The sequence below is a fragment of the Myotis daubentonii genome, chromosome 16 (genome assembly GCF_963259705.1).
Source record: "Myotis daubentonii chromosome 16, mMyoDau2.1, whole genome shotgun sequence".
Taxonomy (NCBI): Eukaryota; Metazoa; Chordata; class Mammalia; order Chiroptera; family Vespertilionidae; genus Myotis; species Myotis daubentonii.
The window spans coordinates 22,989,599-23,110,335 of NC_081855.1; the positions used below are offsets into that span (position 1 = coordinate 22,989,599).

The window sequence follows — 120,737 nt, forward strand, 5'->3', positions numbered from 1 at the left end:
ATACACAGCCGCGCTCCTAGGAATGTGGGCACACACTGCTCACACACTAGCAGGGCATGTGCATCCTCCGCTCGCCAAGGTCATTGCTGGCACAGTCTGTTCACACTTCCTCTCAGGTCGCAGGCGAACATTCTGTAAACTCAACTTAGCTCCTTGCTTAACCAGTGAGTAGTTAAAGGGACCCATGGGAACAGGCCGGGAGAACCTTGATCTCCAGCTGTGGGCAGGCAGGGCCGTCAGAGAGCCCTTCCCAAGGAGAGATGGAGGAGGCGGAGGTGGCGAGCAGGGTGTGGTCTGCTCATCGCCTGGGCCTCACACGGTCAGATAAATAAACAAATCCCAGCAGCCCAGCCCTGGCTGCTGTCCTGCTTTCCGGGAACAGAGCTCTGCGGGGAATGGCTGCTGCTCATACAGGTGTGTCCCGGGAAAGCCCTGGGCATGGACGGAATCCTGTTTACTTGCTGGTTTCTAGTGACAAATCAGAAATGCTCTCTTCTTGGCTGGGTCCTTTCCTTGAGTCTGAATGAGGGGCCGCAAGCCTGGGCCCCTCCCTCCACCATCACCCCCGTGGAGGGGTGGGGAGCAGAGAGAAAGGAGAGGAGGCCTTGTCTTCATCCCTTCCAGCTGCATCACCTGGCAGATCATTTGATCTCTCTGAACCTCAGTTTCCTCATCTGTGAAATGGGGCTAATTCAAATCTCATAGCCCTCCTGTCACGGAGTGTGACAGATGAGAGGTGCCCAACAGGGCTGCTTTCTCTTCTCCCTTCCCTTGGGAGATGAACTCTGGTGAGAAATGATGGAGAACCATATGTCGTTTCACGGTAAGTTCTGCATTGGGTAGTGATGGTCACTCTCCGTCACTGAAAACTATGGTATATTGTGTCAAGAATGTTTGACGATGTCATCTCACAGGTTCCTTATACTACCCCCTGACGTAGGCAGGGTTTCCTGTTCCCTTTTCGCAGTGAGGAAAGTAACTTGCCCAGGGTGACTGCTGGCTGGTGGCAGAGCTGGCACGAGAATCCAGCTCTCCTGACTTTTTGAGGCTTCCACTCCCCCTCTCTGGTCTCTCCCTCCTCACCCCTACAGAGCTCCGGGGATCAGAGCACAACTGGAGACAGGGGTAACACCTTGTTCCCTAAACCTTCTCCTGAAGCTTCTTGGATGGGGACAGTCCAAACCGCGGAGGAGGAAAAGGGGAAGAGAGGGAGGGCCAGAGTCCTCAGGGGTCACAGTGGGAATGGGCCAGCCGGAGGGATCCCTGAGGACGATCTGGGATCCTGATGGGAGGAAAATTCAGCCTTGCAGGAGTCAAAGGCCAAGGGAAGGACAGGCGAGCCTGGAAGCCAAACACAATGGGTTTCTCACTTCCAGGAATGCTTATGGGGATTAGTCCTTAATTGGCACAGAATGACTTCTTCCGTGCCAGAGGTGGCTGCAGCACCGGGCGATTATGTAATGGCACAGGGTGTTAAGATACAGACACGGAGCCATCATTTCATAATTCTTTCACTTGGGGAATAAGAGAGTGTTGTCATCGTCTTACAGGTGGGGAAACCGAGGCTTCAGAGCGTGAAGCGACGGAATGAGAGCGTAGATATTCTGGCCCCTGACCCTGTGTTCTTTTTGACATCAAAGCTCTACCCATGTTCACTGGGGGTGGGGACAGAAGAGGGCTGACAGCTCCCTCCTGGCCTCCTGTGGGTCTGGTTTTCTGGAAGATCAGGCTCTTGGCTCGGAAGGTGCTGGCTTTGGGCAGGATCTAGAAGTTGGGTAGAGGGCTCAGACTCCGAAGCACAGAGCCGGGGGCCCTAGGATGCGGGCTGGAGAAACACGGGGCCTCCAGCAGGTGGGGGAGCCAAGAGCCACTCTGAGGTCTGAGCTTGTCTAGCTCTGAGCCCTGCTGAGATGGAGTAGGGCCTCTGGAGGGTGGGATTGGTGTTAGTGGGGCAGGCGTGCAGTTTCTAGAAAGAGTGGGCTGTGGAGCAAGGCAGACTTGATTCAAAAGCCAGTGCCTCCCTCCTGCTGGTCTGACTTGGGTAAGTCACTTAACTGAGGCCTCAGTCTCGCCTGTGGGACGGAGGAGGCCATGAACGACCTCATAGCTGGAGATGGGGACGGATAGAAGGTGCGTTGTGCAGTGCCTGGCCTGCAACAGGCACGCAGGGAGTGGTAGCTCTCCTGCCTGTGCCTTCCCGGTGCAAACCACCCTCATCCGGCCTGGGCCTGCCTCAGTTTCTCTACCAGTGAAGTGCAGTCGGCTGCCTTCTCCCTGCCTGCTGCCAGGACCAGGTGAGGACGAAGGGGGAAGTGCCTTGTGAAGTGGAGGTACTTGCCAAGGCTGGGTTACCAGCTGGCATGTGTGGGATCTCTAAGCAGCTGGACATGCCCAGACCCCATCAATCATGTCACCTCTAGTTCCCCTGTTGGGTGGGCGGCTCAGCATTTTGGAATGGCTGAGTAGAGTCTGCCCTTGGTCAGAGCCCTCAGGAACGCTGCGGCCTCGCACCCGCCCCCGGCTGCCCCCCGCCCCCGGCTTCTCTCACAGGCTTCTAGGCTCCCAGCAACACACAAAGGCTCTTTCTAATGAGGTAGAAGTGGGTTCTGGAAGGATGGCCCTGGGTGCATCTTATCGTGCACCCTGGGTTATTTTTATGCACAATTATTTTTATGAGACTCGCTGGGCCAGAAGGTGCTAATGGTTTAATACAGTGATTCTCACCTGTTTTGCTGCCTCCACACTGTTCAATGTGCAGCACCTGGGATGCGTGCGTCAGACTGCCTCGAGCGCTCTGGGGACTCTGATACGTGCTGCTTTGGGCTTTATGACCCGTTTCCTGGCTAAGAACCACCAGGGAAAGCTCTTCCTTCCAGTAAGCGAGAGGCACTTTAGAGGAAATGACCTTTGCCCTGCACTCGGCTGGCTGTCCTTGGCTGGCACGTCTGGCTGGTGTCTGCGTGCTCGGGGAGGAAGGGCCCGCCCTGGCCCTGGCCTAACTTGTACCCCCTGTTTCCACCCTTCCCTGATCACGCAGCTCTTGACATGCTGACAGAACCTTCTCTATATTAACAGCCATTTCTAGCTCAAAGGCGGGGCCAGTGGCTGATGGAGTGGGCGCCTGTCCACTCATTTCTTTACAGATCCACCTTCAAACACATATTTATTGAGCACTTACTCTGTGACGGGCCCCAGGCTGCATTCTGTAGGGGCCGGTGATGCATGAAGCCCCATTTTTCCTTTAGATTCCGACAACAAAGGGCAAATCAGGAGGGGACACAGGAGCTAGCCACTCCGGCTGATAGCTGCCTCTTCCTTGGCCCAGACCGTGGCTTGGCACAGGGAGTGTGGTGGATGCCAATGTAAGCAAGGGGATGTGAAAGTTTGCAATATAGCCGATGGCAGCGGAGAGGCGAACTTGATGTATTAAGCGATATTAAAAATGCAGCTCTTCCTGATAATTTATTATGCACATTCTCATAAAGACATTACACTCGTCACAGTACATTTACTAGCTCTCGTCCTACCAGTGGGGAAAAGTTCACACTTACCTAATGATGCCATTGTGCAGGAGGCAGATGCTCTTGGAGCCGCTGTGATGAGCTAAATGGCTCCGAGAGATGCTCATCTCGCCCAGCCGGTGTGGCTCAGTGGTTGAGCATCAACCTATGAACCAGAAGGTCACGGTTTGATTCCCAGTCAGGGCACATGCCCGGAGTTGTGAGCTCGATCCCCAGTGTGGGGTGTGCAGGAAGCAGCCGGTCGATGATGCTCTCTCATCATGGATGTTTCTATCTCTCTCTTCCTCTCCCTTCCTCTCTGAAATCAAAATAACAAGAAGTTTTTAAGAAATCGAAGAAAACTGCCTTTATTAAAAGAAAAAAAGAAAAGGAGAAACAGCGATCAGACTATCAATTCCCAGAGGGAAAGTAGGGGAGGGTGGGGGTAAGGGGAAAAGATCAATCAAAGGACTTGTATGCATGCATATAAGCCAAACCAATGGACACAGACAACAGGGGGATGAGAGCATGGGGGGGGGGGAGAGGGGGAGGCTGGGGGTTAATGGGGGGAGGGGATGAGGACACATTTGTAATACCTTAACCAATAAAGAAATTTAGAAAAAAAGAGAGGTGCTCATCTTCTCCCCCCACCATACCTGTCCAAGGGCTTGCAGACCACAGGCCTGTGACACCCGCCCTCCTCTACCCCCCTTTCTTTCCACGTAGGACCTGAGGCCTATTGAGATGGAGGGCCTGACGCAAGGCCACCTGCGGCAGACCTGGAATCACACGCAGCGGCTGAGTGCAGGGCCGTGCTCTCTCTCCCACCACACAGGCCACGGGCTGAGCTGCCGGATTGAAAAGGGGCCAAGGGGAGAGGCTCACCTGCCAGGAGGGGCTTAGCCCAGGATCAGGCTGCCTCTTCCTGGAAATCAGAGGCCAGGGAGGGATCATGCTGGATCCGAAGCGCCGGAAATAACCTGGTGGAGGACAGGGGTGTAGCCTGTGGCTTAGGGGAGAGCGGGGATGAGGCCGTGCCCCCCACCCTCACCCTGGAAGCGGCCGGGAGACTGCCGGAGCCCAGGGTCTTGCTCAAGTGCCTTCTGAACGGGGGAGCACATCTCAGTGTTGTGAACGGGTTGGGATGGGCAGGAGCTCTCACTGGCAATTTTGAAACCTAGGACCAACAGCCACAGATGTTCCCTTAAATAGCTTTGCATTACGGATGCAGTTCAGAAGGTATTAACAATGCAAATGGTGGCTTCTCATTTTAACTCATTTTACTTTTTAAATTTATGAAATATTTCAGTCATTCCAAAAAAAAGGCCTAGAGTATGATGTCGTCTGCCCATACCTACCAACCAGCTTAAAAAAGTAAATGACAGGTCCCCCTAAAAGCTAAACCTAGAATGACCATGTCATCCAGCAACCCCATTCCTAAGTATATCCCCCCAAGAATTGGCAGCAGGGACTCCGATACTCATACACCCAAGTTCATGGCAGCATTGTTCACAATGGCCCAAAGGGAAACAACCCAAATTCTCCAAGTGCAGAAACAAATGTGGTACGTCAAGTCAGTGGAATATTATTCAGCCCTGAAAAGGAATGACGTTCTGATATATGCTACTATCTAGATCCGTGGTCAGCAAACTGAGGCTCTTGAGCCACATGCGGCTCTTTGGCCCCTTGAGTGTGGCTCTTCCTAAGCCTTAGGAGTACCCTAATTAAGTTAATAACAATGTACCTACCTATATAGTGTAAATTTAAAAAATTTGGCTCTCAAAAGAAATTTCAATTGTTGATATTTGGCTCTGTTGACTAATGAGTTTGCCGACCACTTATCTAGATGAACCTTGAAGACATGTTAAGTGAAATGAGACAGACACAAAAGTACAAAATATTGTATTATTTTACTTATATGAAATACCTAGAATAGGCAAATTTATAGAGACAGAAAGAGCAGGGGTTGACAGGGGCTGGGGGAGGGGGAAGAGAGAATGGGGAGTTATGGCTTAACAAGTACAGTGTTTCTGTTAGGGGTGATGAAGAAAAAGTTTTGGAAAGAAGTAGTGGTGATAGTTGCACAATATTATGAATATTATCATTGAACTGTGTACTTAAAATGGTTAAAACTGAAAATTTTGTGTTATATTTTACAACAACTAAAACAAAACAGCACAAATGCATTTGAAATCCCCCAATATTCCTCTCCTCTCCCAGAGGCAATCGCTATCTTTAAAAAAAAAAATGTTTTCATTCATGGACACAGACAATAGTGTGGTGAAGGCCTTGGGTGAGGGCTGGGTGGAGGGGGGAAGTTGCGGGGGGGGAAATAGGGGGCATCTATAATACTGTCAACAATAAAAATAAACTTTACGAATGTGATTTTATTGATTTTTAGAGAGAGGAATTCAATATAGTGACTGTGTCCCGGCTGGTGTGGCTCAGTGGTTGAGCATCGTTCCATGCACCAAGAGGTCACCGTTTCGATTTCTGGTCAGGGCACATGCCCGGGTTGTGAGCTCAGTTCCCGGGTGGGGGGCTTACAGGAGGCAGCTGATCGATGCATTGCTCTGACATTGAACTCTCCCTCTCCCTCTCCCCTCCCTCTTCCTCTCCCTCTCCCTCTCCCTCTCCCTCTCCCCTCCCTCTTCCTCTCCCCCTCCCTCTCCCTCTCTCTCTCCCCTCCCTCTCCCTCTCCCTCCTTTCTCCCCTCCTCTCTCTCTAAAAATATCAATAAAAATTGAAAGTAGAAAAAAATAAGCCCACAATGAAAATAAATTTTTAATTGCACCATTAAAAATAATAATTCAAATAGATCTTAAAAGCTCTCATTACTGGTGACAGATGTTAACTAGACCTATCACAGTGATCATCTCACACTGTATACTGATATCAAATCATTATGTTATACACCTGGAACTAATATATGCCAATTATACTTCCTAAATCACATCTGCCGCTCAGGCAGGGTGGGGGGGGTCAGACCCCGGAGAGGGGGCACCGAGTCCATGGGACGGACCGTCACTCACCCTCTCCTGCTGCAACTGACCATGCCTCACCCTCGAGGCCAGGCATCTCCGCTGGCCCCAGCCCTCTGGGAGCCCCAGGGTCTGAGGAACAGTCTGGAAACTTCTGGCCCCAGAGAAAGCCCCAAAGCACAGCCAAGCAGGCCCCTCAAGTGGCATTCCCTAAGCTCGTCACTCATGATCCACCTTCTTGGCTGAGACCTGCATTATTATTCACTTAGTGTTTCTCTTCAAACACTTAAAAATGCTTTAAAAAGAAAAAAAGAAAAAAAGAAATAAAAAGGCCTAGGTCCTAGCACCTGGATGAGGTTTGTCCTGCCCGCCCCCCCCCCCCGCCCCCCCCACTGCTGGGTCCCTGAGCCCCCAGCTCTAGTCCTCAGCGCCTGGCCAGAGCCAAGGCCTCAGCCTCAGTCCTGAACCCCGGGGTGGAGGGGAGGTCCGACCCCTCGGGCTGAGCATCACACGCCCTCTGGGTCATGCAGCCCCCCTCCCTCTGTGCAGCCGGTGCCCAAACACACCCGTACACCTGGCCCCGCGCCTCTGCTGCTGCCCTCACCTGCCCTGACCCTGGGCACATCCTGTGCTGCCCTCGGGGCCCTGCGCCGCTGTCTGTTCTTCCCACAATGGCCCCTGGTGACCTCTCTGCCACATCCCAGCGCTGATCACACTTCTTTTTCCCCCCAGGGGAGAGCGCGAACGCAGTCCCCACCACCACAGATTATGCAGTTGAGTTTTCCACGTTTAGGGAAATCGCAGGGGTCAGCATATCCGAGTGCCATGGATAAGCCTCGCCCTGGGAGAACCGCCTTCCTGACCTGGTACCTCCCCTGCCCGGTGAGTGCTGATTGATTTTAGAGAGAGAGGAAGGGAGAGGGAGACAGGAATATCAATGAGAGAGAAACACGGATCGGCTGCCTCCAGCAGGCCCCCCCACCAGGGATCGAACCCACAACTGGGGCATGTGCCCTGACTGGTTCATGGGTCGATGCTCAACCACTGAGCCACACGGGCCAGGCTCATGCTCACCTTTCAGAGCTCAGCTCAAGGTCATCCCCTAGAGAGGCCTGACAACCCTACGGAAGCCGCTGTGTTCAGGACCTGCTCCCTGTGTATGTCCCTGGGGGCAGGGACCTAGCACAGTGCCTGGCCCGGGCCTGGCGGCCCTCAGTTCCCTTCAACAGTGGCTGAAGGGAGGGGTCTGAGCGCCTAGCAGCTGGTCCAGCTGTGGCTGGCTGGGGAGACCTCGGGATCACAGGTGGGGCGGCTGGGAGGAAGGAGGGGGGGGAGGCCAGCGGAGGCCCCGCCAGCCAGTCCTCCAGGCCTTCTCCGGCTCCTCCCCAGGCCGGCGGCGGCCTTGGAGACAGCAGCATTTAGAGGGAGGAGGTAGGGAGAGCGGAGGGTCATCCATCAGCCAGAGACGTGGAGAGCCTGGTAAATCAGGCACGCTGTCTGAGGCCCCTCGGCCAAGTGTCTGCCTGGTGCTCCGGGCGTCTGGGAGGCAGGCGGAGGGGCCTTCAGCCCAGCTCCCCCGTGGGGGCTGGGGACAGCCCAGGCCACTCCAGGGACACCTGGTTGAAGAGGGGGGGCCCAGGCAGTGCTCCATGCCCACCGCCTGCCCTGCCTTCAGGCACCTCGGCGTGTGATCCCAGAGGTGGCAATTACCTTATGTAATCCTCACCCCATCTTGCAAGGGATTTTGTTTTAATTATTTTGAATTTCAATAGACAAGAGTATAGAGACGAACATAACAAACCCGAAAACACACCCACCAAAATGAACAGTCCCATCTTTTTTTAGAGAGGTGTTTCAGCTTTAAAAATGTGAATTATAACATAGAAATTTGCATAAAACACAGATGCACAGTGTAATGAAGAGTTACAAAGCAAACACCAGCATAATCGCCACCGCATCCTCACAGAAGTCCTGCAGGAGAAAGCTGCCCGCCCCCCTACCCCGCCCCCACCCCCAGCCGCCTGGGATGCGGCTGTGTCTTTCACACACTTCTCCTGCCCCTGCATATTCTAATTTTTATGACACTATTGACTATGTTTCCTGGTCTTTTAAACATATAAACACTGCCCAGCTGGCTGACTCAGTGATTGAGCATCAACCTATGAACCAGGAGGTCAGGTTCATGCTGGGGTTGAGGGCTCAATCCCCAGTAGGAGGCATGGAGGAGGCAGCCAGTCGATGATGTTTTGCTCTCATTGATATTTCTATCTCTCTATCCCTCTCCCCTTCTCTAAAATAAATAAAAACATATTTTACAAAATATAAATTTAAAAAAACACATTACAGATAAAAATCTCCCTTCCTGAGCACCAGCCCCATCCCAGGGGGAAGCGTAATGATAAACTGATGCATATTATTCCCGACTCCGTTTGATATTTGTACTTGTGTTACATGGTATAAAACTTTTAATAAATGGCATCAATACTGCACGTCGTATTCTGCCACTTGCTTTCCCACTTAACTCTAAATGCTTTATAAAAACAGCTTTATTGAGGTGTAATTTATACACCATAAAACTCAACCATTGGAAGTATATGATTTAATGATTTTTGGTCAATTTGCGGAGTTGTGCAACCATCAGCACAATCCAATTCTGGAACATTTCCACCCCTCCTAAGACGTCTAAATGCGTTTTCGTTTTCTCTCTTTTTCGCTAAATGCTTTTTGATATACATTTTAATAACTGCCCCATGTAAAGCCCTTACTTTGTGCCAAACACTGTCCTAAGAGCATTCTGTAAGTCACGCATTTAACCCACGTCGGTGAGTATTCTTAGGGACAATGGCGGGGCGGGTGGCGGGGCACCGGGAGGGTGAGTAACCTCCAAGGTCACAGGGCTGGAGGCAGCAGGACAGGCTCCGGCCCCGGCTCTCGGACGCCAGCGCCCAACCTGAGCGGTCTCACGCCACAGCCGCTCTGAGCCTGCGCATCGTTCCTGCCCTGCGGCATGCCAGGCAAACACCTTCACCCCCCCCGGAGGAGAAACCGAGCCCGGGGACGGGAAGCAGCAGAGCTGGGGTTTGAATCCAGATCTAAGTAACGCCCGGGCCCTCTGGCCCTTTCTAGTCTCCTCTGTCGCTCTTCTTTTTCATCACAGGAAAGGGAAAAAGGGAGAGACAGGAGGAAGAGGGAGGGTGCAAACGGAGAGAGAGACGTAGGAGCCAACTTTCATGTATACGCACGAACACGTGCACGTACACTGGTGCCCACACCTGCACACCCACACAGGGGCACACAGCCACACGCATGTGCACGTGTACATACGCCCAGCTGCGCACACACGCAGCCCTCCAGAGTGGGTGTTCAGAGGCCCTTTGTTGCTCTGAGTGAAGAGACTGTGTGTGTGTGTGTGTGTGTGTGTGTGTGTGTGGGAGGTGGGGGTTCACCTGGTGGGATCCCCTGGTGGCCCCGTGTCAGGGTCCAGGCCTGGGAAATGCCCTGTCATGGCCGGCCCCTCCCTGCTGGGAGGGTTTGACCTCCGGAACCCACAGCCTCTCTTTGCCCAGCTGCCGAGGGCCTTTGCTATATAAAGTTTCAGCGCCAGGGCAACAGCGGGCGCCATCTCCCGGGACTTCGCTGAGAAGTCCGGGGCCAGCCCAACCCCGCGTGCTGGGGGCCGAAGCCACGCGTCTCTGCTCGCTGGCCTGGATGCTTCCTGTCCCCAAAGATCACTCCTGTACCCGGAGCCGTTTGAACCTATGCAGGCCTGTGAGGCGCTGTGGGAGCCTCATCAAAAGCAATAGCAAAACGCCCGGCCGGCGTGGCTCAGGGGTTGAGCATCGAACCTATGGACCAGGAGGTCATGGTTCAATTCCTGGTCAGGGCACATGCCCAGGTAGCAGGCTCAATCTCCAGTGTGGGGCGTGCAGGAGGCAGCCAAACAGTGATTCTCTCTCATCATTGATGTTTTTCTCCCCCCCTCCTCTCTCTCTCTCTCTCTCTCTCTCGCTCTCGCTCTCGCTCTCTCTCCCCTCCTCTCTGAAATCAATTAAAAAAAATATATATATGCAGCAATAGCAAATAAGGAGTGAGCGCACACTGTGCCAGACACACGCCCTCACCACAGGTCCATGAGGTGCACAGGGCGACCATCACCGTTTAAAGATGGGGAAGTTGAGGCACAGGGGCCTCTGCAGGATCCCGCAGCGAACAAAAGGTGGGCTCCAGGTTCAAACTCAGGCTGTGTGTCCGGCCAGCTGGTGAGAGAAATACCCTGTCCCAGCCAGTGCAACAGCGAGCAACCGCCTCGAACTTGGAACCCGGCAGTCTGGCATCCAGCCCCAAGCCTTGGTGGTTTGCAAAAGCCGGTAAGTGGACAGGTTGGTGATGAAGTTTTGACCCAGCCATGGCAAAACGGGAAAAGCAGAGGATGATGTTGTCCGTTTTTCACAAAATTCCCTTAATTTAAAAAAGATGGCCTTTTTCTCGATTCTTTTTCTTTCTTTTCTGAAATGAGGGTGGTATTATATGATGGTTACAATTTTATATTCTTACTTGGCAAGGTAAGACTATGAGGCCCAGCCTGCATGGCTCAGAGGTTGAGCGTCGACCCATGAACCAAGAAGTCACATTTCGATTCCTGGTCAGGGCACATGCCCAGGTTGCAGCCGAACAGTGATTCTCTCTCATCATTGATGTTTCTCTCTCTCTCTCTCTCTCTCACCCTCTCTGAAATCAATTAAAAAAAAAAAAAGCACGCCAGCCCCCAAATCTGGGGGAGGTTTTTCTGGTTTATGGACCCCCTAACGTTTGGGCCTTTTTGGAGAGCCCATCCCTCGGCCAAGCTCAGCCTGGAACTGGGACTTCTTGTGTATCTGTCCTCTCCACTTGCATGTTTGTATTCGCCAAACAATGCAGTTGAGGAAAACCTGCCAGGATGCTTGGAATCTCTGTGCTGGCAGCTCAGACTTTGGATGCAGTTAACAGCCACGTAGAGGAAAACTCTCTCTTCTTCAGCAGTCAAACTTCAAGGCAATTCAACCCGGGAATTCAGCCAGTTCCTGGGAGGTGAAGGAATCAAAGGCCTTTGAACAGCAAAGAATGTCTTCAGCACCAAGCTTTGGTCTTGCCGCAAATTCAGGAAGTCTATCTCCTTCCCCAGCCAGCGCGTCTCCCCAGGAGGCGGGAGGGCTGTCGGGCGGGTCTGTTAACAGGAGATGTGGGGTGAGGCAGCAGCCCCAACACCCTAGAGCTGGTAGTGTGAGCCCACAGAGGTGCCTCCTCACGCCCGAAGCGTCCTGAGGAGTCCAGCCAAGTTGACAAGGCGCTTACGTGTTGATCTGGAATAGACGGGCACGCCTGGCCAGGGTGGCTCAGTGGTTGAGCGTCGACCTATGAACCAGGAGGTCACGGTTGGATTCCTAGTCAGGGCACATGTCCAGGTTGCGGGCTCGATTCCCCAGTAGGGGGCGTGCAGGAGGCAGCCGATCAATGATTCTCCCTCATCATTGATGTTTCTATCTCTGTCTCCCTCTCCCTTCGTCTCTGAAATCAATACAGATGATCATAAAACCTATCATAAAAGCTATCATAAAACCAAAACCAAACCCAGGCAGGCAAGAAGAAGAAGGTGAAGGGTACCCTTCACTTATCTGGAAGCTTCGGAGAGCGAGTGCCCACGCCGGTGGGAGGCGGGGCTCAGACTGGGCACCTCAGAATCGCCCCTGTTGTGCACAGGCAGGAGCCAACCTCTGGGAGCTGCCCTGGGGGACAGACCAGATGGCCCCAGGGTCACGTGTTCAGTGGCCGGTACCACTGTCCCCTGTTGCAGCTTGCACCCAGAGCGCGGTAGCTGTCCTGTGCCCCCTCTGATCACGGGGAGTGGGCACAGCCAGAGAGGATTCACTGCCTTCATCACCAACGAGGCACCCTTTGGAGCATGTGCCGCACAGTACTGCATGCACTCCTCGTGATTGCTACCTCCAGGCATCTCAGAGAGGTTAAGCGACGTGCCTAAGGCCACACAGCAGCTGGTGCCAGAGCTGGGGAGAGAACCGCTTTGTCTGACTCCAGGCCGGGGCTTCTGCCCTGGATGCCCAGCCTCTGTAGCCGGCTGGTGGCAGGTCCAGCTGCCTGGCCCTTCCAGGGAGGACGCCCTGCTTGGGGCCTGCTGTGCCCTGGCCTGGGATTGACCTCACACGCTCACTCACCGCCCCCCACCCCCTGGGGCTGCAGCATGCTTTCATTTCTCTTTCCCCAGATACCAGTTCTGACACCTCCAATTTCTATTGCGATCACAGTGTTTTCTGAGTCAAGCAAGGTATAAGGAAAATTGCTCTTTCCCTGGAATAATTTATCATCTTGTTATTTCCATTAGCTGACGCTGTTTGAGTCTATTCCGTGTCGAGCTGTTTGAATTCCCAGCTCGGAAATCCCTGTGCTGGGAGGGGAATGCTGCTTGTGCCCTAGGAGCGGATGAGGGGGGGTGCTTCCAGCAGATGGGGCGGGGCCTGGAGCACCGTGGGGAGGGGCTAAGGTTACAAACAAGGGCAGGACGCTCTGGCTGGTTTGGCTCAGTGGCTAGAGCGTTGGCCTGCAGACCGAAGGGTCCCAGGTTCGATTCCGGGCAAGGGCACATGCCTGGGTTGCAGGCCCAGTCCTGGACCTGTAGGAGGTAGCCAACCAATGATTCTCTCTTATCATTGATATTTCTATCTTCTCTCTCTCCTGATTCTCTATCATCATTGATGTTTCTATCTCTCTATCTCCCCTCTCCCTTCCTCTCTGAAATCAATAAAATATACATTTAAAAAAACACACCCAAAAAGCAAGGGCAAGAAGGGTCGACATTTTTCTTTCTGACTCCAGAGGTGGTTGTGTGGTGGCGTTCACAGGGCTCTGCTGGGCTGATGATGAGGGTGGCAGATGCCTGCTGGGCTGATGGTGGGGGTGGCAGACGCCTGCTGGGCCCTGCAGTCAGGGGTCCCAAGGAAGGCGGAGTCACTGGCAGGAATGCAGGAGGTTCCATGAAACTAGGGGACTCCTGACCCAGGCTCTGGCCTGGGGCCCAGGGTGAGGCTGCCTGAGCACTCGGTTTCCATTTTCTACAAGGGGAGCCTCCTCAGGAGACCAGGCGAATGGGCAACGGAAGAGAAGGCACCTTGGGTTCAAGTCCTCGCTCGGCCGCTTGCTAGCTGTGTTATCCTGTGCACGTTGCTGAACCTCTCCCAGCCTCAGTTTTCTCATCTGCCAAATGGGAAGAAGGCTGTCTGCCTCCCGGCGCTGTGAGGACTGAGGTGAAGTGTGCGAAGAGCTCAGTCCAGCACCCGGCCCTGGCCCCTGTGACCCCGATGTCAGCCCCTCCCGGTGTGCCTGGGGGCTTTCCTGATGTTGGCACTGAAAGTCCTCCTTCCTGGGCAGCCCCTTAGTTGTGGGGAGACTGGAATGGGGGTCCCCCTGGCCGCGCTCCTCAGATCCGGGGGAGGAGCCCTCAAAGTCCACTGCAGTGTCCTGGGGAGCCAGAGTCTTTGCTGATTTTCTGCAGAAGCCGGGAGCGTTTGCGTCACCTCTGCTCTGAAGTCTGGCTTTGGCCGAGTTAACTCTGCATTGGATGGCACATCTGAGTTTCTAGGCACAAGATTCCAAACTACAGGGATTCAGATGTGTGACTCAGCCCCTTCCTCCCCCAAACCCACCTCCACAGGCATGTGGGTGTGCAGGCGACGCTGTGGGCGGCGGGGATGGGGTGAGGAGCGGCTTACATCACTGCAGTGCTAACAGCATCACGGGATCAATCCGGTCCTTCAGCCCCCCGCCCCCCGGCCGGGGCTGGGCCATGGGAGGGGCTGTGGTGCTTCACTCGGGGACCATTGCCTCAGCCCATCTCTCTGGCTTCCTTCTCTGACCTCTCTCCCTTCCTCCAGGTTCCTGTTCATTTCTAGTCCCTCTTGTGGCCGTGGCCCCAGTTGGACTGTGTTCTCAGGATCATCCAGAATCAGCCTCAAACAGTGTTTTCTAAACAAAGACAGGCCCTTCCCAAGAGGGATTGTGGGGCGAACCGTCCAGGTGGTAGCAGGAGTTTCCCAGGGAACTATGGTGAGCGGCCTGTTTAGGTGTGGAAGGCCCTACGAGCTGGGAGAGGCCACCTTCAGGATGAGTTCCGGGTTCGAGAGACCAGCCATCTGGGTGGTCTGGGTTCTGGTAATTTCTCTCCTGGTTTCCAGCCCCCAAGCCGGGCTCAGCGCTCAGATCCCGAAGCTGGAGCTGCTGGGGTTGAGTGATGGCCCCCTCCCAGGGCCTGGTCTCACCTGTAGACCAGGGGAGAGAGGCTACAAGGGCACGACCTTCAGGGCCAGGCGACCCCGGGCACAGCCGGGTCAACCTTTTACTGAACAGGGAAACGGAGGCTCATGCTGGCCAGGAGACCGGTCCACGCTCACACACCGGAGGCAGCAGCGTTGAGGAGAGGGAGGAGGGAGGTGCCACAGTGCAATTCAGGGACTTATTTAAAAATACTTCTGCGTGCATTAATTTAAATTCTGATCTGCATACATATTTAGGGCTGGCTAATTAACATGTGAAATAAACCAGTTAATCCCCATCTGCAAACCTCTTCCGGCTGCTTTATGAACACAAGGAAGGTTGCAATGGTTTTGGGGGGTGGAATCTGTAACTTGAAGGTGGGGGGAGGAGATGCTGTGGAAGCTCTGGTGTGTGTGGGGGGGTGCTGAGGCAGGCTGGGGGTACTGGGAGCCAGGACCCCCACAAGGGCCCCCGCCTTCCACAGCCCCTCAGAGTGGCCGGCCTGGAGGGTGGGCTGGGACCCAGGCGGGGTGTGGGCAGCCGCTGCTTGGGAGCCTGGCGGCCTGGCCCGTGCGCAGTCAGGGCTGCTGACCGAGGCCCTATAGACCGTGTCCTCAGCGGCCAGGGCGGCTTCAACCTCCACTCCTCCCCGGGGGCCTGTCGCCGGCTTTAAACGGAGCGAGCCCCGGGCAGGGGACCCCGCACTTGTGGGAAGTGTGGGCTCCAGACAGGCTGGCCTCTCCCTCGGGATGGCGAGCAGATGGACCCTGGAACTGGACTGTTTCCACCCACCCATCCACCCACCCATCCTCAGGACAGCAGTCCGCCCTCTGTCCGTCCTCTCAGATGCCTTTCAATACAATGCTCCACACTTACTATCCAGCCCCCATCTCTCCACCCATCTGCTCAATGCGATCAGCCCATCCTCCCTCCACCCCATCCATCCTCCCTCCACCCTCCACCCGTCCCCCACCCCCCCCTCCCCACCCACCCATCCATCCAGCAGTATTTCTGGACAGTTCACCAGGGAGTCAAAGGTGAATGCGACACGACTCCTGCCTTTGAGGAGCCGGCAGGGAAGAGGGGCTCCAGGGAACCCAGCTGTGCCCGCCCCCCATCCGGAAGCAGAGCCAGGCGGCAGGTGCAGGGCACGGAGCTGGCAGGCCCCTGCCTTGGAGACGGGGGTGATGCCACTCAGCTGTAGGTCCCTTTTCCCCATGGAAGAGCCTGGATATGGTGCATAGATGGCAGTGGGGCAGGAGGGCGGGCGGGTGGGAGCGGCTCCTCTTGTCACAGCTCAGCAGGTACAGTCAGACTTAAAATGTCCCCAAAGAGCATCTGCTGAGAGGCAGGGGGTGAGCCCGCGGAATTATTTCTCCGGTAATTGGCGCTGAAGACGCTGCAGACATCCTGGGGTCCGCATCAAAGAGCTCAGAGCTGCGTCTGTCTCAGTGAGGACTTGGGGGCAGCTTGTCTGGGCTCCCCGCTCTCCGGCTCCCCCTCCCGCCCGCCCCCTGCCTCCCCCTTCACCCTTCACGGGTACTGATGGGCGAGTACTGATGGGCAGCCATGCTCTCCTTGGCTTTCTGCACGAGAGGCAGCCGGGAGGGGTGGGGGGCGGGGAGGCCTGTGCAGGTCAGAGCCCTGGCTGTTTGCCAGCTGCTGGGGCCGGGACAGGGAGGAGGCACATGGAGCTCCGAGGCCCTGCTCTGCGGGGACAGCTGGCGGGAGCTCTGGCTGCCGCTGCTCCAGCACAGGGCCTGGTGGGGTCCTGCTCCCCAGTGGCCTGGGCTGTGGCCAGTGCCAGGTTTTCCCTCGGTCTCGCCCCTCCCCTGCGCCCAAGAGCCTTGTCTGGCTTGTGGGTGAGCAATTGGAACTGACTGGTCACACACACTTAGTAAACAGTTGCATCTTTCTGTGTCTGCGCACGCGAGGCTGTGTGTGTGTGTGTGTGTGTCCACCTCCCTCTCCAGTGCGTCTCTGGCTAATAGCGGGCACCTCTCCCACAGCGGGGCCCTCCACCTGGTTACCTTCTGTCGGAGGCTTCTCCCTCCCAGAGGCGGAGTGCAGGGTGGGCGGCCTGAGGGGGAGGATCCAGGCTGCTGGCGTGTCCATCTGGCCTTGGCCTCCTTCCTGCTGGGGATCCCAGTAGAGACAGTGGGTCAAAGGGGAGCCTCCCCGTTGTCGTGGGAGAGGGGAGGGTCCCACGCTGCTCCCTGGGACTCCCCGCCTCCCCACCCCCACCCACAGGAGCTCGGGGGAACAGAAATAGAGAACTCTCTCCGTAGCCCAGCCCTTACACCTTGTAGATGGGGCGTGACAGGCGCAGAGAGCGGGCGGCAGGGCCAGCATGAGGGCCTGGGTCCCAGATGCCGGGCCAGGGGCTCTGGCTCCCGCCCAGGCTGCAGAGCGTTGGAGGGCTCTCCCTGTCAGGCCTTGACCGTGATCTGGCTGCACTGGCAGAGTCTGCACCCAGGCCGAGCAGCCAGGCCAGGCGGGACGGCTACAGCACTCACAGGGCCCAGCGCGAGAGGGAAACGCGGGGCCCCTGGTCAAAATGATTAAGAATTTCAAGACAGCACAGCACTGAGCTGAGCTTCTGCCCATGGCCTTGCACGTGGCCATGAGGCCCCCGCTACCCCCAGTGCGATTCCAGCCATCGAGGGAGCAGCGAAGGCCCCAGGGGGAGGCTGATGTTCCCCTGCCATGAGCCATGTTGGGGGGACAGTGGGAGGGGGCGGGGGGGGGGCAAAGAGACACAGGACAGCCTCTGCTTCAGAAGGAAAGACACAGACCCTCATGCTCTGCTGGTGGGAATGAAAAATGCTGCCGCCACTGTGAACACAGAATGGCGGTTCCTCAGAATGTCAGACGTGGGAATACCATTCAACCCAGCCCTCCCACTCCTGGTAGGATGGGCTGCCGGGGGCGGGGGGCAGGGGGGTGGGGGGGACATGGGAATGAGTGTTCAATAGGGCAGAGTTCCGTTTGGGAGGGTGACAAGTTCTGGAGATGGCGGTGGCGATGGTTGTACAACAATGTGAGTGGGCTGCACTGAACTCTACACTTCACTGTATGCGTATTTTCACCACAGCGGAAAAGTTAAGAGGAAGAAAGGCAGGTGTGTGGGGGTGGGATGTGCTGGGGGCTGTGGAATTGCGGCTCCTCCTCCCGGGGTTCAGGTGCGGCTCCCTCGGTCTCGGGAGGAGGAGTGCGGGGTCAGTCCCAAGCCCAACGCTGGCTGCAAAGGCCCGAGGCTACCTGAGGGATGGAAGCTCCTGGAAGCCCCGAAGCCAACCCCTGCACCTGCCTGTCCGCGGCCTGAAAAGATAGCCGCCCCGCGGGACCTGCCCGAGTCCCGATGAGGAAAGATGCCTGGGAGCTCGGGGTGTCAGATGGTATCCCCCACGGCACCAGCCAGCGGCCACCATGGGGCCACAGCTCTGTGCAACGACCGAGATGTGTTCTCATTTGCTACCTCAGCCGTGGGAACGGCCCCCGTGGAAACAAGGCCCGACTTACCCCACTCAGCTGTGCTGCCCGCCTGCCCTTCCTCTGTCTGTCTGCTCCTGGCTCCCTCCACCCTGGGATCCTGGCAAGTTCTCACCAGCAAACCCCCACCCTCCGCTGAGCACAGTCTTTGGCATCCAACTGCCCTGCATTCAAATACGGGCTCTCGACCTCGCTGGGCCTCAGTTTCCTCTCTGTAAAATGGGAACCATAGGAGTATCTGTCTCCGAGGTGGGTGAGGATCCCTAGAGCTTGTAGCAGGTGCTTGTCTGAACAAATGGCGGCCGGGATGTTTGTTACGCGGCAAAGTGCTGCGTCTCTCGCTGGCCTGGCTCAGTGGCATGGAGGGCCCTGTTGTCAGCACTCAAAGCTGTGAGGAGCTGCCTGGAGTCCTTGGTGGGCCCCTCCTAGCGGCAGCGTCCCTCCCCATGGCCCGCAGTGCCCTGCACCTGGGGGGGCGGGGGAACAGCTTACTGGAGAGCCAGGAACAGGCAGGGACAGAGACTGCAGGCTTCGGGGACCTTGAAAAGCAGCGCCTGAGAGGGGGCGTGTCTTCGCCGGGACGATGCCAGCCCTCACCTTTGTGGGGGGAAGCGGCTCTTACCTGCTGGGCCTGTGGGTGCTGTTGGTTCCAGTGCTGAGGAACAGCGGGGGCAGCACATCTGTCCCGCGGAGAGACGCAGCGGCAGCAGGACGCCATCAGAGGCTTCCCTCTGGCATCTAGAACCCAGGCTTCCCTCTGGCACCTAAGACCCAGGCTTCCCTCTGGCTGCCAGCAGGCACCTGGGACCCGGGATTCCCTCGCAGCCCCAGCTTCGTCCAGAAGGACATCTGGTCTGATTAGCATATTATGCTTTTATTATTATAGACTACAGGCCTGGTACACGAAAATTCGTGCACTGAGGGGGGGTGTCCCTCAGCCTGGCCTGCCCCTCTCACAGTCTGGGAGCCCTCAGGGGATGTCCTACTGATGGCTTAGGCCCTCTAAGCCACAGTCTGGCCTCCCTCTGTGGGAGGTGACGGGGCCGATCAGGGGAAGGTACCGCTCCCATCACCCCGCTGCTGCTGGCACTGCCAGCCATGCTGCCCTCCTCGGCCCTCGCAGCTGCTGCAGCATTGTCCAGGAGACGTCCAGTCTATCCACTCTAATCAGCATATGACCCTTTTATTAGTACAGAAGATACCATGACATATGGTAACATATCATGATGTCACATACAATCTCCCCAGCAGAGCCACTGCTACCGGCCTGGGGACTCCCTGGGCCCCCTCCTGTGTCGGATCTCCAGCACCCGTGTCCCCCGTGTTCTTTCCTGGGTTTCTCCCTCGTTTGGTTGGGGCATGTCCTCTAGCAGCCGCCTGAGAAAGGAGGCATGGGCGGCCAATTAAAAACATAAACACCGAGGTCTGGAAACGCCTTCCTTCTCCCGCCATGGAGATGGGGCTGGCTGTCAATCTAGATTAGCCATCATCCCCTGTCAGAACCTAGAAGACGCTGCCCCACTGGGTTCTGGCTTTGGGTCTGCTGTGAGAATTTCAGTGCATTTTAATCTCCGATCCTTGGTATGTGACCTGTTTTTTTTTTCTTTTTGGAAGGGTTTTGGACTTTTTTCCCTTTTAGAATTTTTATCCTGGTGTCCTGAAATTTTATGATAAGAAGGCTTGCTTTAATTCCTTAAGCTTTTTATTTTGCAATATTTCAGTCATATAAAGATAATACAAATATAATAAATACAGGAGTAAGCAAGAGTAGGGTTACAGCTGTGAGTACACATAACAATTTATTCTTTCTTTTTGTTTGATTTGTGAGAGAGAGGGAGGGAGAAACACTGATCTGTTGTCCATTTATTTATGCATTCGTTGGTTGATTCCTGCATGTGCCCTGACCTGGGATTGAACCCGCAACCTTGGGGGGTATCAGGATGATGCCCCAACCAACTGAGCTACCTGGCCAGGGCCAAACAGAGTTTATTCTTGTATTATCTATTAATTATTGTATTATCTTCCATTCAAACAACTGTAAACCTACTTTTTTGCCCACCCCTGTAAAACATATAAGATATAATACATACATTACAAACTCCCTGTTCACCACCAAGGTTACTAGAACATTATATTAAAGTGGAAACCCCTCCTTAATTGCAGGTCTTCTTCCCAATGTGTATCTAGAAATCTGTTGTTTATCCTTCGTAGGCATGTCTTTCTTCTCTCACTGCATAAGATATATGTTAATACGCAGCATTGTGTGTGTTTAAAGTCTCTAACTAGACGGCGTCATGATGGTTTGTTTTTCTGCCGTCTGTTTCCTTGCTCAGCCTGTGAGTCATCTGTGCTGAGTGTGGCCCCTCATGCTCGTCACTGCACGACAGCCCATTGCCTGACTGTGTCACAGTTACAGATCTGTCCTTCTGTCCATGGTATTTAGGCCGTCTCCAGTGTTTAGCCAATGGAAAGGTACTCTCCCAACGTCCCATGCGTGTGTGGAGCCCGCGTAGAAGAGCTTCCATAGGGAAAGGGTTCTAGGTTCTGCCAGCACGTCGGGGTCATCTGGGGACCTTTAAAAATCCGATGTCAGGGCTGTGCTCCACAGCGATGAAACCAGAACCTCGGGGTGAGTCCGGAGGAGCGCTTGTGTCGCCCCAGGTGACTCCAATGAGCAGCCGGCGCTGACAACCGCTGCCCGGGACCGGCGCTCCTCCAAGTGTGGTCCTCCGGCCAGCAGCACGGCATCACCGGGAGCCTGCAGACAGGCCCTCTCGCCCCGGCCCGACCTCCGGAGGGAGGGAGAATCTGTTTCGGGAAGACCCCGGGAGAGGGCGTCGCGCTGCGGCTGCCACCCTGCGCATCTCCGTCCACAGGGGTTGCCGCGGTGCTCGCCATGGCGGCGCCGTGCACGTGGCTGCGGTTTCACGCCGCTGTGCCGGGCCCCTGGTGGGCTCTTTTGCTAGGGGGCTTGTCCCTTCAGTCCCAGGAAATACCCCTGTGTCATTTCTTCGACAATTTTCTCTCCTGTGTTTTGTGTCTTGGTTTGAAATTTCTATTAGTTGGACCTTCTGCACGGCTCTTATCTTTTGATTGTCCAATTTTCTTGACTTTTTCCTCTACTTTCACATCTTTGCTTTTATATTCTGGGGGATTTTCTCTCACCTTCCATTCCTCCTACCGCAATTTTAAGTTCTGCTATTGCATTTTACTTTGGAAGAGCTTCAACACTTGCTTTTATAGAGAACACCCTGGCCCTGACCGGTTTGGCTCAATGGATGGAGCGTCAGCCTGTGGTCTGAAGGGTCCCAGGTTCAATTCCCGTCAAGGGCATGTACCTGGGTTGCGGGCACATCCCCAGTAGGGGCTGTGCAGGAGGCAGCTGATGGATGTTTCTCTCTCATCGATGTTTCTAACTCTATCTCTCTCCCTTCCTCTCTGTAAAAAATCAATAAAATATATTAAAAAAAAGAAGAACATCCTTTTCCTGGTTCGCGGTGAACCTGCAGAGGGCTGTGCCGGACCCTTCCTTTGTGCACTGGAGTCTCTGTATTTTGGTTGTCGGTTCTGGTCAACGGTTGGTGCCCTGGCTGTTCCCGGGGTGAGTGCAGCTCAGCAAGGCTAACCGGGAGCTCTGCTTTCGGGGCAGGGCCAGGCACTGGGGGCCCCGCGTGGTGACGGGGGACTCGCCAACGTCAGGCTCTGCCCATCTTTTCTCTTTGGTCAGTTTCCCAGAGAGACCTTCAGCCACGTCCTGCCTTGGCAGAGGGTGGAGGGTGTGAGCAGGGGAAGGGCTGAGGGTCTCCCCCTTTGGCTTGGGGTCCAACCGTGGCCAGCAGTGACCTGTCTTCTCCGAGGGCCAGGGGATGGCAGGGCAGTCACAGGCCATGTGGGCTGGGAGAAGGCACTCAGGGATCTAACCATGTCTTCCATGCAGTGCTGTTTTCACACCCATCCTGAGCTTCCACCTTCGGGATACCTGGTCCCTCCAAGCTCAAAGCATTCGGGGGGGGGGGGGGGGAGGGGCTCTGCGGAGCAAATGGGCTTGGTCTCGGCTGGCTTTCTCGCGTGGACATCTTGGGGAGCAGTGAAAGCTGGCGATACAAGCGATACGCATCTCAGAAGCACACGCGATTGTGGTCGCGATCAACACACATGCTCAATGCAAACCCTAATCTTTATTTGTATTCCGAAGCATAGCTTGTCACAGGGAAACAGTGAGGTTTTTTACCATCTGCCAGTAGCCGTGGCAAAAAAGCTAATGGTGGGGGCCTGAGGGCCTGGGGAGCAGGCCCTTCGAGGGCGGGGCCTGGGGGAGAGGGCGGGGGGGGGGGGGAAGGATGGGAGGGTACAGACAACACCCACGCACACAAACACACGTTCTCTCTCTCTTCGGGGAAGGGTTTTCCAGAAGCATTTGCCTGTGCTTTGAATTAAGTATTTTTCACGCTAAACCGAACCGACTGAAGAGACGTGAATTAATGGCTTCGGGGAGCTGAGGCCCAGCTGCAGAGGCTGAAGGCTGCTCTTCAGTGAGCGGCATCGCAGTCTCCCCCAGAGCCCTTCTCAGCTCCGGGGGGGTGGGGGGTGGGGGGTGGGGGGGTGGGGGGAGAGGCTGGGAACACCAGGGGGGCCGAGGAGGGGTTCCAGGAATCCACAGAGCCAGGCCCCAGCTCCCACCTCCCGGGACCCCGCAGAGGGAAAGGGTGGGGACTCTCTCATCCCACCTGCTCTGGACTCCAGGGCTGGTCCCTCGGGGCCAAGCTCGGCTTTGGAGGGTAACGCTCAGGGCTGGGCTTCTCCCGTGAGTACCACGTGGAGGAAGCCCGTCTGGTGCCCCTGGAACTGCAGTGCACGTGGAGGCCCCACCAGTGGGTGACGGCCCATCCAGCCCAACCCAAGGGGAGAGCCAACTTGAAATAAACACGGGGGGGGGGTAGGTGTGGGGGGGTCGAGGGAGGACAATAAATAAAGGTCACAGCTGAGTGACACGGCCAGGGGCGGGGGGAGGGGTGTGTGTGTGTGAGGGCTCCCAGAAGAAAGGGGCAGAAAGGCACTGAGTGGGAGAAGCAGACTCAGCCCCAAACACTGGTCTGTTGATTCAGAGGTCATGTCGGACAGGGGGATGTGCGGCCTCCGGGGCTGGTCAGGAAGGAGCCGGCAGGTCTGGCTCCAGCATGTGGGTGCGCGCTCTCTCTCACTCTTCCGACTGGAAAGCCTGCCCCGTGCGCCCCGCAGGCCACTGCCCAGGGCAGGCGGAGGGCTCGTCGGGCCACGTCAGCAGCGGGGACTCGCCCAGGTGTGCCTTTTGCCTTTGGGGGAGAGAAAAAAGGCCACTATAGGCTGAGCAGAGGCAGGGCACCTCCCTGTGACAGCCTGACCCTTGGGGAAGAAGTGGAGGGGACGCAGGAGCTGGAGTAGCCCCGGCCCCCCCCTTGTGTGAACTAGCCCGCGGCAGCCGGCTGGGCGGGGGCTGGCGCCCTGGGCAGAGCTCGGCTCCGCTCTGCTGCGTCCTCCCAGGCAAGCCGTCTACTCCCCACGCTTCAGTGTGTCTATCGCAACCCAGCTGACCCACACAGCGACCTTCGACCTTCGACGCCAGAGGAGCAAACGGACACGGAAACACAAACCTTCCTCCAGACCGACCCTTTCCAAGTGCCTCAGGCCCTGGAACACCCTATGCACTGGCCGCACAGCCTCCCCACTTATCACTGGGCATCTCCCGAGAGCTGCTCAGGCGCACGCTCCACGCGGACCCTGCCTGTCACCCTCCCCCAACGCTATGAGGGACCTGATGCGGTCCCCACTCTAGCGACATGGCATTGGGCACAGAGAGATCAGGTTGAATTGTACCGAATTGCCAACATCCGGCCATTTTTGATCTAATAAAATGCAGCTCATGCGGCTCAGCCTGGCGGTTTGCCCCAGGTCACGTGGCCGTGTGGCAGGACCGGGACGAGAACTCAGGCTTGATTCCAAATGGCCCCTGTCGAGGGTTTCAGGAGGCCAGAGGGCGCGGAGAGGGCCCACTTCATGGCCATGCCCACCGAGGCCCCCTGACCCTCAGACCTGCCCAGCTGCCGCCTCTCTCGCGTGCCCTGCCCTGCAGCGTCTCAGGAAGCGGAGGTCAAGGACTGGGCACACTGTGGGGCTTGGTGAGGACTGGGTTGCCTGGAGCATAGTAGGTGCTCTTGAAATGGGAGTTACGGCGACTGTCATGGAGTTGGGGAAATGAAAGATTACACGTTTTATAAAGCTGAGGATGCAATAACTGTTAGCATCACTGATGATGGATAGGGGGGTGGTACCATTATTAATTTGGGTTTCCTCTCTGTTCATTGCAGGCAGGGTGGGGCCTGGCACCCCAGTTCCCGCAGTGCCTGCCCAGAGCTCAGTAAACATACAGAATTGAAAACCTCATCGACCCCTTTCCAGTTTTGGGGGACTGAGTAGGAGAGGAGGGCCCTGGGGGAGGGGGAGAAGGAGGGGGAGGTAGTGGGGGTAGAAGAGGTGGCTGGGTACTCACTGGAGCCCTTTGGGTCCGGCCAGGGGGGGGTGCCCCTCTGTGGGTCTGCAGAGCCGGTCCCGGCCTCGCTGGCCAGGCTGCTCTGGCTCCCCGACAGGTGGCTGGCTGGGTGGGTGAGCTCCATCTTGGGGGACTCCACGCTGCCACCTGCAAGAGACCTCGTGTGAGCGCAAGTAGCTCAGTGCTGGGCTCTCTGGACCTTACACCGAGCCCGGGCGGCTCTCGGCCTGCAACGAGCTGATGGGCAGCTTCCCACATGGATCTGAGATGGGCGTCCAGGGGGCTGCGCCCAGAGCCCCTTACCCCGCAGGGCTGCCACGTTCTAGCGCGACCCAACCCCGTGGCCACTGCTGATGGGCCCACCACATACAAAGGCCACCGAGTGGGCCTGCAGGTGGTTGCCCAGAGGAACCGACACGAACGTCGACAACCAGGAGGAATGAGGTGTGGGTAGGGGAGGGTTACATTTCAGCGAACTCAGTGGGTTCTCATGGCTGCCTTTCCTAACTCAAGGATCCTCAGATACGCCTGTGGGCCCTCGCCCGGCCAAGGGAGCCGAGCTGGGCCTGGGCCATTGGACTCCATCTCTTCCTGTCCACTAGGCCCTCCGGTCATAGCTGGGAGTTGGTGTGACGGGAGGGGACAAGAGCTCTGGTGGGGGGAGGTGGACGGCGTGTAGACCCTGCCCTGGAAACCAAGGCGGGCAGTAAGCTTCCGTTACACTTTCCTAAGAATCTTTAGCCCGAGGTGCCTAAGAGATTGTCTAGTCCAGGGTTAGTTTCCATCTTCACCTATTGATATTGATATTGATATCACCTATTGACACTGACCACTCAGAAAACTGCACAGAGGAGAGTTCAGGCCACATCGGGCTCTGTGGGAAAGCGTATCATGATCAGCTAGTCATGCCCGCCACGGGCACAGGAGTGCAAGTACAAGCCCGTGTGCCCGGCATTCGGCATCTCTGATGGAGCCCAAACTGTGGTCCCAGCAGGAATTCCTTCCACATCCGCTCTGGCAGGTCCCCAGCCTTGTCCCGGGGCAGCAGGCGGAGGCACTGAGTTCCAGTGTGGGGCATAAGAAAGCTTCCTTATGCAGTGAGAGCAGCCTCGGGCACCGTCTTCAGACACCCCAGTTCTAACCTCTGGAATGATTCTGAATGAAGCCGGTCCTTTTCCCAGGAGGGCCCCTGGTGTGTTTAAAGGAGAGGAAAGTGTGTCTGGCCAGCTGCAAGGCCCCAGTTACTTCTCTTTCAAACATCAGGTCACAGAGGAGAGCTCAGAGGTGTGAAATTCAGAGGAAGCTTCGGAGACCACCTGCTCCAGCCCGCTTGTGCCAACTAGCAGGCAACAGAGGCCCAAGAGGCCACAGTGTGTGTCTGGGGTCGCACCGCAGAGCTGGGCTACACCAGAGCACGCTGCACCTGACGCTCACGAGGCAAAATCTCATCGGGATGCTCACAGGGAGCTGGGGAGGAAGCCGGGGTGTGCAGGCCGAGGGTCAGGGCAGCCACTGGGCCTGCCTCCCCGGCGCCCGAATATACAGCTGAGCCTCCTTTCCGCCCTGCTCTTCAGTGGTGCTGAGACTTCAGCTCCTAGCCGTCCCGCCCCGGGCCCTCTTCTCAGAACATCCTGACCCAGAGCGACCCTGCAGACGCCCTGCTGGGGGGCAGAGGCCCAGGACAGCAGCAAAACCACCCGCCCCTGGAGCTTCAGAAACCAGCATGCGCTTCCCACACTCACCTGAGTCCCCCCTGGCTCTGCCGCCTTTGGGGTCCCCGAGCCCAGGGGGCGGGAGTCTGTCCTCCAGGCTGGAGGAGCTGAGGTCCGAGTCGCTGTCGCTGTCGCTGGAGACCACTGGAAGAACAGACACCAGCGAGGAGGTCAACGCGACTGGCCACCACCAGCAGGCACGTTGGGCAGAGTGGGCCAGGGCAGGCCGCCCTCCTGCCAGGACGAAGGGCACAGAACCTCGGCTGGCCATGTGTTTGGGGCATGGGAACAGTGGCCTGGGGATGGGGATGACAGGCCACTCCTTTCTGCCAGTCAAGGAGGACTCACCCTGGGCCCAGCCCTCTCTACATGTCACCCTCTCCCCGTGGTAGGAGCCAATTGTCCCCTCTGGTGAAGGCACAGCCGCCCTGAGCCTTGCCCCTGGCCGTGAGGCAATGCTCGGTAGTCATGGCAACGCCAGTCCTCGCTGACCCGTACAGAACACTCCAGGCCCTTGACACACGCGAACCCACTGAAGCTTCAGAACATCCCCGTCAGGCAGAAAATAGCGTTCTCCCCATTTTACAGGCAAGGAAACTGAGGCACTTGCCAAAGCCAGTAAGCGGAGGAGCCAGGATTTTAGCCCTGGCAGTCCGGCCCCACAGCCTGTGCGCCTAAGCACCCCGATTCCGCTGGAAGAACGGAACTGGGAGCCAGCCGGCCTGGGCTCTCAGCCCAGTTCACCCAGTAACTCTCGCGGGGTCTTGTGGGTGCAGGAGGGAGCCGGGCAGATGGGCTGGGCTCCCAGGAGACGGAGAGGAGGGAAGCCCTCACAGGGAACACCCCCTGCGGCAGAAATCCTCTTTTCTGGACTAAACGGGACCGTATTTGGCTGGTTCGTCACCGGTGGGAGTCGTCGTACAGGATCTATTCATATGGTGAGTATTCTGTTGTAATTTTAAGCATAGAAATGTACATCCATTTGCCAATCTTTTGCTGTAGAGTTTGGGTGCTACTTCGGGTCTTTCCTGTCTCAACTGCACGCGTGTTTGACTGTGATTCCCAGGCTCAGGGTCTACACATGGGAGCGGAGCTTAGAGCCAGGGAACGCAGATGAGGGCAGAATCCTCTCCTTTCCTGTTTCCTTCTCCTGTTTGCTGCCGTCGTCCTGCCCACATCTAATCCAATCGCTATTTTAAGCAAGTGGCTTCTATCCAGACATCCCAAGGCCCTGGCTTTTATGAGACAACTGTTTGTGTGTGTGTTTTTTTCTGACTCTTTTCATCGATTTACATAACGTTTCATTAAATGATGTAATTATAACAAGAACAAATGTACAGAAAGGGTTGGGATTACAGGGCAGCAGCTCTCAGAGGCGACTAACTCAGCTGATGGGGCACGAGTGTTTGATCCAGGGAATGCAAAATGCTGGTGAGGAGGGAGGTTAGCAGGGGTTGAGCTCCTTCTGCCAGGCACTGTGCTAGGTACCTAGCGAGCATTATCTCAGTCAACCTGCCAAACAGCCCTGTGCCATAGGGACCCATTTGGTGGGAGATGAGATTGGAAACAAAATTGATCTACGCCAAGGATGGCTAAGCGGTTTCATCGGACCGGCCAGGCCCCTTTGGGAGCGCGTGCAGAGGAGAAGCCTGGGGCTGCATGAACCCCCGCAGGAAGGAGAGGAGAGCCCGGGCCGGCAGGGAGATCCACGGTGGGCACTGCAGGGGAAACGGCAGGACCTGTGCCACGTAGCTGCCACCTGGGTCTAGGGCAGTGGTTCTCAACCTTCCTAATGCCGCGACCCTTCAATACAGTTCCTCATGTTGTGGTGACCCCCAACCATAACATTATGTTCGTTGCTACTTCATAACTGTAATTTTGCTACTGTTATGAATCGTAATGTAAATATCTGATATGCTATATGTGTTTTCCGATGGTCTTAGGCAACCCCTGTGAAAGGGTCGTTCGACCCCCCAAAGGGGTCGCGACCCACAGGTTGAGAACCGCTGCTCTAGAGCTTTCTGGAAAGCCTTCATGCCTTCAGCCGGTGCCACCTGCCAGCTAACGGAGGCACAGGTCACACACCAAGCAACCAGAGAGTTGGAGCTGACTGACCATTTCAGCCCTAAGAGAGTCTCAACCTTGTGCTTCCATAGCAGAGGGGCCGGCACACAGTAGGTGCTTTGTGACGCTCTGATGACCAATCAGCTCTTCTTTCTCCCTTATCCCCACGTCCTGACCGTTTCACCTCCTAAATGGTCCTCAAATCAATGCTGAGCTCAAAGCCTCATCGTCTCCAGCCTGGATTCCTGTGATAACCTCCCACCTGGCCCCACCGCCCCCCTGCACAGCCGGGGATGCTCCAGCTGACACACAAGTGCTAGTTACCCTCTTCAAAGGCTCCTCATAATCTACAGGCCCAAGCCCAAGCTCCTGACCTTTGTCCACTTGTCCAACCTCATCCCATACAACCTGCTCTCCTACCCCAGGCTCCTCCAGCCCCACGGCTTGGAGCTCTTGCCAAACTGCCAGTTAGCCACTCCTGCAGTGTCTCACTTCCCTTGGCCCAGAATGCCCTGCCCATCCCCCGCGCCCAGCTGGCCGAACGCCTGTGCATTCTGCTACAATGGCACCAACCACTTTCTGCTGTACAGGTCTATGCAGGCGTTTCCCCAGCAGAACCGGGGCTCCGTGCGGGCCGGGGCCAAATGACACCCCGAATCAGGCTGGTGTGCCGCCCCCTCGGCAGAGCCGGATCCAGGCGGGTGGGGCAAGAGTGATGCTAACCTGAGTGTCCCAGCGGGTCCTTCTCTGTCTGCTGAAGGATTCTGCCTTTTCTGCCCGTTTCTCCCCCTCACCCTCACCCCCAATCCCCGCCCTCAAGGAAGGCATCTTGGGCTTTTGTGCTATAGACTCAAGAGGAGACAGGGACTGGGAGGGGTGGTGGTCCCTATGCCCCTCCCATAGTATTTGAGAAAAGCAAGGAGAGGCCTGTCTTACTTTGCAATTGCTTTTCAGGTCCTGGACTGGGTTTCTTTGGTCGCGATTCCACTGAGACCGGGCTTCACTGGTACTGGTTCTGTAGGCATTTAAGTATCTTTAACTCACTCACTGACTAAACACCAACCCGTGGGTTCCCTGACCTTGAGGCCCCGGCCTCTGACAGGGAAAAGGCCCAGAGAGGAACCCTGGGCAAAGGGCTGGATTCAGATTTTTAAAGTATTTACAGGCTCCCCCCGACCGAGAGGCTTACGGACCATCTGGTCACCCTTTCTGACTCGGGGCGCGCCATCTCTTCCGCGCCAGACACGCAGGATCTCCACAAGCCCGGGGCAGGGGGACACGGGCTCCACGGCGTTAAAACAATGCCAGGATCCTCTGGCGCTAAAGGGCAGACGCCAAAAAGCACAAAACACCAAGAACTGGAAGGAGACCACGGGGAAAGGCTGTCCCAGACCCGGGTTACAGTGGCAAGCTCACAGATCTCATCGCTTCCCCTTCCTCCCCTCCTGTCATCTGTGCACCTGGTCACGGCACTGGACTGGGAATGGGCGTGGATTTAAATTGCAGGAAGACTGTGCTGGGCTACGGAGGGAGAGCAGTTTTTGTTGTGAGGGGTGTGTCTTGTCCACAGCACCAACCCTGGCGGTGGGTTCGGGTACACCAGGCTTAAAGACCTCCTCAAGTTACAGTCAGTCGGCTTGTTCTTTGTCTCCTTTTATGGACCCCAAAGGGCTGCGGGCATGGAAGGGGCGGATGGAGGGCCCCGGATGACAATGAGCTCACAAAGGCATCATAGAGCAGAGAAGCAGCCAGCTGACGAGACCCATTCCCTTCGGATGCACCCCCCTTGGCTCACGCATCCTTGCTCGTTGTCTGGGATTTCGAGCCGGGCCAGGCTCAGCGTGGAGGCCTCTGTGAAACCCCAACCTTGGCTCATTTGCCATTCGATGGCCGTCACTACCATTCTCCCCGCACAGCAGCTGCTATCGTAAATCTTCCAGGTCTATTAACAAAGCGTTTAGGCTCATAAATCTTTTGGCCCTTGCTCTTCCATCCTCAACAAAACACTCTGTGTGTCTGCAGACGGATCCCCCTCCCTCTCCAGGTCCCCAAAGGTTGAGTCTAGGATGGCTGGGTGATGAATGCTTGTATTCTGCCCACGCCTGATTTTTCAGACCGGAGACGGGAAAGCACCAGGAGGAAGACAGCCCCAAGAGCTTCCCCAGGAGGCATCGCCAAATGGATTCACCTGGGCTTTGCCATGAGGCAGGCAGGATGGGGGGCCTTCCCCTCCGGCGAAGGCTGAGCCCCTGGACCACTTGCTGGGGGACCTGACACCCCCGAGATTTTCCCATCATGCCTTGGAAGGGCTGTCTGCTGCTGAGGATGAAAACCAGCACCAGCCGTGCCCACTTCTCTGGGGATAGGCCAGCTCTCCCCCCCACCCCCCCAACTCTTGGATGGATTTGCAATTTGACTATCGCCATGGAAACTCAGAGTTTTGGCACATGAAGGTGGGGGGAAGTCCTCCGTTTTGGAAAGTCTTTCCAGACTGCCTGAAAGGACAGGTGTGGCAGCTGCGGTGGGTCCTGTGGAGACGCCTTGCCTGGGCCGGTCCAGGGGACTGGCAGGATCCTGGCTCCGCCTCCCTTGGGATTTGGGGACCTGCTCCCTGGCTCTGCTCTGCCACCACCTCTGTGACCCTGGGCACCTCACAGTGCGCCATCACACACACAAAGAGGCCAACCCGGACAGCGACTCTGGATCTGAATTCTAGGATTTCTCTTCGGGTCAGTTTTGTTCATCAGTTGAGAGACCCCAAAGCCCCTCTCGGGTTGAGAGGTGGGGAGACGCGACGTCTGGGCCACACGACACCCGCCTGCCTGGCACAAGGACAGCCGGCAGCCTGTGAGCTCGGGAGGCACTTGCGAGCTGCTCGGCTTGGAGGCTCCCAGAGCCCCAGAAATTATGGGAATTAGAGAGGAAGAGAGATATTTTCAGCAAACATTCTGCCAAGGCAAAGCAGATGGTGGAAAATTTTGCATACTAAAAACAACACTTTTTTTTAATGTATAGGAAAGATAATAAGGCCCCGGGGAATGCATAGACACCCCCAATTAGCCTTCCCCACCCCCCCAGGCTGACATGGCTGCGGAGAAGGTCCCAGAGCTGTCTCCACAGAGACCGGGGAGGGCCGGGCCTGCAGCCTGAATCCTCCCCAGACGCCTGGCAAGTCTGGGGCTCCATTTGGTGGCAGCAAAAGGGAAGTGTGGGGTGGTGAAGAGGCACCGGCTCTGAGTCAGCCCCAAGTTATATCCTGGCTCTGCTACTTCCCGGCTGGGTAATCTGGGGCGAGTTTCCTCACCTTTCTGTGGGCAGCAGGTCCATCATGAAACAGGGGAGGATGGGTTCCTTTCTGTGCCGTGAGCATTAAAAGAGGGCACACGGGCACCATCTGGCACATAGTAGGTGCTTGCTAAACGGGAGCTATTTTACCTGAGGGTCATCCTGAGCTCACAGTCCGCGCCTCCCCATGCAGGGCTTGCCTCTGGGCTCACTGTGTCTGGAACCCAGGCCAACCTCACAGGGTGGACTCACTTTTTCCAGGGGAGCTTATCTCCCCAAGTTATGCCTCGCAGGACGCTGAGGGCACCAGATGCCTTCAAAGGCCATTTGGAGGCCAAGCTGGGACTTGAACCCAGGCCTCCCCCTCGCTGGAACCCTGCTCTTTCCTCCGCAGCTAGCATGCAGGGCACCTGCGGTCCAGCCGCACCAAACGGCCCTGTTCCCTCCAGATCCTCCCCTCCAGGCAGGCCGGCTCATTCTCTGTCCCCCCTACATGCCCTTTGCCCAGGGTTTCTCTCTGGGCCTTTTCCCGTCAGAGGCAGGGGCCTCAACATCGAGGGTTCAATTCTGGCTCTGCCCCGGACGCTCCTGAGCAAATTCTTTCATCTCTTTGAACCTCAATCGTCTCATCTGAAAAATGGAGACAATAATAACTACCAATAAAGAAAGAGCATGAAGGACAGAGGGCAATGCATCTTTAAAAAGCTACACCAGCCTGTAATTTTATATATATTTTAATCCTCACCCGAGGATATGATTTTACTGATTTTAGAGAGAGAGGAAGGGAGAGAGAGAAACATGGATCGGTTGCCTCCCATATGTGCCCCGACTGGGGATCGAACCTACAACTTAGCTATGTGCCCGGATCAGGAATCCAACTTGCAACCTTTTTGGTGTATGGGATGACGCGCCAATGAACTGAGCCACCCGCTCAGGGGAAGCCTGTAAGTATTTTAAAAATCTGAATCCAATTCACTCCAGGGACCCGTCCAAACTGTGCCTCGACTGAAAAGTCCCTCCAGCCCCGGGGAGTAAGGGGAGACAGGCCTCATTCGCTCTCCCAAGGACACCACCTGGCATCGAACTTCTTGTCCTGCAAGTGCCTGCCTCGACTTCCCCACCTGTTCCTGGAACTACTCGAGGGTGCGGCCACACCTTAAGGCGCATCTGGCTCCTTCCGCAGCCCCCGGCGCTGGGCCCAGCAGGCACTCAGTGCCGACTCGCTGACCGCTCTCTGAAGAACCCTCCCCAGGGAAGGACGGCCCTGCGCAGAGACGGGAGGGCCGGACGGCGGTCAGCGCGGTGGTGGCGAGCCAGCTCCGTCTCCAGAAGGGCTGGCCTGTCCCCCAAGCAGGCGCCTCCTCCAGCCTCCCTCTGAAGGACACTCCGATGGGATGGGACGAGCAGGCAGCTGGTGGCCTCAGCCTGAGCCAGGGACGGCTCAGGGGGGAGGGGCTGTCTGAGGCCAGTTGCCATGGACACGGGATGAGTGGGCCCTGGGGGGCGGGGAGAGCACTGTGCACAGAGCGCCTGCTCTTCTTCCAGACCCAAGCTGAGGCCCTGCCAGAGGAGCAGGCTCTTCCTTTGTTTTGGAAACTCCCTTCAGGGCCCCGGAGACTGAGTCAGGGCTAGGAGAAAGGCGGCCCCAAAGCCAGGGATCCTGTCCCTGTAGGGGTGGGCCAGGTGGTGGCCAGAGAGGCTGAGGCCTCCCTCCCTGCCCGACCACCCTGAGCCTCACTGCTTCCTCTGTGAGGTGGGGAGGGTCACGGGGAACCCTCCTTTCTTGGTCCCCCACCCAGGCGGTCAAAGGGGACAGCTGCAGGGTCAGCCCAGCCCAGGCTGGGAATTAAGAGCTGGAGAGTGGAGGGTTTTCTGTGCTTGTTTATCCATTCACCATTGATTTTAATTAACTCCCTCCTTTGGGCTCCCAGACAGGAGGCACCGGATAATGAAGACAAATCCTCAGATCAATAGTGATGTGGTCGCCAGCACCAGAATCCCGTGGTCCTGTCCTTGCTTGAGGTGCTCCAGGCAGAAGCAGAGATGGATGGACGGGAGATAAGAATAGCTCCTTTCAGAGAGAACATCGTACTCTGAAGGAGAGCCAGCGAGGGTTCAGGGAGGGGCGGAGTCAGGGAGGGCTTCCTGGAAGAGGTGGGATTTAAGGATGGGCTTGATTTATAGGTAGAAATGCTGGCGCCGGTGTGGGCCCGGCATCTCTGACAGAGAACGGGAAAAGCAAAAGCCAGAGGTGGGCTTCGCTGGGGCCAGGACAGCCCTGCTGGCTCGAGAGAAAGGCTCTAGGCTCAGGCACATCAGGGATGAGGGGCTAGTCTGGTTTAGGTGTGCTCTGCCCTGTTTCCCTCTGGCAGATTACTGCTTCCGACTTAGGCAGAGATGAAAGCCAGCAAGTGCAGACCTCCTGTCGACTCCTTTGCTGGGATGCACACTGTGTCTTCGTTACTCCCTCCACTTCAGCTCTCTCTCTCCTTCTTTCTGTCCCCATGTCTGTCTTTTCGTTTGTCTCTTTGCGCTCCTCTTGCCAATGTTTCTTTTCTTTTCTTTTCTTTTCTTTTCTTTTCTTTTCTTTTCTTTTCTTTTCTTTTCTTTTCTTTTCTTTTCTTTTCTTTTCTTTAAGCTGCCTTTGCGTCTCTAGTCTTATTTTCCCTCTGGTGTGTCTGGGTGTCTCCATGAGCTCTGAAACATGGACCGGTTGTCTCTGGGTTCCTCTTTCTCTGTTTCTGTCAGTTTCTCTCCCTCTGCAGCCTCATCTCTCTGCCTCTCTGTCTGTGTGTCTCTGTCTTGCTCCCCCCAGGCCTCTCAGTCATATACCTTCAAGGTCTGGCTTTCTTGGCCTCTGGGTTTGTCCCTCAGGTTCCCTGCTGGGGTGGAATGCCAGGCCCTGCCCAGGCCTGTGGGTGTGGGAATGGGCAGCCGGGGTCTGCCTGGACCCAGGGGCGGCCAAGGCAGAGGAGGCCTGGCCCCTCCCTCCTGTAGGGAGGTCAGCGGGCACAGAGACCCTCCCAGCCTCTGCTGGGGCTCCTGGACGGTGGTGGGAGATCGGCTTGGCCCCATCTGAGCGCCTGCGCCCTGAGATTGACAGGAGGCCGCGGGAGGCAGTGGCTGAGCTGAGTGGGGCGAGCACTGCTATCTCCTAAGGCTTTATTGGAGTCAGACAGACAGGGCAGGCGGGTCCAGGTTTATTCACTTCACCCAGGTCCCCAAAGGCTGAGACATGCAGAGTGGGCGGAATAAGTTGTAGGTTCACTTGGTGAGGCAGGTGAGAGCTGGGGAGGGTGTGCCCTACTGCCCAAGGCGCAGCCCCACACAGGCCCGGCACGCCGGAGCTGAACGAAGCCAGAGGCCGGCTGGGGGTGGGGTGGGGGGCGCTGGGCCCTGCCTTCCTATTTCCGCTCAGACCAGGGGCAAGGCGCCCCCAGACCTCACTTTGCAGCTGGAATCAACCCATCGGCCGAGGCTGTCATCAGGTTTGGACAAATTCGAAGCGACAGCCATGCCCCTGACCTCTGGTGTGGCTAATGAGGGCCTTCTGCTGCTCTTGGGAAACGAATTCCCAGGCAGCCAAGACAGGCCGGAGGGCTGCTGGGTGCAGGGGCGGGCGAAGGCAGCTTCCTGACGCCCAGGGCTTCTGGTCTGGGGCGCCCGCTCCTCACACCCACCAGCACCGGGCTGGTGCTTGGCTTCACCAAGGGCTCCGGAGGCCACGACAATGGCCTGCATGGCTTCTCCTCCTAAACACGGCCACACAGGAGGGCCAGGCCCCCTCCCGGGGGCGTCGGGAAGGGCAGAGTTCCGGAATGCTGCACGGTTTCTGTCCACGCCAAGATTACAGTGTAAGTTGTTTGACCTCTTCATGCCTTAGTTTCCCCATTTGTAAAATGGGACAATAGCCTGCCCCCTCCCACAGGTTTTCAGGGGATTGCCTGAAATAGTAGATGCACCGCATCAGGCACAGCCTTCACCTAGCCACCATGCGATCCACGGCAGCTGCTTTATTTGCAGTTTTGATTACTTATTATTATTATTATTATTATTATTATTATTTTGTTGTTAATCCTCACCTGAGGATATTTTTCAATTGATTTTTCCCCCCTTCTTTTAGAAAGAGAGTGGAAGGGATGGGGGGAGACACACAGAGAGAAACATCAATGTGAGAGGGACACATCGATTGGTTGCCTTCTGCACACACCCCCACCAAGGCCGGGGATCGAGTCTGCAACTGAGGTGCGAGGTACTACGCGCCCTTGGCCAGAATCGAACCCGCTACCCTTCAGTCCATGGGCCGACGCTCTATGCACTGAGCCAGACTGGCCAGGGCTAATGTTGCCGTTTTGATTTGGCCACTCAGCACTTGGGCAAACGGTACCCAGGCCTCAGCGGGGCCTGGCAGAAGGCAGCTCCACGGGCAGACCAAGGGCTGAGAAGACCAAGGTCAGTGTTTACCCCAGTGGGGCCCACAGTGGGCTGGGCATCCCATGCCCTCCTCCTGCCCCTAGTGGGCTGGGTGGCATTCGGTTCCCCAAACGACTGGCGGAGCCATGGAGAAAGCTGACCATGACTTTTTGTTCATTTCTTTCCTGGACCCAAGCGGCAGACCTACACCCGAGGGTCAGTGGTCTCAGGCGCCATGCCAGGCGGGTCCGGTCTGGACACACAGCACCGTCCCCAGAGGCTCCAAGACACTCCCCCCCCCCCCCCAACGGTCCTTTCGGGCTCACACGTCCCCGTGTGGGTATTTGGTGGTTTCTATGATCCTTATATGTAAAAATTTATATTCTAGTATATAAATCTCAGGTACTTCCACTCCCCAGGATTCTAGAGCCCACACAGGCAGTAAAACAGGAGGCAGCGAAGGTGATAATGAGGCCTAGGAGCCGATCCCGGGATAGGACTTGAAGAGAAGCATCGGTGACTTCACAGGCGCTTAGCAGACACTTAGCACAGGCACAGTGTGGGGGGTGGGGGTGGGGGGGGGGAGGGGTGCTGGGCGGGTTTGATGGCGTTTCACTGGCAGCTCAGCACGTGCATGTGAGAGAGGAGGGCGGGGCCGGTGCGAAATGGGGCTGCTCTTTGCAGCAGAGGCAGCCTCAGTGCATGGTCTGGGAGCAGCTTTGCCACCTGCCAGGAATCCCTCCAGAGTTTCCTCCCGTGGCTTTGGCGCGGTGAGATACGAGAGCTGCAAGACAACAGATGCTGTCCCAGCCCCACAGCCCCATCCTACTCATGGGATAACCAAGGTCCAGAGAGGAGGAACCTCAAAACACTGAAGTTTTCCTGCCTGGGTGCCCCCCCCCACATCGCCCCCCCGTTAAAACACATCCGCTCCGCAAGGCCTGACGCTGAAGCGCTTATTGGTGATGGCGCGGAAGGCAGGCGTAGAGCCACCATGGGCAGGATGTGTGGCCCAGGGTCGGCAGGGGGGACAGAGAAGTGATGGTCAGCCCCTGCCTCCCACTGGTCCTGGTGGGGGCGGGGGGGGGGGTTAGGGGGTGAAGTGGGCTGGATGTGAGAACCCTTCCCTGCCACAGAGCAGCATGCCCGCTCTTCTTGCAGCAAGTGACCCTGCGGGTCTAACTTCTATTCTCTCTCTTTTCCCAGGGATGTGGAAACACGAACTGTTTTGCTTTTTTCTTAGTAACCCCGCAAGGGTGATTATCCAGAGTCAGAAACTATAGGGAGGGGCGGGGACAAGCCAGAGACCGAAGGCCCTGTGTGAAATGGGGGAGCTGCCACCTAGCCTGTCCAGTTTCTCCAGGGAGGGGCAGTCCTGGCAGGCCTTCTGACTTCCAAAAAGCAGCCAGAAATACTCCATATTCTTTTATTTTTTAAAATTAATAAAACCCCATTTTTATTGATTTCAGAGAGGAAGAGAGAGAGAGAAACATCAATGATGAGAGAGAATCATTGATCACCTGCCTCCTGCACGCCCCACACTGGGGATTGAGCCTGAAACCCGGGCATGTGCCCTTGACTGGAATTGAACCGCGACCTCCTGGTTCACAGGTTGATGCTCAACCACTGAGCCACACCGGCTGGGCTACTCCTTATTCTTTCAAAGGGGAAATCTCCACATTTAAAAAAGTTGTCAATGAATTTAAAGCAACGAGCCAGATCGAATCACTGCTCCACCGGTGTTCGACCTATCACAGCGGCAACGGTCCAACCCTCCCGGCAGGTGGAGTCCCACCTCCCAACCTGGAAGCCCTCCTGCTCCGCTCTGCCTCCTCTCCAAGCCTCGGCCAGCCTGCCCCCTGAGCACACACACACACTCCCCGCTGCTCCTAAGGCTGCAGGAAGTTCATGCCTCATGTCCAGGTGGACGTGACAGAAATGGCAAGTCCAGAGCCTGCTGGGGAAACACTGGGGCTGAGTGGGGGGCGGGTGGGCGGGGGCGGGCAGCTGAGAGCTCTGAGGAGCTTCGGAAATGCTAACTTCTCAGGAACGGAGAAAGGAGGAAAGTGGCATAGCAACAGCTGGCTCTGGGCAGTGAGCAATCCTGAAAATAAAACATTTTACAATCCACAACTGTGGCTCATTAAGAATGAATGGATCTACTGGTATAAATAGCACGCTGCGTTAAGAAGTCAGGAAACAGCATATGCGTGCGATGGAAAAACGGCTGCCACGGAACTGCTCATTAGCCCTGTCGGCTGCAGCTCTGTGCGACATAGTCAGAGGCCCTGGGTTCAAGGCTTTCGCGGGCCATGTGGCTTTCCCCATCTTGGGCCAACGGCTGTATCTCCATCCCCCAAGCCCTGGTTACAATATGGGGGTCTGACTCTGGACACACACTCATAAGCCCATAGCGAGTTTCTCAACCCACCATATCCGGCCTCTGCTTGAATGCCCCCAGTGACAGGGAGCTCACTACCCTGTCAGCCACAAAGCACCCAATCCTGTGGCTCCCTGGCTACTGAGCACACCGAGTTTCCCCTGCTCGGTCCCAGCTCTGCTTTGGAGGAAGCAGCCCTCACTGGCCACACCATCTATTATGTCTGACAGGATACAGGCTGGGTGCAGGAAAAGGCAGCATAAGCAGAAAGGAGCCAGGCCAGCCTGCTCCCCGCTGAGCGGGGTCCTGAGCGTGGGGCAGGTGCCGAGACGGAAGGGCAGGCAGACTTGCTGAGCACAAGCTGCTGAGCAGGCAGAGGTGGGGATGGAGCGGATCCAAGAGCTCCCCGAGAAGCAGGAGGCGCTGCTGCCATCCTCCTGTCCCCATCGGCCTTGCAAGCCTTTGTCTCTGTCCCTGCTTCGGGGACACCTTCCTCAGCAGCCTGGCAGAGCGGGCCTCGGCGCCTGTTCCTGGCCACCAGAACCCTCCCACCCAGCCCAAAAGCAGCCAGCCAGCATGTGGGGCGATGTGGGCAGCCGCTCCACTCCGCGCTGCACTCAGAGGGAGGTGTGCGGGCCAGGATTCAGGAGCCCGGTGCCAGGCCCTCTTGGCCGCAGCCTGCGTGACCTTGGGCAGACTTCCCCCTCCTCATCCATCACTAAGAGTCAATTTTGCCGTCTGCAGCTGCCCCCGGGGCTGTTCTGAGCCTCAGAGGAGATAATGACCGTGAGTCATGGCGCTCTGGCTGGGGCCAGCGCAGCACCCAATGACTCGACTTCTCCAGGGGGCAGGAGAGGGTGCGTGGGGGCGGGAAGGTTAGCCCAGGGGTGATGGGGAAGGACGACCCCGGGGACACACTTGTAGGCCTAGCGGAACCAGACGGCTCAACCTGATCAACCCCGGCCAGGGCTTGCTTCCACAGGCCTGCAAACAGAACCACAGTTCAGAATTTTCAGAGAATTATTTAAAATCTACCAGACCCACGAAGTGATAATGAAACGCCCATTTTTCTGAAAACGACTCAACTGGAACAAATCCAAGACTTAAGTACTTTTCCAGAACAGCCCTTGAAGTGAACCCGTGTGTAATTCTGTTCAAATCCCTCCGGGAAGCCTGGCTCTGAGGCTCGGGGAGACGACTGAGGCCAGGGTGCGGGGTTCCCGCGGAGGGCCGGGAGGGACTGTGTGGCCAGGCCTCAGGGGACACGGGAAAGTGAATTTGCCTCATGGTGGTGGTGGTGGTGGTGGGGGGGGGGGGGGTCAGGCACCTGTCTGTGCTCAGCCGGGGGCTTTGGGGTTCAGGGTAGAGGACAAAGTGGAAAGGACCTCCCAGTCCGCCAGGCACAGGGCAGTGATGGAGGCTTTGGACGAGGTTCCCCCCGCCCCCCCCCTCCACCCCCCGGCCTCAGGCTCCCTGGGAGAGGTGAATGAGACAAAGCCTCGCTGACCCAGGCTCAGGCTCCCAGGAACCCCAGCTCCGCCCCCAGCTGAGAAGAGGACACACACCCTAGAAAGCCCACTAACACTGTATGGATGCCAGGCCTGGGGCTTCAGTCCCAACCCCCTTTCCATTCGGGTGCTCAGCCTGGGCTGGGGAAGGCGGCGCAGAGCAGCCCCAGAGCAGCCCCAGGCAGCGTTGCCTCGTGGTCACAGCCTGGGGCTGGAGAGAAGCAGCAGCCCATCATATTCAGCATCCCCGACACTGGAGGCGAGGAGCACAAAGTCCTCTCTGAGAGCAAGTTCCACATGCAATGGCTTCCGTCAGAGAAATTCAACTCTCGGGCTCTCACAGGAAATCAGGGCCCTCCAGTACTAGTGCTGCCCCCCCTCCAGCCCCCGCCTGCTCCTGTCATAGTGAAAGGCTGCAGAACTAAAGGCTTGATTCCCAGCCTCCCCTTTGACCTCCCTCCCTTCTGGTGGCTGGAACTGCAGCAACCATCATGGGACCATGAAGGAAAGAGCAAGACTTGTGAAGCCGTCCGTCCTGACATCACTGAGCTGCTGAACCAGTGCTGCAGTGCCTTCCTCTAAGCTTTCTAATATGTGAGAAAAAAATGTGATCTCTTATTATCCAAATATGCAAGATCAATATGGTATCCCCCACCTCGTCTCCTAACAAATATCTCTCTACACACAACTCAAGGGCGGGAATCCAGATCAAAGGAGAGAAATCCGCAGGAGAGGGGGCCCAGGGTTAGGACCTATGAGCCTGAAGTACTAGTTCCATCGTTTCCACCCAGTATTTCACAGGGGGACAAAGATGCCTGGGAGTGTGCAAAAGCTGACTTTACTTCCAGCTGCCATAGACGTGGAGCAATGATCGGCCAGGAAAAGAAGCATGGAGCACACACTCATGGGGACTGATGGGTGGGAGGGTGGAGACCTCTCCCTAGATCAGTGGTTCTCAACCTTCCTAACGCCGCGACCCTTTAATACAGTTCCTCATGTTGTGGTGACCCCCAATTTCATTGTTACAAATTGAACATAATTAAAGCCTAGTGATCAATCACAAAAACAATATGTAATTATATATGTGTTTTCCGATGGTCTTAGGCGACCCCTGTGAAAGGGTCGTTCGACCCCCAAAGGGGTCGCGACCCACAGGTTGAGAACCGCTTCCCTAGAGGTAGCCAGGTCAGGCCAGGGCCAGTCACCAGGAGGAACCCCGGTCACCCCATCCCGAAGAAAGAATGAATGTCCTACGATGAGCAGGCTGGGAGGGGGCTCACCAAAAGGGCCTGCAGGCAAGTCCTTGGCCCACACCAACACTCCGTGTCCAGAGGAGGGACACACAGGGCGTCAGCCACCTGCCCCGTGGGTGCCAGAGTGCGACCGGCTCTCCTTGCGATAACACAGAGGAAGCAAACGCGGCTCATCTTTCTCTAATACATTCATGGTGTTATTTTTAACATTTAGAAATTGAATCTATCTGCAATGTGTTTCTGGATGCACGTGGAAAGGGATGGGAATCTAATTATGCCAGCTCCAGTTGTTAAATAAAACCTGTTCTTTCCCCCATTGAGTTGAAAAGCTACCGATATTCAGCGTCCATTCTTAGGTCTGTGACCCCTCTGTCAGGTGCCACTTATCTATTTACTTATCCTCTGTGTTCTGGTGTCAATACCCTACTGTTTCTATTGATTAAAGTAACCTTATAGTAAGCTTTACCATCTGGCCGGCCAACTCCTCCCACTACCCTGGCTATTCTCTTTTAAAAAAACATTTAGTTAAACTATTCTTTAACTTCTTTATGAAGTTTTTTTTTTATTGTAATGTGTATCTGTACCATAAAATTCAACCTTTGAAAGTACACAATTCAGTGGCTTTTAGTATATAAGTCGTGCAGCCACCCCACCATCTAATTCCAGAACACTTTCATCACTTTTAAGAGAAACCCTGCACTCATTCGTGGCTCCTTCCCATTTCCTCGCATCCTCCCCAGCCCATGGCAATCGCTACTCTACTTTCTGTCTCTATGTGTTAGCCTGTTCGGGACATTTCATATAATCATACGCCGTGCGGCCTTTTGTCTCTGGCCTCTTTCACTTAGCACAATGTCTGCACGGTTCATCCATAGGTCAGCGCTTCTTTCTTTCTAAGGCTGAATATATTCCATTTTATGCTACTTTTTGTTTATCCAAGGATAATGATAACATTTGAATTCACTTCTTCCCAAAAACTCCATTGGGAATCAGATAGTTGTTATACTTACTAATTTGGAGGGATCACGATTCTTATTTGCCTCTCTGTTCTTGTCTTACTTCTTGTCCTGTGATAAGATTGTATAATTTTCTTCATGATGGACCTATAATTCTCTCATAAAATTTGTTTCTAGGCATTTTATAATTTTTGTTGCAATTCTGAATGGATTTTCCTCATTTCTACTTCTAATTAGTCAGTGTAGGGTAAAAACTATTGATTTATTTTGAGTGTAAACTATTGATTTACTTTGTGTCCTATCACTTCCCCAATTTTCTTATTAATCCTAGTGGGTTGTTTTAGGAGAGTCCTAGTAGACTCTCTTGGACTTTCTTGCTATAGCATCACACCATCTGCAAGTAAGAGAATTTCTTCTCTTTTCCAATAGGAAGAGTTTGTTTTATTTTTGTGCATTATTACATTAAATACTATATAAGATTATGATTGGTGGTGATGATGGGTATTCCTGGTTTTCATGTGGATAGAACATGGCTTCAGTGCTTTATCAGTTAATATAATATTTGATTTCATTTTTTTCCTCTTTTTGGTAATTTTATAATTTTAAAGTAATTTCCTTTTATTCTTATAATACTTAAACATTTTATTTAGCAGATTTAAAAAAATATATTTTGTTGATTTTTTACAGAGAGGAAGGGAGAGGGATAGAGAGTTAGAAACATCAATGAGAGAGAGACATCAGCTGCCTCTTGCACACGCCCCACTGGGTATGTGCCCGCAACCAAGGCACCTGCCCTTGACCGGAATCGAACCTGGGACCCTTGAGTCGGCAGGCCAATGCTCTATCCACTGAGCTAAACCGGCCAGGTTTTAGCAGATATTTTTAACCTTGGAGAGGAAGACATTTCAAAGCAAAGTAGGAAACCTAGAAACCACAGGCAAAAGACATGCTTAAATTCACAAGAATTAAGAAAAAAAATGGTTTTTGAATGTCAAAATATTATATAAAATGTAAAGTCAAGGAGGAAATTATTTTCAACCTATTTAGTATCCCTAACACATCAATAAGAGAAAATCATTTAATAAAAAATGAGCAATGGAGTTAAAACAGGTAATGGTACTATTCATGGCAAGCAAGGACGCAGGGATAAATGAGTATAAAAGACTGTAACACTTTTGGAATATAGTTTGGCCATGTCTATTGAAATTCAAAACACACAAACCTACTTTGGGAAACCTACCCCCTAGTAATAAAAGCATCACATACATAGAAGGGTGTTTCAGTATTGCCTGCAGTATGAAAAGCCAGAAACACATCAATAGGTGAATAATTAAATAACAATACAGGATATAATGGGGTTTTATTAAGCCATGAAAAATAATAAAGTAAAATCTATATCTACTGATCTGGAGGGATGCCCATGATACTCTTTCAAGTGAAAAAAGCAACGCGCAGAGTTACGGGTAAGAGCCTATTTTTGTTACTAAAAACAAAACAAAACATAACCCAATGTCAAGTATGTGTTTATAGGAGCAGGGAGAAAGAGGGAGGGGTTTGTTTGAGATGATGGCAAGGGGAGAGATTTTAATTTTTCACGCACCTTTGCATTAATTTGTTAACATATATTATGTGTGCTTACGTAATTAAAAACGGACCAAGAAAATTTAAAGGAGGAGGAAATGGAGCCTGCCTCGGAAACATCAATGCATTTCATCCGATGTGCTGTGGACCGAAAAGTTCATGGCTTGTATCTACTGATTACCTTTCCTCCTTCAAAAGGGCAGGAGCAAGAAAGTAGGGTGGGCTGGAATGAGGGGAGAAGCTGGGAGCCACAGGTATACCAGCCCAAGGGCTGGGAGAGGGAGTGGGAGAGAGATGGAGGAACAGGGGGTGTGGAGGCGAGCGGGTCAGAGAGAATGCGCTGGTACCCAGAATCAGCTCTGGTGCCAGGGAGCAGAGACTTCGGGGCGAAGGGGGATGCTGCCCCTGGGGTCCCTGAGGCAGTGGCCTGGGATGAGAGACTCCTTCGGAGAGTGGGGGGATTCTCACATCCCCCACGTATTTCCTGGGGCTGCTCAATAGACCCCTGACCTAGAGGTGCCTGCAGGCCCTGATGAAACCCCTCCCAAGGTCTTTCAAATATCCTGGAGCGGGTGGGCGGTCCATTCATTCATCGAATAACGTTCCTGTTCAGGAGAGCCATGGCCCCGCCCGCGTGCCGCGTTCAGTGTGTGGGGAGGCCACAGCCCAGTGCTGGTCACTGTTCCCACCTGGCCTCAAGCTCAGTTTTGGCCGAATGGGGTGCTATGAAGGCTGGGCTTACCAGACCACACCTGGGCCACACCTTTGACCTGGACCACACCTAGGCTGACGGTGGGGCCGGGGATGGGGAGAGAAACACCAATGGGTCCCCAGTTGGCAGTGGTCTGGAAAGGCCTGGTGATGTCCCCGTGCCCACTCCCAAGGCTGCCTGCTGGGAGCTGCCTGCTGCCAGGAGCCTGAAGCTTAGGGAAACCGGCCTGAGAAGGAACCCAGATGGAGGCAGCAGCCCCTGGCAGCTTGGGGGGCTTCCTAGAGGCAGGCAGGGCCGAGTCTCCCTGGGGCTGCCACAGACTTGACCTTGAAGCCACATGAACCAGGAAGCCACAGAAGGGCTGGCATGGGGCTGGCAAGAGGGCTCCCCAACCCTTGTCCCCAGACTCAGGACCAGCTATAAGGCTGATTCCAGCCGGCCCAGGCCCATGGTCTCCCACAGTATCCGGTAGCCGCCGAGAGCCTCTGTGAGTGCACACCGGGTCAGTAAGAAAGCACAGATCCTGGCTTCTGCACAGGCTCATCTGGGAGGACCAGCACAGCCACCCAGGATCGGCCCAGAAGCAGCAGGGGCAGTCGGCCTGCGGGTGGCTCTCTGGCGCCCTTCCTTGCAAACCGGGGACACTCGGGCGTCTTACGCCACCCGCACTGAATGGCTCTGCTTGTCCTGCCTCCCTGCCCCGACTGTGGTTGCCCCAAGTTCAGTCCTGCCCACCACAGGCAGCCCACCCATCCCTGGTGCACCCTGCTCTTGGTGGGTGCAGACACCGCCTGAGCCTCCACAACCTGCCAGGGCCACCAGCCTTCGCGGTCCTGCTGCCCCTGGCGAGACACGGGGGCCACCTGCCGAGCAGAAGGGCGGCCTCCTCTGCGGGCACTGGGAGGATGGCCACAGCCTGTGCTGGGCCTGGCACAGGCGGGCCCTGTGCTCTGGGAAGCAGGGGAGAGTGAGTCCACAGAGGGGCCTTCACATGGCCTGGCCTCTCTCGGAGCGTACGGGCTGCTGCTTCCTCGCCCACGTAACCGAAAGGCCATCTGTGTCTGTGTGGCTGAGGAGGAGATGGCGTGTGGGTGCGTGTGTGCACGTGTGCACCATCGAGATGCCGGAGCAGAAAGGGCACCGAGGGCCCCTCTGGGTGGGGGCCTCAGGGCCTCCCCTCCTCAACCCACTCAGCCACATTCTAAACCTGACAGTGTCCACAGCCTCTGTTTCCATGGCTGCGGCTCTCCCCCCAGCCTGAGGGACCCTGACTCACCCTGACTGGGCCGGAACCCGAGAGAGCCCAGCTCTGAGGGTGGGAACGGGAAAGAAGGGAGGAGGGAGCCGCTTCTCCAACAACTTCCCCCAGGCTCCCTCCGAGGCTGGCCAGCCACAGCGCCCCCGCGCACCAGTCCCAGCCTGCTCCCCTCACTCCGCCTGCCAGGCTCTGCCTGCGGGTGGTCCCTACGGGGGCTTGTCGGTGGCAGTGATGGCAGGGACGGTGAACTCATGGCCAGGGAAGGCCTGCTGCGGCAGAAGGAGCCGAGTGAGGCCGAGGAAAAGATGCCCGGAGAACAGATGCCAAGGTGCTAACTGCCGGTGATGTTTGGGAGGGCAGACCTATAGGGAATTTTTTCCTGCTAAATGATATCTTTTGACAACCTTCACAATTTTATAATAAACACGCCGTACTTCTGTAACAAGAAAAAAACCACCCCAAATGGTACAAAGATAGGCAGCTGCCAGGTCATCATCCAAAGACAGGCGCCGAGGGCCCCTCGGAAGCAGCTATGTGTCTATTTTCTTGGGTCTAAAAGCCCTGCGTCAGGATGAACCCCTCACCCCTCTGGCCTTCTCTCACTTCGGACCCTCAGTCCCTGAGTCTTGGGCTGAAACTCAGGCACTTCGGGGCAGAAGGAGCCAGAGCCCAGAGGGCAGGACGCTGCATGTTGGTCCCAGCTCTGCCACACAGGAAGCCCTTCCTTCTCTCTGGGCCTCAGGCTACTCATCTATAAAATGGGGCTACTAACCACCTGCCCTGTGCACTTTCAGAGCCTGTGGTGAGGCCAGGAACTCTGAAAGCAAAACCATGAACATGAAAGCTTCTTGCGGGAGACATCTGCCACGCCAGGTACTATGCTAATTACCAGTGGGCAGAGCTCCCCTTCTGACAGCGGGTACCTGGAAGGCACCCACGTCAGGGCAGCCACCACGGGCACAAGGCCACTTCCTCACTAGGACCAGGGAAGCCCAAAATCTCAACCGGCATCACATTTCTGCAAAGATCCAGTGCTGTTCACGGCACCCCACCCCCAGGTTAGCACTTGCTTGTGAAACAGGCCCTCAGGCTGCAAACAACCACTGTGCTGAGGTCCAGCCACCCACGTGGGTGCAGGCGGGGAGTCAGGGCACAGAGAGGGGTGAAACACCAGTGTGAGCCCTGAGGAGAATGTGGTGGCCTTGGCCTGGTGCCCGCCCGTGGCACCGGCTGGCTGATGGCCTGAAGGTCAGTGCTATCCCGGGAGAGGGGACAGGGGGTCTTACCTCTCCCACGGGCCCACGTGTAGACTCGACTGGTCTCCGTGCTTCTGGGCTCTTGCTCAGCCGGTTCCACAGGCAAAGGTCGTAAGTGGGGGTAATCAGCCCGGCCGGGGGTCTTCAGGGGCAGGATGTACTTGGGGAGCCCTTTGTAGAACCAGGCTCCCGACCTCTTCCAGACCTAAGGGGGGAGACACACGCTTAGAGCCCGGATGCAGAGCAGCTCCCTGCTCCAGGCTCCCATGCAGACCCCCCTCCCCTCCTGGTGCTAAGTTAGAATGTGGAATGTCTCAGTAGCTCCTTCCCCGGAGGCTCTGGCGGCTGGAGGAAGAGGCGGGCTGGGCCAGCAGGGACTGGAGGCGTGTGGACAGGGACTCCGGATGAGACAATCCGCAGCGGGCACAGAGAGGGCCCGCATCTCCGGGACAGACACGGAGCAGAATTCAGAGCAGCAACAGAGAGAGGCCCCCGCACCCAACGCCTACTTCCAACCACAGCCAGTGCTCCCCAGTCTCCGTCCTGAGGAAGGAAACACTGTGGCCTGCAGCAGGAGTGGGAGTGTGAAGGGAGGCCGACCCTTTCAGGCAAGAGGAGGCCTTGGCGGCTTGAATCCTGGGTCTGTCACGCAGCAGCCGTGAGCTCTGGACACACCCTGACCCAGTTTCATCACCCCAGTGTCATCACGGGGATGTAGGAACAGTGCCCGTCTCCCAGGGCGGCATGAGGATCAGACGCGCAAATGAGCGTAGGCCCAGGGCCCAGTGCCGGGCACAGAGCAGCCACTCAACAGAGGATGCTCACGACTGTCACTGTCCCTTCCTCCTCTCATCGACACACGTGGCCAGCTTTTCGGCCCGTGGACCAAGTCCCCAACTCAAAAGGGAGAGTTTAAAATGAGAAGGCCAGAGTCTCCCCAGACTTCCTCCGCACCACGTTCGCTCCGTGGGCTGTTAACAGGGGCTCCTCACCCACAAAACCCAGCACAAACAAAGGGTCCTGACGACGCACACGGGCAAGCACTGGGTTGAACCAAGCAGCGACTGCAGGGATTCTCAGAGCCTTGACTGTGCCAAGCCCACCGGGCTCTCCAACAGGACGAACCACACGCGCTTCCCACTTGAAACCAACCGGCCAGTTTTCATAGAGAAACTCAACCCTGGTCCAGGGTCTGCATAAACTGAGCCCTTCGCGGTACAGCACCGGCCGTTCACTCAGTGTGTGATGGGCACCTGTTTCTCCCAGCGGCCAGCAGTCACCTCTTTATGCTCCAGAGTGCGGGGCACGGGACCAGCGTCCAAGCCCTGTCCCTGGCACGAGTCGCTCACCCTCCCTCCCAGCTACCTTGTGCAGAAGGGCCTGCTTTTGTGGGGCCCTTGAGTAACTGAACCCGTCCGGTGGATGACTGCTTCGCGGGGCCCCTTTGGCCCTCTCTGCAGCCCTCCTACAATACGTAACTATTATTTGAATGGGCAACACACGCACATGATTTAAAATTCACAAAGCACACAATCGAAAAGTCTCCTCCCCATTCCCAGAGGCACCTGGTGTGTTAACAGTCTTTGAGGAAGTTCTATTATTATTCCCACTTTCCGGACCGAAAAACTGAGGCCCTGACAAGTTAAGCCACTTGCCCGAGGCCAACCCGTCACTCTATTGGCCCCTCCTCCGCACTGGAGGCCAGAGTCTCACCCCGGAAGTTTACAGACGCTCACTAAACGTGGCTGAGCGGTGATGAATCTTCAGTGGGTTCTCAGCGTGGACACTAGCGTCCTGCAGGATGGACGCCCGGAGGGGAGGGAAGTGCCGTACGGGGAGAGAAAACTCGCATGAGTAGCAGCCGCCAAGGCCGCCCTGTCCCTGCAGAGCCGTTGCCTGGCGCCTGTGTGCAGGTGCCCCAGCGGGAGGCAATGGGGAGGGTGAGTGACTCACTGGCCTCCCTCTGCTAAGCGAAGGCCTGCTCATCCATCAGCCCTGGCTTTGCCTGCCCCCTCCCCCCCCCCGCCCCCGCTGAACACGTCAGAATCCTGTCCCCCAACAGGGGGACAGCGGGGGACCAAGCAAGAAGCTCTCAATGCCATGTGTGAATGGCGGGGCTGGGTTGGCTTAGGACCCCACACACTGCCTCCCCACCCCTGCCATGGAAACTGCCCCCCCGCCTCCCCCCCCCCCCCCCCGCCTTTAGAAGAGAAATGCACACACAGATTACAAAATGAGGACAATAACAGAAAAGTCAAATGAAGCAACTTTAGGTCACTCGCAACATTGCCACACAGAGGGAGCCCCGCTGAGCACTGTGCTGTGAATACTCTACACCCTTTCCTGGGCATACGCACTTTATTTTTTAAAGAACTTCATGTAGTTTGTTTTTGCCCCCACTTAACTTTATATCGTAGCTGCTGTTCTGTGTTAACAGTAATGGTCTTCACCATCAGGTTTTCATGGCTCCACAGTTTGGATTTGTGAAATTTACACCAGCCCCCCACGGATGGACATTTAAATTGTTTCCAGTTCTCCCCTTAGGAGCAGAGCTGCAACCATCACTTGCACACACGTCATCACAGGTGTCAGTCACCGCCTGGGAACATCCGGGGAGCAGAACTGACCGCCAGGTCAACGGGTGTGTGTACATGAGATGATGACGTATGTTTTTTTCTCCAGGAAGAAAAGTCGAGTCCCCATTGGGGCGCTAAGTGTCAACCGCACTACCTTTGCTGGTGGGATCCAGGGTCTGGTCTGGGACCCGGCTCAAGAGCAGTGCCCTGGGGTGATGGGCTGGTGGAGGCCTTGTCAGGTCCTGAGGTCACCAGAGTTAGGTGCTGCAGGGGGATGGGTGATGGGGACCTGCTGCCACCCCTGGGCACCCCGTCTCGGGTGGAGGGCACACTCCCCTCCTGCCTGGCCAGCCAAGATCCTGTTTGAAGAGAAGTGGCTGGGACCACCCTGAGGGTGACTTAGAGATGTGGCTCACTCTTCATTCTTGTGTGGTTTTCAGCTTTCAAGTGGGATCATATAGTACAGTCCTCAAGGTTCATCCATGTTGCAACATGTGTCAGAATTTCCTTCCTTTTTCAGGCTGAATAATATTCCGTTGTACCTGTTTATCCGTTCATCGGTTGCTTCCACCTTTTGTCTGGCACTTTCATCTTTATCTGTCTCTCCCACTAGGATCTACCACCCAGAGGGAGGGGCAGGGTGCTTCTGCTCACTCCACTGTATCTTCAGGCTCCCGGCACACTCCTGACACAGTAGGTGCTCAATAAACACTGTTGAGTGGCTGAACTGGCAGCATGGGTTGTTGGTTGGAATGTGTTCCTTTCCATAGCCTGCTGCCTTCCTGGGGAAGTGGCCTGAGGGTTTCATCCAAGTTCTTGCCATTAATCAAATGGATTGACTGTTTCAGATTAAAAGAGGAATGAAGAGGAAGGGCATGCCAGTGCAGAGCAAGCTGCCGTGAGCCTCCCTGGCCATGAACTCCAGAGCACAAGGCAGCTGCATGCTCCCAGTCCCTCCTCCAGCACCAGGGAGACCCACAGCCCCAGCTGCCTGCCCAACCTGGTTATTTTATCACAGTCAGGCGCCACGCCATCAGCCTCACCTCCTGTTGCAACAGTTCATCTCCATCCTCTCCCCCCTTAAAAAACACTGATCAGCCAAATGCTTTTGGAAAACAGTATAACGAGCACAGGATTTAAACTATTAGGTTGAATTGCATGGAACGGCTGATACACCATTCTACCTTTCTAATGGTATTCAACCACTTTTGACCTATAACCCCCTTGTCAACTTCATACAATTCACCCCGATATTCATGCTCAGCAGAGGCAGGGATCCCACAGGTCTGCCAGCCTGCAGTGCCTCCCCAGGGCCCAGTGGGCAGGTCAGTTACTCCCTGAGCCCCCTGTAACGGGGCCTGAGGTCTGTCTGCTTCCCTCCTGCTAGCACTGAAGTCCAGTGAAGGCCTCATGCCATCACGGTGGGCAGAGACCTGACCAGCCCAGACTGGTGGTGACCCTGGACCAGCTGGAGGAGCAGTACTTTTTGAATCCTTCCGGCCGGGGACACTGACGGGTGCATCGCCCCGCGTGGAGGGCACACCGGGGTGGAGGTGCATAAACACAAGGTCAGTATTTGGGGAATGCCTTCCAGACGGGAGAGCAGGACTGGTGAGGTGAGGCGTGAGGGATCCCAGCTCGGCTGAGTCGGAGCAGCCACCCCTCCCCCCGATGCCAATCCATGCGCATCCTCGGGCCTCCTCTCGCCTCCATGCCCACCCTCACCCTGCAACATGCACAACAGTAACTTTTCACGTGGTCTCTGCTCCCTGCACCCAGGCCCGTCCCCCACAGCCTGGCATCAGTGCCTGGCCCCCTCCCCCAGCACAGTGGCAGGAAAAGCCCTCCGTGGTGTTAATCCCCGCCCCACCCCACCCCACCCCACCCTGGCTAGGGCCACAGAGCAGGAGAGGGTCACCATCTGGAGAAGCTGTGCGAGGCTGCAGAGCCCGGCGCTGCTCCCCGCGTGTGGTTTGCTGTGATAAGGCCAGCAAAGCAGCCGACTTTGAAAATGCCATTTAATGAGGAAAGACCCCCACAGCCGCCATGGCACTCGCCTGGGGTGGCCAATGGCATTAAGTCCTCCCCGTGGCACCGGCGTGTGCTCTGCTTCCAGGCTTTCATTACGATTTCAGGCACGGCCAGCCCGACTGCAGATACTGATGGATACTGGCCAAGCTGTGCCCAGGGAATTTTAATTACCACGATAACCATCGCTAATCACTGGCATTTCCTAAATGGCCGTGGCTGGAGAAGGTGGTAATTGCCAGGCCCTACTGGAAAGAAGGGGAGGCCTAGGGGGCCCGCCACTGGGGAGGGCGGGCAGGGGCAGCTGACCTGCGTCCCTGTCGAGTGCTCCGCCCCTTGTGTGCGTGACCATCTCCCCCGCCTCCCACGCAGGTGGGGCTGCACCTGCATGAGCTCAGGTGCAGACTCTCCACCCCTCGCTCCACGGCCTGGAACAGGGGGCCAGTCTGTGGCCTTTGCACACGCTGTTCCTCCCACCTGGAGTGCCCTTCATCCTCGTCTCCATCACAGCGACATTTCCCCAGGAAGCCTTCCGGGCCACCTGGTGCAGACTCGGAGCCTGGCCATGCTCCTGGGGGCCAGTGGCACGGCTGTACAGCGCGCTTCACCAGCTAGGGGGCCGCGAGCTCGTCAGGGGCAGGGCTGTGCCGGAGCCAGCCCCGCAGTCCCAGGACCAGCAAGGAGCCCGCACGTGGCAGGCATGTTACTGACTGACGGACTGACTGACTGACGGACCAACCGAGCGGAGAAGACAAAGCAAAGCAACTGTCCCGGGGGACATGCCTTGTGACTGTCTTCAGGGAGACCACGTCTGCCGGCCCAACAAGCTCCAGGCTGCCCGGTCTTGAAACCCCACGGGGAATGGCATGTTCTAGGGCAGTGGTTGGCAAACTGAGGCTCGGCAAACTGCGGCTTGCGAGCCACATGCGGCTCTTTGGCCCCTTCAGTGTGGCTCTTCCACAAAATACCGACTTCCGCGCATGGGCCACGAAGTTTCAATCGCACTGTACGTGCGTGCCCACATGTGGTATTTTGTGGAAGAACCACACTGAAGGGGCCAAAGAGCCACATGTGGCTCGCGAGCCGCGGTTTGCTGACCACGGTTCTAGAAGGATCTTCTTGCTTACGTTTTGGTCTCTTTAAAAAGAGCCTCTTAATGGGTCAACCCACCTTGGCAGAGAGGCAGCATGACCCTCCCTGCCCTGTTACCTGAACACACGAGAGAGAGAGAGAGAGAGAGAGAGAGAGAGCGCACGCACTGGCCTCCTAGCAGCATGGCCAGACCCCAGAACTCGGCCAGGCCCTCATTTAATCAAAGAGCTAAAAAACAATAAAAGCATAAAAATTAGGAGAGGGGAAGAAGCATAGTCCCCAAGCTAGCCAGTTCCTCGCCTTTCAGATCATCCAAAGTTGATAAATCGGGAAAGTCATGGCGGAGCCCCTCGGGAGCTACAGCGCTTGGTCTGTGCACGACGGACGGGTGGGCGAGGGAGGGGCCGGGATGCGAACGCCTCCTCCAGCATAACCTCGTCAGAACAACTGGATTTTTTAACCCCATGCACGTATTACTTCGATTAAAATGAAAGGGTAACAGAGTGGTCATTGGACGTCAGTGTTATTAAATCCTGGGCCGAGTGGGCGTTCGACGCACGGGGGGTGGGGGCAGCCTGTGGCTGGTACATTGAATCTGGATGTGACGTAAGGGAGAAAAGCTGTATTGGAGAAAGAACATCCAAATCTACAGAAAAGTTTTATAAGAGTTTATTTGAGCCAATTTTTTGAAGGTATTCTCAAAAGCAAGAGCTCGAAGGATTGAGCAAATGCTCGGGAGAATGGCAGTTTTGCAATTCCTTTAAAAAAATTTTTAAAGTATACTTTTATTGATTTCAGAGAGGAAGGGAGAGGGAGAGAGAGATTGAAACATCAATGATGAGCCTGGTTGGTGTGGCTCAGTGGTTGAGCATCAGCCTATGATCCAGGCAGTCACGGTTCGATTTCTGGTCAGGGCACTTGCTCGGGCTGCAGGCTCAATCTCTCACATCCCCAATAGGGGGCGTGCAGGAGGCCACCGATCAATGATTCTCTCTCATCATTGATGTTTCTATCTCTTTCTCCCTCTCCCTCACTCTCTTAACAATAAAAAATAAATACATAAAAAAAAAGCAATGATGAGAATCACTGATTGTCTGCCTCCTGTACGCCCCCTACTGGGGATCAAGCCTGCAACCTGGAACCATGACCTCCCGGTTCATAGGTTGACACTCAACCACTGAGCCACGCCGGCTGGAACAGGAGTCAGAATTTTGACAATGGGAGAAACCTGGACGTTTTTCAAAGGGAACCAGGCCTTCCCAGCAACAGAGCCCGGCAGAGCTGGGTCCTTCCCGCTGTGCTGCTGGTTGGAAGGGCTGCTGCCCTCAGGGGTAGCTGGGCGTGGCCTCCGACAAGGTTTTGTGGCGACTAGCTGAGTGTGAGAAGCCGTGATTACAGCCAAAGACAACAAGCTGATACCGAGCCAGGCAGGCAGGTGTGCTAATGGAACGCACACATCCAATTTTAGCTCTAGTTTATGCCAGAAATATATCTGTTGCTCGAAACAGATTGGGACCATCCTACCTTAGAGTTCTGGCAGACAGCGGGATCACCTGCTGCCCTACTCAAGCAGGATGGGGACTCAAACTTATCCCGTGTGTGTGGCTGTGGCGTGGACGTGCCTGTATGTCCGGTCAGTGGGGCAGGAAGCAGGCATCTGTAACCACACAGAGGCAGCCCAGGAAAGACTGGCATCCGCCATCCTAAATGCCCACGCCGCCACTTGCCCTGTAATCCCGAATATGGCTGTGATTCTTATCCCAGAAAGGGACTGTGGATCAGCAAAAACAGGAAACAGAGACGCATCCATCCAGTCTTCCTAAAAAAATTGCTCAAATGTATAGTTCCATTGACCAATAAATAAATTAAAATAACCTTGAGAATGGGGAACTCATAGCGTCAGAAAATTCAGTGAGCAAGGAACTAAATTAAAGACAGCATTCAGGCCGGCTGGCGTGGCTCAGTGGTTGAGCGTCGACCTATGAACCAGGAGGTCACGGTTCAACTCCCGGTCAGGGCACACGCCTGGGTTGCGCACTTGATACCCAGTGGGGATGGGGGTGAGGGTCTGTGTGCGCAGGAGGCAGCTGATGGATGATTCTCTCTCATCCTTGATGTTTCTATCTCTCTCTCCCTCTCCCTTCCTCTCTGAAATCAATAAGAAAAATACGTGAAAGGAAAAGAACTAGGAAAGGAAAGATCACATCTTGTAGATGGGCGGCCCTGGCCTGAGCCCACCAAGGGCTGGCGCCCCTGGCCCTGTCCTCTACCCGCTGAGAGCTCTGCTGTCAGGGCTGCTCTGCTCTGGGCTGGTGGCCCTGTCTGCGGTGCAGGGCACCAGTAAGCAATCCGGAGTCACCCAGGGCTTTGAGAAGCGCAGGGCCAGGCGGGCAGAGCTCCCTCCCAGCCGAGGGGTTCTGCTTTCCACTAATCCCTCCTCACTGCTAACTCAGAATCCAGGTGTTAGCGGGAAGCCGAGTGAGGCCCTCCCGGGAGCATGTGGGTATTTGCATTTTAATGACTATCACGGAGAACCTCAGGGTGCTCGCGCCAGAGCCAGGAGCTGGGCTGGAAAGGAAGACCAGCAAAGACAGAGTGCCCCTCTGCCTCTTCTTCCAACTCCCAGAGCAGCAGCTCCTGGCTCAGCCCACAGCACGATGGACGCGCCCTCGCCAGGGCCTGAGCGAATTGCCTCTTCATTTCAAGTGGGTTTTTCAAGCAGGCAGGTCCGTCTGGGAGGCAGGCAATCGCCAGCACAGTGGAGAGGAAAAAACGCAGCGAGGAAACACACCCCGCAGGCGCTTTCTTGACAGATAGTTTAATAAACGCTTTGGCCAGGCTGCTTCAGAACCAGAGGGAACGCCTTGCCTCCATGCACCCCGTGAGGGGCTGGATCCCGCGCGGCTTCTGCGCCCTGACCACTGAGCAGCACGTGCAGGCTCTCCGGGGCTCCGGGCCGTGTGCCCGGGGTCAGGGAGAGCCTCGAATGCGCTGGCCAGCCTCCCACCTGGGCCTCAGCCCCTCCTCCTTGCCCACGCCCAGGGCCTGTGCCCGGGGGCGCCACCCCTCCTGGCATGACCTACAGCCCTCTGCCCACAGGCCATCTCCTCCCTTTGTTCAGAACAGTCCGGCAGGTCCCACAGCTGGTGCAGGCTCTTCATCTCTGGCTTTGTCGACACTGCATGGACGCCTCCCCTCACACCTCATTTGCATGCAGCATGGAATCCCAAATATTTAACGATCGTCCCTGCTCCGGCACATGTCTGGGAGGGCAGACGTGCTCGGCGATGTCTGGCTGCGAGGCCGGCCTCCGCTCCCAGCTGGAGTGGGCGCGCACAGGAAATGAATAGGGCTGGATGGGAACATTGGACAGGCCAATTATACCCGGCCAGGTCTTTTCAGAAGAGCTCTGTGATTTTGATTCAATTCCCAGAACAACAAACATCCTATGTTTAAACACAGTCTCAGCAACGCATTCCAGAGCCAACGGGAAACCATTTCGGGGCTGGCCCGATGCGGCCGGGCTGTTGGCCCGGCCAGGACACTCCCGTTTCAGAGATGCTTTGCTCCGTGATGGATCTGACCACTGCTTCATTCCCAACCGCTCTGGGTCCTTCTTGGGGAAAACCTACAATTCTGAGGTTCCATTACTTTCTCTCTCTTCCAGATTCATCACCGTCTCCCTGACTGTTTGCAGCTCTTTGGGTTTTTTTTTCCCACCCTCCCCTTCATTCTTGGGGATTTCAAAGGTCTTTCTCCACTTCACTGATGCAAGCTTTTCTGGGTCGGATTTTAGTGGTCTCCTGGCATCTTTTGGGCGTGTGCCTGTGAAATCTAGCATGCATGCGGAAGTGTATGAAACACAGTACATCTCAGAGAACCATATTCAAGCCAACACCTGGGAAATTAACAATGAATTAAATATTACCCACTCTGAGAAGCCCCTTTGAGCCCTCCTGCCTTCGTGAGGGAGACACCATCCAGAATTGTTTCTCTCCCTCCCCGCCCCGGAATTTTGTATACAGCAATCCCATGTTTTTCTTTCTATTTTAAAAGGCCACGCATGTGTGCATTTCTAAATAAATTATTATCACCTGTTTCTGAACATCATCATCCTTTTGAATCATTCTGTATCCGTTGGTGACTTGGTTTCCCCCCCCTTTTAATCCAGGCATTTTTAATGCATTTTTAACCCACCCTTTGGTGAGTCCAGCCGCAGTTCCTTGTTCACGGCCCTGTATTATTTTGTAGCCACAATCCATCTATCCATCCCACCACGAACGGACATTGGGTTTGTTTCTGATTGGGTTGCTTTTGTGATGATAAGGACCGGTGCACGTGCAATCCTGGCCTTGTCTCCCGGGGAGACACTCTAGGGTGCAGCTCGGAGCGGGTGCAAGGAGGAGCAGCATGCACGGGAGGTGACCTCTTGCGGTGCCAGCACCATGTGGAGATGAGCCAGGCGGGCCTCCGACTGAACGGGCCTCTGATTTAGTTGGCAATCAGGGAGCGCCAGGAGCTGGCCCGTGACATGACACAGCTCCCCACAAGGTTGGCAGCAGCAGGCAAAATTCGTGGGCCAAGGGGGCCACCATCAGGTGCCGGGACCCGAAGCCAGGTTCAGGGTCGCCACTAGGTAATGGTCAGGGCCAGGCTGGGCTCCAGGTGCGGGTGCCTTAGCCCAGGCGGGGATGTAACAACTTGCCAAGTCGGGCGGGGGGGGAGGCAGGGGCCCAGGAGTCACCCAGAGAGTTGGCACTACTTTGGCAACTGAGGGGAGACAGGCTGAAGGGCCACCTCCGTCCGTCCGTCCGTCCCACCTTCCTCCAGCCTACAGGCCACCCTGGAAAAGGAATTTCTTGCATTCAGATTAATGCAAGAAAACAGCCAAATCCTTTCCCGAGGGCAGCGGTCACCAGCTTCGCAGCAAGAGCCTGTCAGACAGCCTGGGTCAAACCTCCGCTCTGCTGTGCCACCTGGGCCTGGTCGCGTACGTCCCAGAGCTGCCATGGGGCTGGGAAAGGGGGACACAGAGTCCAGCCCCGCCCCGCACTGGGGGATGCTTCCAGTAAAGACCGGTTTTCTTCTGCTTCCCTTTTTCTCAGCGGGGCTTTCTGGTTCCAGCCTTGAGAATAACAAGGCGTGGCTGGCTTCCCTGTCCCTGTGGGTGTGCCAGCTTCCTGCGTTATTTCCTTAGGAGGGGGGATGGGTGGGCTTTCCAGGGCTGGGCACCACCTAGGGGCTTGACTACGTCCGGAAGGACGGAGCCACACTCTACTCCCCAGGCTCCAACTCTGAGACAGCTGCTAGGGGGAGGGCAAAACCGTGCCGTCCAATGTCACTGGGCATCTGAAAAACGAGCAGGAAACTCTGCTGATGCAAAATTTTGTTTACGTTAATGCAAGAAAACAACCAAATTCAGGTGTTTTCTCCCCAGCTTTCCGCGCACCTCCCCAGAGGCACGAACAGGAGGGTCTCCTAGCAGGGAAAGCAGGCTGTGCAGGCCCTACAGGGAGTGTGTGGGGGGCGGGGGTGCAGAGGGAGAGCTGGGCGGTGGCGTCAGGACGCTGTCGCACCAACAGGGACAGCGAAGCCGCAACACGCCTTGCCGTTCTCAAGGTCGGTCACGCAGACCACAGGGCTCCCAGCCCCACGGACCGCTGGGCCCCAGGACGGCTGAGTCAGGGGGCGGGCAGGGGTGTGAGGGAGCCAAACACGAGGAGCTGAGGGAACGTTCCTGATGGGCCGAGGGCTTCATTCAGGGCGGGACCCCTCGCCCCTGATGTCTTCTCCCCAAGGCCAAAGAGCCTCCTGGGACCAACCAGCCCTTCCCACGCCCGCTCAGGGGACCCCGGGTCCCCACGCGTGGGAAGTGGGGAGCCTCACACGGCGTGGTGTGTCCCCATCCCGGGCTGCTCCATCCCCGGAGCTGCTGGCCTCTCCACTACTCCTCCATCAGGGAACAGCTCACCTTTTCCCATTAAAGAAAAATTTTAAATTTATATTAAAATATATTTTTATTGATTTCAGAGAGGAAGGGAGTAGGAGAGAGAGAGAAACATCGATGATGAGAAAGAATCATTGATCGGCCCCTACCTATCGAGCCCTCAACCTGGGCATGTGCCCTGACCGGAAATCCAACCGTGACCTCTGGGTTCACAGGCTGATTGATATTCAGCCACTGAGCCACGCCGGGCGGGCAGTATTCCCCCTTTTAAAAACTGTGGTAAAACGTACACAACACAACGTTCCACCTGCGAGCCATTTTTCGTAGGCAGTCCAGGAGCACTAAGTACCTGCCCAGGGATGTGCTACGGTCCCCACGTCCGTCTCCAGCCCGTTTTCATCTTTCCAAACGGAAACTGTGCCCCTTAAACAGCGACTCCCCACGCTCCCACCCGGCCCCTGGCAACCGCCATGCTACTGCCCGTCTCTATGAGTGTGGCTCCTCTGGGCACCTCACAGAGGCGGAATCACACCGTATTGGTCCTTCTTGTGACTGGCTTGTCCACGTAGCATGTCCTCCATGCTCTTCCGTGTTGCCGCGGGTGTCAGAGTTTCCTTCCTTTTTAAGGCTGAACATTTGGTTTGTCCAGTTGCCCAACAGGAGATGCCTGGGCTGCTCCACCGTTTGGACTTGGACACTGTGAATAATGCTGCCGTGAAGATGGGTATGCAAGTAGATCTGTTTCCTCCCGGCTGTCAATTCTTCAGAGTATTTACCCGGAAGCAGAATTGCTAGGTCACCCCTTTTCGGAGGAAACGCCACACCGTTTTCCACTGTGGCTGCACTACTTTACGTGCCCACCAGAAAGCACCGGGGCTCAGATTTCTCCACATCCTCGCCAACACTTATTATTGTCTGCTTGTTAAATATTAGCCGCCCTCACGGGTGTGATGTGGTCATCGGTTTACGTGTAACACTGCAGCCGCTCTCCCCTCCTTCCCGCACCCAGCACTCCTGCTCCCTCTGCCTGTTCTCCTCTGTCTTCTTCCCGTTCAGCACCTAACATACTATACGCTTTGCTCATCTAGTAGTTTGCTTATGTTTATTGTCTGTTCCCTCTCTCTTTCCCCAGACCCTGCCAGAATGGAAACTCAAGGCAGAGATATGTGGCTGTTTTGTTCACTGCATTTCCGGAGGGCCTAACCAGTGCCTAGCACAGGGGTGGGCAAACTTTTTGACTCGAGGGCCACAATGGGTTCTTAAACTGGACCGGAGGGCCGGAACAAAAGCATGGATGGAGTGTTTGTGTGAACTAATATAAATTCAAAGTAAACATCATTACATAAAAGGGTACGGTCTTTTTTTTTTTTTTTTTAGTTTTATTCATTTCAAACGGGCCGGAGTTTGCCCACGGCTGGCCTAGCACATAGCAAACACGCAATGACAATTATATGAATGGAGTATAAATAAATGAATGGATGGATGAATGAATGAATGAATGAATGCATAGAAAGAGTTGTCAGTCAGAAGGAGTTTTGGAGGCAAACACACCTAGCTTCAACCTTTGGCCCCATCAATTATTGTGTGGTGTCTTTGGGCAGGTGACCTTTCTCTAAGCCTCAGTTTCCCCATCTGTCACATGGGGCAATACTGAGTACCCCCCTGGGCTCCTGTGAGGGTGAAGTAGGTACTCACTTCCTGGCCCACAGTGGGTGCTCAGTGCATGCCCACTGCTGAACGCCAGTCGGCCCTTCTGGCGGGCATGGGAGGACAGCCGGCTCCATGGGCTGGCGCACGTGGTGAGAAAGTCCGTTCCCTCTTGGATTGGACAGCACCTCAGAGAGGAAAGTTCTTTCTCCGGTGAACAAACACAGGCTCACGTAGGCACCCCAAACAGGGGCAGGGCGGGGGTGGGAGACTGCTCTGCCCGCCACGGGAGGAAGGGGGCCTGGTTGGCGCCAGGAGCCTATTCCTCCTGCCACTTCCACATGCGTGGGAGCCTGCGCTGACAGTGGGTCTGCTTGGTAGAGCCGTGGCATGTGGGAGGTGACCAACACACCGAGGAAGTGTGACCATCCGGGTCCCCCAGGGACGCCGCAACCGCCGCCCAGAACGAGGTAGACGCAGATGGCGAGGAGCTCGGGCAGCCACCCGCCCGCCCACCCGCGCACCAACCACCCACTCCTGGCTGTGCTCGCGGCCTCCGGAGGGGGCCCTCTGGCAAAGCTGTTTGCAGCTAAAATCCAAACTGCAAGTAACAGCAAGACCAGGAGAAAACCAGCGTGGGAACAGATGGCAGCGTGCGAGGCGCCCAGGCTGCCCGCCGGAGAGGCAGGTGCCGCGAGCACAGTGGGTTCTGCTGGCACGGCTGCCACCCCCTGTGCTGGCTGGGAGGGAGGGTGCCCCGCTTCCTGGGCCTGAGCCAAGGCGGACTCCCCAGGAGCCCTAACTGGGCTACGGGTCACCCTCCAGGCTGGGCAGCTTGGAGAGGATTTAAAGACCCACATGAAGCCACGTCCCTACTTCACAAGTTCCTCTCACACTCAATCAATGAGGGGGAGAGAGGGGCCAGGAGGCAGGAATACAGACCTTGCAGCAAAGGGCACTGGGCGACCCCAGATAAGACCTCAGGAGAATCAAAAGCACCCGCTGGGAAAAGATTCTAAAGAGATCTGAGCACAGAACCAGCTTTACTTTTTTTTGAAAACGTCTCTTTCAATCAACAAACATTTCCTGAGCCCCTTTGATATGCAAAGCACTGCGGGAAGCACAGCCATTGTTGGTGCAGCCCGGCCTCCCCCGCCTCCGCGGCCGTGGCCTCGCTGAGCTAGATCAGGAATGAATCTGGAAGGCCGAGCCCATGCTGAACAGAGACGAGTTAATCAGCTTTCAATGACTTACAAGTTGGCCTTCACCCCTTTCTAGCTCCCCCCCTCCCCCCGGAGAATGCCTGCATCCTCGGAGAACCTTCTTACTCCAAAGACACCTTTTACAGGCTGGAGGAAGCTCTCCAGAATCCTGGGGAAATCAGATTCCAATGAACTTTTCCACTGATTACAGTCTAACTTTGAATGAGTCACTTCGTTGTGTTAAATGAATGGGATTAAAGGCTAACCAGCAAGTGAAATGAGTTTCCGGCTGGCGAGGTCCCGTGTTTAGAAGCCCCTGACGCAGTGCCTCCCAACCTGCACCCGTGAGAGCTGGAGAGGAAAGGGCACGAGGACACCAGCACAGGAGGGATCTGACGCCAGCCTCCAGCCAGTCTCGCCTCCACAAGGCAGGTGGGCTGCATGGAAAGGGTCGCTGCCCACCTGGGCCTTGCCCGCCCGGTAGGGGTCAGGGGTCAGGGCCTGAGCCCCCTCCTCGCCAGCCTTCCTGGCATGGCACGCCTGTGGGTTTCTGGTACCACATAGGAGTTTGTCCTTCCTCCTCCAACCCCGTCTTTTATTTTTGTTTGTTTTTATTGATTTTTTTTTTTTTTTTTTTTTAGGGAGAGAGATAGAAACATCAATGATGAGAGAATCATCGATCGTCTGCCTCCTGCATGCCCCCTACTGGGGATCGAGCCTGCAACCCCGGCATGTGCCCCAACTGGGAATGGAACCAGTGACCTCTTGGTGCGTGGGTCAACACTCAACCACAGAGCGACACCAGCCGGACCTCCAGGCCTGTCTTACTCCTGGGGATAAATAAGGGAGAGGAGAAGAACCAGGCAGGAGTGGGAAGGGGCTGGAACGAGGAGCTGCGCCTGGGCAGGTATATTACTTTCAGGAAAGCTTGGGAGGGGGAGCGCAGGAGAGGTGGGAAGAGCCAAGGAAACAGGCGAACCAGGGGCTGCAGATTTCCATGTCCCCCTAGTTCCAGTGGCCGGGGGGCCAGGTCACAGGGGCGTCACAGGGGCCTCCAGTGGACAGAGCACCACAGGTATAACCCTGGGCAGAGGAAGGGGCTGTGCGGGGGTGGGTGCCGCCCCTGGTAAACCCTGGTGTGGAGCTCACGGCTCCTGAAGGCACATAAATGCATGTGTGCGTGCGCAAGACAAACAGGAACCCACAGTCAGGCAAAAAAACGCCCCTCAAAACCCCCCCAAAAACCCAAAAACGGAATCAGTGATGTGGGGGAGAAGCTTCAAGATTGTTCAGAAGGGAGGGGAAAATTAAAGGAGGGAAATTGGTCAGAAGACGATGAATACAGAAGACAGAATGGAAATGTGATTTTCAAATTAAAAGTACTCTGAAGAAATGAGATTGTTGGGAACAAAGTAATAAGCAAAAGCATAATTGGAACAGCTTTCCTGAATCAAAGAGCCAAATATGTTTGTTCTATACAAAAACCCATGAAAATGACCTGGGCATATCCAGATAAAAATTTCGATTTCCATATATATATATATATACTGGGGCAAAAGTAGGCTTACAGTTGTTTGTATGGAAAATAACACAATAATTAATAATTAACAACACAAGAATAAACTCTGTGTTTCATTCATGTACTCATAACTGTAAACCTGCTTTTATTTATTCTTTGGCTAATCCTCATGAGCATATTTTTTTCCATTGTTTTCTAGAGATTGTACAAGGGAGGAAGGGAGAGGGCGAAGGGAGGAAGGGAGAGAGGGAGAGAGGGAGAGAGAGAGGGAGAGAGAGAGAGAGAGAGAGAGGACTGGTTGCGCCCCTAACGGGGGTGGGGGTGGGTGGAAGGAGTGAACCTGAAACTCAGGTACATGCCCTTGACTGGGAATCGAACCCGAGACCCTTCAGTGTGCAGGCAGATGCTCTAACCATTGGGCCCACAGGCCAGGGCACTGTAAACCTACTTTTGCTCACTGTGTGTGTGTGTGTGTGTGTGTGTGTTTATTTAATTAATTAAGGGAGGGGGAGAGACAGAGAGTGAGAAACATCAATGTGAGAGGAACACATGCGCCCCGACCAGAGCTAGGGATGGAGCCTACAACCGGAATATGTGCCCTTGACCAGAATCGAACCCAGGACCCTTCAGTCCGAGGGCCAACAGCTCTATCCACTGAGCCAAAGCAGCTAGGGCTGTGCGGGGTTATTTAAGGGGAATAAAGGCACAGGTCTGGCCTCGGACTTCTCCCCACGTCTCTGTTCCTGCCTTGAAAACAACTCTGGGTTGTGCCTTGGGCCCTGTCACCCCGCCTTCTCTTTCTCCCAACTTCGGCATCAAAGGCCTCACTGGCTTGCTGCCCGCCTGCACCCTCGGAACTGTCGTCGGGGCCACGGGCCCTTCTTGGGGCTCCTCAGCTGTGCCCGCTGTGCCCTTTCACCAGTCCCTGAGGAGGCTTCATTCCCTGTTCCGTTCCTTTAAATCTTGATCCCATCTCAGAGTGTCTTAATTGACCAGCAGGGAAACCAGGAAAGTGCCTAAAGCCTGTACCTGCCAGTATTCACAGAAGGAACGCAGGCGAGGTGGGGAGGGGAGTTGGGAAAATGAATGCTCACAGGAGCAGCAAGTTGAAAAAAGGCAAGCGGCTAATTAGGTAAAGAGTGTAGCTTGGTGTGGTCACACACACATCACAGCCATGGCCTCCGGTGGAGTGGCCGTCAGGGGCCAGGTACTCCAGGCTGTTGGGAGGGCCAACCAGGGATCAAACATAAAAACATCAATAAGATGCCCTAGCCAGTTTGGCTCAGTGGACAGAGCGTTGGCCTGTGGACCGAAGGGTCCCGGGTTCGATTCTAGTCAAGGGTACATGCCTGGGTTGTGGGCTTGATCCCCAGTGGGGGGCATGCAGGAGGCAGCCGATCAATGAGTCTCTCTCATCGTTGATGTTTCTCTCTCTCTCTCCCTCTCCCTTTCTCTTTGAAATCAATAAAAAAATTTTTAAAAAATCAATAAGAAGCAAATGAAAGGAAAGTATCTGTGGCTGTTCACAGGAATGACAAGGCTTATTGCTCTAAAATTTACTCAACTGAGTTTTAAAATTCATTGACAACAGTCATTTTCAGAAATAAAAATGGTTCATTTGTTTCTTTTTCAAATTTGCTCACTTTTTTCAAAGGTCCTGTTTGTTGAATTTGTTTCTACTCCTCTTATCTCTTTTAATTAATTTAAAAACCTTATTTATCTCTCTCTCACAGTTTCACCATCATCTCTAGTTCCCTGGGTACCGGTGCTCCTATTGTTCCATTTGCTGCCTCTCCCTCATGGTGGCTCTTTTCACATGAGGTGGGTAGACAACGGGCAAATCCACAGAATTCTGAGTGGGAAAGATTATGATCAATTATATTATCAATCAAGTTATCTTCTTTGTATAAAGGCAACAGCTACCGTATAGCAAAAGACTCAGAAAATACACATCGAGGGCTCCTACTAAAAAGATTAAAATTACAGACCAGCTAATTATGAGATAAATCAACAGTAACAACTCAAGGGTCTATAAGAAAAGAGGGCATATAAACAGCGATGTTTATTTTCTCCCTTCTAAGAATCCATTCTGAGGACAAAATGTAAAATGTGGTCAAGAAGCTATGCACCCACACATACTGGTATATTGCAGTTATTAATAAGAGGGGGAAGGAAATACTTAGGTGTCTTAAATGGGCAGACTATCCACATGACAGAATGTTTACAAAGAGCTATTGATTACGCTGAGAACTATTTATGATATACGTTAATTTTAAAACATGGGTTCAGCAATAGAAAGAAAAAATACACAGACGGCCAGAAGTAAATATGCCAAAATGTTAAGAGTGATTAGATGGTAAGATTACAGATATTTTGGGTGTGTATTACTTTATGTTTTCTTACACATTGGGAATGTCAATGATGAGCCATATTAATTGTATAATCAGAAAAGAGTAAAATGTATATGATATTGTAGAAAGATGAAAACTTCTAAGGGTCACACACTAACAGTCAAGCACATAAATATCAGGGATAATGTTAAATAAGAAAGATAAACTGTCATTACTGACTCTGACATCATTATAGTCTACAATTTACTCTCAACGCAGCAGCCAGAGCATCCTCTGAAAAGATGGGGGGGCGGGGGGGGGAGACTCAGCTCATGTCTCCCCTCCACTCCCGACCCTCAGAGGCTCCCCATTTCACTCAGAGTAAAAGCCAAAGTCCCACCATGGCCGGCAGGACCAACAGGATCCGACCCCCTGCCACGTCTCCGACCTCCGCTCCCGACCCTGACGAACGCCAGCCACGCCGGTCTCCTCGCCAGTCCCCCAAATCACCAAGCACCCACCTGCCCCAGGACCTTTGCACTCACTGTTCCTCGCTTGGCATGCTCCCATCCCTACAGCCACACAGTGCGCTTCAGAGCTCTGCTCAAATGCCATTGGATCAGGAAACCCTTCCCCGCTTCCGCCATATCCAATAACAGCTACCCCACTGATCCAGCACCCTCTCCCCCTCCCCTGGCACTGTATCACCACCTGCGACATGGTGGCATTGACTCTACTGCGTCTGTGGTCTCCCTCCCATGGGAAGAGCTGTTTGGCCTGGTCCATAGAAGATGCTCAATAAGCATGTGCTGAGTGCCCGAATGGACACATGCATTAGACTGTCAGCCCCTCAGGAGCAGAGGGGCTGAAACACCCGCCTCCCCCCACACCACGGACGTGCACCAAACAGGCAGCAACGCCCACCTGACAGCCCAGGGACGTGTAACCAGCGCTCATCTCACTCCAGAAAAAAAGTGTTTAAAAGCTCAGCCAGAGATGATGGGAGCGAAGCATCCGAAGGAAAGATAAGAGCGTTGGTGCGAGAGTCTCCATCAGACCATTCAAGTTCTCCCGTCGGGACGCGCTTCCCCCGCAGGACGGAGCTCCTCAGTCTTATCACGGATTTAGAACCAGCTGTAAGCGGCACTTCAAATGACATTTTAAATGCTCTTTCTATTTAGCTATCTCTTTGTTGTGATTAGATCTCTTTCTAAGCAAAATTTTTTAAAAAGGCATTAGCAAACCAATTACCCTGTCACTCTCCCATCCCAAACGTTGGCAGGAAAAGGCGGCACCTGGGTCCGGTACCCAAGGGCACCCGCGCTCGGGACGCGCACACCGAGTGCCCACAGTTGGCCTGGCACTGCAGAGACGGGACGTCGTGTTCTTCATCTTGCTGAGTTTTATTCTCCTCTGGAAATTCAAGGACAAAGTGATAGCGTGATGCACAGCTTCACATGCGTTGCCTCAGAAAGATAAGGAAACTCGTCCTAAGCTGTTTCAGATGTCCGGGCGCCGCGGTGCTCCGGCGATTAGGACGGGCTGGTGGTGGGCCCCGCACGTGCTATGCCAGGGCAGCTGGAGGTGGGGACGGGCAGGGCCAGCCGCCTCTGCCGCCGTCCACTAGGCTATTACGCCGGCGACATCCGTCTTGCCTTTCATCCACCTTCTTTTCTGTGACAGCTCCTTCATCTCTGTCCTCTAACAGCTCAGCTGTGACTGTCATTTCGTCCTGCGGAGGGGTCTCCCACAAGATGCCGTTTTAAGGAATGTCCTCTCACAGAGAGCTGCGTCTTCGGGGAGACTTCCAGGAGGACCTCCCGTTCAAAGGGGGCGCTTCTGGCTGGGAGAGAGGGAGGCCTCTGATGCTTGCAGAGTACCCGTGCCAGGCCGGACATGTACGCTTTGTGCATCAATCACTTTGTACATCTAAGGTCCTGGCTGAATTCTTTTTTTCTTTTTTTTAAATATATTTTATTGATTTTTTTACAGAGAGGAAGGGAGAGGGATAGTTAGAAACACTGATGAGAGAGAAACATCAGCTGCCTCCTGCACACTCCCCACTGGGGATGTGCCCGCAACCAAGGTACATGCCCTTGACTGGAATCGAACCCAGGACCCGTGAGTCCGCAGGCCGACGCTCTATCCGCTGAGCCAAACCGGTCCGGGCCTGGCTGAATTCTTACAGTGTCTCTAAGAAACAGAGATTATCATCTCCGAGTCGGGATGAGAAATCAGGGACCTCCAGGCAAGACGGAATGTTAGTTCACGTGTTGGGTGCCTTCCCGGTTCCGAGGAGCAGGTTCTGAACACAGCAAGCACACCTATCTGCCCTCAGAAACAAGATGTTCGTCTTGATGGACGAGAAACTCCAAATGTTTCCTATTTGGAGGAGCTGAAGGCCCAGCCCGTGGAGTTCTGGGCCCTTCGGCCAGTGGAGGCAACCGGGAGCTTGGTCTTCTAGGGCACAGGGACCACGGGAGGTGGGGGACCAGAGCCAGAGCCACTGAAAACGGGGGCTGGTGACGGGATTTCCCATCTGGGAAAAGAGGCTGAAGAAGCAGAGCTCCCCCCTGCACCCCCTAACTAGAGCTCACCTAAGACTACGAACACAGAGGGGAGCTGGAAGCGGCACCCACACAGCCGGGGCCTGGCCAGGCTGCCTGAGGCTTTGATGACTGGCCCTGGGAATAGTCCCCTTGTCACCATGGACACAGCTCATCACTAGCCCGAGAGCCTGGCTCTGCACTGGGCCACCCAGGACCTGGGTGGAGGTGATGAGCAGGGAGAGCAAGAGGGGGACACGGACTCCCCTTTGAGATGAGCACACAAACCCAAACCCCAACGCACCCGGGGAAAGCCGACGCGAAGAGGGAGAACCAGCAACACCAACAGCCGGGAGACAGTCCCAGAGACTTAGTGGCCTGAAGACAGGACTGAACAATGTGTGCAGGAAGATACAGCAATAAACAAGGGCAGCGGGGCCGTGGAGGATGGGCTGAGGGGCTCTGCCAGGCAGCCGATGGGACCTTCAGAAGGGGAGACACGGCAGGGGCAGCAGTATTCAAGGACAGCCTGGCTGAGACTCTCCCACACTGAGGCCTCTATGGGCCCTCAGAGTAAGAGCACATACCAAGTGCCACGCAAGGAAAGGGATCCACATGTGGTGACCAACCAAGGCCGCGCTCCCTCTGCCAGGCGCATCCTGCTCCCACCACCCCCGTCCCGTGGCCCTCCCCGGAAGCTCCTGCCAATGTCCCGCTCTGGTGTGGCCCCACGTCCCATCCTGGTACAGGGAGGAAAGCCCGGGTCTGGGGTTAGGAGCTGCAGGTTCGAGCCCCACAACTGTGACTGCCTCACTGAGCTTCCATTTCTCCTCCTGAAAGGGGGAAGAACTAGAATGACAGAACCTCTGCACCGGAGGGCCTGCGGGGTGGCATCACCACAGCAGACCTGGCTGCACTTCCTTCCAGCTCCCACAGGAGCCAGCTGGGTGCCACCTCCCGAGTCTCCATTTCCCCTCAGCGGAAGGGGATGCTGACACACCCTCATAGGGGATCGTGAAAGGATTTAATGGGTTCATACAGCGCGGTGCCAGGCTCATAATAAATGTTCAACCTGGGGTGGACGTTACTATGGCTATAATAATAGGTGCCCCCTGCCCCCCCCCCCATGCCACGCAACCTACACCCAGCGTGAGGGCTTCCCATTGAAGCCAGGGGCCCCAGGCATAGCAGAACCAGGGCCCACCGCCACCTCCACGCCGTGAAAATGGGCCAGCCAGCAGGTGACGCCCCACGCTTCTCCCTGGTCACCCCCAGTAGGTCCTCCTTGACCTCCAGAGAAGCCTCCCCACGCCCCCCCGTGACCAACCATGGACTTCCCCCGGTGGGATGGGCTCAGACCCGGCCCCAGGGCCCCCCACCCGTTGCCCTGGGCACCCTACCTCTCTCTGCTCACTGCAGATCTTACACAGCCACAGGGGCCGCTTCTGGCCAGGGCAGGCCTCGATCCCACACTTGGTGCAGACTTTCTATAAGAGAGAGGACACGGGGCGGTCAACACTTGAGCTGCTTCCTCCTCAGCTGAGGGGCTGGGGAAGCCGTCGCCGAGGAGCCCTCGGCCGTATTCCGAGGGATGGCTGTGGCTTCAGGCCAGAAGGGCTAATCACCGCAAGGGCACCGGTGGCTCTGGGGCACCAGGGACCTGCCCACCCATGAATCTCCACGGTACAGATCCCCCCGCAATCACACTCTGTTAGGAGCACACCACGAATAAGCTGCCCGACATTCACAGCTGCATGTTCCACAGCAGAGAACTGGAAGCCGCCCAAACGCCCAGTGCCAGTGGAAGAGCCAAGCACAGGCAGCAGAATACGAGATGGCCCGGGCACAGCGGGCTGCGTCCCTCCCCGGAAAGGCGGGCGGTGGAAGATGTTATGCAACAAAGAAAACGCATTTGTGTATAAGCACGCACAGAAAGTCACGGACGTGAGGAGATGCTGTCGTGAGAAGGGTCGGTGACTGACTTCATGCCCGGTCCCTTCACGGAATGCGCCCAGGCACCCTGCTCCCTAAGCACCCGGCCCGCCTCACAGTGAGGCCTCGGGGGCTAGAAGCAGGTGGAGACTTTGCCAAGTTCGCCCAGCAAGTAGCGGACTCAGGTCTGGCTCTGGAGCCGTTATGTAATTTCTCCAGACACATAAGTAGCCAGAGCCTCGTTCCTGCAGTGGCTGACCTTCTCTGCTGCTTAAGCTCATAACTTCTTCATACATATTTCGCTTCCCCGAAATGCACGGCAACACGGTGGTGGGAGAGGCCGGGTGACATGCCCCGGGAGGCAGGGGACCTGGTGGGGCCGAGACCCGTTCCCGGCTCACGGTACAGTCTGCCTCGGCGACAGCAGGCCCTCCTCTGAGCACTGGTGCAGGGGGCTACTCGATGTTTCTGCCACGGCTCTGCCGGCTGGGGGCTCTCTCCGGCCCCCCTACCTGCCCCAGCACCGAGGGAAGGCTGGATCTACCGTCTGGCCTTTCCTGCAGGCTGCCCACTGAGCAACAGGCACACCCCTCTCCACTCGGAGGAAAATGTCACCAACTTGGCTTCCCAGAGCCTGCCGTCCCCGCCTGATCGGGCAGCTGAGCCCCGCGCTGCAGGGGGGGAGCCAGCTCTCGGCGGAAGGGAAGCCGACACGTCCTTGGGGCGGAGGGTATGCATGTGCTACCATCCAATACCGTCCGATGAGAACTGTCACTTTCCTCCTGTTTCTCCAAATAAAAGGTAACCTCCCAGCTCCCAGCTCTCTGGGCTGGCAAGAAAGTCCATCCCCGTCACAGCGGGCCCTTCCCAGCTCTCGTGAAGGTCCCGGGCTTGGGGAGGGTCCCTGTCTGGATGCTCCCTTCTATGCTGCTCTCCCTCTGAGCTCCAGGGTCCCTTGGGGAGGAAGGGGCCTGGCCACTTTTGTGCCAGGCCTGGGTTTGGCAGCCCGCCCCCTGGAGCCCTGGCCCACCACCCGTGACCTGATCTGAAATCCCCTCTTCGCCGCCAGGACTGCCTCTCGATATCCCTCCCAATCTCACCCCCAGCCCTTCCCTTCTACCTCTAGGACAGGCCCCCCGCGAGCCCATCAGGTGGAAATGCACACAGGCCTCTCCCCAGGGGTAAAGAGAGAGGAAGGCGGTGCTGACGCCGGTTGGCTGTTTTCCTTCTAATTCCCACCACCCGGGATGAACAAATGGTGCACGTGTGAGAAGGAGTGTGGCCCCTCAAGGGGTGAGATGCTCCTGGTGAGTGTTCTACATGCTTATAGGGTTCGATGCCAGTCGCCCTCCAACCACAGTGCCCTGCCCCGCCCCCTGAGACAACGGTGCCGGGAAGAAGGAGAGAACACGAGACGGGTCGCTACCGTTTCCTGCGCAATTGCGTGTGCCAAGCAACAAAGTATGAGGAGGGGGAGGCAGGCTCTCCATGAAGCAGCTGAAGACACGGAGGCTCGGAGATGGTAGAGACCGCCAGAGGTCCCACCGCTACGAAGGCACAATCAGGCCTCGGGACCTAGGAGGGCTGGGTAACGCCCTCCCCTGCCCAGCGCCCAGCTGGTGCCCAGGGCTCTCCAAGGAGCCGGCTCACGTGCCTGGGAGTGTGGCTGATGATTCTCAAATGAATGAATGGGCAGAGGTGACACGGAATGACCTGGCACAGGCTGTGCTGGGGATGAGTGTGCAGCCGCATATGCTCATGGGCTCCCGGACACTGGTTCTGGGATTCTGGCTCCGCCCTCCTCGATATTTCTCTGGTGGGGGGGGGAGGGCGGCCGCCCCTCAATGGAGAGAGGTTTCCCGGGTGGACAGGGAGCCCAGGCCCAGCGGCCTCCCCGGCAACACTCCGTGGGCGTCCCCACAGCCTCCCTCCCACGCTGTGGCCACCCCGCCCCACACATTCAGCAAAGGTGGGGGGGCTGCGGCCTTTGCCCCTGTCGCGGTCAGCTCGGGCTGCTATCACAAAACAAATCCTAGACGGGCTGGCTTACACAGCAGACACACGCTTCACGGTTCTGGGCCGGAACACCCAGACCGGGGTGCCAGCAGGCCGGGTTCTCCAAGAGGGCCCTTTCTACGTGCCCCTTCCTTCTCGCTGTGCCCTCGCGTGGTGAAGCGAGAGCTCTGGGCTCCTTCTCTGCGTCTACAGCCCGGATCCCATCACGGTGCCCACCCTCATGGCCTCATCCAACCCAATCGCCTCCCAAAGGCCTCACTCGAGACAGCGTCACACTGGAGTCAGGGCTTCCACCCACGGATTCTGGGAGGACACAGCCCCTGCCCAGGACTGGGCCCCCTCTTTTGCTTCTGCACGCCGGGCTCGTCGTCATCTGTCTCACCCGGATCATCCCAGCCCCTGTCCTCCCGAGGTCTCCCCCTCATGCTCTCCTGCCCTGTCACCGACTTCGCTTTCCAGAAACACTGCCCCGAGCCTGTTCCCAAGCACTGCAGCTCGGTGCTCTGGCGCAGGCTTCGGAGTGAGGCAGGCCGGGCGGGCCCGAGGGCAAGCTACGCAAAGCCTCTTAAGCCTCAGATGTTCTCCTCTGAAAAATGGGATCGGAGCTGTGCCCTAGGGTTGTCTGGAGGGCTCGCTGAGACTCACACGAAGAGCGGCCAGCACGTTCTAAGCTTTCAATAACTGCCGGCTATTCTTATCAGCGATGCCCTCGCGCCCTGCTCCGAAACCCTGCGTGGTTCTCCTCCAGACCTGCACCAGCTCACGTGGTAGCCCCCGGCCACATGTGGCTATCTAAATCAAAATTAATTGAAACTAGATAAAAGGAAAAGCCCAGCTCCTCGGTCACACTGACCATATTTCAAGTGCTCAATAGCCACACGTCACATCGAATGGCACAGAAGTAGAACATTTCCACCTTCGCAGGAAGTTCTGCTGGATGGCACTGGGCCCCGGGCCCCGGGCCTCGTCTGGGTGCCTCCGCGCTCACCGCTGCCCTCCCTGGCCTGTCCCCGCTGCTCCCAAAAGGCCTCACTTCCAATCAGCTATCGGGAGCCAGTGCTTGCCATTCTCAGCCTGTCGTTGTCCTGGCCTCACCCCCCCCCCCCCGCCCCCCATCTGACTCCTACTCGCCTTCCAATTTATTGATTCCTGTGACCATCACCTGCTGAGTGCCCATGGGCCGCATGGCACAGTGCGGGGCAGGCAGGGCCCAGGCCGCATGCGTCCCCAGTGAAGCGCCCAACGCTCGGTCCCAGGCCAGCCTGCCGAGGCCGAGTGGCTGCCCGCTGCATTGCCTGAGTGATGTTTAAGCCGGGCTCGAAGGATGGGTGTGCACGTGCCCTCAATAAATACTGTCTGATTGATTAAACATCCGTGCTGGTAGGGAACAGAGAAAGAGACCGGGAGGGAGCGCCCAGAGCTGTGTGCTGTCTTCTGCCCACAGACCGCAGCACACAGACCACTGGGCCTGGGGACAGAGGTGGTGGGGGCCAGATGCCCGCAAGGGGCTGGTGGTCAGCTCCCACGCTGGGGGGGAGGGGAGCGGGGGAGGGTGTGGATGAGTGGCACCTCCCAACTGCTCCCTCCTCCCTTTGCCCTGTGGGGTGCTCTGGAGGGGACACCCTCCTCGCCCACGCACAGCCCTGCTTTCAGGCTGCCTTCCATCACTGATGGAACCCGCGGTCAGAGCCCACCATCTCTCAGTTGTGTCGTGTCTCTGGCTGGGGAATCCAGGCCAGCAAAAAGATAACATGCTCCAGTTCAAGTAACACATAACTGCTCCTCAGCTAAATCTCCACTCAGTAAGCGAATAATGAGCCTCTTCCCTACGGGCTTGGTCTTTACTCCCAGGTTCCAGAAAAGAAAATTAAGCTGGTAGTATTTTAAAAATCCAGTGAGAGGATGAGCCAGCTGTGACATGAAGTCGGTGCAAAGGGTGCACTCCACAGCCGTGTGAAGGACAGCCCTGGGGCCTGGGGCGGTCACTTGCTTCCCTGCCCGAGATGGGCTTCCATTGAGCGGAACTGCCCTGGGCAGGTGAGCACTGGCTTCCCCGGTGGTGGTGGCTGCCTCACGCTTCCCACAGCCTAGTATTGTGTCTGAGTGTCCAACAAACCAAGTCTAGCTCCGGGCCTCCCTCAGAGCAGAAGTGACAAAAGTCCAGGCCTTGCCCTGGCTGGTTTGGCTCAGTGGATAAAGCGTCGGCCTGCCGACTAAAGGGTCCTGGGTTCAATTCCAGTCAAGGGCATGTACCTTGGTTGCGGGCACATCCCCAGTAGGGGGTGTGCAGGAGGCAGCTGATCGATGTTTCTCTTCATCGATGTTTCTAACTCTCTATCCCTCTCCCTTCCTCTCTGTAAAAAATCAATCAATAAAAAAAAAAAGTCCAGGCCTTCAGTTGGCAAATACAATCCCTCAATCCTGTCTCGGGCACTCCATGCGTTCCTTTTGCACACATGTATCCCAGATTAGAGCACACAGGGGGAAGGGGATGGTCCAGGGGAGGGCCCACAGGGCACAGAATTTGGGGCCGTTTAGATGCAACCTTAGACTTGTCACTAACCTTCTCTGAGGGCATTTCCTCATCTGTGAAACAGTGGTAACAGGCGGACTCATGCCACCGCAGGGAGGATCAAGGCAGACGATTCATGAAAGTGCTTCGCACAGAACACGGTACAGAGCAGGCAGTAACCACAGTCCTGACCCACATGCCTGGATCCGTAGAGGGTGCCAGCACCCATCCGTTTTCCAAGCCAAAACCCAGAATCACCCTCCATCCTCCCTCTCCCTCATTCCCACCCAAATAATCCATCTCCAAAAACTTTGAATCTCGACTGTCAACTGCCCTCTATCACCCTCCCCGATCCGTGCTGCCCCCTCGAGGGCCCGGCCTGCACCGGGCCCCCCGCATCGGTCTCCTCATCCCCACTTTGGCCAGCCTCCAGCTGGTTCCCGATATGGCAGCCACAGTGATCTTTTCAAGATGCAAATCTAATCATGTTATTTCTCCCATCCCTGCCAGCATAAAAGCTTTCAAAGACTTCCTGTGGCTCTCTGGATGAAAACAGCCCCTTTCGCATGGTGTGAGGCCCGCTTAGGCTAGACTCGCCCTCTTTGCCAGCCCCTCCCCCCGGCCCCGGTGCTACGAGCCCCAGCCTGTCTTCAGTCTCTGGTCCTCACTGTTTTTCCTGCCACAGGACCTTGGCACGTGCTGCTCTGTCTGGGATGCACTTGGCCATACTCCCTCTTCGTTACCATTCAGACCTCCGCAAAAGCACCACTTCTTCAAGGAAGCCCTCCCTGACTTCCTCCCTGGTTGGAGCTTCCATAATGAGCTCTTGCCTTTTGTCCTCAGCTGCCGGGAATTTTAGCCTCATTCACGTGGCTCTATGACTACCACCACTTCCTCTCCCTGCTGTCAGCTCCCCGAGGGCAGAGGCCAGGTCTGTTCTGTTCACCTTCCTGCTCCCAGTGCCTGGCACAGTGAACGTTTGCAGAATAAATGAATGAATAAACAGCAGCTACTTGTTCTATTGCAATTGAGAAGGCAAGATGTGGTCCCTCCTAGCATGTGCCAGTTACCGAGGAGACGAAACACAGAGAGACAGGAAACACCCACATGGCAGCACAGGGGCGGTGGTGGGAGAGCCTGCGCTCGGGGGAGGGTGTCCAGGGGTGGCCGGGCTGCGGGCCGGGCAGGCCTCACTCTCAGGGTACGTGTGTGACCCAGGCTGACCCAGACACCAGGGAAAGGGCTCTGAGCATCCCATGTTAAGGGTCGCACCCACAGGACCCCTCCTGGCCTGTCCTCCACCCTGGGGTGCACCCGGCAGGGCCGGAGAGGTCATGTGGGTGCGACCCTTAACAACGGATGCTCAGTGCCCTTTCCTTTCGCTGGGATGCAGCCTCATCCTAATGTCTGAGGGGGGGCCCTCCTCAACGTCCTCATAACCCCGGCCCCTTGGGTGACCCCTGGCCTCCCTGGAGCGCCGCCCCTGCCAGGTAACACCTTCACCTTCCCACAGGAAGTGCAAGGGGACCTTCGAGGCGAGGTGCACCTGCGCTCGGGCCCTGGCTCCCAGGTGGGCCTTCACAGCCTCCCTGTGAGTCCCCGCCCACCTCCCGCAGAACCCCCAGCTCCACCGGGGGTTCCCAAACCGATCTGATCAGAGGAAGGGAGGGGGTGCGGGGCGGGAACAAAGCCTCCCTGGGAACATTCAGTAACCGGGAACAGCTCGCACCCTCGACAGGCCCCGAGGGCTCGGCGGGATTATCATCCATCACACAGACAGAGATGTTGGCGGCGCTCAGTCAACCAAAATAAGATGAAAAGTGTTCCGTACAAGGAGGCCAGGAAACGCACGCTGCACGGCAGAAGTGAATATTGAAGACGGTTAATTTGAAAATATTTGATGCTTTAATTCAACTAACGTTCGTCAGTACTGGTGCGAAGCTTTGTTCTGGGAGCGAGGAGGATGAGCGAGGCATAGCCCACTGTCCTCCAGTGTCCCAGGGGCCGGAGGAGTTTGTGAACTGGCAAGACTCGTGTGGGAAAGGACTTTGCCAAGAGTTCCAGCCAACCGACAATGACAGTGCGCGGGTCTCTCTGTGAACGGCGCTGCACATGGTGCGCACAGACCCCCAAGGGCGGGCAGAAATGGCTACATACGAACGACAGCAGCACACGCATGAAGCAACGTGAAGATGGGGCCCCGCACGTATGCATTCCACACTGGACGGTTTGTTCTCGTTGCTAGAAAGCAAACCTTCAACAAGGAAACATCCGATCGTGTGTTAGGGAAAACGACGCAGCAATACAGGCTTCTAGAAGCGGCACCGCCCTGCGAGTAGGCCCTTCTCTCCCGCACATGGCGCTGCTCCGGGACCACCCGCAAACCCCTGGCCTGTGAGCCCCCCGCCCCCAGCGGCCTCCCCCAGAGGAAAGGAGGCAGGAAGCGGTGCAGATTTCAGGACGAGCTTCCAAGCACCTCCTCCCTCCACCTGCCACTCACCAGGCGCCATGTCCTGGGTGGAGGGAGGGTTACAAAGGGAACAGAAGCAGCTCTTGATTATGACCATTCGCAAGCGCTTAATAAGAGATCACGCCTCGCGGGGGCCTTGGATCATGTCTGCGCTCGTGCCCCACTGCGCGTGTCTGACGGGGGACGGGGCACTTCAGGCAGGAAGGGGCCGCCAGGTCCTGGTTATCCTCGCATCACGAATTCACTCACTCGTGCAACGGCATCTGAGGATGACATGATGGCTGCTCACCTGCCCCCTCCACTGGGCCCACCCACCGGCCCCTGTTAACTCTTCCAGGTCCTGGTTATCCTCGCATCACCTCTGAGACGAGAAACTGTGAGCCCCTTTTTGTTTTGTTTTTTGCCTCTTTTCCCGAGATCACGGGAAACAAAGGCGGGTTGGGCCACCTCGATGGGGCCCAAGGGGCGTGCGGTGTGGGTGACGGGGGCCCAGTGGAGGCAGCTACGGTTTCAAACAACAGCTGGGCCAGGGAGTGCAGAAGGTTCTTCAATCTGAAGCTGAGAGGAAGGTTTAAAAAAAAATAGCCAAGCTAATAATGTCTGAGCAAAGGGGGACCACAGGATCCATGGTACTCGGTCTCGACGAATTCACTCACTCAGGCAACGGCATCTGATGGCACGCTGGGCACCAGGGATGTGCTCGGTGTGAGGTGTCAAGACGGGCCCACGACAGCCCCGGGGACGAGGTGCACAGCGAGGGCGTGCGTGCAAGAGCACCAAGTGTGACCAGGCGCTGACACAGGACTGTGCGCACAGGGAATTATGCCCATAAACACGGAGGGACAAAGGACCGCGGGATGCAGCCAGGGAGGTCCCGGAGCCAGCCTGTCTCAGGCAAGGCCAGATGTGCCCCAGAGGCCGGGGGAGCCCCTCACGTGCGTGCGTCTGTGAATGCCGCACACAGCGGCTCCGTCTGGGGTCCCTCTCCTCTGAGGCGGTGACAGACCCTCCGGGGCCCGGGGATGATGGGACGCGTGTAGTGGGAAAGCACGTTCACTATCATATTCACTTTTTTCAAACATAGGGTAGTATTTTGAAACGTCAAATCGTGTTATAGAAGAATGTTAGAGGCCCGGCCGGTGTGGGTGGTGGTTGAGCATCGAACCACGCACCAGGAGTCAGGGCTGGACCCCCGGTCAGCGCGCATGCCTGGGTTGTGGGTTCACCTGGAGGGGGCGGGCAGGAGGCAGCTGGTTGATGATTCTCTCTCATCATTGATGTCTCCCTCTCCCTGTCCCTCTCTCTGAAAGTAATAAAATCATTTTTTTAAATAAAAAGAATGTGGAAAGTTTCCTTATTAATCCAAAGGGAGCCTGGGTTTCGAAAGGCGAAAGTCTGGACAGAGGAAGCGCCCCACGGCTGCCGGTCAGGAGCCGCGTGGGGACTCCCCAGGGTTATGTGAGTAGAGATCAACGTGCATTAGAACTGGCCACTCCTCCGAGAAGGGGCCTCGCAGGGGTTCCTGAACACACGCCTCCTAACGTCTCCCAGCAGGTGTGCACCTCGGGCCCATCCCTGGCCCCGCGCCCGCCTGCTCCGGAGAAAGAATAGGTGGTAGACGGAGCCCAACACAATCAAGGGTGCATGACCCTCGTCCAGCTTCCATAAGCCCTGAACACGGCCTGCTCCGCCCTGCGGGCTCCCCCTGCTGGGGCTAGACTCCTGGAGCCCTCCTTACTAGCAGCTCCTTCCTGCCCTAAAGGAAGAAGCCCCTGGCTTCTGTGCCGCCCGCCGGCCTGGGCTCCTGGAAGTGACCGGGCCCGAGCTGGGCCTGTCCCCCAGACTTCCAGCCGCAGGTCCACGTGGCCCCATCAGGATCACTGAGGGATGACACTCGGGCCAGCGGTCTCCCAGGGCGGCCAGGTCACAGGGCGGCCTGCCGCTCTCCACCTCTGCTCCGGCTGGGCGGGGTCGGGGCAGGGAAGGCCCGGGAGGTGAAGGAGGCGGCTTACATCCATCTTGCTCCTCGCTGCACGGTCGCTTAGAGTTACAGCTCATAATAATGATAACAGCTGCCATTTATTGAGCACTTCGGCCATGCCTGGCACCAACTCAGCGCCCAACACACATTATCATGAGCACATTCAATCTCATTTACGTTCACAATGGCCCCTTGAGGAAGGGTTTATGGCCTGAATGTCGTGGATGAGGCTCGCGGAGGCCCCGAGATGCTGGGTGGCTCGGCTAAGTTCACGTAACGAGGAGGTGGCAGAGCCAGGATGCAGACCCAGGTCCATAACAATAAACACAAGGGCTTATTATATAACACGCCGCGTGCTGCGCTGGGTTCGGCAGGCGTGCCTGACACGGATTATTCACTTAACAAGGCGAGACGGGGCGGACAGCTTAGGACGTGTGTCCCGGGTCGCACAAGGGCAGCCAGTGGAGGGCAGGCTGGGGTCCAAGGCCCGATCTGACCTCTCACCCACACTCTCTGTGACCCCCACACTAGCCGAGGAGGGGCCCAGGAAACGATGCTGGTCTGAAGATAAACGGCCGCTCACTTTCCGAGACCGACACCGGCCATACCGGGAGCGCGAACGCAGGGAACTGATGGCCAGACAAAGCCGGCTGCAGCCTCCCCAGCCTGGCCCTGGTTGCATAACCCACCTCTGCTTTCCGGAGGCCCTGGGGCCGGGCCTCCCACAGAGGGTTTGCCCCCCGAGTCCCCTGGCCCAGCCTCTGTTAAAGGAGCCTGCTCCTCAGAGTGACAGCCTGGAAGAGGCGAGCCAGTGGTTGGCAAACTCATTAGTCAACAGAGCCAAATATCAACAGTACAACGATGGAGATTTCTTTTGAGAGCCAAATTTTTTAAACTTAAACTATATAGGTAGGTACATTGTTATTAACTTAATTAGGGTCCTCCTAAGGCTTAGGAAGAGCCACACTCAAGGGGCCAAAAGCCGCATGTGGCTCGCGAGCGTTTGCCGACCACGGGGCTAGACCATTTGGGGCTGTTTCATCCTCACGTCCAGAGTCCTGATAATGCCCGCCCCTCTCAGCAGCCCCTGAGCTCATGGCTGCAGGTGCGGCTGGCTCCCTGGGGCTGCCCAGCGTGGAGGAAGGGCGCTGGCTGCGGTCAGCACTGGCCATGCGAGGACCCCTGGCCAGCTCTGCCGCGAAGACGCTAGCTCTGAAATGCGACAGTCCCAGGGCGTGTGCCCAGGGTCTCAAGCTGACCTCAAAGACACTGACATCTCAGCCCTGCTTGTCGGAAGGCGAGGCAGGAGCCTCAGTTATCCTTCCGCCATCCCTCCCCCTAGAGCAGCGGTTCTCACCTTCTGGCCCTTTAAATACAGTTCCTCATGTTGTGACCCAACCATAAAATTATTTTCGTTGCTACTTCATAACTGTAATGTTGCTACTGTTATGAATCGTAACGTAAATATCTGAAAGGGTCGTTCCACTGCCAAAGGGGTCGCGACCCACAGGTTGAGAACCGCTGTGCTAGAGTCTGGTGGGCAGCACCTTCACTGCAGGTCAGGGCCGACGATGCCAAGAGCATCCAGAAAACAGTTTCCACGGCCCTGCTGCTGCCAGGCCCCGGACTAGGCGAGAGCACGGGAAGGCTCACGGGCTGAGGGGCAGAAAGACGAGAACACGGATGCACACGGAAGTCCTTGGCCCCCACCTCACTCTGCAGCCTCGCCAAGCCCATCGCGCCCTCCGAGCGTCACTGTCTGCTCCCAGCACTCCCGGGATTTCCATGCCTCCCTGCCTCTGCCCGGGCTGTGCCGCATGGCTAGTGAGCTTCTAAGCCTCCCTCAGGAATAATGCAAATGTGTTCTCCTCCGTGACTCTCTCCTCGACGCCCACTCCCTCCCGTGAGCTCCCACAGTGAGCGTCCAGAGGGGAGTGCCGACTGCATCCTACTGACTGTCTCTCCAGTGACTGCACGACCCCGGGGGCCCAGGTCGGGAGACCCTCCCACCCGCCAGCTCAGCCCCCGCCAACTCAGCCGGGGACACGTCAGCCCTTCAGCCCTCGGCAGCTGCTACAGAGGCCAGCACTGTCTTCTCTGCTTCCAGGGTCATCCTAACTCTCGGAAGGGCTGTGTATGTGAAAATGCCCTCTCTCTGCCCCACACCCACTCCAGGGCCTGGGACACAATCAATTATCCTCAAAGCCGGTATGTTGGAACTGATTTTTTTTTTTAAAAAAAACACAGCAGCCTAGACAAACACCCTCAGGCTCCTGAAGATTCCAGCGGCAGCAGCACTAACGAGCAATTAGGGACCCGGGCGATGTGCCGGTGCAGACTCCAAGGAGAGGGGTGATGGTCAGGCAGGTGCAGTCAGGCCGACGCTCAGGCCCCGGGACTCTCAGCCAGGGAGGTTCATTTACGCCGAAGTCAGCAGCCTGTGCCCAGGGAACGGACTGGGAGCCCTGGACACCGTGTGGAGGCGGTCAGCCTTCATTCTGCGGGCAGTAGGGAGCCACTGAAGACTTCAGGGGGTGGGCAGAGCGCACTGATCAAGCCGCACACATGTGGGCAAGATGAATAAGCAGAGGCGCAGGGAATGAGCTGGGAGGCTCATGAGACTCCCCCGCGGGCAGCCGGGAGCTGGCGGGGAGGCCGTGCGGTGGCCCCGGACGCTCAGGCCTGGCTCGCTCCCTGGAGGGCCGGAGTCCACGCCTGTCTGGCCTGGAAACTCGGCACAGCAGAGGTGCTTCCGGGGCAGAGGGGTCTCTGGCAGGCCCGGCAGATCGTAATCCTGCCCAGCCTCAGTTTCTCCATCTGTCACCTGGAAGAGCCCCCCCCCCCCCCCCCCCCCGCCGCCACCCGCCAGAAGGCAGATGACAAGGGTGAGGAAAGATCCCCCAAAGGCCGATTCTTTCTTGGTTTGGAGGCCGGGGCTACAGGCAGCCTCTGAAGAGAAGCTGGCTCCCCCCTCCCTGCCCGCTCCCAGCTGCCCAGCAGCAGGAGAGGCACCTGCTGCCCACCCTCCAGCCTCGGGGGACAGAGGGCAGGCTCCATCCACCCCAAGTTAAGCTCAGCGGGCAGCAAGGGGCCGCGTGGGAAAGGCTGCGGCCGGAGAGCGATGAGAACGGCAGGCCCTCCGAGGCGGGGCAGCTGGCCGGGCGCAGCAGTGAGGTGAGGCGAGGCCCGCGTGAGTAGCGCCTGGCCACGCCGCGGACTGGCAACGTCATTATCTGTTATTTACCACAACAGAGGACAAGAGGCTGCACAAAATTACCGTTCCTGGTAACAGCTGCTAAGCGGATTTGCCAACGCTGCTTCCTGCTGCCTGCGTTCTCTCGAATGTACAATGACCAGACCCAGGGAAAGGGCCGCGAAGCTCCGGTGGCAAGGGGCCCGAGGGGGCGCCAGACAGCTGTCTCAGGGGGGAGCCCAACCCCGACCCAGGCCCCGACCCCGACCCCGACCCCGACCCCGACCCCGACCCCGACCCCGACCCCGACCCAGGCCCAGGCCCAGGCCCAGAGACGGCTTTGCTCACTCATGAGGGGCCGGCCGGCCTCCCAGGGACTCTCATCCATGACTCAGCAAACTCAAACCCCTTGCAAACCCCCAGATGTGTCCGGGCTCCGCCCAGCATCCCGGGGTGTGTGTGTGTGTGTGACAAACCTCTGTGGGGAGGTTTGCTCCAGGGGCGGCCAGGGGGCCTATGATCCCTTCTCCAGTGTTAGAGGCACTTAGTCAATGGCCTTGGCACCCGATTGGCAAGCTGGCACCTAATATCACCTTCCTTTGGGGGGTCTGTGTCTCCTATGAGTCTTCAGCTCTTTTTACCCCGCAAAGAGTGAGCAAAGTTCTGAATTGAGATGTGAGGCCCTGGCTATGCCACCAGGAACAAGTCATCTCTCAGAGCCTCAGTTTCTCCACCTGGGAAATGGGTTTAATCACTGTCTATTGCCTCCCAACCTCCTGGGGGCTATAAAGGGTATACGGCATCACAGAAACATCAGAGACAGGGGGTGTCTCAGAAGCACAAGCCGACCCCCACCCTGGCGTCCCCCTGCTAAGAGGACAGGAACTCAACCCCAGCCTGAGACAGAGAGATCTGGAAAGCAAACCTGCCATTGCTTTAAAGTAACAGCACACCAAGCTCCGTCTACTGCCCCAGAACCTGCTCTTCTGGCCTGTACTGGCCCCTGCAGGTCAGGGAGTGGCCGCGGCCACAGCTGTGAGCTAAAGCTTACGCGTCTGTGCCTCTGGAGTACAGCCTGGTTGACTGTTTTAGAGCCTCCAATAGGCTCTCTCGCCCACCACCAGTCCCCCTCCAGGTCTGCCTCTGGACCCGACCTGCCCAGAGACCCACTTGCTTCCGAATAGAACCCTTTTCCCATTGGCTCTGCTGCATATAGGGCACGCCTTAGCCAGGCACCAGGGCCCTGCACAAGCCTCACTCCATTCACTCCACCCTCCTCGGCCCGCCTCCCTCTCCCTGCCGGCGCCCCACATCCCCAAACCATTCGCTATGCCAAATGCACGCCCCCCACCCCCAGCCCCAGGCCCTGCACTCCACTGTCCCCCTGCCTCTACAGAGCTGTGCCTCCTCCTGCACTGCCCTCCCCAGGCACCTGGGTCTCCACCCTCCAGGCCTGGCTCACTGAGCCCTCCGGCGCCCTCTGCCTGGGGCCACTCCATGCCCTGCTCCTACAGCACCCCTCCCGCTGCCCTACACCCTCTGTCACAGCAGGGAGCTCCTGGCGGGCAGGGCGTGGCAGGCAGGCAGGCTAAGTGGACAGGGTCTCCGGAGGGCTGCCGGAGACGCCATTGTGGTTAACCTAGTTCAGTGGTTCTCAGCCTTCTGGCCCTTTAAATACAGGTCCTCATCTTGTGACCCAACCATAAAATTATTTTCGTTGCTACTTCATAACTGTAATGTGGCTACTGTTATGAATCGTCATGTAAATATCTGATATGCAGGATGGTCTTAGGCGACCCCTGTGACAGGGTCGTTCGACCGCCAAAGGGGTCGCGGCCCACAGGTTGAGAACCGCTGACCTAGTTATTCCTAACAGAAAGGAGCAGAGGGAAGGCCAAACCTTACAGGCATGTCATGTGGACAGCTCTGCCGGGAAGCTGCAGCCTTACACTCCCCAGGGGGCCTCCCGGCTACTCCCCGCAGATAGCTGGGGGAGGGGGCTGGACAGGTGGGAGACAGACACCCAGTAAAGTTGGGGTGACATAGGGAAGGTGCTTACTGTCCCTCACACTGAGAACAGAGGTTCTCGGCCGGAATGGGCGTGGCCACTGCAGGGGGGCAAAATTTGGAATATTTAATTCCCTAAACCGGGGGTGGGGACATCTGGCCCACGGAATCGTTTGGTCTGTCCCTGCCAAGGCATTAGGGGTGAGTTAATTAAATGTCTGACCCAGTGTAGCAGCTACTTTTTAAGCTGATAATTTTGTATGGCCCGGGGATGGTGCTGCAAATGTCCACAGGGCCCTCAGCAGAAACGAGGTGCCCCACCCCGCAACGAAGGCGTGCGCTCTTGCTCTCGGTTCCTCCTGATCGACTCCTGGCTTGTGGGGCTCTCACGCTCCTGCTCCCCTACATTCGCCCACACGGCCCACAGCCATGGGGGCCCCCCCACACACAATGACTAATGGACTGGAACTAGCCTGATGCTGCAACGCTGGAGACTGGTGTTGCTTTGAGCTTTACTGAAGGGATGCAATTCCTTGGAAATAATGCTTTCTGCCTCCTCCATGGGGGCCTCTGGAAATCCTTGCTCCAGTGGTACCCCAAGCACCCCACTCCCACTCACAATGGGGAAAGACCACCCACACATTTCTCTGGTATCACAGGTTCTAATTGAATGGCCATAAGGCTGGTCTCCCGGAAGCTCTGGGATTTGCCACCAGAGGGTCTCACCCTGGCTCTTGGCAGCTCTTCATCTGCCCTTGACCTTGAGCTGAAGGTCAGTGGCACGGCAGGGTGAGCAGACTGGTCTCTGGACTGCTCCAAGTGGCAAGAAAGAAGCTCCTCTGGGGAAGAAAGACCCACCGCAGGCACCAGAGCAGCAAGAAAGAAGCGTGCCTAACGGAGACGTTCTGACCGTCAGATCCTGAGCAGGCACGCGTTCCACGGGGCTGCGTGGTGTCTGCTCCCACCCTCCGATCCCGCACCAGCAGCCAGGCCCAATCTTGCCAAGCAGCCCGGGTGACACGGCAGCCAGCGCCGGCCCTCAGGGCAGGCGGATTAAGTGACTTTTTCCGGGAATTTAGGAAACATCAGTAGCTGAATGAAAAAAATCCATCTTGGTAATGAGGCCCAAGCTCACGTCTGCTACATCTGAATTAGGCTGAGGAGGACAGGGGCACGGCGAGGCCAGTCTGGAGGCGGCTCGGATGCAGCGACTATTGCTCAGGACTGCCGCTGCTCTTGCGGCCACACCCGAGGGTCAGCGGGGGACATGGATGGGTTCCGTCCCACCCCCATTCAGGAGGGAGAGAGACCCTGCAACAAGCTGCACCCCCTAACCCTTGTGCACTGTTGGTGGGAATATAAAATGGTGCGGCCGTTACGGGAAGCAGGATGGCAACTCCTCCAACAGCGAAACGGCACGACCACGTGCTCCAGCAGCTGCTTCTGGGGACCAGCCCCAAAGACTCGAAAGCAGGGGCTCAGGGGATGTTTGCACACATGTTCCTGGGAGCACCATTCACAACAGCTGAGAGGCAGAAGCAAGCCAGAGCCCATGTCGGAGGAGCGGGTCAGCGCCATGTGACATCTACATACAATGGAATGTTAGCCTTAAAAAGAGGGGCCTTCTGGCACCTGCTACCACCTGGATGGGCCTTGACGACAATACGTTAAGTGAAACAAGCCAGTCCCAGAAAGACAAGTACTGTAGGACTCCACTTTATGTGAGGTCCCTAAGGTGGGCAAATCATAGCAACAAAAAGTACGAGGGTGGATGCCAGGGGCTGGGGAGGGTGAGGATGGGGAGTTAATATTTACTGGGGACAGAGTTTCAGTTTTGCAACATGAGCTAGTTCTGGAGGTGATGGTGGTGATAGCGCAACATGAACGTACGTCATGCCCCTAAACCGTATGTACACTTAAAAATGGTTTAAAAAGCAAATTGGATGTTATGTATATTTACCACAAGTTAAAAATAGTTTTTAAAATGGCCTCCTCCTATTTCAGGGACTCAAGTGAATCCAGGGAGGGGGGGGGGCAGCCCCCATCCCACAGACTCCGCAAGGGCCAGGCCTCAGAGCTTTGAAGGGTCACTTGTGGGGCCTCCCGCTCCCCGGGCCTCCCCGGCGCCCTTTCTGTTCTCACTCACACCCCATTCTTCCCAACCCCGCACCTCGTCCACGCTGCTCCCTTTGCTCAGAACCCTTTCTGCCAGATCTGACTTTTTCTGGTTATGGCCTCAGCTCAAATGTCACCTCCTCATCTGAGGCCCTCGCTGTACATGCAAAATAAAATAACTGCTTCCTACGCCCTCCCCACTGGCTCTTACACTGCCCTCCCTCCCTCCCTCCCTCCCTGCTTTCTGTGTTTTTGCCACTTTCTGGAATGACTGTATTTATTTGCTCTTGTCCGTATTGCCTTTTCTTAGCTTATAACGCCAGGGGGTTGATGCAGCAGAGCAGTTATTCATAAAAATGCTCGGAACCAGACTGCTTGGGTTCAAATACTGGCTCCACAACTAACTAGCTGACTCACCTTGGGCGAGATTCTTAATCACTCTGTGCCTCAGTTTACACATCTGTAAAGGGGGCATGATAACAGTGCCAACCCCATAGGGTTGCTAGGAGGACTGAAGGAGTTAACATGTGACGGGCCCTTAGAGCAGCGTCTAGCAGAGTGAGTAAGAGAAGTACTGGCTCTTATGATTACGAGGGCGAGGCCGCCTCCCACCTTGTTCATCACAGTACCTCCAGGGCCTGGCATATCGTCAGTACCCGATAAAACGCTGTAGCATGAAATGAATGAAAAAATTCTGCAGAGACAAGCCCATCATGAAGTTAAGTTTCATTTGCACGGATGGGCCTAGGGAGCTGAGCTGGCTCCGAAGGAAGGAAAAGTCTTCCCAAAGGGCTGCCCACGCTCCCACCGCCCAGGCCCTGGCCCCTGAGGTGGGCCCAGCCAGCCCCAGTGTTTAGCTGTTGGAGTGGGAACATCCTGAGACCATCAGGCTGCTTCTGAAAGTCCAGGGAAAGACATTTTTACCCCCAGTGGTGGGGAGGGCAGCCAGCCCGCCACGGCCAGCACTGGACAGAGTGTGGGGGAAGGGCGGCCTCTGACAGGGCCTTCTGGGTGCTCCTGGGATCCTCAAAGGCATCACCCATCACCCACGCCTTGGCCCTTAAAGGGACTTCTCCGGTGTTCGTTTCTCTCTGTCTCTCTCTCTGTCTCTTACTATTGTACTTTTCCCATTTAAATCTGAAATCAGTGCAGAATCGATGTGGTATGTGGTGTGAGGTAAAGGTCAGGATACATTTCTTCCATACGGATATCAAGTGACCTCGCGTTATTTATTCTTTCAGATTTCCTAGTTATATAATCATGTTATTCGTGAGTAATGATAGTTATTTGTTTTTGTTAATCTTCACTCGAGGGCATTTTCCCCATTGATTATTAGAGTGGGGGAGGGAGGGAGAGAGACACATTGATGTGAGAGATGCATCGATTGGTTGCCCCCCACATGGCCCCAACTGGGGCCGGGGCTTGAACCTGCAACCCAGGTACCGTGCCCTTGACCTGGAATCAAATCCGAGACCCTCTGTGCACGGGCCGGCCCTCTAATCATGGAGACACACTTAAGGACAGTTTAGCTCTTCTTTTCTGATCCTTATGCCATACGTTTCTCTTTCTTGCCTGATGGCACTGGCTGCGCCTCCAGTACAACACTGGGGAGAAGTGGCGATAAAGATACAAAGAACTTGTCTTAGTCCCGGTTTTAGGAGAAAAGTTTTCAATATTTCATTGAGTAAGATATTTCGCCTCCTGTGTTCTTTATTTTTTTAAACATATTTTTATTGATCTCAGAGAGGAAGGAAGAGGGAGACAGAGATAGAAACATCAACGATGAGAGAGAATCATTGATCGGCCGCCTCCTGCACGTCCCCTCCTGGGGACTGAGCCTGCAACCCGGCATGTGCCCTGACCAAGAATCGAACAGTGACCTCCCCATTCATAGGTCGACGCTCAGCCACTGAGCCACGCCGGCTGAGCTCTCCTGTGTTCTTTAGGAAGATATCCCCGCTTCTCCCAGGAAGGAAAAGCACACTGGGTGAGGAATGGAGGGGCAGCACAGCAAGCGCCCCTGGGGGACCCCGCGCCCACTGCCCAGCCAGGTGACCCAGGAGGCCACACGGCGCCCACTGCGCCCATTTTCCACCTGTGACTGGGAAACAGCCTCACCCCCAGTCCCGACGGCTCTGTGCTGAGGAGCAAACGGGGTGACGTTGGTGAAAGTGCTTGGTAGACTCTAAAGCAGCGGTTCTCAACCTGTGGGTCGCGACCCCTTCGGGGGTCAAACGACCCTTTCACAGGGGTCGCCTACGACCATCGGAAAACACATATATAATTACATATTGTTTTTGTGATTAATCACTATGCTTTAATTATGTTCAATGAAAATACATCCTGCATATCAGATATTTACATGACGATTCATAACAGTAGCAACATGACAGTTATGAAGTAGCAACGAAAATAATTTTATGGTTGGGGGTCACCACCACATGAGGAACTGTATTAAAGGGCCGCGGCGTTAGGAAGGGTGAGAACCACTGCGCCTAACACACGCAGTGACACCATGGCCCCGGTGCTCACGTTGGCAAGGCCAGCACGGCCCGAGGGAGGGGGCGTGCGAGTGGGGGGATGCGGGTTGTGTGTGGGGGTGTGGGGGTGTGGTGTGGTATGTGAAGGTGGGGTGCAGTGTGAGGGGAGTGGGGGTTGTGTGGTGTGTGGGCGGGTGTGGGGAGGGCAAGGGGAGGCAGAGAAGCAGAGGGAAGGCCGCCACTCCAGGTCCTTCACCACCACCCTGAGCCAGGCCTGGTGCCGGGACCTCAGAGCAGGCGTTTTCAAACTAAGGAGAATCGGAATCCCCTGGGGAGGCTTGTTAAACACAGATCCCGCCCCCACCCCCAGCTTCTGGTCTGTAGGTGCAATGCACTGAATGGGTGGGGCCCCTTGATGGGATTAGTGGCCCTCAGGTTACTGCCAGCTTTCCTGCTGGGGGTCTCGGCTGGGCCCCCTCTCATGCCTCCCCAGAGCCTCGAGCAGGCTGTGGGGCCCGGGTCAGGTTCTGGCTGGCGCCTTCCCTCCAGCACCTCCCCATCCTGAGCAGGGGCGCCCACCCCTCACGCAGCTGGACCAGCTTAGAGCAGAGAGCGATGCTGCCTCGTCCTCTCTCACGGGGACTCACACACATCGCTGAGACCGCCGCTTCCTGCGCAGCCTCCTCGGCACCCTCGCCATGAGACACATTTTGTCTGAAGCCAGAAAAAATCCCATTGCTTCCCTTGCACGGTGATAGCACCATCCAGGGCCTGGGCGGGCTTTCCTGCAGCCCGGCCCCGCCTCCCATCGCTGGTGAAACCCGACTCGCAATTAAACCGCAAGCTGGCTGCCTCAGATCCTGAGCAATTAGGAGCGCCAGGCCTCTCTAATTAACCAGCGGCCCCTCTCCCATCCCACCACAGCCCTCCCCTAATGAGGGCGGGCAGCCTGGGCGTGTGGGCCCAATTACTGAGGGGCGGCTGCCACAAGTGCCCGCCTCAAGGGTTCCACCCGCACATCACACACTCGTTAGCTCGTGGCTGCTGAGACCCGCCAGGGCTCCTGCAGGAGACGCCTCCGTGTGGCCAGGAGCCCCTGCAGACCTGCCCCCGGGCCTGGAGCTGGATACTCCCACGTCCGATCGCCCCAGCAGCCTGCCCATGGCCACAGCCTGCCCATGGCCACACGTCCGATCGCCCCAGCAGCCTGCCCATGGCCACAGCCTGCCCATGGCCACACGTCCGATCGCCCCAGCAGCCTGCCCATGGCCACAGCCTGCCCATGGCCACACGTCCAGTCGCCCCAGCAGCCTGCCCATGGCCACACGTCCAGTCGCCCCAGCAGCCTGCCCATGGCCACACGTCCAGTCGCCCCAGCAGCCTGCCCATGGCCACACGTCTGATCGCCCCAGCAGCCTGCCCATGGCCACACGCCTCCGGGACACACCTGCACACACACACACACACACACACACACACACACCCCAGTTGCAAAAGGTGAGGAGGTAGGAAGTGGAGATGGAAATAAACAGAAGCGCCCCAGTCACTGGTGAACCCAGAGTGGAGGGACCCGGATGCCCCCCCGCCCCCGCCCCCCCCCCCCCCGTTAGAGCTCTCTCAGGCCCCCAGGGCTGCCTCTGTAACCCAGTCACATCTGTAAGGAATTACCCACAGTCCCAGAGGGCAGGGTCTGTGTCTCCATACCACATCCCTGTGCCGGCAGCAGGAGGAGTCCAGGACGTGTTTGTTGGCTGAGAGAATGGATGACACGGTCCTCCCCTCCCAGACGCCAGTGCCCCGATAGGGGCTAACGCTTGGCTGGGGGCTCTCCTGGTTCTCTAAGGATCCAGGCCTGGCCGGTGGCTGCAGGGTGCCTGTGTGATATCTTTGACCATCTCCCAGGGGCCTGGGGCCCTGCGGACCTGCCCACTCTGCTCAATGCAGCTTGGCCCTCAAGAGCTCTTCCTTCTCACAAGGCCCATCTCCACAAAGGCAGCGGTTCTCCGCCTTCTGGCCCTTTCAATACAGCTCCTCATGTGGTGACCCAACCATAACATTATTTTCGTGGCTACTTCATCACTGTCATGTTGCTACTGTTATGAATCGTCATGTAAGTATCTGATAGGCAGGATGGTCTTAGGCGACCCCTGTGACAGGGTCATTTGACGGCCAAAGGGGTCGCAACCCACAGGTTGAGAACCGCTGCACAAAGGTCTCAGCTCTGCCCCATGTCTTCAAGTCTCCATGATCTCGCTTCCGTCCCTCCTCTAAGTTCCCCCTGTTCCTAAGTCAAATCTGATGTCATGTCCTGTGTTTTTTCTTCTTTCAGTCCACTTCTCCCTGCCCTCGGGCCTGCATCCTCATGGCCAGGGGCTCGCCCAGCCCGTTTTCAGCTCCACGTCTTTGCTGTGCTGCTCTCCCGTGCCCGGAATGCCCTTCACTCTACTCTCGGCCTCTCAGAAGGCTTCAGGAGCCAGCGCCTCCAGGCAGCCCTCCTGATTGCTCTTAGTCCTGGAAACCTTGGTCCCCGCTATGGTCAGCATCACTCCAGAGAATACTGTCTTCCCACTTTGACCATCAGGACCTGAGGGAAGTGATTATTATGGACACGTGTCCTTTTGGATTCCCCTAACCCAGGATTAGCCCACAGCAGGCTGAAAAAGCAGACCGATAGCATAGGAAGTGCAATCCTAGCATACGATTTGGCTCAGAGGAGAGCTGTATTTACTGAATAAAAACCAATAATGTTTATTGAGTACTTAACTGTGCCATACAAGGCTTCAGGAGCTCTGCATATAATATTTAACCCGCATAACTCTAGAAGGCACATAGTATGATAGTCCCCATTTTACAGATCAGGACGATGATAAAACACATGATTAAAGAAGCGTTCTGAGGCCATGCGGCTAGTGGGAGAGCCTCATTCTTACCTGGGCCTGTGAGGCCCAGAGGTCCACTCCCCAGGGCTGGCCCTAGAAGCCAGGCCATCTGACCTTCAGGCTCCAATCCTTCCCGCCAGAAAGCATAAGGTACCATGTGCTTACACATGTGTACACACACACATGCATGTGCATGCACACACGCACACACACGCACACACATGCACACGCATGCACTTCTGGGAGCCAGGATGCAAAGCCACAGAGCTGGGCCAGCACTAGAACTGGTCCAGGCTGGGCAGCCAGAGCGGCAGGGCCAGAGCAGGGCCTTACCTTCCTGCAGTCTTTGCAGAACACGGACGAGCTGCCCAGGTAGCCCAGCACCTCTCCACAGAGCAGACACTGGGACAGGCCGTTCCCCATCACGTTGCGCCTCATGGTGTCCAGCCGCTCCACCAGCCGCCTGCAGCATAGGACACAGTCCGATGGGAGGGACTTCCTGTCTCCATCCCCACCACGGCCCGGACATGGCTGCCACGGGCCCCACCCTACACAAGCCTGGGTGCTGTTCCCTCGCCCGGGGCACTGTTCCCTGCCCGCCTCTTTCCCTGGCTAGAACCCCTAATCATTCACTTACTCGCCAATACTGACTGAGCATCCATGAGGTGCTGGATGCTGGGAATATGGTAGCAAACAAGCCAGAGGCAGACATGGTCCCTGCTCTCATGGAACTTATGCTCAATAAAGGGCGAAAGTCCAGGCACAAGGAACAAGCAAACTGCCTTCCGAGGGGAAAGCACCATGAAATAAAGTGAGTGGGCGGGAGGGAGGCTCCCAGGGCCAGGGGCATGTTAGACATGACCCTGAGGACATCCGAGCTGAGAGCTGAAGGATGGCAAGGACCGGACCATGAGCAGAGCTGGGGAGGGAAAGCCCGAGGCAGAGGGAAGCCTGGGACGTTCCCCGTGAGGAGAGCCCGCACGCCGGCATGATCAGAAGGCCAGGGTGGCTGTGCTCCGAGCACCCGGCAGGGGGCCTGGGATGAAGGCAGGCGGGAGAGGCGAGGAAGGCGGATTACATGGTTCTGTCGGCCACAAAATGGAGCTTGGATTATTCTCTCAGATCAATGGGAAGCTACTGAGGAGTTTTAAGCAGAGGAGTGATTTGATCCGAGTGACATTTTTAAAAGCTCACTCAGGATTACGGGGGGGGGGGGGGGGGGGGAAGAAGCCAGCAGCAGGTGGTGGGAGTCGAAGAAGGGGGTGGAGCCTGGGATGGGCTGTATTTCAGAGGCAGCCTCGATGGCCTGGGGGTGAGGGGAGGAAAGAGACCCAGGAAGGCACAGAGGCCTTTGGTTTGAGCGACAGGGCAGATGAAGCAGAAGGGGAGAGAGAGAGAGAGAGAGAGCCCGTCTTTGACCTCTGATGCTGAGTGCCCGGGAGCCTACCCTGAACCCCACTGAGCCTGGGGTAGGTGCCCTCCTCGGGGTCCCCCAGCCCTCCAGCCCACTGTGACCCGTTTCATGACAACCGATAAGCAGTGCTGCGACCTCTGTGAAACGGGTGGCCACTGCTGCTGTGCTGGCAGCAGCATCGCCAGTGCCCAGTGGACACCCAGTGAGAGTTCTTGAGTGAATGAAGGACAGAGTATGGCTACACTATCTCCTCTCCCGCCCCCCCCCCCCCCCCCCCGCTGCCGTGAGGAAGATGCTATTTCTTCCCATTTTAAAGATGAGAAGACTGAGGTTCAGAGATGTGGAGTCACTTGCCAGGGTCACACAGCTCTTAAGAGGCGAAGCCTGGGTCCCCACCCAGACCCCACTCCCATGGCGACTCGATCTGCTCCCAGACTCTGCCTGGGGCCAAGGGAGAGCAGACTGGGCAGGAGGCGGCCTCTCCCCTTGCCCTCTAGCCAGCACTCCTGACCTCCACGGGGTCACGGTCCCTTACAGGACCTGCAGGGCCTCCGGAGCATCCGCCCTGGCCTGACCCGCTTGTTCTCGGGGACCCCGTCAGTGCGACCTCCTGCCTCCTCACTCACGAAACACACGGCATGCACCCGCCTTCTCCTTCTGAGACGATGAACCCGAGGCACTGCCTTCTGGGCCATTCTGTGCCCCTGGCAAACCCGGTGCTCGCAGAGGGGCCAGACCATGGGAGCCGCCCAGGGAGGCACAGGCGGCTGCCCAGGGGGAGGAGCGGGCACGCGTGCTTCCCACTCACAGAGGAGCCCACAGGGAACACCCCCCTGCTCCCCGCACACCCTCATGGGTGTCGATCATCAGCTGGGGCGTCTGCGAGCGCCTGCAGGGCCCGGGGCAGCCCAGGGCCAGAGCCAGGTCGGGTGGGAGAAAAGCGAGACAAGGAGTCTGATCTAAACCCTCCTTGTGACGACAGTAAAAGGCCCGTGTGACTGAGCCATGCACACGGAGCCGCTGGGAGAGCAGGGTCCTCGCAGGGGTCTTTCACTGCCTGGAACCGGGTGTGTCTACCGTGTCCGACTTTTTACAATGGTCACACATTTAGGAGAAAAGGAGAAACAGAAGAAGCACATGGAGGTCGGAACCAAGTGAGCTCGGCCCGGGGCAGCGCTCTGCGTCTGTTCTCCCACGCGTGCTCTTCGGATTCTCCAGGAACTGCAAACGGCTTTTGAAATGAAACAAGCGAGAGAAGGCCCCACAGAGCGGGTTGAGGACTGTGAGGTCGTCCGCTCTGGAGGCCGGGACAAGAGCTCAGCACAAGCTGGGGAGTGTCTCCTGTTGGAGTCTCAGGTGGGGCCATCCAGGGTCGGCCTCCGCCGAAACCCTTCGCGGCTGGGCCACAGCGGGCCCTTGGGCGTGCAGAGCTGCGCAGTCCCTAACACACGGCGCCGCTCTCACCCCCACAGCCTGGGCCCACACAGCTGCCGCTATCCCCATCTCACAGGTGGGGTACTGACGCTTCGATGGGCTGGGTTACGCGTCTGCACTGCAGGGTGGAAAGCCAGCCCTGGGGCGAGGGCGCCAGGCTGGCCGCCCCTGGCCTGGCACTGAGCGCCCTGCTCTCCTCCCGTCTGCTCTGGCCCAGCCCGAGCGCCCTTACCCGATCCTCTGCTGCTCCTGCACGTCCAGCCGCTCGGCCCTCTGGATGACCTGCAGGATGGCCTCCACCTCGGCCGGGCTGAGGCACTGGCTCTTCCTCTGCTTCTCGGTCTGGTAGGTGTGCACAGACCAGCCTGTCTGCAGCCTCGGGAGAGAACAACACAGGCTGAGGCCACCCCGGTGCAGACCCCAACACCCCGCCAAAGCCACGGGGGGCGGGGGTCAGGGATGGGGAGCGGCCAGGCTCCACGTGCCGGCGCTGCCACCCACTCACAGAGACGGCAGCACCATCTCAGCCCCCCCGGGAGGTGGGAGCATGGAATGCGCCCGCTGTACAAATGGAGAAGGCATGGCCACAGTCACAGCCACGGCCACGGCCATGGTGTGTGAGGTTTTTGAGGGAGGAGCATAGAGGATGAGCAAACGAAGAATAGAACCTAGATCTGCATCACAGAAGACAGTGAGATGGCTCTTAGGAAGGGGTAGGAAATAACTGTAATTAGATTTAGCATGAACCTTGAGGATAAAAGGAGATTGACAGCATTTTGAAAAGACAGGGTTCGAGGGCAGGAGGGTAATGGAGCTGCATGAGAGGAGAGGTGGCCGGGGCAGGCAAGAAAGAGAGGTGGCTGGGGCCTGGCTCAGGGGCTCAGCCGTCTCCACTCCACTGGGCTGCGGTGACACCTCCTGTGGCTGTGGCTGTGGCCAGGGCCGAGCGCAAGGACTCAAACCCTTTCTGTTTTTCTGGGTGGGGAGAGGGTGGCAGCAGCCGGCCCAGCCCCCCACTCCCTGCCCTGGGTCCCAGCTTCTCCGAGACATTCTGTGCCAGGTTCTGGGAACAGAGATGGACAAATGGCAACGTCTGCGCCGTGAAGACTAGAATATGCTGGGGAGACAGACGCCCAATCAATGGCACAAACATTTATTTAATTAAAAATGACAAGAGCTATTTATTCCATGCACATTCGTTGATGCCAGGCTCATCGGTGCTGGGACACGCTGCTGGGGGGACTGCAGGTGGGTGTCAGGAGGCTGTATAATAAGGGGAACTGAACCAGTCAGAGGAGGGAGGGCACCAGCACCGCCACCTGTCCCGGCGGGCGCAGCTCCTACCCAGCTCCCTCAGGGCCCAGGGCCAGCCCGAGGCTCTGCAGACACCCCCCGCTGGACCTCATGTCAGCCTGCAAAGCAGGCCTCCCCATTCCTCAGAGGAGAGAAGAGCCCGGGCACAGCTAGATGCCTCTACCTTTCTAAAGGCAAGTCAGGAGTCGGCAGGCCTCCCGGCCAGGGGAGCTCCCACCTAGCATCTAGCAGCTGCCAACGGCCTGCCAGGCCCCCCCAGGGCCTCCTCTGAACCTCCCTTCCCACCTCTATCTGCTCACCCACTGAACCACGGCCATTAATGTTCTCACTGATTCCTGCCCCGCTCCCTAGCCCTGTCCCATCAGGCCCGTTCCCGCTATGGGCATGGCTGCCCCTGAGCATCGTGTTCCCCGAGGTGCCCCTCCTCAGAGCCAAAGGAGGCCACTCAGGTTGCAGCCCCCGGGGAAGAACCTCCAGGGGTGCCGGCACCCATCGGTACGTCCCCGGAGGGGGGGTCCCCATCCCCGGCCCCCGGGCCTCACATGCTATGCATCAGCAACAACTGCTCCCGGTTCCCCGGCCCTGGGCTGCATGCTGAAGCCAGGCCTTTGCTCACGCTGTGCCCTGCACCTGGGGAGCGTGCCCCCCCGCTAAGCCCCTTCCCGGGGTGCACTCCTGTGCTTTTGGACACGATCTTCACCAGGAGGCTCTTCTTGATCCCCTCCAAGGTGGTAAAGTGTCCACTCTCAGCTTTCATAAGGCCTGGGCAGAGCGCCAAGGAGTTGGTGGGGGCGGGGTGGAGGGGTGGGGGGGTGTCCCTGGTGTCAGATAAGCCTGAGCATCCCTTCATCTGTCAAACTGTGTCAGTTCCAGAGCCAGCATTTCCCAGTGGGACCGCAGTCAAAACAATGTGCCGTCAGAGGCTGAAACATTATGCTGAGGCAAGTGGGACCCTCGTCCTCCCCTCCGAATGCGAGTCCCTGGAGGACCAGGCCCTGCCCCATCCGGCCCTGCCCACCTCCCCGTCCTCCCTTTACCCCATTCACCGTCTCACTCACGCTCTGCATTCCCCTCAACACCGGCCTCCTGATAGGTCCTCTTCACGGTCCTTTTACCCCAGGGCCTTTGCACATGCCGTTCCTTCTTCCAGAAGCCCCTCCCCCGTATTTCCATCTAACATTTAACTCTCCTCCAGGATCAACACAAGTATCACACCCTCAGGGAAGCCTCTCCAATGAATCAGCACCCCTCCCACCCCCGCTGTCACAGCACATGGGTGAGTGTGTGTACAGAGCTCACTCCCCCCATGAGTGCCTGGAGCCGAGAGACCATGGTGGTCTCGCTGGCTGCTGTGCAACCAGTGCCAGGCACACCCTCAGGGTTCAGAAAATGTCCGATGGTGGCTGGAGGACAGAAGGACAGACCGAGTGAGAGCGAGGAAGGGCAATTTACCCAGGCTTCCCAGAGGGACCCTCAGCGCAGTGCCTGGGTGTGGGGATCTGTAGCACCCTCCTTTACCCAGGCATTACCAGGAGTCTGGCATTACAAGGAGGTTGGCATTACAAGGAGCCTGGCATTACGGCGGCACACCCTGGGGAGAAGATAAAAGCATTTGTTCCTCTAAAAGGTGCCACGACAGCTCTGGCTGCTGCTGAGTGCAAGACAAGGTCAGGGAGAACTGACGGAAATGCTGGAGGGGTGGCGAGGGGTCACCCTTAGCCCCAGAGCACAGCTCTCCCCGCCTCCTCCTCGTATCCCGCCAGGCAGGACACAGCTTGCCTGGCATCAGGAGAGAGGGAGAGGGGCTGGTTTCCTCCTGGTACTTGCCCTGTGGGGGCTGAGCCACCCGGTGAGAAGGACAAATTAACCGTTGTGCAAAGATTCCTGCGACTCGGGCAGGACTGCGCTCTTCTCGGGCATTTCAGACTCATTTCTCTCCCCTTTGATGTTGCGGTTCTGGGTCCCTGCAGGCTCCTCACATGTAATTGCAAAAAAAAATTTTTGAACTCGGTCCCATTTGGGAAATGCTGGCTCTGGTAACTGACACAGTTTGACAGATGAAGGGGACGCTCAGGCTCATCGGACACCAGGGACCCCCCAGCTCCCTGGAGAGACAGGAAACAGGAAGGCGGAGGGGCCTCTGCGAGCCCCTGGCCTTGAGCCAAAGGGGGACAGCAGGCAGAGGCCGTCTGAGCAGCACGGAGCTGCGGGGTCACCAGGAGGAGAGGCAGCAGGAAAACCAGGACCCCGAGGGGGCAGCCGGAACTGCAGGGACCGAGACGGGCCAGGAGGGGCCAGGAGCGTGGAGCAGCCCTGGGCGCCCGCCGGCTGTGTGTGTGTTTCGGCTCCTCGTTCACTCTGTCCCTCTGTCAGGGCCAGGCACCGATTACCAATGGGCCTCCAGCGCCCCGACCCAGGAGTCCCCGCCTCCAGGGGCTCAGGGGCTGGAGACGCAGGGACAGGTGGGTGTATGCTTCTCACAGAGAAGGGGAGGGAGTGGCCTGGCTCCCGGCAGCCTGTGGTGACCAAGAACACGGGTGCGGGCGTCAGGAGGGTCCCGGTGTGGCCCTGGCCCTGGCCGGGGCCCCGGCTCACTCTCCGCGCCTGCGAAATGGAGAGAAATTCCGCCTGGCGGTTACATGCGTGAACGGCTGTTCAGGGCCCAGCTCGGGGCGTGGAGCCTGGCGTCTACGCGAGAGGCACTTGTCTCCAAGCTTCTCTTTCTGGGTCCCTGGGACTGAATGTTGCCAAAGGAAGGAGGGAACCGCGACGGCGAAGGAAGGGAAGGCCGGCCCGGGCCTCGGAGGTACTCACTTGGCTCGCAGGGCGAGCTGCCGGTCATTGGGGCAGACCCACTGGTGGCTGCCGCTGCCGAAGATGGTGTCAGCCATGCTCGGAGCCCCAGCCAGCGTGGGCGTCACATCTAGGGGAGAAGAGGACAAAGAGAGAGCGCGTCACTGGCTGGGTGCAGGTGGCAGGCAGGTCCCGCAGGCCCCACACACGGGCACTGCCAACCTCTCCCCGTACGTTGCCCCTGACGCCTGGAGGCTCACCATCAGAATCACTCCTCCAGCCAAACTCTGTTCCCTCCAAACTCCTCTTTCAAAGGCTGGCAAACCCCTGGCGGGGTGGGAGGAGGCTGCGCCCTCCAAGTACAGCGCCTGCCATGCCAAGCACATCACCTCGCAGGAGGGGCCTGGGCAGGGGTGGGGGCTATGGCTAGACAGCCCCTCTTGGGGGAGGGGGTCCGGAGCAGCGGCCCAGGCACACGGGTGGCTGAGCCAGCTACCTTCCTCAGCTCTGCTAACGAGGCCTCACAGACGCTGCTCCCCGCGGGATTCGGCACAGCCAGCGATCCCGGTGCCAGAGCAGGAAGGAGGCAGAGAGAGGCGGCTGCAGCCAGGCTGCCACCCTGCACAGCTGCAGGGGACACGGCGTAGAGGGCGCCCTTGAAATCTGCAGAGACGTGACGCCGCTCCAGAACTCCCTGGCGGCTTACCTTCTGCAGCCTGGCCTACCGGCTCTCTCTTTGCCACCCAGGGTATGTGTCAGAGGGGAGAGAGCACAGAAGAGAGAGCTGGTTTTGAGGGAAGGAACCCCAGGGCAAAGACCAGGGCTGTGCTGAACTGTCACACTCCCCTGTCCAATCCCACCCAGTCCAGTGGCTCTCAAATACAGGACTTCTTTCTTTTTGTAAACGCCGATGTGATGGGAGAGAGATCCTGCATGTGCCCCCACCAGGGCCAGGGACCAAGCCTGCAACCGAGGTACGTGCCCTTGACCGGGATTGAACCCGGGACCCTTCAGTCCGCAGGCCCAGGCTCTGTCCACTGAGCCAAACCGGCCAGAGTCACAGGACTTCTTCCTTTACACTCTGAAAAATCACTGAGGTTGGAAATTAGTCTTGGCAGTTCCTCAAATGTTAAGCCATCTGACCCAGAAACTACTTCTAGGGACATGCCCAAGAGACCTGAAAAACACATCCACACAAAACCTTGTGCGTGAATGTTCACGGCAGCATTACGCATGATAGCCGAAGAGCGGCAACAATTCAAAGGTCCATCAACTGACAAAATAATAAAGAGTGGCTTATCAAACAACGGGATACTCTTTGGCCATAACACGGATAAACCTTGAAAGCATTAATCTAAGTCAAAGAAGCCAGACACAAAGACGACTACATATTGTATGGCTCTGTTTACATGAACTATTCCAAACACGCAAACCTAGAGACAAAGAGTAGATTAGTAGTTGTCAGGACTGGGTGGTGGTGTGGGGGGAAGGAGTGGGGAATGACTGCTGGGGGGTGCGGGGTTTCTTTTTGATGGAAATGTTCTGGAGTTAGTGGTGATGGTTGCACAACTTTGTGGAATACACGAAAACCACTGAATTCACCTTGAAAAGTGTGAATTTTATGGTATGAGAATTATATCTCATTAAATGTTTATAAAAATTCTTTTTTTAAAATATATTTTATTGATTTTTTTTTTTTTTTTACAGAGAGGAAGGGAGAGAGATAGAGAGTTAGAAACATCGATGAGAGAGAAGCATCGATCAGCTGCCTCCTGCACACCTCCCACTGGGGATGTGCCCGCAACCCAGGTACATGCCCTTGACCGGAATCGAACCTGGGACCTTTCAGTCCGCAGGCCGACGTTCTAGCCACTGAGCCAAACCGGTTCTGGCAAATTTTTATAAAAATTCTTGAGGACTCCAAGTGATGTGGGCTATATCTATGGATATTTTTAATATTAGATATTAGACAGAGAAAACACTTAAAATTCATTAAAAATAAAAAACCCATTGAATGTTCGCATTTTTTAAAAAATAACTATTCTCAAAACAAAAACCCTGAGTGAGACTAATAGCGTTGTTTGACGTTTTTACAAACCTATGTAATGGGTGGCTTAACAAAGCCAGCTGGGTGCTCACATCTGATTTTTCATCCAATCTTTTGCGATATGTGGTTTTATTCAAGTGCATGAAAGAAAGCCAGACTCTCACAGATACGTACCAAGGTTGGAAAGGGGGGCGCATTTCCAGATCATTGTGGCTAATCTTTCACACGGCACCAAAACTCAACAGTTGGTTATTTCTTAAAGATTAATTCTAATGTGGCATCTGAAACCATATCAATAAACTCTTCACATTTGCGAGACAATGAGACCAAATGTCTTATTATTATTATGAAAGTAATTTTGATCTTGTAGACCCCCTAATCTGTTGGGGACCCCCAGCCCATGGTTTGAAAAAGGCTGTTCCAGACCAGTGTCACCCATTTCTGTGATGACCAGCAGGGGAGCAGCGTGCAGACTTCAGCTAACTGACCCACAAAGGGACCAAGTCCATGACCTTGACCACAGGGGTCTCTCTATCCCACTCAGTAGGCACATTCAGGCACCTGCTTCCCACTGTGGACTGCCTCAGGGGAGAGGCGCATGGAGACCCCATGGCCAGGACACACTGGGATGCCTCCATCATCAACGGCCCCCTCAGATTTAAAGTCTGGATCTTCTCCCAAATGAGACTAACGTACAATCCAGGAAAACACAGGTGGGGTAAAAAAAAATGAGACTCACAAACAACTTTGCCAGGTGTACCGATTAATAATGTGGATTTTATAATCAAAGAAAATGCAATAATTTCAAGAGAAACATCAAAAGTGCTTTATTCAAAGTAATGTCCATCACTAGCTACACATGTCCCCCATCTTTCAGGTAATTTGTGGATACTGTCCCAATAGAACTTTTCTTGTTTTGAGGCAAACCATTCAGAGACCCAATTTTCCACTTCTTCGAATGTTTTGAAGTGCTGCTCAGAAAGCGCGTGTGCCATCGATGGGAACAAGTGGTCATCTGAAGGAGCAAGGTCTGGTGAATACAGCGGGTGGGTTAATGCTTCCCAGGCAAGATCTTTTAACATGTCTTTAACTGGTTTTGAAGTGTGTGATGGTGTGTTATCATGAAGCAAAATTACTTTGCCGTGTCTTCTGGCCTGTTCTGGTCGTTTCACGATCAAAGCGTGGTTCAAATTGATTATTTGTTGTTGGTAGCATCAGTATTAACGGTTTCACCTGGTTTTAGAAGCTCCTAATACACCACACCTTCCTGATCCCACCAAACACAGAGCATTGTCTTCTTTCCGAAGTGATCTGGCCTTGCAGTCGATGTTGATGGTTGACCTGGATCAACCCATGACTTTGTGCGTTTGGGATTCTTAAAATAAATCCACTTTTCATCGCCAGTCACAATTCAATGCAAAAAAGACTTTCTTTCGTGCTGTTGAAGCAACATTTTACTGATGACTTTTCAGTTTTCCATTTGTCTTTCGTTCAGTTGATGTGGCACCCATTTTCCTTCCTTTAAAATCTTTCCCATTGCTTGTAAACGATTGGAAATTGTTTGCTGAGCAAAGTTTAATCGTTCTGCAAGTTGTTTTTGAGTTTGACATGCATCTTCATCCAATAATGCTTGCAATTGTTGGTCTTCAAACTTTTTCGGTTGTTCTTTGTCTTTCACATCAAGATCATCACTTTTAAAGCGTTTACACCAGCTTTCACAAGTATCTTGAGATGGAGCATGTTCACCATAAGCTTCCCGAAGTATTCAGCAGCCCTTTTCTTCAAAATAAAGTAATGACTTAAAACTTCCCGCAAATGCTCTTTTTTTGGGCACGGAATTCGACATTTTTAAGCGTAAAAATATCTATGATCTTAACGCCTTCAGAAAATTTGACATATGAAGTTTTGAAGCTTGCTGTCAATACAACAAAGTAGCATACATATCAAATTGCATATAAATCAACATACGTGTAACTCCATCTATTGAAAAAAAATCCGCATTATTATCTAGTACACCTGCTAAACAGGTGTCCCACTTCCAGCCTTCAGTGCTCTGTGGTTCGTTTCATTTTTTAATTTGTTATCTTGTGAATAGCACAGTCACACTGCTGTGTAGGTGTCAAAAGCGTTACCCTGTTCCAACTAAACACTTAAAATATACTACAACTCGGCCGCCCTGTTTCTTTATTATTATTATTATATTAAAAATAAAGTGGACCCCCTCATCCGCGGACATGTGTTCCAAGACCTCCAGAGGATGCACGTACAATACCTCGGATACAGTTTCATGTGTAAATCAGGCGCAGTAAGAGATCAGTCCCAATAGCGCTGTGCTCGGGAGTCATTCGTACGTAAATAAGGGTGACCTGAACAGAAGCACCGCGATCCCGTGACAGTGGATGTGATAACGGACAGTTACTAAGTGAATAAACAGCGCGGATACGCTAGACAAAGGACAGAGCAGGGTGGCACGAGATGCCCTTATGCTACTCGGAACGGCGCACCATTTGTAACATGAATTGCTTATTCCAGGAATTTCCCATTTAATATTTTCAGTCGGCAGCTAACTGAAATCACAGCAAGTAAAACCGCAGAGAAGGAGGGGGGGCTACAGTATTCTGGGAGCTTTAAGGAATGGAAGTGGTGGTCCCTTCGGCTGGAGAGGCTGTGTCCTGGGTGAACTGGGTGCCCCAGCAGCCGCCTGTCATTGCCTCACAGATCTGCAGCTCCTGCGTCTGCCTGCAGGGGCCGCCACACCTCAGGCCGCTGCTGCCAGGACTGGAAGGCTCAGGGCCTTCCTGCCCATCCTGGGGCAGCTGGCACCGAGTTTGGAGGGCCCTTCCCTCTCTGCCAGGCATCCTCAGCGGGGCAGGGGGTGATCTCGGAGGGAGGGGCAAGCAGGGACCTCAGGGTGGGGAGCCCCTCTTCTACAGAAGCTTCTGAACCAAAAGGGTGTGGAGCTGGGCAGGGGGAGGAGGCGGGAAGAAAGAAGGGATCCTGTGCTCTCAGCTGGAACCTTCATCTCCTTTATGGTGGGACAGGCGGGGACATCCAGGAGGAGACAGCAGCAAACACAGGCAGAGACACAGCACGGCCTCAAGGCCCCAAACAAAGCACCCCCAATGAATTTCTAGGGGATGAACCCCATTTTAACCCTTTGAGTCAACTTCCAAGAGTTTGGGGATCCCTGGTAAGGGGCCCCAAACTAACATTTTTCTGTCCTCTGACCCATTTCTTTTCTTTTTTTTAAAAAAAAACTTTAGCCAAAGCAACTCTGACCATCCACAGGGTACTGTGTTTTGTTCTTAAATCTAATCATTGTTTCTGCTGTTGCACAGAAGAGAAAGGGAGGTTAAGAAGCTGGGAAAAGCCCAGCTGGCGTGGCTCAGTGGTTGAGTGTCGACCTATGAACCAGGAGGTCGCGGTTGGATTCCTGGTCAGGGCACATGCCTGGGTTGCAGGCTTGATCCCCTGTGTGGGGCGTGCAGGGGGCAGCCGATCAATGATTCTCTCTCATCATTGATGTTTCTCTCTCTCTCTCCTCCTCCCTTCCTCTCTGAAATCAATAAAAATACATTTTTTGAAAAAAGAAGCTGAGACAAGGTCACAGAGCTCCTATGCCAGTCTCCTAACCCTTCACCAATATTCCTTTCTCTGCGCCTTGTGCCGGACGTGTGGAGGGAAGAGTTTCAGAGCAGTGAGGACGGCGGAGAGAAGACTCAATTAGGGGAGAAAAACCCATGAAAGTCTGGCTTTTCCGCCCTGGCTGGGATGGCTCAGTTGGCTGAGCATCATCCCATGCACTGAAAGGTCACTGGTTCGATTCCCGTCAGGGCACAGGCCTGGTGTGTGGGCTCCATCCCCAGTAGGGGGTGTGCAGGAGGCAGATCATGGGTATTTCTCTCTCTCTCCCTCCCTCTCGACATCAATAAAAACATATTTTTAAAAAGTCTGGCTTTTATGAAAACTTACAGGAAGACCAGGGACAGCCTGGCCTCAGTTTCCTCCTCAGTACCCGAGGCCGGAGGGACTGCCCTGTGTGATTGCAATGCCCGCTTCTGCCCTGCCACGCTGCAGGAGGGAGGCACAGGGGGCAGGCAGGGGGCTCATGAAGGGTCCTGGGTGGGAGGCTGGTGGCTGCTCCAACCCGGGAGGCAGGATCCGAGCCCTCGCCCAGCCTCATTGAGGGTGCGGGAGGAGGAGTGCACCCCCGGGTGCCCCACCCCCTCATTCATGGAGCTTCAGGAAGATGAGCCCCTGGAGTCCATGCTGCAGGTCCAGGTGGGTGAGAGGGTGTTGCCTCCCGGGGCTGGGCATGGGCACTGGCGGGAGGGTCTTCACGAGGCCACGTCTGTGGCTGAGCAGCTTCATGGGGGTGAGAACTCGGCCCCACCCAGGGGCTGCTGGGCTGGGGCTGGCACCTCAGAAGGCACAGTTGTCCTTCGCCCACACAGAGCAACCGCGGGACAGATGGGAGAGGAAGGGCCGCTTGAGGAGCCGTATTTTAGGAAATTGCCAACGAAGCCAGCTTAGGTTCTCCCAACCTCTTCAGTCTGGGCCAGCTGCCGGCTCCCTGACTCGCCAGCCAGCCCGTCCCAGCTTCTCACGCCCTTCGACCAGGGCTCCCTGCCAAGCGGTGCCCACCACCACCCAGCACACCCTCCTGGGCTCCGCTCCCCATCCAGCGGGTCTCGGGGAGGAGCGTCAGGGAGGGCCCCTTCCCAAGGCCCTGCCGCGCCGGCCCAGACCCCCGGGAGCTGGGGCCTTACAACTTCCCGAGAGCGGGGTCCTGTGAGCTGCATGTGGATGTGCCCGTGTATTAATAAATGTCCATCTGTCTCGGACAGAAATCAAATGATGAGGGAACAAACCAGAGGCTCAAAGAAGCCGAGGAAAAGGCGGGGAAGGAGAACACACACATTCACAGGGGACGGAGGGCAACGGCAGGGCCTGGCGGGCAGAGGCAGCGCGGCCAGTGGGGAGAGGGCGCACAGAGCTGGTCCCTCTCTAAGCGAGGGGCGCGGGGGGGCATGGGCCATGGCCAGGCCTGTCGGAGTCCTTCCAGCGTGAGAGAAAGGCTGGGGAAGAGGCGTGTGTGCTGTGTGATGTGTAGTGTGTGTGTTGTATATGGGGTTGTGGTGCGTGTGTTGTGTATCATGTGTGTGCAGTGTTTGTGTATGTGTGTGTGATGTGTGTATGGTGTGTGTGGTATACGTATGTGTGGTCGTGTGTGGTGTGTGTGATATGTGTGGTGTGTGTGATACGTGTGGTGGGTGTATGTGTGGTATGTAAGTGAGGTGTGTGGTGTGGGGATGGTTGTGTATGGTGTGTGTGGTGTTTGTGTATGTGTGTGATGTGTGTGGGGGGTATATGTAGGGGGGTGATCGTGTATGGTATGTGTGTCTGATGTGTGTGATATGTGTGAAATCTGTGCTGTGTGTGATATGTGTGGTGTGTGTGTGGTATGTGATATGTATGGTGTGTGTATCTGATGGGTGTGATATGTCTGGGGTGTGTGTGTGTGTGGTGTGTGATATGTATGGTGTGTGTGTCTGATGTGTGTGATATGTGTGGTGGTGTGATGTGTGTGGTGCATGTGATGTGTCTGATATATGTGATATGTGTGGTGTGTGATGTGTGTGATATGTGTGGTGTGTGTGGTGTGTGTGGTGTGTGTGATATGTGTGGTGTGTGATATGTATGGTGTGTGGTGTGTATGACGTGTATGTGGCGTGTGTTGTATGTGATATGTATGGTGCGTGTGAGATGTGTGTTATGTGTGTGGTGTGTGATATGTATGGTGTGTTGTATGTGATATGTATGGTGTGTGTGAGATGTGTGTGGTGTGTGTGGTGTGTGTGGTGTGTGTGGTGTGTGTGGTGTGTGTGGTGTGTGTGGTGTGTGTGATGTGTGTGGTGTGTGTGGTGTGTGATACGTGTGTGGGGGTGTGTTCTGCTGGGGAAGGAAGCCGGCCCTGGGGGAGGTGGACGTTCTACCGGAGAACCGGCCCCAGAGGCCTTCCTTCTGTGACGTGCTGCCGTCTCTCCGACTCCCCGGGCCCTGCGTCCTCTCTCTCCACCCCACACCGGCCGGGTACAAGGCAGGTGCGCGTGAATATCTGCTCAATCGAACGCCGTCCTCAGAGATGGCCTTTCCCAGACAAGGGGGCAGCCAGACACCGAGCCAGACGTGTTCGGAGCAGACACGGCTCTACCCACCTCGGCAGCTTGTCTGCTCACAGCAGCCTGTTCCTCGGGGCTCCCGGGGCCAGTGTGCCCACGGGCTCCGCCTGAGAGCCGAGCAGCTCCCGGGGCCAGTGTGCCCACGGGCTCCGTCTGAGAGCCGAGCAGCTCCCGGGGCCAGTGTGCCCACGGGCTCCGTGTGAGAGCCGAGCAGCTCCCGGGGGCCAGTGTGCCCACGAGGCCGCCAGGTGCCGCCTGCACCGGGGCCAGTGTGCCCACAAGGCTGCATCCTGAGTGCGTCCCAACCCTGCAGCAGGGGCTCAGGGGACCATATTGGGGGGGGGGGGGCGGGGGGGGGGGGAGAAGGAACAGGAGCTGCCTGGTGATGATTTCCTGAGAAATTCCTGGGGGAATGGAGGGTCGCCAGCCAGGTACCTTCTGAGGCAGCGCTGTGAGAACAAACATTTGCCCGGGGAGATCCGATTCCTGTCTCCCTCAAGTCAAAAAGCTAGCCACTGGGTGTCAGTCACCGCAGCCAAATGCCGTGGTCACAGCCGCTCCCCACGGAGCAACCGGCATCGCACAGCCGCCATGGCAGTCTCCTGGGCACTGAGAACATTAGGAAGAAAAAGCAGCCTACACTCGCTCATCACCCCCTCCCCAAATGAAGACTCTGAACATCCTAATGTAAGATCTTCCCATGTTTCTAGGTTTTCGTGTATAGATTTTAAATAAAATTCGCTTTTTATTACATCCTCTGTTTGCTCCGCTTTCTTATCACATTGCAGCTTTTCACATTATTAAAAGTCCTCAAAAAACGCCTCTCGACTGCAACTGTGTTCTGGATACATTTCATCGTTTTCCTGCTTGGAGGCACATAGATTACTTCCAGTCCTGCTCTGTTCTACTCAGCCCTGAAGTGGGTGTCCTGGGAGAGAAGTCTCTGTGCCCATCCGTGCTTATTTCCTCGGGACAAATTCCCACAGGGGAAAGGAAGTGCACTTTTTTCACGCATTTTTGAGATTTTACTGCAGGAATGCTCACAGCCGCTCAAAGCTCTCAGACACAGGCTCTCCAAAGAGTGTGTACAACTGTTCACGACAAAAGATCTGCTGGAGGCAACGTGTCCCCCCTGATAACGTGCATTTTGCATTTCCCCTGGTCAGAGCCGAAGACAGAAGAACCTATCTGTAAATCTCCAATAGGGTGGTTTTAATAATGCGATCGCGCATAAAAGGCCTCTTCTCCACAAACATCCGAGTCTACTTAAAAGAAGGCCTCTCCCCTGTGACAGACTCGTGGGCTCAGAACCCAGTCACGGGAGCACCGGCCTGAGAGCCCTGAGTGACCCGGGCACCTCTAAGCCCAATGTTCTTCTTTAAAAAAATAAATTAAAAATAAATAAATAAATAAAATAAATAAATATATATATATATATATATATCTCCTGGGGATTGGGCCTAAACCTGCAGTCAGACATCCCTCTCACAATCCTGGACCACTGGCTCCTAACCGCCTCTGCCTGCCGGCCTGATCACCCCTCATTGCCCCCCCTGCTGGACTGGTCACCCCAAACTGCCCCCCTGCTGGCCTGATCACCCCTAACTGCCTCTCCCTGCCAGCCTGATTGCCCCAACTGCCCCCCCCCGCCAGCCTGGTTGCCCCCAACTGCCCCCCTGCCAGCCTGGTCACCCCATGCAGCCTACTGCTCAGCGGTTTGGTCGTCCCTCACTAACTCCTCCTGCTGGCCTGGTCGCCCCCAACTGCCCCCCTGCCGGCCTGGTCGCCCCATGCAGCCTGTTTGATCATTGGTTTGGTTGCAATTGTTGCTTAGGCTTTTATACAGATAGATATTTGTATTGATTTTAGAGAGGAAGGGGGGAGAGAAACATCAATGACGAGAGATAATCATAGACCGGCTGCCTCCTGCATGCCCCACACTGGGGATCGAGCCGCAACCTGGGCATAAGCCCTGACCGGGAATTGAACCGACCTTCTGGTTCATAGGTCGACACTCAACCACTGAGCCACACCGGCCGGGCGAGCCCAATGCTCTTCTCTAAAATGGGTGGGGTCTCTGTCCACCACAGGCTCGCAGTGAGGATGAAATGACTCCACATGGCCACCAGCCAGGAACACACTGCGTTTGACACCCAGCCCTTCAAAACGTACAACGAGTTTAGCACCGGGGTGGGGAGAGGTGGGGGGACATGGCCAGTGGCAGCAGTCTCTAAGCTGTACCTGACTTCAGAAAAAGATACCTGGACGGTCAAACCACCTGCCCTCAGAGAAGGATCACACACGGGTCCCTGCCCCACCTACCGGGGCCAGGATGGGGACAGAGGCAATGTCCCAGCAAGGACAGCTCCTCTCACCCACACCCGTGCCCTGGCGTGGTTCTCTCTCCCACCTTTAGACCCGGCATTCTCTCTGCCTTGATTTTATCTCTGGGGAACTTTCACTGAATCAAGGGTGTCGGGTGGATGTACTGCCTCGTGGGAAGAGAAGAGATGCTACAGGGAGAACAGCGGGAAGAGGAGGGTGGAATGGAAGGGCTGAAGGGAGCCGCGGGGCTAGGAGGGGACTGTGTGCAAAGGCAAGCACAGGGCACCAGCAAGTGCTGGAGACCAAGGGATGAAGCGCACCCTTCCACCCAGGCGTGGAGGTTTTCCCCGAGCTGCCGAGGCCTGAGGAATGACATGTGCGGCGCAGCCAAGAGCAGCGGCCGGCCCACAGACTCAGGAGCAATAAGCAAAGGCTGTGAACCACCGAGTTTGGGGGTGGTTTTATGCAGCATTATCATGGCAACATGTAGCTCATACAAATGGCATTTGGCGAAGAAAACCCCATCCCTGACCTCCGTACCTGGCCAAACCCTCTCAGAGCTGCTTAGAGCTTGATGTTCAGACGTGTGAGCAGTGGAAAGGCCAAGAGACCAGACGGGGAGGCGAACAGGAGACCCGAGAGGCGAGGAAAACCCACTCTGCTGCTGGCCGGTGGGGCACCATCTCGATTCCCTGTGTCAGGGCACATGCCTGGGTCGCGGGCTCAATCCCCAGTAGATGCCGGGAGCCGGTCCATCCTTGCTGTTTCAAGGGACCTGGCATATTTGGCATACGGTTCTTAATATGTTTGCTCACCTTCTTGGCGCTGTGTTTTAACCAAAGTCACCTCTCCGAGAAAGGTTGAATCCCCAGGTAGGGATTTTCCCCTGAAGTTAGGGAGGGAATAAAACCCCTCAACTAAGTGCCAGGCGGGTAATTAATCCCTTTAACTACGAACAATCATGCTTAAACTACATAATCTTTTCTCCCTGGAATGGAGATAAGAAACGCCCTAACCTTTGTAATAGAGATTGATAGGATTGAATCAACTGGTATAAATACAGTTGTAACAAGACAGAAACACTCAGAACTTAGAACAGAATCAAGAAGACAGAACCTACACGGAGCCTGGAGACAGAAGAACTTCGCTGGAGAGAGCATGCCGGAGGATCCTGGAGAGGGACTGGCCTCGGAGCCTAGAGACAGAGCCTAGCGGGAGAACATGGCAAGGGATCCTGGACTGAACCTGACTACAGAGATTGGCAGGAGAACCTGACTGGAACCTGGACACTGAACCTGACTGGAGAGCCTGGACAGAACCTGGCTGGAGAACCTAGCGAGGGAACATGGCTACAGAACCTCGCTGGAGATCCGAAGCAGAACCTCTCTGGAGATCCGGGCTGGAGATCCTGGCTAGGCTGCTGATCAACTGAACGCTGTCTCCGTGACATTCCTTCTTCGCCGACTCCGTCCACACCTTTGGGGACCCCTGGACCCGCTGGGGTTTGGACCCCGGCATCTGGCGCCCGAACAGGGACCCCTAGGTAAGCGCCCTGCACTCGGGACGGATCGGACTCCACCGTAGGAAGAGGGTGGATAGTCTTCGCCGACTCCGTCCACACCTTTGGGAACCCCTGGAAAAGGATTCCCTTAGGTAAGCCCCCCCGATTGAGAACCCCACACTCGGGACGGATAGGACTCCACCAGGGTGCTACAGACCCCCCCTATAGAGGATAAGTAGGGTAAGAAGGTGGATAGTACAGAACTTAGATTGAGAAGATGTGCCATACTGAGTCCAAAGAAAGAAGACTCTGTATTGATCTTTAGATTAAGAAGATGTGCCATACTGAGTCTAAAGAAAAAAGACTCCGTATTGATCTTTTAACATATATGCTTGTTAGCAGAGAAATTAAGGTTACTCCCAGTCAGACAGAACATTTTATACAAGAAATACGTCCATGCTTTTCTGAGGAAGGAAAGGTGCCGGAAAGGTAAATGTAGAGGCATGGGAGAAGGTAGGCCCAAGGAGCCTTATCCTTAACCCCACTGCAGCCTTTCCACCCCGGGAAAGTGCAGGATTGGCAAGCTCTCCCTGGGGTGATAGATCAGGACTCAGGTAATAGCAGAAAGCGCCAATCCTACTCTTAAAATGGATACAAGAGAGCGTTTCAGGTTTTTCTTTTTAATGCTTGCTTTTAAAAAATAAAAAAGGGGGAATTTGCCGGGAGCCGGTCCATCCTTGCTGTTTCAAGGGACCTGGCATATTTGGCATACGGTTCTTAATATGTTTGCTCACCTTCTTGGCGCTGTGTTTTAACCAAAGTCACCTCTCCGAGAAAGGTTGAATCCCCAGGTAGGGATTTTCCCCTGAAGTTAGGGAGGGAATAAAACCCCTCAACTAAGTGCCAGGCGGGTAATTAATCCCTTTAACTACGAACAATCATGCTTAAACTACATAATCTTTTCTCCCTGGAATGGAGATAAGAAACGCCCTAACCTTTGTAATAGAGATTGATAGGATTGAATCAACTGGTATAAATACAGTTGTAACAAGACAGAAACACTCAGAACTTAGAACAGAATCAAGAAGACAGAACCTACACGGAGCCTGGAGACAGAAGAACTTCGCTGGAGAGAGCATGCCGGAGGATCCTGGAGAGGGACTGGCCTCGGAGCCTAGAGACAGAGCCTAGCGGGAGAACATGGCAAGGGATCCTGGACTGAACCTGACTACAGAGATTGGCAGGAGAACCTGACTGGAACCTGGACACTGAACCTGACTGGAGAGCCTGGACAGAACCTGGCTGGAGAACCTAGCGAGGGAACATGGCTACAGAACCTCGCTGGAGATCCGAAGCAGAGCCTCTCTGGAGATCAAGACCAGAACTTGGCTGGAGATCCTGGCTAGGCTGCTGATCAACTGAACGCTGTCTCCGTGTCATTCCTTCTTCGCCGACTCCGTCCACACCTTTGGGGACCCCTGGACCTGCTGGGGTTGGACCCCGGCAAGTAGAGGGTGTGCAGGAGGCAGTTGATCAATGTTTCTCTCTCACTGATGTTTCTATCTCTCTCCCTCTCCCTTCCTCTCTCTTAAAAAACAAAAAAAATCAATAAAATAAAATAATACAATTAAAAAACACCACCACCTAGTCCACTCCCCCTCCCATGCCAGAGCCCGAGCCCGAGGAGAGGGGTCTGTGAAGGGCCCGGAGCCTGCTCAGGGGCCTGTGCGGGGCCGGAGAAGAGGCTCCATGCCAGGGCCCGGCCTGAGCTGAGGCCTGCGGAGCTGCACGGGGCGGACGCCGGACGCCGAGCCTGCACCCGCCTCTGCAGGGAAGGTGTGTGACCTGCAGTCATGCCTGCCCTGGGCGTGGGAGGGGAGAGTGGCGGGTGGCACGGCCGCTACTGCCAGGCTTGCCATCCAGACAGCTGGCGGGGAGGAGGGGAGGCCCACAGGAGGAGAAAAAGCAGGGACAAATAGAAAAGAATACTTGCCACCCAGCGGTGCTTCCCGAGGCCTCGGCGACACCTGTGAGAGCCGCCGGCTCTACACCCAGGTATTAATATTCCAGGGAACCCTAGCAACAGCCCTGGCATCTGCTCTGTTACTATGACACGGGAAACATGATAACAGCAACAAGATAAGGTGAGCCGACACATCGACATTTCCTCCGCCTGCCGCCCGCAGTGGGAAGATAAACGATTCAGACAGGGGGCCCCCGAAGGCCTGTCGGAAACCCCAAGGAGCATCTCTGGGGTCTGGGGCTGATTACGCAGGAGGCGGGGCTCCAGGGGCTCCAGGAGATGACAGGAGCCCAGGGAAGCTACTGCCTGCGCCCTCCCCCCCGCCCCGCCCCGTTTGGTTCCCTCCCACTCCTGCTCAGACTGTGGCAAACGCTTCCCAATGGCCTCTGGACCTCCTGTGGCTCCTCTCACTCCCTTCACTTGCAGCCAGAGAGGTTGTCCTTAAAGCCTAGGCCAGGCCATGCTCAAAAGCCTTCCGTGGCTCCCCACCGCCAAAGGGAGAAGCCAGGCCGCACTCCAGGCATCCACGAGCGGGCCCACACTGCCCTCCAGTCTCACCGCCACCACCTCCCTCCACAAACTCACGCTCCAGCCACCTGGAACCGGCCGGGCTTGGCTGCTCAGCCTTCTCCCAGGAACTTCCTATGGAACCGCCTTTCCTGCACCCTGTCTACCCAGAGGCCCAGCACCGTCCTCTCGGACTTCTCCAGCTCCTCCCCCCTCAACTCCCATTGGAATCAACCCATTGCCTCCCACCAGCATTTCTTTTTCTTTGGTAATCCCACCTGAGGATATTTTTCCACTGATTTTCAGAAAGGGGAGGGGGGGAAAGGATGGAGGAGAGAGAGAAACATCGATGTGAGATACATTGATCAGCTGCCTCCCACACATGCCCCGACCTGAGCTGGGAATCGAGCCTGCAACCCAGGTACGTGCCCTTGACTGGAATCAAGCCCAGGACCCGCCAGTGCGAAGGCCAACGCTCCATCCACTGAGCCAAACCGGCCAGGGCTCCCCCAGCACCTCATTCTCCTTGTATCCGAGGGGCACTTTCCCTGTCACCCTCGGAGACTGCAGCCCTCAGGATGTGCCTTGGGGTCCCCGGGCTCGCAGGGCCCAAAGCAGGGCGGCAGGTGGCCAGCACACGTTCACTTCCCCCGGGACCCCACCGCGCCCACGGACTGGCGCCCAGGCCCGGCCTGGATGCGAAGGCCCTGCAGTGTGACCTGCCGCGCCTTCACCTCCTTCCTCCCAGCCCCGCGGGCCGTGCGCTGACCAGGTCTCACCTGTGACCCCGGCCTCTGCCAGGTGGGTCACACCAAAGAAAACCACGGGAAATCTAGGAAGGACTCCAACGTGAGGAATGGCAACCGTGGCACCACCGGGCAAGTCAATGGCAAAATGACAAATGACCTGGAAAGAGTGACGGCAAGACCAGGTGCAGGGAGTGGAAACCGATGGCAGGCGCCCTGTCGGCACAGACCTGCGTGGAAAACGCCGAGGCCATGAGCTGGTGCAGGGCAATGGGTGGGATGATGGGTGAATGCTTTCCAGCGATCCCCTTCCACGGAGGATTCGGTGAGAGTCTGACCGACAAAGGCACCCGCCCTGTCCGCGTCCCCCGGCTCAGCGACCTCCTCTCGGGTGGGGCTCTCTGAAACCCTGCAGCCCCTGCAGCCTTTCCCGTCTGTGCCCTTGGAGGAGCATCAGCCCGGACGCCCCGCGGCCCGCCCGTGGCACATCCCCGCCGAGTCAGAGAGCTAAGCATCTGCTCTGTCCCCAGAAGGGCAGGCAGCAGCCACCGGGCTTCATCACTCTCCTTCGTTCCACAGACACTCACCGAGGGCCGACGATGCCCAGTTCGCTGCCCGGTGGGCAGGGCTGCTTTTGGCGGCCCCGGGAGACGTCCCTCACTCGTCACCGCGGGGTCTCCTCCCCAGGAAATTAATGCTCCCCTGGCACACCCATTCCGGCGGACCAGATCCCTGCCTGTCTTTGTGTCAAGCGAAGGCCGTTTTCTCACTCCCAGGCTGAAATGCTTCAAAGCCTCCGGGTGAGATGAGACGCAGAGCATCCCCCCGCCCCTCCCCTGCAGGGGCCAGCCTCCCGACTTCGACAGTCACAGGCTCACTCTGCCTACCTACGTGTCCCAGAGGCCGTTTCTGAAAGGCCTGAGGCAGGGCAGGGAGACGCCCCCAGTCAAGGCGATCACCGAGCTGAGGCCACAGGGTAAACCAGGCTCCTCGGTCAAGAGTGAACCCGGGAACAGAGGGAGGAGGGAAGCCTCCCAGGCTGGCTGCAGGGCGAGTGCTCCCAGGGCACATGGCGTTAGCCTTCTAGGGCCTCTTAACGAAGGACACAAGCTGGGAGGCTTGGGACAGTTCTAGAGCCCAGAACCCCAGACCAAGATGTGGGTGGGGCAGGATTCTCTCTGAAGGATCTGGGGAGGTATCTGCCCCGTGGCCACTCCAGCGGCTGGGGTTGCCGGCAATCCTCGGCTTGCGGCCGCATCACGCCAACCTCAGTCTTCATCTTCACAGGCCTCCTTCCCTCTGCGCCTCCACATGGCCCCTCCCTGTGCCTCCGGTCTTCACGCGGCTGTCTTCCCTCTGCTGTCTCTCTTCCTCTTCTAAGGGCACTTGTCATGTTGGATTCAGATAAAGGAGAGGCCGATATGACCTCATCTTAACGAATTACACCTGCAATGCCGCTATCTCCAAATGAGGTCACATTCGTGGGATCTGGGGGTTAGGACTGCAACATAAACTTTTGGGGGACAAAATTCACCCCCTTCTACATGGGGAAACAGAACCCAGAGCCTAACCTTGGGGGGTGGATGGCAGCAGGCACCGTGGACCCCTTGGTAGGTGTGCATGGACCATTAAGCTGTTCTAAAGTGGCCCCTGAGGCCCTGAGTGCTGAGGACCAGGACAGAGAGCTCCCATGATGGATGCCAGGAGAGGACACAGGAAAAGCATCTCCTCTGGTCACTGCTTGTCTGGGGAGTTCTTGACAGGCGAGCGGTGAACTTGGATGGGAACAAATGATCTCTTTAAGTTTCACTAACCTACAACGGAAAATTTCTCTTGCCTTTACTTAGGAATATCAGCAACACACCACAGCATTATTACTACCTGTGCCTGGGTCCTTCCCCAGAGTCTCAGCTGCTTTTATATCACAATACAGTGTTACAGATAAGCTGAAATATTATTTATGCTTATCGCTGCTTTTAAATTATAGTAGTTATTAGACCCACCCACCACAAGGCTGTTTATGTAATGCTTCGGCGAGGAAGCACGCAGATTGCTATATCGAAAACCTGCTTTTTAAAAACACATCCTAATAGCTCCGAGTCAATATAATTGGTTTCCTCTAGAACCTGTTTGTGCATTTAAAACCATTATTTTTGAGAAAGTTTCCAGAGGCTTCACCAGACTGTCAGATAGGGGGCTGGTAGCACAAAGAAAGGACAGGAGATGGAGTGAGAACCTGACAGGAAGGTTATCAGAATGAAATCAGGCCTCAGGGTAAGCAGGTGTCCAGCCCCAGGGATTCTCTGCTCAGAAAATGGCTAGGTCCTCCGGGGGCGGCCAGGCCCCTGGTTCACGCTGGGGGGTTCATGCTGTCTGTCTTTTAGCGCAGAAACACACGCCTGCTGCCATGTCTGCAATGTGTGTGCATGTGGCAAGTCCCGGGCAAAGGGAATTTTTGCAGAGAAAATCTGATTTTAGATCCCACCTGTGAGCTGCTTGGTGGAGGAGCCCAAGAGAAACCTCTCTGTGAAGCAGAGAAGCTTCCGGAAGGAATGCAGAACACCCTCCTCACCTGCTGGGTAAGTCCAATCCTCAGGTGTGCTGACGGGGGCAGTCCTCCCGGTCCCAGAGCAGCTTCCCACACTCTGGCTTCCCAGTGCCCCGCACGACCCCAGCAGCGCGCCAGCTCTCAGGTGGCTCTGTGGGGCTCTGCCAGGGACTTCCTCCTCCTTCCGCGCTTCAGCGGAGCTGGGCAGGACCCTGCCCCTGGCTGTTTGCTCAGAGCCAGTAGCCAAGGCAACCCCCGGCTGACCCAGCCTGCTATCTGCGGGCCAGCTGCCCCGCTCGTTCATGGAAACACAAACAGACGTTTCTCTGTTCCAACTCCAAGGTTAAGTGCCGTGCTGCCTGGAGACCAGCTGTCACCTCTCTGCACACTCCCCGTTCCGCCAGCACAGGCTGAGACCCCAAACAAGTGGGGGTGCCCGTCATGAACCACCATAGCGAGGACTGCTGGGGTCTCAGGCAATGGTTGGAGGGGACCTGAGAGAGGGGGGACACCCCCAGAGAGAAGATGAGCAGGGGAAAGGCCAAACAGAGCCACTAGCATTTTGCTAGTCATTTGCAAGGTTTTCAGGGGGAGCCCACACATTAAAGCATGCCTGCATATGCTCAGCTTAACCCTGAGCTACCAAACGGGGAAGGGACAGCAGCCGGCTCGACAGGAAACTGCCTGCCTGCCGGGTGCTTTGGCTGGCAGACCACCTGAGTTTATCATAATCCTCAGGGGATGGCATGCCCCCCTCTCTTCCAGAGAAGGGGCGCAGACCCAACTTTTGGGAGGCAAAGCCTCTCTCTCAAGGCCACCCAGCTGGCCCCTGGCACTCAGCTTGGCTCAACTGACTGAGCTGAGCCCAGGCCCTTTCTGTCACCCTCTCTGCCTCATTCAGCACCTGGCGCCCAATGAAAGCAATGGGCCGGGGGGCACCCTCCAGGCATCCACCGCGTTCCCAGAACGCAGGAGTGTGCCCGGAGTTTACAGAAGCTGAGACGTGCGGGGACTGGCCAACCAGCAGTTCTGAGAAGCCCGGGGTTACCTGGGCTGGTGCAGCCCGGGCCTAATGCAGAGAAGGCAGCCTGGCCTGGGGTTCCCAGAGCAGCGGCTGGGAGTAGAGGTGCGAGGCCCAGGACATGGGCGACAGGGGCCTCCGCCACCCTGTCTCAAGTGCTGCTCTCGTCCCACTCAATGCCCACAGAGCAGAGAGGCAGGAAGGCACAGGTCTCGGACGGCCCCTGCTCCCCACCATTCCCACTGCCTGACCCAGGTGCTCCCCCAGACCTCAGTCACCCTATGATCCCAAGCGGTTCCCCTGCCTCCAAGCTCCCCGTCCAGACCCAGTCTACCCTGCCACCAGATGGGCACTCCACAGCCCGGCTCTGCTCAGACCCGTGCACATCAAGCCCAGGTCCCCACCTGGAGTTCATGGCCATCCATCCGCAGGCTCTACCCCCCCTGGGCCAATGTGTCTCCAGACAAACGGAAACACTTGGCATCCGCCCCCGTGTCCAAGCCCATGCCTCCCCCAGGCAGACACCCTGCCCATCACCAGCCCCACTCCGCACCCTCTGCCCCAGCCAAGCAGAATATTTTCAAGAACCAAATCAAGCCTTTGTGCGGACCGATCTGCGCTCTTCTTTAAGCCAATGAGCCCCTAAGCCTGGCAGTCTGCAAGAAGTCCCTAAATGCTAATGAAGAATCTAAAGATAGGGAAATGGATGGCTTTCCAAATAGAATGATCTGCGCTGAAAAAAACCCCCACAAAAAATGGTATATAAAAAATTCATAACCTAAAGCTCAATCTTTTGTTGTTAATCTTCACCCAATGATATTTTTTTCCATTGATTTCTTAGAAAGAATGGAAGGAAGAGGGAGAGACAGAGAAAGAGAAGCATCGATGTGAGAGACACATCAATTGGTTGCCTCTTGCACGCACTCCGACTGCCTCCCACCCCCCACCGCAGCCTGCAAACAAGGTACATGCCCTCGACCGAAATCGAATCCTCGACCTTTCAGTCTGCAGGCCGACGCTCCAACCACTGAACCAAACAAGCTAGGGCCTAAAGCTCAATCTCGAAAACAGAAGTTAGGCACCAAGACAACATTCCAATTTATTCTCTCTCCTTACCTTGATATGTATTGAGTGCCCAGTGGGCGAGTGCAAACAGATTTGCGTTCCCCGAGCTTTCATTCTACAGCCCATTAACTCGCCCGAATGGTGCTCGCGTTCTGTGAAACGCCTCTCCGTCTTGCACATGTCCTCCTTCTTTGTCGGTACTTAACTCTGTGCTCACACAAGGCTCACGGCCCACAGCAACGATCCCACCATCAGCAGGTGAACTAGAGGGGCTTGCTGCGTGCTGACTCGTGGAATCTCACGGTGGAGCAGCGGCACTATTGCTCTGGACTCCTCAGTGAAGAATTGCTTGCCACTCACGTCAATAACCAGACTATGGCTTAGACATTAGCAGCTTATTTAAATTATATCTTAAGAGACGGAGGTAGTTGTCTGATATGCATTTTAATCATCGGAATGGCTCTAGTGAACGGGACATTTATCAAAGAAGGAACTTAAAATATGTACCCATATATGCAGTTGGAGAATTTTATCTGGCTGGAAATAAATACATTTTGTAGCATAAAGAAAACAACAACAACAACACACAATGAGCCCTGGCCGGTGTGGCTCAGTTGGTTGGAGCGCTGTCCTGTCTGCCAGGAGGTTGCATGTTTGATTCCGGTCAGGACACATACCTGGGTTTCTGGTTCTATCCTGGCTGGGTTCTAACTCTTGTTATTGCTGGTATGAACATAAAATGGTGGAGCCACTGTGGAAAACAGTTTGGAAGTTCCTCAAAATGTTAAATATGAAATTACCCTATGACCCAACAAGTCCACTCCTGGGTATACCCCCAAAAGAATTGAAAACACGTGTTCAAACAAAAACTTGCACACGGATGTTCATAGCAGCACTGCTCACAATAGCCAAAAGGTGGGGACAACCCAAAGGGCCATCAACTGATGAATGGCCAAACGAAAGATGGTAAAACCGTACAGTGCAATTTACTCAGCCATAAAAGAGAATGAAACACAGCCCTCACCGGTTTGGCTCAGTGGACAGAGCGTCGGCCTACAGACTGAAGGGTCCCAGGTTCGATTCCGGTCAAGGGCATGTACCTTGGTTGCGGGCACATCCCCAGTAGGGGGTGTGCAGGAGGCAGCTGATCAATGTTTCTCTCTCATCGATGTTTCTAACTCTCTATTCCTCTCCCTCCCTCTCTGTTGAAAATCAATAAAATATATATTAAAAAAAGAACAAAATACTGATGGATGCTACAACATGAAGAATCTTGAAAACCTTATGCTAAAATAAGCCAGTAACAAAAGACCACAGCATATGATTCCATTTCCGTGAAATGTCCAGAGTAGGCAAATCTATCGCGACAGAAAGTACATCAGTGGCTGTCTGGGGCTTACTGGGGAGGAGGCCAGGTAACAAATAGCTAAAGAATATGGGGTTTCTCTTTGTGGTGATGAAATGCTCTAGAACTGGCCGCGGCGATGGTTGTACCTATCGGTACTAAAAACCACTGAATTGTATACTTTAAATGGATAGTATGTGAATTACATCTCAATAAGCTGCTAAAAAAAAAAAAATCATGGCGCAGAGTGCAGAACAAACCTGGGGTCTGGACAGGGCAGCGGGTACAGTCTCCAGGGGACAAAGAGCTGGCCACTTACATTTTGCCACCAACCCCGGATGACATGGAAAGATTAACTGCAAATTAACCTCAATAAAAAACAACAACAGATGGCACATTTGTGAAAACACACAGGAGGGGGGCAGAGGTAAGAGAGGGAGGGAGAAAGCAAACACGGTCAGATGCTAAGAATCGCTGGATCTGGGTGAAAGGTCGACAGGTTTTCCTTGTACTACCTACCTGTCGGCTTTTCTGTGATGGTTAAAAACTTTCACAATATAAACACTTTCATTCTGAACTCTCAGGGGCTGAATCTCGAACAATCTGAGCAACAAAAGAAATAGCTGTTGTATTGGATTATAATCTATAATAAGTAAATATCTATGGGTCCTTATGATATAAATAACTGAATAAATAAGTAAACAGGGGAGAGAGGCAGCTCGCTCGCACACTGAATAATAAACGCAGAAAGAATGAAGGAATGGAAGAATCACCATTAAAACACATCTGTAGTGCCCTAACTGGTTTGGCTCAGTGGCTAGA

At 55.9% G+C, this 120,737-nt stretch overlaps 1 protein-coding gene and 1 non-coding gene across 2 annotated transcripts; both read right to left on the reverse strand.

Annotated features, from left to right (window-relative positions):
* Window positions 1-7,210: 7,210 nt before the first annotated feature.
* LOC132219481 (U1 spliceosomal RNA) lies at window positions 7,211-7,371 on the reverse strand. The gene has a single exon (XR_009449482.1). It is a non-coding gene; the product is annotated as a U1 spliceosomal RNA (small nuclear RNA).
* Window positions 7,372-22,433: 15,062 nt separating this feature from the next.
* RPH3AL (rabphilin 3A like (without C2 domains)) lies at window positions 22,434-116,685 on the reverse strand. Its single transcript, XM_059669206.1, is given in 10 exon segments — window positions 22,434-23,586; window positions 24,801-24,836; window positions 24,838-24,947; window positions 26,543-26,656; window positions 47,209-47,383; window positions 69,466-69,552; window positions 91,984-92,113; window positions 94,731-94,874; window positions 98,627-98,735; window positions 116,509-116,685. Coding segments are annotated over 9 exon segments (1,077 nt in total). The 5' UTR covers window positions 98,704-98,735; window positions 116,509-116,685; the 3' UTR covers window positions 22,434-23,382.
* Between the last annotated feature and the right edge of the window lie 4,052 nt (window positions 116,686-120,737).